General features: G+C 42.6%; 2 protein-coding genes and 1 long non-coding RNA gene across 8 annotated transcripts; 2 read left to right on the forward strand and 1 right to left on the reverse strand.

The window, feature by feature from the left end:
* Positions 1 to 1,436: 1,436 nt before the first annotated feature.
* LOC143270443 (serine/threonine-protein kinase PLK1-like) lies at positions 1,437 to 6,309 on the reverse strand. The gene is given in 9 exon segments (XM_076560374.1): positions 1,437 to 1,781; positions 1,919 to 1,992; positions 1,995 to 2,097; positions 2,195 to 2,232; positions 2,235 to 2,348; positions 2,543 to 2,655; positions 3,404 to 3,548; positions 4,600 to 4,810; positions 5,848 to 6,309. Coding segments are annotated over 9 exon segments (1,605 nt in total).
* A 19,764-nt stretch (positions 6,310 to 26,073) lies between these two features.
* On the forward strand, positions 26,074 to 117,177 carry LOC121826567 (putative sperm motility kinase W). 6 transcript variants are annotated; one of them, XM_076560669.1, is made up of 13 exons: positions 26,074 to 27,653; positions 28,062 to 28,489; positions 28,818 to 28,885; positions 29,785 to 29,906; positions 30,101 to 30,199; positions 30,411 to 30,556; positions 31,028 to 31,108; positions 31,238 to 31,369; positions 32,842 to 32,985; positions 33,406 to 33,478; positions 34,927 to 34,998; positions 35,336 to 35,629; positions 35,719 to 36,432. In XM_076560669.1, the coding sequence occupies exons 1-2, from the start codon at positions 26,134 to 26,136 to the stop codon at positions 28,084 to 28,086; spliced, it is 1,545 nt and encodes a 514-aa protein (XP_076416784.1). In that variant the 5' UTR covers positions 26,074 to 26,133; the 3' UTR covers positions 28,087 to 28,489; positions 28,818 to 28,885; positions 29,785 to 29,906; positions 30,101 to 30,199; positions 30,411 to 30,556; positions 31,028 to 31,108; positions 31,238 to 31,369; positions 32,842 to 32,985; positions 33,406 to 33,478; positions 34,927 to 34,998; positions 35,336 to 35,629; positions 35,719 to 36,432. The 6 variants fall into 6 exon arrangements, with proteins under 6 accessions (XP_076416784.1, XP_076416783.1, XP_076416785.1 ...); XM_076560668.1 differs by having other exon boundaries at positions 32,886 to 32,985; positions 35,336 to 36,432; XM_076560670.1 differs by lacking the exon at positions 30,411 to 30,556 and having other exon boundaries at positions 32,862 to 32,985.
* A 187-nt stretch (positions 117,178 to 117,364) lies between these two features.
* Positions 117,365 to 121,502, forward strand: LOC143270511 (uncharacterized). Its single transcript, XR_013047694.1, has 2 exons — positions 117,365 to 117,793; positions 117,883 to 121,502. It is a non-coding gene; the product is annotated as an uncharacterized LOC143270511 (long non-coding RNA).
* The last annotated feature ends 394 nt before the right edge of the window (positions 121,503 to 121,896 follow it).

Here is a 121,896-nt window from a genome sequence, read left to right on the forward strand (position 1 = left end):
TCACATGGTGGTACATGTCTGTACTTTAGAACATGAGAACCGGAGCCAGGAGGATCAGTAGGTGCTGCCGTGACATTAGTTCACTTTCCCACATTCTTAAACTTTGCTGAACACTGACACCTTGTCCTACCTAGCTCATTAGGTCAGAACAGGTGAGAACCAGCATCTTTTTTTTTTTCTGTGTAGCTTGAACTCAGGATCTACCTGCCTCTCCTTCCTGAGTGCCACAATTACAAACTACCTACCCAGCTACAATCATGTGAAGCATAGTGAAGGTTAACAAGTCATTTTCTAAGCCTGACATGATGCTTGTAACCCTGACACTCAGGAGGTTGAAGTGGGAAGGTAGAGAATTCAAGGCTGACCTGGACTAGGGAGTAAGACCCCATGTCAACAAAACCATTTACAAGTCGTGGTTTCTCAACGAGGGTGGTACTGATTCAGAGGGGAAAACTGTCAGGGAAAGGGTGGGTGGTGTCCTGTATCCTGTGCCTTGTTACACTGTGGCAGGCTTAGCAGCATCCCTGGATTCACAGGTTGACAGAGGTAGTTTCTTCCCAAGGCAAGCCAGCCAAAATGCCTCCAGACATTGCCTACTGTCCTCTCAGCTGCAGATCAGCCCCTGATAGAGACTGCCTTGAGGAAGAGGGAGGGGATTATCTCCTGGGAATAGGTGAGCAGGCTTGGAGGGGCCTCTTCCTGAGAGGAAGGGACCCATTGGGATATCCCCACAGCCCATTTCTCTGCCCACATCTCTGAAAAGGTTCCAATGTTAAAAGGGGATATCAGTGCAAGACCTGCTCCATGCCATGAATAAATTGTATTCTAGGACCTGGGTGGGACATGGACCAGGGATGGCCTGCCATAACTGAGTCAGTGTCCTTGTCCTGCCCATCCCAAGAAGCACCACTACAGGGAGATCCCAACTGAGGTACACCAGGCTCTGGGCCAATTCCCTGCTGGCTACATCCATTACTTCACACACTGCTTCCCGAGGCTGCTGCTACACACTCACCATGCCATGAGGGCCTGTGCTTTGAGAGCTTCTTCCTGCCCTACTAGTCACCAGCTTTGGATGCTAGGAAGTCCTGCCAGATGTCAAAGAGCTGAGACAACCAGGTGCCCCAAAGGTGGACCAAGGAGTTAAGCCTGTGGCTCAACCTTGTCTAGGGAGCATCAAAATATTGGACAGCATCAAAATATTGGACAGCAGTTTAGCAGCCTGAGGCTGTTGGAACAGAGAAATACTCTGGGTTCAGAGTACTCACAAAAACACAGGATAAGAAAAGATATGCACATGTATTGGATAAATATAAAGCCAAGGAAACAACATTCTCAAATTCAATGGAAATATATCTATACAAGTTATACTGTAGGCTGAGGGCAGGGGAAGAGTTTGTAAACTCAAGTTATATCCAAACATATAAAAAAATAACTTACACAGTAACCCCTTCCCCAACCAGCCCCATGTACAGAGGCCAGTGCAGTACAGTGCATGTACAGCAGTCCTGGAATCCCAGCAATGCAGTCCCAGGCAGAGCTTGCAGAGTAAAGGGGCACCAGCCCAAAGGACAGAGGCCTAGGAGTCGTCCTCGAGTCTGTTGCAGGTAGACTCTCAGCAGCCTGTCTACCATGGTGTGGGCAGGGCATAGCTGTCTACCCAGGTCCTGGCAGCAGCCATATTCCTCCAGAAGGCTCAGGCAGTATGTGTGGAAGTCTCGGTTCTTGTTGATGGAGGTCACAGCTGCCATCAGGGGACACAGGATAAGTTTGGTGTGGTCCTTGGAGGGAAGAAGGGAGTGAGTGAAGAGTTCAGCTGTTGCCCGAGGTTGAGGCAAAGGGGAGGAAGACCCCCCACCTGGTGTAAGGACAGCACTTCCACCCCACCCAGCCACCTCAAGTACAGGCCCCTGCACACCTGGAAGAAATCAATCTGTATAGTGCCATTGCTGAGGTGCAGGACGATGGCGTGGCTTGTGCGGAGTAATTTTCAGTAGGGCACCTGGCCAGCTCATCACCTTCCTGGGGTGTGGTGTTGGCCCCTGCCTTCTGCAGGTGTTCACTCATGTAACTTCGGAAATGCTGGAGGAGCGTGAACTGGTTGGAAAGTTGGGGAAGAGATTTCATAATCAGGGCCTGACCCTGAGGCAGCCCCCATACCCTGCCACACCATGTCTCAGCAGCCAGTTCCCACCTTCTTCATCAAGGAGTTAGGGTGGGAGCTCATTGTTTGTGAGACTCCATACCATCATGGACTATGTACTGGAGGCTGTCGCCATCATTGTAGTGGACGAGGCATGCTGAGTCATTAAAGAGTGCCCCTGTACTGTTGTCACAGAGCTGACACCCTAATGGCAGGGGGAGGGCTGTCTTAGAAAGGCAGGAGGAGGTGGACAAAGGCTGGGAAGAGCTCAGTAGTAGAGCGCTTGCATGCATAAGTTAGTAACATAGACACACAATTACAGACATCACTCAGTCGTTCACTCAAAAGCTACCATGGCCACACCATCCCCTGCCCATCCCACATTCTGGAGACACCTACCAAGTCCATACTTCATTGATTGGTCTACCCACTGGCTGACCCAATAGATGGGGATGCATGCAGGATCCTCAGCCTCTTCTGGGATAGAAACATAGCACTGATTAGGCCAGCCCCTTCTTCTGTCTTCTCAGATAGCCCTCCCCAGAGCTGGGGGTGGCACCCCATGAAGCCTGGGGAGTGCTCTGAAAGCACAAACCCAAACACCCAAATGGAAAAATGCATCCCATGACATCAAGTCCCAATTCGTTCAGTGGGCCCCTTTACTGTGTCCCAGGAACTGTGGTAGGTGTGGATAAGAAAAGAAACCCGAGGCTTCTGGAAGGACCCACGTACCACCCACAGGGATGAAGAGTGATCAAAGTCTCTCAGCTGCTCTGTCATTAACATCGGGGCTGGTGGAAAGCCTAGTGCCCCAGATTAAAGTGGTGAAGAAACTGAGCAGACCCAACCGTTCCTGCAATGCCAGGACCAACTCAGTGCACACGAGTCCCAACTGCAAATACATGAATGTTTTGGGAAGAAACGTTAGGGAGAGTTAAGTCAGGTTAGGAAGTGCTGGCAGTGGGGGTCAGGGTGGTAACAGTGGGCACAAAAGCCCTAAGGCTGGAGCTGACCTGAGTCTCTTGAGGACCAAGGGATTAATTCCCTGGGCAGAAAGGAGACAGAAGATGCAGCTGTGCAGAGGTGACCCACCAGTCACCTACAGAGTGAGATGGGGCAGAAACAGGCAGAAGGCACACCAGGAGGGCCTTGGGTGTCAGGCTAACTCATCTGGATGTTGATCTCCAGGAAATGGGTGCTCTGCTTGCTGACTGAGATGCCCTGCCTTCTCCAGGCCCTGCAGGACTCACCTTGCCTCACCTCCTTCCCTCTGAGGGCTTGGAGGCATTGAACCTGGTCAGCGGCTGCAGCATGTCACCGAGGTGGCACTGGATGGCCTCACTTGTCCCCCAAACCACTGGCTTCTCCTTTTCCCAGGGACGGTCAGGCAAGGGTCTCTCTACACCTAAGAAGGTGACATGGTCATTAGCCAGGCACAAAACCACTGGAGGGAGCACAGGCTGCCTGCCACAGCCAGCACTCTTCCCACAGTCCCATTGGCTCTCACTGCTGTTGGGAACTGAGTCAGGACCGGGTTGGTGTGTCAGGTACATGGTGCTTACTGAGAGGCCACAAAGCTTCAGGAGCTCAGGCCTCTGCTCCAACAACCTGCCCTTCCAGGACAGCAGATGTTGCTGTCCCTCAGAGAGGGAATTTGGAGGCACAAATTCAAGCAAAGAATGAAGGGCACCTTGTGCATCCAGGAAGTCAGGAGGATGGGTGAAGCACAGTGTAAGCCTTTTGCTTTGGGTGCCTACAGAAAACAGTCTAATGAAATCTACACTGAAGGATTAGTTGGCCTATGGTGACCGGAGCTGTGCTGGTCACTGATGCTGTCTTTATTATTGAACGATTCACTTCCCCAAACGAGCATGTGTCAGTTCTCCCGTGAAACAGGACATTTCCTAAAGTTTCAATTAAAAACAACAGCAACAAAAATCCCACCATGCTGTATTAAGAATTTAAGTGTGAAATAAAATATCCAAGCTCTGATTTTAAAACTAGCTAAAAAGGGGCTGGAGAGATGTCTCAGCCACTAAGAACTCAGGCTATTCTTGTCAAGACCCTGGCTTTGGTCCCCAGCATTCTCATGGAGTCTCACAACCACCTGTAACTCCAGTTCCAAGGAATCCAAGACAATCTTCTGGCCTCTGTGGTCACCAGGCATTCATGTGGTGCACATTCATATATGCATGCAAAACACCCATTCACAGGAAAAACAAAATGTGTGTTTGTAGAATATGTAAAATCAAACCTGTCCAAATATAACTATTGGAAATGGAGGAGGGCTACTCCAGGATCACATAACATGTTATACAAATCTTTACATTTGGATAATCTGGAAAATGTCTATGATACATTTTCATTTATTGCTATTTATTAAAAACAAAGAATCCTTAAAATAGCAGTATTTTAATACCTCCCCATTAAATAGGAATCCACAAGTCCAGCACTACAGGAAATGGTAACAGAAATGGGGGCTTGGTCCAGGTTGCTGGGAGCTACTGAAAACCTGGGTGGGATGGTGAGGCAGGTGATGTGCGGACACGCAGGGATATAGCCAAAAGTGAAGAACTCGTCATTGAGCAACTTGTGAATGGTGGGGCAGGCAGTGGGTTCTGTCTGAAGCATCTTCTGAATGAGGGAGGCAGCCATGGGATTGATGTGCTGGAGGGGAGAGGCAGAGCCTAAGTGAGATGAGATAGGAATCCCACCTGACATGCGGCTGCTCCTGTCTCAAATATGCCACAGCTCAGTGGCCATAAGTTGCACCAGGTTCTCCACCCTCAGCTTTAGCAAGGACCAATGTCACCCTGCTGGTGAGAAGGATCATTTCCTGCCACTTGGCACTCAATATTAACTGGGGACGATTTCCCCAGCTTGCCCTTCCAAACCCATTTTGTTATTTACCACCAGAGGGTCCTCCAGGTTCCCCAGACCTGTGTTTAAATCCTAGTTCTGCTCCCAGGATTCCAGCTCTGACAAATAGCCTGGGCTTCCTGTGCCCACCAAGGCATATCTGTAGAATGGGGGAGGAGTACCACACCTGGGGCCCCACCAGGTGGGACACTTGGTGTATGGGATATAACCTAGAACAGGCCTGTCAGTCAGAGCATTAACTCTAGGCTTCTTATGTACCAGGAATGCAGTCTTGTATATTAATTCATTTGGCACTCACAAAAACTCCTAAAAGACTCTCTCCCCCTATATAGTTTGAATTGAGACAGGATCTCACTACGTTGCTGAGGATAGCCTGGAACTTGTGATCCCCCTGCCTCAGCCTTACAAAAGTCAAGGCTACTCCAGGAATTCCCCAGCTCTGGACTGGGGAGGACTCCCCAAGGACCCCAGAGGCCACTGCTATCCACACAGGCCTCTGTGATAGGACTTCTGCCTACCATCAGCCTTTAGGCTTATCTAATTCTCCCATCAGTACTCATTAGTGCTTCCAAAGCTTTATTGAAAGTCAGCCAGGGACTGAATTAAACCAAGGTTCAGAACTGAGATTCCACAGTCCTAACAAGCCCTCAGGTATTGATAGTTTGTGTCTGTGCATGCTTTTAGTAAGCAGCAAAGAGCTGGAGGAAGAAGTGTAGAAACTTTCTGGTCCATTCTCTGGACCATAAGTCCAAGCTACAGGAGGAATCCTGCAGCCTACACCCGATTGGTAGGGAAATAGGGCTTCATATGGGCAGCCTGCTCACTGAAATAGCCTTTGTATAAGGGGCACTCCAAAATGACCCTTTGCCAGAAAGTTTCCGGTGTGAGCGCCCCAGCCCTGCAGCAGAAAAACCCACTCTGTCCCGACAGAGCTCCAAATTCACAAATACAAAGTCACTGTCCTCGAAAACGCTGTGGAATCCTAAGACGTGTTCATGTGTGAGGCTGCGGGGAATGGAAATCTCTGTAGACATCTCCTTCTGGAGGGGCATGAGCAGCAAAGACTTAGGCACGACCTTGCCTGTGAACACCTCCTTTGTGTCTGGGTCTGAGATCTCGAAGCATTTGGCAAAGCCTCCTTTACTCAGAAAGTGGCCCCTTACATACTGGTGCCTGCTGAGTGGGTCCACTAAGACCTCCGGAATCTCAACAGTGGGGCGGCCACTGGGACACGGGGAACTGCATCTCCCTGGACCCTGGTTTTCCGGAGGTTGGCTGGTGCTCATCCCAGGTTTCCAGCTTTGGCCTCTGAAGAGGATGCTGGGAAACACCAGCCCTGGATCATATTTCCTTGATAAGTAGGGTTTCCTGGAGAGAAACCTGTAGTAGCTGGCTTACCTCCTCCTGTGCTGGACACAGACCCTTCATGCTGGGGAAGTGGGCACACTGCCATCTGGACTTCCTGCAGAGCTCCTACTTCTGCTGTCTCAGGCCATGCCTGAAAGTCGCCACCCTGTGTCTCCTGGTGTAAGGAGCTCATCACTTTAAATAGGACATGTGAAAGGGACTCTAGGAGAACTTGAAATATGCAGCACTTAAGCTAGACCTACTGTGCATCCCTCTCTCCATGGCTCCTCCCTTTTCCATCCTCTCCAGATTCCTCCCTTAGCCATCTTTAGTGCTGCTTCTGAAATCTCTGGTTCTCATCTTCTGCTCAACTATGTCACTTTATTTAGAAGCAGGTTTGTACTGTGGCACTGGTGATTTTAAAGTCAGACTTTTAAATTTGCACACCTATACAGTGAAACAAGATAATGTGCTAATTGCAAAGGACAGGTGACAGTATTAAATACAAAATTAGTGTGGTAGCTTAGCCTGGTGGGGTCTTGCCCTGAGGTCACCACTCTCCTTGTTCCATTTCTCAGCAGGCTTTTCTTTAAACATTTTATTTCCTTGCCGGGCGGTGGTGGCACACGCCTTTAATCCCAGCACTCGGGAGGCAGAGCCAGGCGGATCTCTGTGAGTTCGAGGCCAGCCTGGTCTCCAAAGCGAGATCCAGGAAAGGCGCAAAGCTACACAGAGAAACCCTGTTTCAAAAATCCAAAAAAAAAAAAAACATTTTAAACCCTGGACTTGGCTCCAGCAATACATTTCCTAGTGTTCCTTATCTCTTCAATCTATATGTTTTATTTTTCCTTGCTCATCTTGCTCCTGCACATCTGCTTAAGACTGGCCACTAATAACCACCAAACACACTCTTGGAAAGAAATGCAGACTGTCTTGAAATGTCCTCTGCCAAGGCCGTCAATTCAAAAGTCTTCAGTTCAGCTTCAGACCGGTTTTAGGACAAGAACAAAAGAAACCACGTTCTTTTCCAAAACATCACAAGAATGGTCTACAGACCCCTTACCCTCTGAAACTTTTTTGAGCTGGGCTTCCATAGTTCAAATCACCCTGAGCACTGTCTTCCACGCTTCCACTAAGATGACCTATTAAGCCCCACCTAAAGTATCCAACAATCTTTCTAGTTCAAAGTCCCAAAGTCTTCCATATTCTTCCAACAAACATCATGGTCAGACCTGTCACAGCAATACACCAGTCCCTGTCCCCAGTTTCTGTCTTAGTCACTGTTCTATTGCTGTGAAGAGACACCATGACCAAGGCAGCTTTTATAAAAGAAAGTATTTAATTGGGGGTTTGTTTACACTTTCAGAGGTTTAGTTCATTATCATCCTGGCAGGAAGCATGCTGGCATGCAGGCATGCTCTGGAGCAGTAGCTGAGAGCTATATCATGATCAGTGGGCAGCGAGAGACCCTGGGCTTGGCATAGGCTTTTGAAATCTCAAAGTCCACTGTCAGTGGCACACTTCCTCCAAAAGGCCACACCTCCTAGTTCTTTTAATCCTTTCAAATGGTGTCACTCATTCCCTGGTGACTAAGCATTCAAATATATGAGCCTATGGGAGCCATTTTTATTCAGATCACAACACAAGTAATGTGTAACTCAGGTCTTTGTGCTTGGAAGGTGTGATGGCTGATCTTGGTTGTCCTTATAGATTGCTGGTTGATAGGGCAAAGGGATGCACACTGTGGGCAATACATTCCCTAGGCAGGTGGGCCTGGTATGTATAAATAGATAGCTGAGCAAAAGCCAACAGGAGATAAGCCACTAGGCAGAATTTCATCATGGTTTCTGTCTCAAGCTCTTGCTTTGAGTTCCTGCCTCATTTTTACTTGATGATGGACTAAATTTTAAGCTTATATAAACCCTTTCCTCACTGTTTGCTTTTGACCAGGGTGTTTATTGTGGCAAAAGAAAAAGAAGCAAACACACAAAGCAATGACTTTACTCACTGAGCCATCCCCAGCCAGAGTAGTGAGTTCTGAGAGGAGGATTCTAGATCTTCAGCACAAAAAAGTGGAAGTTAAAATTTTTTCATTTTATTTTTTATGTGTATGAATACTTTGCCTGCTTGCATGTCTGTGCACCATGTGTGTGAAGTACCTGTGGAGTTCAGAAGAGGGTGTCAGATCCCCTGGACCCCAGTAGGAAGCATGGCCATGTGTATCTATAACCCCAATTTGAGGAGGAGATGGAGACAGAGAGATTATGGCAGCTTGCTGTCCAGCCAACCTAGCAGAAGTGGTGAACTTCTACTTAGTCAGACCCTGTCTCAAGGCACTAAGGTGGATCCTGATAGACAAGCCATATGACATCCTATTCTGGTCTCTGAATGCATGTGCATAGGTGCACACACCTGCACATTCTTGTGTTTGTGTGCCAGCATACCATGCATACATATGTATACAAAACATACACACACATGCATGTGTCTGAGGACGAGCAAAGAGTCCCCATTTTTACCTCTTTGTGTGGCTTTCATGAGATATAATTTCACATGATAGTTTTTAATATGTAACAAAACCCTCCAGAACTTAATGGCTTAAAACATCAAACTATTTATTTGTGGATATATGTTTGTGATAGTGTTTTTACTTGTGCAGGAGCACATGTCCATGTGAGTATGCATGCATGAGGGAGTCAGAGAACCTTTGGTGGTGTTCCTCGGGTGCTGTCCCTGCTCCTCCTATTCTGAGTCAGAGTCTCTCTGCTCAGAACCCACCATGTAGGCCGGACTGGTTGACCAGCGAGATCCCAGGATGCACTTGTCTCTGCCTCTCCAGTGCTGGATTAGTCTTGCACCACCACCATCCTCGGGTCTTTTCACATGGGTTCTGTGGCTAAAACTCAGGTCCTTGTGTTTGCAATGTAAGGACTTTACCAACATGGTTCTCTCCCTGCCCCTGTTTCTTTTTAAAAATACTGCCGGGCGGTGGTGGCACATGCCTTTAATCCCAGCACTCGGGAGGGCAGAGGCAGGTGGATCTCTGTGAGTTCAAGGCCAGCCTGGGCTACCAAGTGAGTTCCAGGAAAAGGCGCAAAGCTACACAGAGAAACCCTGTCTCAAAAAACCGAAAAAAAAATATTCTTAGCTGATAATTAAAATGTAAAAATTGTATTTTTAATGTAGGACTGTAGGAAGCCGCTATTCAAAGATGGCGCTGGCTTCCTGGTAGCCTAGCTGTAAACAACTCCATATTTGGCTATGATGCACCAGTATGGTAATTAGCCTTATGTCCTCAGCCTATCCCGTGGCTCCCTGTGCTTGCATTCTGGCAGGACCCAATCACAGTATGGCACGTTTGCCCGATTCCCTATATAAGCAGCTGCAGTTTAGTCCTCAGGGCCGCCCCTCACCTCCCGCTCTCCCTTAACCAAGAGGTGCTCCAATAAAGTGTGTTCTGAGAAGAATCCTTGCATGGTGGTCGTTCTCCCTCGCTGACCGAGGAGCGCGCCGCAACTGGTGCCAAAACCCGGGAAGGAAACTTCGGACACCAGGTGAGGGGTCGAAGAGGATTCAGAACTCAACACACGGAGTGGTGACGTTGGTAACGGTGACGTCGGTAAGTTCTTCAGGAACAGTGACGTCGGTAGTAAGTTCGCCAGGAACGGCTACGACATCGGTAAGTTCTCCAGGTATGCTGATTACTGGAATTAATCCGCAGCCCTTCGCTCAGACATGGTAAACAGGTATCGGTAATGCAGGCGTTACCTCGACATAGGACTGTATTATATTCAATGCATGTATCCATTGCATAATTTAAGTCAGGTTAAACATACCTGTCTCCTCAAACATTTATTTATTTATGATGAAAACCTGCCAGGTTTTTTTTACCATGTACCCCCAGTCTCCTGGAATTCACTGTTTATATCAGCCTGACTCTGAACTCACTGAGATTTCCCTGATTCAGCCTCCCGAATACAAAGATTAATAGTATTCAGCACCTTGACTGGCCCTTCAAGCTTTTTATTTTTATTAGTATTTTTTTTAATTTTATAATTTAATTTAATTTTACATATCAGCCATGGATTCCATTGTTCTCCCCCCTCTCGTCCTGTCTTCCCCCCAGTTCACTCCACATTCCCATCTCCTCCAGATCAAAGACTCCCCTGGGAATTGGGTTCAACCTGGTAGATTCAGTTGAGGCAGGTCCAGTCCCCTCCTCCCAGGCTGAGCCAAGTGTCCCTGCATAGGCCCAGGTTCCAAACAGCCAGCTCATGCACTGAGGACACGTCCTGGTCCCAGTGCCTGGATGCCTCCCAAACAGATTAAGCTAATCAACTGTCTCATTTATCCAGAGGGCCTGATCAAGTTGGGAGCTCCTCAGCTATTGGTTCATAGTTCATGTGTTTCCATTCATTTGGCTATTTATCCCTGTGGTTTTTCCAACCTTGGTCTCAACAATTCCCACTCATACAAACCCTCCTCTTTCTTGCCAATTGGACTCCTGGAGCTCCACCTGGAGCCTGGCCATGCATCTCTGCATCTGGTTCCCTCAGGCATTGGATGAAGTTTCTAGCATGACAATTACGGTGTTTGGCCATCCTGTCACCAGAGTAGGTCAGTTCAGGCTTTCTCTCGACCATTGCCAGTAGTCTATTGTGGAGGTATCTTTGTAGATTTCTGTGGACCTCTCTATCACTTTGCTTCTTCCTATTCTTATGTGGCCTTCGTTTATCATGGTCTCTTATTCCTTGTTCTCCCTATCTGTTCTTGATCCAGCTGGGATCTCCCACTCCTCTAAGCTCTCTTTCCCTCGACCCTCACCCTTCATTACCCCCACTCACGTCCAGGTTGTTCATGTAGAACTCATCCATTTCTCTGTCATTGGGAAATCCCTGTGTTTTTTTTGGGGGGGGGTACTCTTTTCTAGGTAGACTGCCTGGATTTGTAAGTAGCACTCTAGTCATCTTTGTTTTACATCTAGTATCCTCCTATGAGAATACATACCATGTTTGTCTTTCTGAGTCTGGGTTACCTCACTCAGGATGATTTTTTTCTAGATCCATCCATTTGACTGCAAATCACATGATGTTGTTGTTTTTCTCTGCTGAGTAGTATTCCATTGTGTATATGTACCACATTTTATTTATCCATTCTTCAGTTGAAGGGCATCTAGGTTGTTTCCAGGTTCTGGCTATTACAAACAATGCTGCTATGAACATAGCTGAGCAAGTGCTTTTGTGGTATGATTGAGCATTTCTTGGGTATATGACCAAGAGTGGTATAGCTGGGTCTTGAGGGAGATTGATTTCCAATTTTCTAAGAAAGGGCCATATTGATTTCCAAAGTGGTTGTACAAGCTTGCATTCCTACCAGTAGTGGAGTAGAGTACCTCTAGCTCCACATCCTCTCCAGCATATGCTGTCTTCAATGTTTTTGATCTTAGCCATTCTGACAGGTGTGAGATGGTATCTCAGAGTCATTTTGATTTGGATTTCCCTGATGACTAGGGGTGTTGAGCAATTCCTTAGATATCTTTCAGCCATTTGAGCTTCCTCTGTTTAGTTTGAGAATTCTCTGTTTAGTTCAATAGCCCATTTCTTAATTGGACTGTTGGGCATTTTGATGTCTAATTTCTTGAGTTCTTTATATGTTCTGGATATCAGTCCTCTGTCAGATGTGGGGTTGGTGAAGACCTTTTCCCATTCTGTAGGCTGTCACTTTGCCTTGTTGATCGTATCCTTTGCTCTGCAAAAGCTTCTCAGTTTCAAGAGGTCCCATTGATTGATTGTTCCTCTCAGTATCTTTGCTACTGGTGTTATATTTAGAAAGTGATCCCCTATGCCAATGCATTCAAGACTACTTCCTGCTTTCTCTACTATTAGGTTCAGAGTAGCTGGATTTATGTTGAGGTCTATGATCCACTTGGACTTAAGTTTTGTGAATGTTGACAGATATGGATCTATTTGCAGCCTTCTACATGTTGATATCCAGTTGTGCCAGCACCACTTGTTGAAGATACTTTCTTTTTTTCCATTGTACACTTTTGGCTTCTTTGTCGAAAATCATATGTTCATATGTGTGCAGATTAATGTCAGGGTCTTCAGTTTGATTCCATTGGTCCATATGTCGGTTTTTATGCCAGTACTTGAAGTGCTGATTGGATTCTGCCTCGAATTGTTTGGGAAACACCCATATCTGGAGCTTGTACATTTTATGGAGTTGCAAACAAACAAAGAAAGGCAAGTTACATGTCAAACAATTTAAGTAAAGTAGTTCAAAGTCCTTGTAATTTAGTTCAAAATTTGGAATTATATGCTATTCTGTTGGTATTAATGGATTTTTCTGAACCTCCCAACATAGTTACTAACTCTCAGTATGTTGAAAGAGTGGTATTACATATTGAGACTGCAGAATTTATCCCTGATGAGTCATAAATAACTTTGTTACAACATATATACTACAGGATATAATCAGGGATAGGAAGCATCCTTCATATATAACTCACATTCAATCCCATATGAGTCTCCCAGGCCGTCTAGCATAAGGAAATGATGAGTTCAATAAACTATTGATAGAAATGTGCTGCAGAAAGAGGAAATTCTATGATCATGCTAGGTTTGTGTAATTTATTTCAATAATTTTTGTCAATATAAGTAAATACAAATTATCACTTAATTGAAAATATATTAAAGTATAACAATGTAAAGGATAGATTGTTCACTTTATTCCAACAAAGTAGATGGGCAATACCAATCTGGAATGGTTAATTGAGAGCATTTGGGAATTTTCGCAATTGAGCAATGATTTACTTGATTCTGAAAAATCAATGGAAATGTGGGCAAATGCCAAAGAGCTGGTGCAGAGAATTGGCTTGAAGTAAAAGGGGAACCTGAGCAGAAACCCACAAGTACATTTGTTCCTAGTAGATATGGATCATTGTGTGACATGTCCAGAAAGTCATTATGCAAACACAGAGCAGAACCACTGCCTCCAGAAAGCAGTAACATGAAGACGCTTTGGGAAAGACACTCACCTACTTGGTCCTGGGCATCTCTGCACTAACAGCTGGTGTTCTAGCATTTTTGTGAAGTACCACCACACTCCCATTGTCAAGGCCAACAATCAGGTTCTCACTTACATCCTGATCATCACTCTGACCTTCTGTTTTCTCTGTCCATTGCTCTTCATTGGCCATCCTAACACAGCCACCTGTATCCTGCAGCAGAGCACATTTGTAGTTCTGTTCATGGTGGCTCTCTCCACTGTCTTGGCCAAAACTATTACTGTGGTTCTGGTTTTCAAGATAACTGTTGCAGGGAGACTGCTAAGGTGAATAATGGTATCAAGAGCACCTAACTACATAATTCCCATCTGCACCATTATCCAACTTGTGCTCTGTGGAATTTGGCTGAGCACCTCTCCTCCATTTATTGAGTCAGATGCTTACTCTGAGCATGGACACATAATTATTATATGCAACAAGGGCTCCACTATTGCCTTCCATTCTTTCCTGGCATACCTCTGTGGATCTTCCAGATTACTCCATGTTTTTCTTAATTACATAGAAGTCTTCAAGCCTGTTTAGCACAAATCCAGTTATCAGAGATCATATAGCAATTTGAGATTTTATATTTGTTGGTTCTGTTTACTGATGAAATTGATCTTCATTCTCTCCTCTTCTATTGTTTTTACATAGTTCTCTTAATTAGAAAGGCTGTTTTCATAAAAATCCATTCTCTCTCTCAATCAATATGAAAGACAATATTAATGGGATACTTATGTATTCATTACCTCTTCCAAACTGCATATCTTTGCCTTTACAGCATCAAATGTTTTCATATGTACACAGGTGTTTTTGATGCCCTTGGTATGTTTCCTGGATTCATCGTGCTTACATTTCATGTATGCTTTGCTATGAAGAAAGGCACATTTTTAAAAATGAATATGATTTTGACATGAAGGAATTACTCTGCAAAAAAAACTGCATAATTAGCTGAATACTAGAATAGAATAGACCAATTAATTTCTTAATTATAACCCAAAGTCAGATGTCAGTTAATAAGATATTTACCCAATTACATGAAGCTTCTTTTAAATCTGTAAAGATTGTGAAATGTCCTGCTGTGACCAGTTCTGTAGAATCTGTGCTAACGTCTATCTTTGACTATAGATATCAAAATGGCTTTTCTACTCACTCACTCACAATTTTTCAATTTTCATAAATTACCCTTTATTCTTTATTGTGTAACTCCTGTGTATTTATGAATACTCATTTCTCCATATTTTATCAGTATTGCTTAAGAGATGTAATTCTTTGGGAACAACATTTCTGACTTCTTATTTCATGTGCAGTGTACATTTGCATAAATATGTAAGACATTATGTGTTGTGTGCCTTGTATCTTGTCGTTTGTCAAGATTTTTTTAGTTTACAAGCTGTAAACTTTCAAGAATAAGGTAAAGGATAACTTATGACAATCACTACAGGTAAATTGAAAACAAGCCAGAGTCTATCTTTGTGAATGGGTTCATCAGGGTGACTTTTATAAAAACATTTTCTCATATGATAAGTTGTTATCATGGTTTTCCTTCCCTCATCTCCTCCCAGATCCTCCTTAAAGCCAACCAACCAACTCCCTGACCCCTTTTTCTCTCTCTTTAGGAAACAAACAGGAAAAACACCCAACCAGAACAAAATAAAACAAACAACAACAAAACTAGGTAAAGTGTGTAGAATACATGGAAAGGTAGGCACACACACACAAACACACATTTACACACACAGGTGTCTTGCCTGCAATATAAACTAGTGCAACTGTGGCATAGATTTTAAGGGAGTAACCAGCCAACATCTGATTTGACTTTAGGTCCACTCCATGAAAACACACCTGACACTTTTGTGTGTGTGCCAAAGACCTGAAAGTAAACGGAACAAGGGTGGAGGGTAAAACCAAATGCCACTGTTCTATTAAAAGGCCATAGCAATAAGATGACTCCTAATGACATTCTGGAACAGATCAGTGCCTTCCTCAACCACTGTCAGAGAAGCTTCCTCCTGCAGCAGATGAGAGCAAATAGAGAGACCCATAGTCAGACATTATGCTGAGAATGATAGACCTGGGAACTCTCAGCCCTGAATGTTATGTCTCCCTCTAATCCCTCCCCTCAGGATGTTAGGGATCACTGTGGTAGATGAGGCAGAAAGAGTGTTGGAGGGAGAAGGACTAGAAGACACTAGAAGAACAAGGCCCTCTACATTGACAAGATAGGTACACAAGTGATCTCATAGAGCCTGTGGCAACATGCACAGGGTCTGCACTGGTCTGTACCTGATGGGGTGAAAGTGGGTGTGTTCACATTCCTCCATTCCTAACCCAGTAGCTGTTTCTAATTGCTAAGCAATTGCAAATGGAAAGTCTAATTTTTTCCAAGAGAGTCTCACTAAAGAAACAAAAGCTCCTTCTAAGTATAGGATACAAAACTAACACTAGATTGCCAACAGAAAAAAAAACTCAGTGGTGTCTTTGAAGCATCCTTGTGTCATAATGCCCTGTCAGGCTTTTCATTTTTTCTCTTTTGTATTTTATTATGTATTTTGTATATGTATTGTGGCTTCTTTTTTAGTGGTTTTATGAGATTCCTGAGAGCATGAACAAGTGGGTCTCTGTGTCTATAACTGTTTTTTGTGTGCTCTCTTGGGCAATTTGCCTCTTGTGTGGTAGTTTTGTACTATTCTGATGTGCTAGTAGTTTTTGTTTGTTATACTGCCATATTATATTATATTTTATAAATATTTTTAGAAGCCTAGTGTTTTCTAATGACAGATACAATGGAGTTAGATCTGAGCAGGAGGAGTGATGGGGAGGAACGTGGAGAAGAACAGAGTGGGGAAACTGTAATTAGGATATATGATGTAAGAAAAAAGATATTTTCTATAAATGAAAAGGAAAGATAAAACATATAATTGGAAACCATAATATCTAAGCAAATGTTGTATAAGCTAAATTTTACAAAAACAGAATATTATGAGCCCCAAAACTTCCAAGATATCATTGATTTCATTTTTTAATTTTGTTGTTTATTGAAAATAGTTTTTTTTCCATACACTATATTGTTATCAGGGTTTTCCTTCCCCCACTCCTCCCAGATCTCCTGCACCTTCCTATCCACCCCAAAATACATCTTTTCTCTTGCCCTCTCATTAAAAACACACAGACATGTAAAATAAATAAGTCAATAAAAACAATCCAGAATAGGAAACAAACAAATAGAAAAAGTCATCAATCCCCGCTGAGTTCATTTTGTGTTGCCATCTACTGCCGCGCATATGGCCTGCCCTTCAGTGTCCTTTGTGTATCCTGTGAGAGCTCATGGGAGAAACAAAATTTTCCTTTCATTTTCTGAGCAAGTTTAAGTTTCTGCAGTGATTAACTGAAAAAGTAACAAAAAATTGGTCATAAGAGAAGAGGAAATTGTCTTTTTTTGTTTGTTTTTTTGAGACAGGGTTTCCATGTGTAAAAGCCCTGGCTGTCCTAGAACTTGCTTTGTAGACCAGGCTGGTCTCAAAGTCACTGAGATCCACCTGTTTCTGCCTCCTGAGTGCTGGGAATAAAGGCATGAGCCACCACTGCCCAGGTGGAAATTCTTTAAAATGAGCTCATTCATGATATATTGTGAACCACACTAAACTTTGTCAGATCAGAGGGACAAAGCAACAAGCCACTGCCAGGTCTTACCTCTAGGACTCCTCAGTATGAAAAGTCCTCAGCTGATAGGATTCAGGTTGAATGAGCTTCCTCAACCAAAAAGGCCACCACTGTTTGACTCTGTTTATCTCCTAGATTGAGTCAATCTTATGTAGTCAAAGGTGGCTTTGAACTCACAGAAATCCAGATGATCTCTGCCTTAGGAGTGCTAGGAATAAAGGTAAGTGCCACCACTGTTTAGCATCTATATTTAATCTTGTGGCTTGTTCTGTTCTCTGGTAAATTTTAATAGGGTGCACAATATATCACCACATTTCCACATTTTTGTCTAAAATAATAAGAGGAGGTTATAGCTAATATAAGAAAAACTAAATACAATAAGTATATACAATACATACAGTCAAGAATTACATTAGCAATGTCCAGTCCATTAACATTTGACAAACTCAGACAAAGAGCTCCATTATTTATCCTATTTTAGTGAGTCCAAAATGTTGTATCTAATTCATTTCCTACCCTAACTTGTATTACCAACCAAAAACTATCTTTTGATGTCTTTCAGACTTGTACACTTACATCTCTTTAGTGAGTTTCTTTTCTGCATTTGTTAGCATGGAAAACTATAGCCATAACTATCTAGTCTTCAGAACTCATGCTCTTTCTTTAAAATGTAATAGATACTTGATGGTGGAAAACAAACCTCGACAGATTACCTCCCAAAAGATAGCTTTGACTCTAGATCAAAATTTATTAAAATAAGCAATGTTCAGTTTAATTCTTATAGTAACAATGACAAGTACTGTGGAGAGAGAAATAGGTACAAAAAAGACATTTACACACTCAGACCCCACACTTTAACCTAAAACTTCTTTAAAACACACCTCTCCCGTTCTAGTATTCCAATATTCTAACAGAATCCAAAAATACATATCAGTTCATATATATAAGAACTTATATATTTTGATTTCTGGACAAATAGTTGCTCATCATTTTAATAATTTACTTCTCTGTTCCCTGTGAGAAAAATTACCTGAAATGAAAATGTAATGGCAGATAGGCTTATTTTGCTTCCTTGTTTTTTTTTTTTTTTTGGTTTTTTCGAGACAGGGTTTCTCTGTGTAGCTTTGCGCCTTTCCTGGAGCTCACTTGGTAGACCAGGCTGGCCTTGAACTCACAGAGATCCACCTGGCTCTGCCTCCCGAGTGCTGGGATTAAAGGCGTGTGCCACCACCGCCCGGCTTGCTTCCTTGTTTTTAAGAGATATCATCAATATTAAAGAGCAGACATTGTAGGATTCAGGACAGCTGCAGGTGGTGAGATTTGAGTGTATCAACTCTTTACAGAGTAGAGTACAATGAACCTGAACTGGAGGCCAGAACCTGAGGTAGGTAGAACCCTCAAAAGTCTGTGAATAATGACCTACTTTCACCATAGAGGCCCAAACTCTTCAAAATCCTACAATCTCCTCGTATAACCAGAACCTCAGTATCACAATCAACTGAATTAGAGAAAGAACAGCAGCCATAAGTAAAAATATCCCCAATTTCAGACACACACCCAACATCACATCTAAGTGTAGTATTGAGATGATATGATCCACAATGCACCATCCCTTAACATCTGTCTGCTTGCTATATAACACACAATGTGGGTTCAACTCCACACCATGCATATGACTTTCCTCAGCAAAAGACGTCCCAGATGCAATATCCTCTGAGGCCCTCCCTCCTCACAGGACTCTGGGCATGCCTTACAACACTGGTCAGTTAAGCCAGAAACCTTGCACACTTCCTTAGGCCCCTCAAGTTTGCAACTCTTTACTTCCTGTAACACAGACCTGTTTTTAAAATTCTAGTATGCCCTGCCACCATCTTAAACTGTACCCTGATGCCTTGGGTTATAGTTAGAGTAGTCTCTTTGTGATAATCCATGGGAATATGTCTGTATTTAATCACTCTCTAGCAGGGATCCATCTCATCAGCCTTTTCAGTCAAATACATTCCAAAGGAATTGTCATATTCTCATTTATAGTCTTCTGTGGGTGCTCTTTTAAACCGAAGGGACCCCAAATATTATCACTGTGCACAGCTTAAGTTTTCTGTTTAGTATTATACATCTGTCAATTCCAGGAGCTTTGTCATAAACTTCCTACAGCTTTAAATCACCGGGTTTGACACAAGATCACAGAATTACTTATTTCTTGTTATTATTTCTTTTGAGATTTGCACTCAGTCCCTTCCTCTCAGTTACCTTAGCTCTAACACCTGTCTGTATCCCTAAAACTTTCTGTCCTAGATTTCAACCATCGAGTAAAATGAGTCCTGTCCACATATATGTAGAACATAGTAGAGTAACCCAGGGTATAACTATAGATAAAATTTCATACTACTTCTCCCCATGCATGCGTCAAGTGACAATTACTCCTCTTCATGGCTACCTCCAATCTCAATGCAGGAATGTGGTCCGCTGTGTTCTTGCACTGGGCTTGTGCATGCTGTCACGCTTAATGTGAGTTCATAACTCAGCTGCCATGTTGTGTACCGAGGACACTGTTTTCTAGAAGTAATCAACACTGTCTGTCCCTTAGAATCTTTCTACTCCTCCACAGTGATCCATGAACTGGTGCGGAGGTGATACGATGTAAATGTCCCTAAGGCTGATCATTATCCACTCATATTCCATGTACCTTGGCCAATGGCTTGTCTCAGTGTTAGACACCACCTGCTCTGAATAGAAGCATCTTTTTGCATTACTTAACTTTGACATCACTATTTTCACAGTTTGGAATATAACACCTGTTTGATTAAAAATTAAATTCTTCATTGTGTGTGATATCACAATCTGAAAAGGAATTTGGAACTCATCAGCCTAAAGACAATGGGTAATAATGCTGGACTCACATTTATAATCTTAAAAAATAAAAATTATAAAGCTGAGAAGTCTCAGTGTGGACAGAAGTTTAGACAGTATTTCCATGGTACTAGATGAGTATAAAGTTTCAGGGTAACAAAGGGGGAGTTCATTCTTTGGCATGCAAGAAAGGAAGAACACTGGAATCCACAAAGGAGTAAGGACCCATATAAAGAGGAAACCAGAAAGGCAATGTGGAGAAAGGAAGGGAACAGTTCACTCGTCCCACATGGAGACCAGGTGATAGTAGATGGGAGGACCCACAGAGGATAAGGCATCTGAACAAAGAGCCCTGTTTCTGAAAGACTGGCGTGCCATTTCAAATGAGAGACATGTGTTGTTGGTGTGTGTCAACCTAGTGGAGAAATTTCCTGGGACAGTCTTCAAGGCAGACTAGATTTGTGAACACAGGGACTCCATTTATTTACAATTCGTAGAGTACTATTATTAGGGGCCCACTGGACAGTTTATGGAAGAGTCAAATACCAAGGAGCCTGGGGATCACACTCATTGAGTTTGTGTGTGTAAGGTGGTCCAATAGACAGTCATGAATATTGGCCTGTTCACAAGCAGATACTCTGGCTAAAGTCAAGAAGAAAGGACCACAGATGACTGTATCTGTCAGGGCACCTTACATGTAACTTGACACTCTGACTAGAGACACATGCTTGAGATTGCATTAGTGCTACTTGGATAGGTGAAGGAAATGTCAGAAGAATATTGGGATGACAAATGCCATATAACCAACAGGACAACTCTGCTGATGTCCATGCCATTATTTCCCCCTTTGGGTTGACTTGTGTTTCTATATCTGAAGTTAAATAAACCTGTAAGTAGATCTTTGCCAACTATTAGATCATAACCAGGAAAAAATTACTAGTAGAGTGGCTTGACACAAGAATGTGAGAGAAAAAAAAATAAAAATCACTATGGATTTTGCCAAGCCTTGATTGGACCATTGCATGTGACATCACATGGAGTCCAAGTGATGTAAGCTAGATATCAGCCAATAAAAGAGCGCCACCTAGGGCTGGGTTTTGTCTTTGTACTTCAAAGAAGCAGTTGGTTGGTGGGAGAGCAGTTGGATTCAGTTGCTTCTGCTAAATTTTGTACTTTTCAAAGCCTGTCAGATCTTGACTTAGTGAGTATATTTCCCAGGCTTTCAGTTTGGGCTTTTGTATCTATTTGGTATCTATTCATTGCTTTATTTACATCTTTGGTTTGGGTTTTGATTTGTGCCTGTAAATGCTTTTTCCTTATTTCACCTCATTCTTTCTTTATCATTTTTGCCTTTGTTCTTGTGGAATTTACACGTATAGCGGTATATAGTATCTCTATAGCATGAGGAATTTAATCATGACTTCCCATATCTGACTATTTTACATTTTGATCATATTTACATGCTCTATTTCACTTACCCACACATTGAATGTGACAAGTACTTCCAAATGATCTAAGGTTCTTCTCTCTGCTTATTCAGAATCCTTAGGAAACAAAATGTGACACTGATGTTTGTGGAACTGGAACATTTGAAGTTACATTTTCTCTAGTTCCAAATGTTTTCCTGAAAAAGGCATTTCATTCCTTTGATGTCCGATTATAGGTCTTACCTCAGTGTTGTGTGTGTGTTCTGCTTTGTGTCAATTTGTATGTGTGGACGAATCCTAATGTTCCTGGGTGATCTTGAAGTATGGTCTTAATGTGTTGTTGAATTTGGTGTGAGCTATCTCTTATTAAGGATTTTTATAATCTGTTAGTCCAGGATATTGCCTGACAGTGGCCCCCTTTTACATTTTATTTCCTTGGTGTAAGAATAAGGGTAATGCATCTTTCATGAGAAAAAATTTGAAAATGTTCTTTCCCTCAGACTTATAGGATACTGAAATATCTGGAGAACATTGCTGTTTTATGTTGAGATGATAGAATTCATCGGTGAATTGTCCTGCTCACTGTATGAGTCTTTCTTGATACTCAGTACTCAGAGTGTTTGTCTAGTTTTATTTCCTAGACTTTAATTTTCCCTTTGACTTATTATTTCCCTCCTTCTTGGATGTATTTTTATTTTTTATCAGGGGAAAGGGGGAATGGCCAGAGCTTACAGAAGGACAGTGATGCATGGACAGACCTTCCTTTGAGACAAAAGGTCATTAGTAAAGATGGTCTGGACACTCTGTGCGTGTCTGAAGGAGTTTTATTCCCACCAGACAAAGTGTGTCTCCATTAACTTCATGGTGTCTGAGGGGAAAGGAGTTGCTTCGACATCAAGAAGCAGGCTTGGTTAATATGAGACCTATGCTACATGCAGAGGATGGGATCTGGAATTTAGGCTACTTGAAGAGCTCATTGATTATATACACAGGGTGGATGGGAGAGATATGTTCAATGTGTGACTGTGTGACAGCAATGAATTTGTCTTGGCTTCTGGGAAAGTAACAGGAGTGGGGTTGGGAAGGATAGCAGCCCTCTCTGCTAAGGGCATTTCCTTGGGAACAAGAACGTGAATGGAAAAAAAATTAATAATTTAACAGAAAATAATTTTAAAAAAATCACTGTGTTTTTTTTCTGAGCCTTGATTGGTCCATAGTATGTGACATCACACGGAACCCTTGTGATGTATGCTAGATACTAGCCAATGAAAAGGCACTGCCTAAGGCTGGGTTTTGTCTGTACTTCGGAAAATCTGTTGGTTGGTGGGAGAGCAGTTGGACTCTGTTGTTTCCCATATACTTGAACTTTTCCCTGACCTGTTGGATCTGGACATAGTGAGTTTGATTCCCAAGTTCTCAGTTTGGGATTTTGTCAATTGTATTTAACTATTTCTTTATTTACATTATTGGTTTGGGTAGTATTTTTTTTTCTATAATTCCTTTTTTTTCATCTCAACTTATTTTACTTCTATCACCTTCTTTTCTTTGTCATTTTTGGCAGTGTTCTTGTGTATTTTACAAATTTATTGTTATATAATAAATTCATAGGATGAGGAATTTGATCATGACTGATATCTGGATGTACTCTACTTTGATCATATTTATCTGCTACATTTTACTTCCCGATCCATTGAATTGGACAAGTACTTTGTCAAAGGGACAAGTCCCATTGAATTGGACCCCTTATACAAAGGCTATCCCCCTGCCTGCACATGACCTGCAGTGAACAAATGTGACACTTGTGTTTGTGGAACTGGCATGTTTATAGTAACACTTTCACTAATTCCAAGTTTTTCCTGAATTAGGCACTCCATTCCACTGATGTCTGATTTAGGACTTACCTCAGTGTGGTATGTATGCTATGCCCTTTGGCAATTTGTGTCTGTGGACAAATCTTGAGTGTTCCTGGTAAAAGACATCTTGATCATGAAGTCTTGTCTTATGAATATGGTGTTGAATTTGAGGTGAGCTATCAATTATTCTCATTCAGGTTTTTTCCAATCTGTCAGTCAAGGATATTGGCTGATACTAGGATCTTTTTGAAATGTCTTATATGGTTTGGAAATTGGGGTAATATTTCTTTCATGAAATGTGCTTGAAAGTGTACCTTCAATCAGTTTTATGGACTACTGAAATACTGCAGATCATTGCTGCTGGTTGTTGAGATGGGACAAGTTGATTTCCAGTTTGTTAGTTTGGGGTCCTGGGATTTAGATTTGCTGCTTCATATTTATATTTATGTTTTTTAATTTTCTTTATATTTATTCTTCTTTTGTACACTACATCCTGACTGCATCCTCCCCTCTCTCCACTCCTCCCAGTTGCCCCTCACCTGCTCTCTCCACCAGATCCACTGCTCTTCAGTTTTCCTTGAGAAAAGAGCAGGCCCCAAGGGATAGCAACTAAACATGGGATAATGAGATTCAGTTAGATTATATTTAAATTTTGTTTTTTTTTCTTTTTTAATGTGTAAATACTTTTGAAGAAACATTTAATTTCATGTTCTTTGAGAATTTCATTTTATTTTTATTATTATAAATTTTTCTTTTCATTTTACATGACAACCACAGATTTCCCCGTCCTCCCTCCCCCCACCCCCGAGCCTCCTCCCAACCTACCCCTCATTCCCACCTCCTTCAAGGCAAGGTCTCCCATGGGGTGTCAGCAGAGCCTGGTACATTCATATGAGGCAGGTCCAGCCCCTCTCCCTGCACTAAGTCTGCACAAGGTGTCCCACCATAGGCACTGAGTTCCAAAAAGCCTGCTTATGCACCAGGCATGGATCCCAATCCCAATGCCTGGGGGACCCCTAGCTAATTCAAGCTAAACAACAGTCTCGCCTATCCAGAGGGCTTAGTCCAGTCCCATGGGGGCCCCTCAGCTATTGGTCCACAGTTCATGTGTCCTCTAGTTTGGCTAGTTGTCTCTGTACTTTTTTCCATCATGATCTCAATGTCCCTTGCTCATAGAATCCCTCCTCTCTCTCATTGATTGGACTCCTGGAGCTTGGCCTGGCCTTGGTTGTGGATATCTGCATCTGCTTCTATCAGTTACTGCATGGAGGCTCTATGATGACAGTTAGGGTATTCACTGTTCTGATTACTGGAGTAGGACAGTTCAGGCACCCTCTTGACTATTGCTAATAGCCTAAGGTGGGGTCATCCTTGTGGATTCCTGAGAACTTCTCTAGCACCATGTTTCTCTCTATTCCAATGATGTCTTCTTTTATTATGTTATCTCTTTCCTTGCTCTCCCACGCTGTCCTTTTTCCAGCTCAACCCCCACCCCATTCCCTTATGTTCTCATCCTCCATTCCTTGCCCTCCATTACCCCACCTCACCCCCAGGTTGCTCTTGTAGATCTCATCTATTTCTCCTTCATTGTGCTAGCTATGTGTCTCTCTTGGCATCTTCATTGTTAGCTAGCTTCTCTGGAGCTGTGGGTTGTAATCTGGTTAACCTTTGCTTTGCATCTAGTATCCACTTGTGAGTGAATACATACCATGTTTATCATTCTGAGTATGGGTTATCTCGGGATAATTTTTATATACATTCTCATAAGCAATTGCGTGATACATTTCCATACATGCCTATACTGTACTTTGATCATGTTCCTCTGCACTATGTCAGTCTCCCAACATATCTTTGTGACTGATACTGTGACTTTACACAAGCCTAGCCCTCTCCTTCCTGTGACCAGGAGAGACAAAGTAGATCCTGTTTCTGTTTGTGGACCTGCCTTGTCTCCTAAAAACTATATCTAGTTTCGCTACTTTCCTTATAACACAGCAGTTCTCTAGTCACTGTGCTGAGTGTGGATTCTTCCCACAGTCTCCTTATGTGCTATGCTATTGTTCCATTTGTTACAAATGTTATTTATTCCATTCTGACCATGAACAAAGGGCTCTTTAGTGTGTTGCTGAGATGGAGGTGAAGTATGAGGGACTCTCATGAATGATTTTCACATCTATGTTCATCAAGGAAAGGAGCTCACACTTTCTCCATTTGTTGAGCTTACTTGGTGGTGGGATCATGCTAACAACACTGGCACAGGGATGAGTTTGGATGTGTTCCTTTGCTTTTTCTTTCTTGAAGTATTTCCTATAACCCTGGTCTTCATTCTTCTGCAAAGCTTTGAATGATTCAGGGAATCCATGAGATCTGGGCTCTGCCTTGTTTGGAGCTGTTTTTGTTGCCAATCCACACTGGTGTTTATGACTTATGTGTTTAAGTGTTTTTATTTTATATTAACTCAGTACTCACACATGTCTAGGAATTCCTTTCATATTTTATAATATTCTGGAGTATAAATATTGTAACATCCTAAAGACCATCTGGACGGTAGTTGTATTAGTTACAACATTGATTTTTCTATGGTGTTATTTTTATCTGATCTCTCTTTATTTGCCTCATGGCACACCTGTGAACAGAGCAGATCATTCTTTCAGGATTCTCAGGATTTTCCTTTGCATACCATATTTACTAATACCAACTCTGATCTTTCCTATGATTTCTCATCCAATACCTTAAGTTTGGGTTCTTCTAGTATTTTTATATCCTTGAAGTGCATCATTAGATTGTTTGGGATATCTCAATTTCATAACAGAGAATCCAAAGCTATGTCCTCCCCTTCTAAAACTGCATTAATCTTTTTCTTTTAGCATTGTGTGGGTCTGAAATTGCCCACAAGATAAAGTGGTTGAAATTGAGCAGAACACCATGGGCAGCCACATGGATGAGGACATTCTTGAAAAGGATTTCAGGATGTTAACATCTCTAGGTTGTGGTTCCTTTGGGGAGGTGAAGCTGGCCTGTCACCTTCCCACACATACACGAGTGGCTGTGAAGGTCCTTGAGAAAAACACCAACAGTGTGGCTGACATCAGTACTGAAGTAAATATCCTTCAGTCTTTAGAACACAGGAATATCGTTCGATTTTTTGACATGATCGACACACTGACAACCACTTATCTGATTATGGAGTATGTGGCAGGAGAAGATCTGGAGAGCTGCCTCCAGGCACTGGGCTGTCTAAAGGAGGAGGAGGCTAGAGTGATTTTCCGGCAGGTGGTGTCAGCGGTTCACTTCCTGCACCAGAGACACATCGCACACCGTGATATCAAATTAGAAAACATCCTAGTTGATGCAGCAGGAAATGCAAAGCTTTGTGACTTTGGAATGGCAATTAAAATCACAGAGGGGCAGATGTTGGAGGAGATCTGTGGCTCCTTGCTCTACTGGGCCCCAGAGATCTTGGCAAGAAAGCCCTATGATGGACTGGCAGGTGATATGTGGAGCTTGGGTATCGTTCTATATGTCTTAGTCACAGGGCACTTTCCATACATGGAAGAAACCCTTGAAGGTATGCACAGGGTCATTACCACCACAATGTGTCCCATTCCCTACCATCTGTCAAAACCCTGTTATTTCATCATTGCCCGACTACTCATGGTCCCCACCTGGTACCGATTCACAATCTGTCAGCTTGTGGAAAGAGCATGGCTGGGCCCAATTCAAGAACATGTACTGCCTACCACCAAACAAATCCTGCCCAAGGTCGTGGAGACCATGTGCACCATCGGCTATACCTGTGAGGAGATTGTTTCATCCCTAACTCACAGGCGAGAAGATAATCATGTGACGGCTACATGCAACATTCTCAAATATCAGCTGAGTGGTGGGGACAGCCATCAGCAAGATCAGATGCCCTGGTTAACTAGCAGCCCTGCAGGTCCTGTTCACCTCCCTCTCCCCTTGACCAGGAGAGCCAGTGAACCAGCATTTATAACCGGTACACAAGCTGGGAAGAGTCACTTTAAGGTGGAGGGTGTGGAAGAAAGGGGCAAAATATACAGAAGCCACACCATGCCTCACAGACTCTCCTTCCCAGATGAGCTTCCTTGCTCAGACAACACAGTCCCAGAAAGAGATGCTCTTGTGGCTGATGACATCAACACTGCTACAGAGGACACTGAAGTCAAGAGGAATTCTGTTGACTCCCTGCCTGGCAATTTCTCCTCTCCTGAATCAGTCTTGGAGGCTACACCCATGGGATTTCTGAACCTGGGCTTCTGTGAAGAAGATTCATCCCAGGGGTCAGATATTCCCAGTGACCAGCCCCAGGTGGCACCCATGACATCTGTATCCAGGCCACTCAGGATCTGGAAACTGGTGAGGAAGCAAATGTCCCATGCACTGAGAGCACTGTGCTGCTGCTGTTGCTGCCTGCCCACCCCAAGGTGAGCCCTGAACCCTTGCATCACGGGTTCAAGGATAAGAGGCGACAGTGGAGACCTACATGGAGACCAGTTAGATGTGCCACATAGATGAATTCCTACATTGTATTTTCAATATACTATTTCAATATCCTTTCTAAATGAAAAGTTGTACCCACTCAGAGGGCCCAGAATTTCAGATATGTGGTACATTAGATGGCAAATTCACAGCTTCCTGTTCATGTAAAGTCCTAGAAGCCTGAGGCAAAAGCAGGTAGCATCGCATGGGGACCACAGCATGGGAAAGGAGGAGAGTTTAGCTAATTGGGGCAAAGGTTCAGAAAGGAGAAATCAGGGGAGGAATATGGCACAGAACTTTTATCTGCCAAAGTCACTAATAGAGGTGCTTTCATGTTTCTTTCTGCTTTGAAGTGTGGAAACTGAAATGGTCCAATAGAGTTCCAGAACTGGTGAGGAGCCACAGAAGGGACCCAAGACAGATCGCCAGAGTGCCAGCTCCCTCCAACACAGAGCAACAGGCTCCTGCCTGCATTAATCCTCCAGCTATTGGGTCTGAGCTACCAATCTGCATCTCTTTCAGCTCAATTCAGCTTCAGAGCTGTTGTGGGACAATTGGGGGTCATAAGGCACATGGACCCCATGACCCTCTACCTTCCTAGCTTTGGTTGTGCTTGTAGGACCACTCACACTGCATCGAAAACAGCAACCTCTACAACCAGGAAGGACTTCATACCAATCACGGCTGCTCATCATCTTGGTCACTTTAACCCTCCAACTTACTCTGTGACTGCCTTATGGACAAAACAGCAAGACCTGTATAAGTCCTCTGGAGAATGGAGGTGGGTGAAAGGAGATAAAGAGGACTAATTGCGAAGCAATTTTGAGACAGGAATAGGGGACAAGAGAGTTGGTGCAGAATAAGGAGTACAGTCTGTCCTGAGGTACTTCCGGTCAAAAAAGTACATGAAAGAGATGTGTGTGTTTCCCTGTGACAGGGGCCGTGCACAGTCTACAGCAGGAACAAACCTCCCCTCAAGTGCAGAGTGGGAGGGAGCTAGGAATAGCCAACAATGAGGAGGAGAGGGCCTGCTCTGATGGTTCCTAGCATGTGTCAAGACACACAAGTAGGATGTTGTCTTGGAAATAACATCCTGTTCTTTCCTACAGATCTGAGGTATACCAGGAGAAAGATGCAGCACTATTGGTCAGTGGAGTCCCATCCTCTTCAGTGCTGAGTAAGTCCTGTCTGTTAAAGTCACTAAGAGAGGCACTTTCTTTATTCTTTCAGGTTTTATTTGGGGAAAGTGAAATGCTCTACTTGACCTACAGTCTTGGTGTGGTGTAGTGCAATAGGCAGGATCAAGGCTGGAAATCTGTGTCCTGTATGATGATATGTTAGGGCTACAGGTTCCAGTATCCATCCTCCAGGTTAGGGTCTCAGCTGCCATCTTCCCCATTCTTCACCTCACTGCTGCCCCTGAACTGTGGCTGAACATCCCTGAGAGTCACATGTTGCATCGACCCAATGAATGTCTACATCTGTCCTGGTTCCTGTGGAATCAGGGTTCCATGGCATCTAAAAGGGCTGCCTCTGTCAACAGGACAGAATGGCACACAGGTCTCAGGCTTCCCTCTTCTTTGATTCCTTCATCACCTCCAAACTGCTTTCTGACTGTCTTTCAGAAGAACTGCAGGAACTGTAAATCCAGTGAGAGAAGGGAGAATGGAGATAAGGGGGAGGAACAGGGGAAAGGAGGTGTAGAGGATGAAGAGGAAATGAGAGGACCTGTAGAAAGGGGTAGAGTCTGTCCAGAGGAGCTTACCTGAAATGAGTGGAGAAAAGGAGGTTTTGCTGGGGCAGGCATTGAAGAAGTGAGACCAGGAATAAATGTCTCAAACAGAGCAAAATGTGACCTCAGATTTATAGCCAGCAATGAGGAGGAAGGCCTTGATTGTGATTGGCATATGTAAGGTAGAGAACTATGAGGCTGCTTTGGAAGGGATTCTGATTCTGGGCTATTGAAGAAGGGTGTTGCAAGAGAAGGGTGGCTGCATCATGCAGTGGGGTCCTCTGCTGGTCTTGTCTGCATGGCCTTTGGCAGATCTGATGACATCTATGTCTTTTTCTCCATAGCCTCCTTCATCCAGGCTTCCCATGGTGCCTCCCACCTCCTGATCCAAAAATTCTGCATCATTTTTCCATCTCATAGAGGCATTTATAATGATATTAACATTGTTCTGCTCCAATGTGGGAAGGTAAGTAGGCCTTGCCAGGCCTGATGCTGAGTATTGCCTCTACAAGAACAGCAGCCATGGGAATTCTTTATGACCAATGCCCACCATTGGGGTCAGGCTTACAAGGAAACATTGATTATCATGGAGTTCTTGATGACAGCCCCTGGTGCAGTGTGAAGCACTGGTTGAGTTGTAGTGTCTCAACTCTTTTCCAGGACACCTTCCAGTTAGGGAACAGCTCACTGATTTGGAAACGGGAAATGAAATCGACAGGGAATCCAGGGTCCTAATATGTGTGAATCATGCACCTGAAGGTAAGACTGAGTACAGTAAGTATCTGTGTGTGGCAGAAGATAAGTCTCTGAAGTCTGGCCTTGATGTGCTGAAAAGGATCCCTTGAAGTAGCATGCGCCAGCATCCCTGACACACAGGGAAAGTTATCATTGACTTGCTCAACTGAAGAGCAATGGGAGACTGAGAGACTGCAGAGGTGTGACAAGGGAGGAACCAGCTTCTCTGTTACAGTTGACCTCCAGCTCCATCTGACCATCTGACCATCTGACCCTGGGCTGTTAGCAAACACTGATGCAAACGAGAGTCTGTGGTTGGATCTTCCCAGTGGATGATGGCCAGCTTGTGCTGTCACTGACTTCTAGAACCCTGACCATCTGGTGAGTCCCAAGTGCAGATAACAAGATCAGTCAGTTTGTTCAGGAAGAGAGAGAAATTTTCAGTTTGTGGGTATCACCTGGTGTCAGACTGTGTTTCTGCTGCATATCAGTGAAGGCAGGGCTGAGAAATGGTTGAGGAGTCTGTTGAATTCTAGAAATGAGATAGGAAAATTTCCTGAATCCTCATTTTATATATTTTACTCTTTTTGAGACTGGATCTCACTGTATGGCCCTGGCTATCCTGAGACTCTCTGTGTAGAACATACAGCTCTGAAAGTCATAGAGATTGACCCCCTTTCTCTGCCTCCTGAGCGCTGCAATTACAGATGTGGACTGCCATGCCTGGCTTCACGTACTGTTTGTATAGCATCAATGGTAAATTTCTCCAAACATTTGAAGGAAAGGAGACAAGTCCTGTCCTCCTTTCATCTCAACAGTGTCAGGGATTGAATTGAAGTTTCTTTCATCCAGGATGGAGTACAAACAGCAGCAAAATTCAAATATAACCTTCAGAATAGAAGTCTATGTCCACCAGTGAACAGATACCTGGAGGTGAGAACTGCTGTCATGAATCTTCTGGGGACCCCAGTCAGTGGGCTGGAGGAGGTATGCACTAGCTGATACATCCTTGGAAAAAAGGCACAGAACACACAAAGGCTACTTTCTAATCCTTTTTCTCAGGATCCCCACTGCAGTCCAGGCACAAATCCCATGACCTCAACCTGACCAATCAGGATCGTCCAGATTGGCTACCTGGTCTGATTGATTGAGTTCTTTTCATTTGAGCCATGTGATCACAGCTGAGGACTCAAGGTGGGTCACTGAGACAGCTGGTGCCTGTCTTGGGATGTGGACGGCAGGACTTTCATTTTAAGGACACCAGTGGCAGAGGCAGTACATGAAGCCACATATTCTAGATAGCAGCTTCCAGTTCTACTCATCTGACACCCAGATTCTGTCTGCTTGTCTGCTGACTTCCATGGCTACTCTTGCTCGTGGGTCCCACAGTGCTTTTGTTATTTGTCAAAACCACTTTGGGTTGCTTTTAGGCCACTGAGTCTTGTTCATACTCCCTGGCTAATGGAGATCCAGGGCTGCAGGTTTCTGGATTCTGAACCAACTAGGACTCTGTACACCCCACTCTAGACAGTGTGTGATGGTAGAGGTGATCAGGCCCTCCCAAGAACACTGTGGACCATCCCAGGAAGACCACTGTCCTGTTCCATGTCCTGAGTGTTCTGTTGTTCATGTTCTGACCCCTATAACCTGCACATTTTACATATGAAAAAGAAAGTGATCTTTGTCTTTGGGACAAGCTTGTCACACATAACACATTCATCCTCAGTTGTATCTGTTTTCTGAAAAATATGTGTAAATTTCACTCTTTGGGGGTGAGTATGTGCTCTTTCCCATGTATGCTCTTCATTTATTTATTACTTTTACTTATTTATCCATTTATCTATCTATTTATTTATTTATTCATTCATTTATTTATTTATTTCTCTCTATATACATATGTATATATGTATATATGTATATGTATATGCATATTTATATTTATATTATATTTACATTTACATTTACATTATTTACATTTATATTTCTATTTATATTTATATTTATATTTATATTTATATTCATTCTATGTGTCTTTTACATCAGGTATTTTGATTACATTCATGTCCCCATCATTTCACATCTGCCCTCCACCCCTACAACTGCCCCAATACAACAAAATTTAACAGAAAAAAGGAAACATAAGATAAAATTAAAAACGGGGGAAAGAGGGAAACTTAAAGGTTTCCTCATGGAAGCTGCAGTGACCGATTGTGACAGAGTGAGTCACACTGTAAACCCCTCTGTCCACATATCTTTACTTGTTAGTGCTCATTGCAGAGTCACTGGTCTGGTTCCAGGCCTTCAGTGCCTACGACACTAATTAATTTTGTGTTTGATACTGTCATCTGTCCTTTGCATTTGACACATTAACTTTTTTCACTGTCTGGGTATGCAAATTTAAAACTCTGACTTCAAAATCACCAGTGCCACAGTACAAACCCACTTCTAAATAAAGTGTCATGGTTGAGCAGGGGATGGAGAACAGAGGAAGATAACCAGGGATTGCAGAGGCAGCAGGAAAAAATTGACTAAGAGAGGAATTTAGAGAGAATGGAAGAGACAGATGGGATGAGCCAGGGGGAGAGGGATGCACAGTAGGACTAGCTTAAGTGCTGCATATTTTAAATTCCCCTAGAGTCCCTTTCCCATGTCCGTCCTCTTTAAAGTGATGAGCTCTCTACATCAGGAGACACAGGGTGGCAACTTTGAGGTGTGGCCTGAGACAGCAGAAGCAGGAACTCTGCAGGAAGTCCAGATGGCAGTGTGCCCACTTCCCCAGCATGAAGGGTCTGTGTCCAGCACAGGAGGAGGTGAGCCAATTACCATAGGTTTCCCTCCAGAAAATCCTCATTATCAAGGTAATATGATCAAGGGTTGGTGTTTCAAGCATCCTCCTCATTGGGGGCCTGAGCCAATATCATGTGCAAGCTGCCCTTGAACGTGCAGACCGTGTGCACCAGTCTGCAGGGGAATAACTAGCAGTACTCATTAATCTGTCCACCATTTAGGTTTCTGGTCCTAGTGAAATGTATCCCCTCATGAGGGGAAGGGAGCTCCTTCCTCTTCTTCCTCTTCCTCCTTCCCTGCTGTTGTATTTGCAGCCTTCATTTATCTCTGTGTCCTGACCTTCAGAAAAGACACAGTCCCACTGGCTTCTGGTCTAGTTTATGGGTTTGTGAAGGGGCCTCACTGTAGGGAGTTTTATCAGAACCATATTTGTCTCCTAACAGGAAAGTGACAGCAAGCTGGAGGAAAATGGGTACCACTTTGGATGGAATGCTGGGACATTGCTCCACTTTGGAAGTGAGTAGGCCTTACCTAGCCTAGGGCACAGTGGTCAGAGGTGGGGTCAGCACTCCTAAATCTACTTTATACCCAGGTCCCACTGGGTACAGTGGTCAGGCCTAGACAGCCTTGTTGACCATAGAGCTATGGATTTCTGCTAGGCTGTCTGCTTGCTTGTCCAGCTGGGATAATTGTTTAAACTGTTGTCCCGTGCACCTGACAGGCAGACAGCCTCTCCATGCAGTGAAGGATGGCCACTCTGAATGGAATGATTGTCAAGGCTCATTTCTGGGCAACACATGGCTGAAAGCATCACTGAGATCACTATCTAACAGCCTGTAGTAGATGATTAGTTTTTGGTTTCTGGTCTAAACTTGACTCTGGCTTAGAGGTTAGGAAGAATGAGGCTTCTCAGGCAGGTCTGCCTCAATCCCAAGGGTAGGTGATCATTAAGCTTGTGTTACAGAGGAAGAGAAAAAGAGGGAGAGGGAGGGAGGGAGACACACACACACACACACACACACAGAGAGAGAGAGAGAGAGAGAGAGAGAGAGAGAGAGAGAGAGAGAGCACGCTGAGGCATGGCCACAGAGGGATATTGAGATAACTTGGTGTAGGTGGCACATCTCTCCCCTCTGATCTTAATACCATTGAGAAGGAACACTTTGAATCAAAGATGGTGAACATCTTCTCAACACCTCTGTGTTGTGACATCCATTCTGTCACTGGACAGTGACTTAGTCTGTGTTGTTTCCAGAGACTGGTGCATGGGGATTCACACAACCTAGCAAGGGAAACCAGCCAAGAGAAAATGACCTGCTTGCTCCTCAGCCCATGCCTGCTCTGTTTGTCAATGAGTAACCACTCCGGGAGGCTTCACCCTGATGCACTTAACCAAAACCAGGGCTTGTAGAAGGGAGTCTTGGGTACTATGGCCAGGCATGCAAACTCTCAGGAGACAGCACATATACACCAGGGCCCTAAACCCTGGTAATGGCCTTTGAGAATGTGGATGTCAGGAAACAGAGTTGACGCCTAAGAGGCCAGGTGAGTATAATGTGAACTTTTTATATCCCTGGCCACTGCAAGGAGCATGTGGTCGCCTTTAGATAGTTACATGAGAGAAGTCAGCTTATGATCAGACTCACACACTCAACACCCTCCTTCCCCCACTGCCTGCCTCCTGGATGCAGTAGGAACAGGTGCAGACAATACATGCTCTTGGTAACAAGAACTTTCCACACACTACCCCAAAGTTGGTCAGTAATATTCACTTCCTTGTGGAGAAAAGTGAGTCCACTTGATGCCGGGTAGCTTGCTGTTTTGCACAGTCTGACTGGTTGGGAATGTTTAAATTACTCTTAGGTCATTGACACAGATTGGATGACTGTTGTGGTAACAGCCTCAGTCTCTTGTATGTGAGAGGTCAACCCCAGACCTCTCATTGACATCCTTTCTTTCCTCAGATCTGCAGGTTAGGCTGGATATGTTCTGAGACAAAGCTCATCTTCACCATATGTGCATCCTGTCTCATCTAGGCAAGTGTTCAGTGAGCTGGGTGCAGGAAGCACAGCGTCTAGAAAGAGACATGTTGGTGAAACTGCATTTCCTTCTTGATCCTAGAGCCTGTTTATGGGACAGTAGCAGAGCAGCTAGGACAAACCAATCCCTGCAATCAGGGCTTCTCAAGGAGACCCCACTGAATTCTCCCACAAGAAGTCACATGGGAAGAAAAAAGTCATTATTCCTGCTTCATTAGGTCCTGAACTCCACCAGAAATAAACCAGCTATTATCTGAAAGGCCACAGGTCTACAGTGGTGAATGAATCCTTCTGCCAGCCTCATCAATGGTCTAACATAAGCTTTTTTTTCCAGGTGCCTGGCCATATCCTGAATCGTGGACCCCGAGAATTCCTGACTTGCATGTGTGCACACTGAGCATTGGTGACATGGAGGAAAAAGAGCACCTCTCCCCTCCCCTTCCTGGCAGACTAGCATGCCATTGTCTGAGCTCCAGAGGAACTCAGAGGCTCCACACAGCATCAGGAGGACATGCTGTGGAGGATGATGACATGGTTTCTCTTCCATCATCCAACTACAGACAACCACCCCAAATTACCAACAAGATCTGGGAAATCTACAGGAGCATCCCCCTGTGAAAGCCTCCCAGTGGGTACTTACTGTTGAATCCTGCCCAACTTAGACCCATCTACATTTTGACAGTTCAGAAAGTCACTGATGCCTCTCTGTCTTCACAGATAACAAAGAAAACCTGCCTGAGCAGGTAAAGAAATATCTCAGAAGAGCTTTGGGAATTAAATGTGCTTCTCTTTCTGAACTCTAGAGTGGATCTCCTGAGAAGGGTAGTATCCATGGACCACCTGTCACAGGCCTCCACTAACATGAAGAGGCAGAACTTGAGGTCATACTTTTGGCCCATTTCTCACTGGTATTAGGCAGAGACAATTTACAAAGAAATACTGAAGTATTTAATTAGAATTCCAACATAATTTCTATAAATTGGCATTCAGAATGTTTTGACCGCTAGAGGAGAGAAATCCAAGCAATATGAGCTCTCAGCTTCTACCAGTTGTTATTCTAAAGGTGATGGATGTTTGCACTTCATCTATAGACTCAGCAAAACCCAGTCTAATGCTCAAACACAAGATGTAACAACCAATGGGACCTAAACCTAGAAAACATGGCCGAGGACAGGAGAGATTCCTCCAGACCCAGATCTTCTTCTTCCAGGACTTCCCACAAAGCCTCAGAGATCCACAAAGACCTACATGGAAGTAATGGAGACTGGATATGTGGAACAGAATAGAAAGCTCAGAAACAGACCCAGCGAAATCCTGCCAGCTGATTTTCTCATAGTCACCCATGGAAATCCAGGCAGAGAGAATGGCTTGTCCACCAATGATTGTAGAAGAAGATTTAAAAACAAATAAGAAACCCACTGAAAAACTGAACACAGTCAGCATTTCTATTGACCTCAAATACAAACACTATAATGCTCACATAAAGTTATAGAAGAGGACTACATGATTTCCTGCCTTATAAAAAGGAAGATCAGAAATAACACAGAGTAGATGAACTGTGGACTCGGGAGCCCTGATGCCAGCAGACATGAAAATACAGAAGCAGGAGCATGGCTGGAGCAGACACTCCCCCAGGACATCCAGAGAGAGCCTGGCTCCTGACACACCCCAGCAGACAACAAATCCCTGACAGTGAACATTGTGTGGCTAAGAGGAGGTGGAGGTGTAGTGTGTGCTGTGTGGTGTGAGGAGGGCTGAAACCTATCCCATTGTGTGGGATGGAGATGAGCTGTCCAGCTGATCTGATAACAGCATTGTATTGATAGTCCAGTCAGCTGGGGAAAGCAGCAGGGCTGACATCTAGATACTCACATGTGCTACCCATGCCTCTGCCACTATTAACAACTTACATACAGTGCCAGGACTGTATATGTATGAAGGGCTCCCCTCACCCACACTCTACACAGAGTTCTCTAGGTATTAGGCCTAGGTATTCAACTCCCTTTTGATGTCCCACATGCAATGCTAGATTCTAGACCAGGCTAGACATGCCTCCAACCACAATGTCCTAAGACATGGGGAAATGTACCAGGCCCTGTTGCACACTTTATCTTCTGACAAGGACACACATTTACTGCTTTGTTCAAACATTCCTGGAATCTTCCTGCACTGACATACAACACTAGGTATAATGCAACGTGGGACACTACCCCCATGCCACCTCACATGTACTACCAGCTGTCAGACCATGACAACCAATCTCTACATCACACACACACACACACACACACACACACACACACACACACACACACACACACACAGCCTCTAATACACTTCTAAGTCTTGGGCCATGAATGACTTCTCACCCAACCACACATTGACTGCTAGGTATCCGACATTGCTAAACCCTCAGACATACCTCACATGTATTCCTAGGTCTGGATCTGGTATGTCACCCACATAATCCTTTATTAACAGCTACTTATCAGGCCATACAGGATACTCTCTTGCTACTGTACCCAAATACTCTGCTAGTATTGGACCCCACTTGACATCTCATCGTCCACTGCCAACCAACTTAAAAATGTGATCAGACCTTGACAAACACCAGCTCAGCCATGAGCTGACACACACTCAGTAGGGATTGTGCAGAGCTTGACATCCGTCCTTCCACTGCTCCCCTCTGACATACAGTTATCACCAAACACACTGGACATACCACCACCCCTGTGACCACACATCCACTCTAGGTACCAGGTTCAGTTTGACCTCATACCCCACAGTAATTGACAGCCATCAGACCATGCTGGGAACATTCCCCCTGTCAGGTCTTGCACAATACCTAACAATTAGCATTGACAGACCTCCTCCTTCTGCTGAAGACACACCCACACTGCTAGGCATCAGCTTCTACTGGACTCCTTCCTATGCGATACCATGTGCTGGGTCTCAGGCTCTACTGCTAGTTACTGGGCCATGCTGGACATTAACCCCTTTCCAAACCACAGTGCATATAAAGTGCTGTGTGTCAGGTTCACTTGAACACAAGCTTCATCACACATGACTTGCTAGGTACCAGACAATGTTGACACACACCCTTACCCCCTATATACACTACTGGCCCAGTGAACATTGCAATTTTAAGGCTCTTCTAGACACCTCCATCACTGACATATCAAGTTTCTTGCTATCAGACACTACCACTCTGTGTAGATTTCAGTCATGTATATTGAAGTATATTGTATGCATATTCAATAATTGGCTTCAAGTCTTACCCAAAATAGCACCATTCTGTTGACAACATACACTACCTGACAGGGGCATGGGTCTAAGCACAGCTGAAAATTAGCAGGGTTATTGTGGCAGCAGGATGGGTGAAGGAAGAGAAATTTATTAGATGAGGCCTGTTATCCTGCATAATATCCGGGTTAGGACTGGGGAGTCCTGAGGATGTGATACACAGTAGGGCATCCAGGCCTCAGGCAGGTGTGCAGCAAAGCCTGAAACCAAACAGTGTGTTTCAGGCTATAGTGGCAGGGGTAGGAGTGTCCAGCCGGCCAGTGGTACATGGGTGGGTTTGGCAGCAGGACTAGGGGGCAGTAGCCAACAAGGTGCTTCTGCTGCTAGGTGTCCATTACCTACAGCCCATCTCTCTCTCTCTCCTCTCTCTCTCCCTCCTCTCCCTTCTCTTTCTCCTCTCTTGCTCCTCTCTCCCTTCCTCTCCCTGATTCTCTCTCACACACACATGTATATATGTACATCTAAGCCACTATACTTATAGGTATATACTTGCCTAGAGACCAAGACTTCCAATACATGTGATTTGACTGTTCCTTCAGGGTATTGCCTCCATTAAGGCAAAGCCACCCCCTCATCAACACACAACACACACACACACACACACACACACACACACACACACACACACACACACACACACAGACACTCACAGTAGTGTAGTTACGTGGCAGGTTCTGTTAGATATACACTTGCCTTAGAGCCAAAGCCTTCCAAACAGGGCCAGGTGTCAGCTTCTGTTAGGTCCACCCTTTCCTACAGCCTATATTCCTCTTATGAAGCTAGGTGTAATGAACTCCTAGAGATCCACTGCCATACAGTAAAGTCCCATGCACCTGGCTAGGAGTATCATCCTGCTAGGAAACCAGGCACAGGCAAACACACCCAGGCACAGCTCTCATATTCATATAAGGCAAGTGTCAGGCTCAGGTATTTGTCTCTAGTCTTACAACCAAAGTTCCACATACACAAACATGGTTAGGTTTTAGGATCTGCTGGGTACCTTCTTCCCCATAGCAACACACCAGGTTCACACAAACATACAAACATAGAAATACAAGCATGCACACATGCACATATACAATCATATATGCAGGCCTGTGGGAACCCTCCCCAGTTTGTGAGTCCCAGGAGTTTTTCCCATAGCCACATGAATGGAGCTATGGATTTAGGGGAAGGCTAGGACTTGACACCTACCTCTGAGTGTGTGGCATTGTTATAGAATTGGGGGATTCCTTTTAGGACCCGACAAGTAGAGTAGTCATGTATGTGTTTATGGCTTTGGCTGTAAGGGTGGGAATACAATGCTACCATTGACACCTAGACCTGTGTGGAGAGCTAGGGTGTAAAATAGAAAGAAGTCCATCAGGACTTGACTCTGTGTGTTTGTTTGTGTGTATGTGTGTGTGTGTGTGTGTGTGTGTGTGTGTGTGTGTGTGTGTGTATGGGTTTGTGCTTTACCAAGGTGAAGTAATACCTAGGTCTTGACATACCTACAATACAGCCAAAGACCTTCATACACATATATGGCTAACTATCAGTTCCTGCTGGATAAAACCTTCCTTACAGCCTAGCCAAACTGACACAAATCTCAGAACCTGATAGGAATATTAGTCAATATTGAAAAGATCAACCTATGACTAGCGTATCATGTCCTCCTCAGCATCACCTCCCCTAAAGCAAACCTTCAACTATATATTCATGGTGAGGTGTCACATCATGCTAGGTACCCTAATCTCTACAGCCAATGTTACAGGTACACAAAGGTGGTGTTAAGTCATTCTGACTGCCCCTACATTATAATCAAAGTCTCTCTCTCTCTCTCTCTCTCTCTCTCTCTCTCTCTCTCTCTCTCTCTCTCTCTCTCACCACACATTACACACAACTATGTATCTTTTATTTCTAGAAATTTCCTCTCCACAGCAAAAGTCCCCCCCCCACACACACAGGGCTAGGTTTCTACTCCTGCTAGATACAATCTCCCTAGGAGTATCTCCAAGAGGACATGGTATCTAGCTGTGTTAGAGGATCCAAAGCTAGACACACAAAGCTAGTGTCAGGTACTTTGGGTATCCCCTCCCCTCTCTGCACCTCCTTGTTTCATACTCCAGAAGTTTGTGATTCAGAAACAGCTGATGAAGATGACATCTGGCATTTGTCTTTCTGGATCTGGGTTCTTTCACTCAATATCATCTTTTCCACATCCATCCATTTACTCAGAAAGATGACTTAAAAACAAAGAGGATTATTGTGCTGAGTGTCTGAAAGTTGTCCTGTGATTTTGCCGTTGCATGCAATTTACAGGACTCATTTCTTCATTAATGCCTAATGTGGGAGATCAGGCCCAATGTGGGTACCTCCACCCCTGTATGTTGGTCCTGAATTGTGTAAGAAAGTAAAGTAAAGTAGCCCTGAAGAGCAAGTCAGGAAAGAGATGTCCTCTGAATCTGCTGGAGTTTCTAGAAAACTTCCCTAATGATGGGCATTGAATAGAACATGGGAGCCAAATAAACTATTTCTACCACATTGGATTATGTCAGGATGTGTCTATAAACAATACAAAGTATACTAGGACAGTTTCCCAGGACTGGCCTCAATATGTAATCCTCCAAACTTCACCTACTGACTGCTGGCTTAAGAATGTAATATAAACATATATAAACAAATAGAAGTTTTAAGGTTGACTAGATCTCAGGGAGAAAACAAATCAAGGACCAGTACAATACATTTCCATGAGGTCAGGTTATGTTAATGAAGTTAAACATAGAACACATCTCAAGCAGACAGATTGGAGAAATACTGCTGAATGAGGATAGACACAAGAAATAGTGCCCAATGATATATATAGAGAGACGGGAGGAATCTGAGTGTATTTTTTAATATGAAAAGCACCAGTCAGAGGGTATAAACACAGGAGTGAAATCATATGACTTGATAAATAATCATCGGCCATGTAATCAGTAACAGTGGTTGCTGAAACATCAGGAGGCTGGCAGAACTGTGAAAACATCATGGCATGTTCACGCTCTGGATCATATGTTGGTGAATATACCCACTGCACTCTGTGAAACATGGCTCATGGGGTCAGAATATATGTTAGCACATCGTGACCAGCACACACCACCATTACAATATACATTATCTGTCTCATGAGATTAGAGCATGTGGGATATTCTGAATCCTGCCCCAGCAGACAGCTCATCTCAATTCCTGCATTCTGGTTGATGAGGTCAGAAGGGATAGCACTCCTAGGATCATCCAGCACCAGGAAGTTATCCCATCTACAAACCAGCACTGTGTGTCTCCACACCTGAGCTCAAGTAGAACACAGATGAACCTAGCACAGCCACACTAGGAACACCAAGGATCAATCCAAATACTCCCCAACAGAAAGCAAACATAAAAACTCAAGTAACAAACTAAATCCAGATGAGCAAGGCCCATGACAAAAACAGAAGTAACATGAAAAACCCATGACAACATAACTCCTCCAAATGACCAATTCCAATGTAGTGGCCAACAATAAGAGAGGCTTAAACAAATTCAAGGCTGGGTTACAGATGCACAGACCTCCCTGGGAAGGGGAAATAAAAGAGATTTCCTGGGTGAACTGGGGGCAGGTGATGATGGGGGTTTGGGTTGGGAGGTGCATGAAGGGGCACTCTGCTGAGAGATGACTGGAACAGGGGAGCATCTTGGGGTCAGGTAGAACATGATGCAAGGGAAACTTCCGCAAATCTACAAGGATGATCCCAGCTAAGACTTCTAGTAATAGTGGATACACAGCTTGAACTGGGCATCTCCAGTGGTTAGTTTGAAGGCTACCTCAATTGTCATCAGGGAGCCTTCATCCAGTAACTGATGGAAATAGATGCAGAGACCCACAGCCAAACATTAGGCCTCTTTGGGTTCAGGGAATTCTGCTGAAGAGAGGGAAGACAGATTATAGGTGTCAGAGGGGTCAAGAACATCCAAAGATAACAGAACCAACTAACCTGGCCCATAGAAATTCACAGAGTCTGAACCAACAACCAGGGAGCCTACATGAGACTGACTTGGCCCTATACAAATATCCAACAGCTGTGGAGGTTGGTCTACTTGTGGAACTCCTAACAATGGTAGCAGGGGCTCTCTCTTGGGCTTTGGCTGGCTCTTGGAATCTATTTGTGAGTCTCTGATGTGCACTGCTCTGCTTCCCAACATGTACTGCAATGTATAATCCCAAACAGACAAGTCCTGACTCACAGAAGGATAGAGAACACTGGGATAAGAGGAGGTATGTAGATGGACAAGAAAACATGGCTATTACTCTGGGAATATATTGGTGTCATTGAGCAGATACTGTTGTGGGGTGTGGGATGTGAGTACTTTTGAAGATCTGGCAGATCCAGTGCTGGGTGGTGATTAGGATAACGCACATGACAGGGACCATGTCAAGGAAGGACTGATGCTCCATTAGTGGAAGCAAACTGCCCATGAGTAATGTCCCAGATGGGTAAGGCTTGTTATTATGCATGCCTTTCCTGATCTCACCCAGCACCTACTCTCCAGCTTGTCCATTGCTGGGATCCCAGGAAAGTTAAATCACTCTGAGAGCAGTGGGCTATGGAGACCACCTGGTGAGACTTGAGGAGGACAGCTCCACAGTGATGCAAACCCCAGTAAAGCCATGAGGAACGCCATGACTATTGGACTTCAGATGTGCCTTGGCCACAGCATACCTCTCTTCCCCCCTTGGTTTTAAATCATACTGTGTAGCCATTCAGTGTCATATGTTAATGACCAAGATCTCATATAGAAAACAACACCCAAATGATGTTGATCCTTCATGGACTGTAAGAATGAAGTTAAAGACCAAGGCCAAAGGGCAAGTCGCTTGGCACTAATGACTATGGGGTCTGCTCATTGCTGGTTTATTGCCCACTAGAAAAAAACAGATGGAATCCTTACCATGAGAACTCTTTGGGAATGAAAGCTCAGCAGAGTGGGGAGATTGGATAAAGGTAAAAGGTTCCATACCAGCCCATGCCAGGAGCAGCTGAGTGGGTAAAAGGTCTTAGACCTTCATTTTCTACACTAACACACCTTATTCCTTATACCTTATACCAGGCAAGTGTTCCCCAATCACTAAGGAGCAACTGGGGATCTGTCTTCACACTCAGGTACCCTGTCCTTTCTGCAGCCATCACTGAGCCAGTCCTGGACACTTCTCTGGTACCCTGACTCACATGTAGACACAACTGAAGATTCTGACTCCACCTTGTATTGATGACTTCTCAAGGATCACATGGTTCTGTAGGGAAGACAAAGGGAGAACACTACCCATTTTCAGTTCTCATGAGACTGTTGGCCCCTCCTTTCTTCTAACCACTGCCCTTCAAATCAAGATTGGGACTGAAGTTCAGAATCTCAGAGCTCAGTGAACACTGGCTTGAAAATCATCTGCAGCCCTGATTACCTTTGGTTCACATCTTTCCAGTTCTTAAATTCTCAGAAGACTTCATGAACATGAAGGTGAACATGACCTTTTGTTTAGAATTTACAATAGTGGCAGGTAAAGCAGGGATCTAGGGTTACGTATCCTTACTGCCTGGTTGTCATCCCCTATGCCAAGATCTGAAGACAAAGTGACCCTGACTTGGTCCTGATCTGCCAGATAAAGGCCCTCCATCTGCTAGGAAAGTCCTTGAACTTTCCTTGAATCAGGCCTCCATCTTCCCTGACTGTGCCTGACATCCTGCCTTAATTTGATTCTCCTCCATACCCAGCAAAAAACAGGCCCTGGTCCCTGCCATGCCTCCTCTCTCTCCCTGCTTTTCCACAAGTGACCAGTGCTGAGTTCATGCATCCCAAAGTGCATTGGAAAATTCTTGCAATCAACAAGCACAGTGAAAAGGAGTCTAAACACAGACATTCCTGAACATGATCAGGGGTGGTCATGGAGCCCATGCTTTCAGAGTTAACTGATGGGAGTAAGAGAAGGAAAAGTAGAAGGAGCCTGGCTAAGGGACAGGACACTTAGAAGGTGTAAAGACTCTTGCTGACTACAGAAACATGCTAAAGTTTTCACTAATGCTACTTAGAGAAGGCACGAACATGTCAGAGATAGAGGAACTGACAAACTCCCAGTGAGGACTTAATTCTCATGACCACCAGATTCAAGAGATGTTGATGTGCTGTGAGATTCTGAGCATCACAATGTCAGTAACTCTGCTCTACTGTAAACTCACCACTGTAAATGTCAACATAAAAGCCTTGACCCTGTAAGTAGGTATGGTGAGTTCAGTCTGTAAAAGGCAAAATTCCTAAGGAAATTAAGTGCTGAAATGAAATTCCATAAAACCCCCTCATTCATTCAGCTGGAAGCAGATAATACAGCTATGTCCACTACCTTGCAAAACTCAAAGTTTCTCCAATCCATCATCATAAGTAAGTTATTCTGTTATATTTATTCATATTGAAGAAGCAAGGGTCCATGAAAGGGATGTGATGTGCAATGTCACCACTGTCACATAGGTTTGTATACTTGTCCCCACCAGACTATGCTCTTGAGGACACAGTGCAATCCATGCAGACAGGACCTACCAGAGAATCTTAGGTGATTGGAGGAACAGGGGATGAAAATGTCATGTAGGCTAGTACATCACACTCCTGATGTACATCCTATGAATTTCCACATTATGTTTCCTTATACCCTTGTAAATCTGAGGTTAAAGAAGCTCCCCTCTCATAAGTAAATCATTTAAAGCTACTTGATTACAGCCGTGAGAAGAATTAGTGTAGTTGTTCAGGATGGAAAGGGAGAGGAGGAAACAACGACAAATACAAAATACTGTTGGTTTTCTTGAGCTGTGATTGGCCCATTGCATGTGACATCACAAGGACTTGCTGTGAGGCAAGTTAGATACCAGTCCATAGAAGATACTACATGGGACTGGGTTTTGTCCTTGTATTATAGGTAAGGAGTTGGTTAGTGAATAAGCAGTTGGACTCAGTCATTTCTCATAGACTTGGACTTTCCCAACCAGATGGATCTTGGGAAAGTATGTTTTCTGTTTAGGTTTTGTACTCGGCTTTCATTGATTGATCTTTTTACAATATTACTTTTTGTTTTAAAATTTGCCTGTATTTCTACTTCTTCACTGAGATTTTCCATTTTTTCAAAGTCATTTCTTTGTCATTGTGAGCTGTGTTCTGGCTTATACTTTGGTGGTGTGGATGTACACAATGAGAATTTGATCAGGACTACATAATCCTCCTGTAATAAACTCTGGTAACACTCACCAGCTCTATGCCACCTCCCTGCTCATGTCATGTGATTATTACTTCCCAAAATACAAAAACTTGTCTCCTTGTCTGAATGTGTCCAGAGCTAGACAAAAATTAACATTTTTGTGTTTGTGAAAGTGGATTGTTTGTGGTGAAACTTTCTCTAGTTCCATGTTTGCCCTTGGCAGGGACGTTTCATTCCTGTTCATGGGTGACTATGTCCACTTAATGTTGTGACTATGCTATGATCTTTGTTAATTTTTGTATGTTCCTTGATTCTTGTGTTCATAGCAAAGGCATCTTGATCATGAATGGTCTTTTTAATGTGTCATTGAGTATGAATTAAAGCATCTGGTACTCTCATGGAGGATAGTCTCATGCTCTTTGTCAAGGACCCTGCCAGATACTTGTCTCTGTCAATGTGTCTTTACTTGGTTATAGAGTAAGGGCTTTATGAAAAGTGTTTATTTTATGAAAAGATTTGAAAGAATGCCTTCCCTCAGTTTTAGGGACTACTGGAATATTTGTGGATGATTACAACTATTTCTTTAGATTGCTGGATTCATCAGTGAATTCTTCTGGTTACAATACTAGACAATATTTACCCATCGGTTCTTTCAGATCATGTTGCCTAGTTGTATCATTTGGACTTTTAAGTTTACCTCTGATTCCTGTATCTCCCCTTGTTGTATTAGTTTGTTTTTTTAGTGGGGAGTAAGGTATAGATGGAGGTTATAGAAGAACTGTGGTGCTAGGAGAGATCCTCCTTCCAGTCAAAAGGACTCTGGTAATGATGACCACTGAGCAGGAATCTGAAGCATTTGATTTTTTTAGATATTTTTTATTCATTTAATTGTTGCTCTCAGTGTCTGTGCTCCTGGTGCTTTATTTAGGAAGTGGTCTCCTTTGCAGGGACTTCAAGACTACTTCCTACTTTCTCTTCTATCAAGTTCAGTGTAAATGAATTTATGTTGAGCTTTTGATCCACTAGGACTTGAGTTTTGTGCACGGTGACACATATGGATCTATTTTCAATCTTCTACATGTTGACATCCAGTTATGCCAGCACCATTTGTTGAAGATGATTTCTTTTTTCCATGGTACAGTTTTGGCTTCTTTGTCAAAAATCATATGTTCATAGGTGTGTGTGTGTTATTGTCAGGGTCATCAATTTGATTCCATTGGTCCCCACGTCAGTTTTTATGCCAGTACCAAGCTGTTTTTTATTACTTTTGTCTATCATAGAGCTTGAAGTCAGGGATCGTGATGCCTGTAGAGGTTGCTTTATTAGACAGGATTTTTTTAGCTATCCTGGGTTTTTTGTTTTTCTCTTTTAAAATATTTATTTATTTATTATGCATACAGTGTTCTGCCTGCATATATCCTTGAAGGCCAGAAGAGGGCACCAGATTTCATTATAGATGGTTATAAATCATCATGTGGTTGCTGGGAATTGAACTCAGGACCTCTGGAAGAACAGCCAGTGCTCTTAACTTCTGAGCCATCTCTCCACCCAGATTTTTTTGTTTTTCCATATGAAGTTAAGTATTGTTATTTCCAAATCTGTGAAGAGTTGTGTTAGGATTTTGATGGGGATTGCATTGAATCTATAGATTGCTTTTGGTAAGATTACCTATTTTACTGTAAATTCTACCTATCCATGAGCATGGGAGATCTTTCCATTTTCTAATATCTGCTTTGATTTTTTTCTTCAGAGACATAAAGTTCTTATCATACAGGTCTTTCGCTTGCTTAGTTAGAATTACCCCAAGGAATTTTATATTATTTGTGGCTATTGTAAAGGGTGATGTTTCTCTGATTTCTTTCTCAGTCCATTTATCATTTGTATATAGGAGGGCTACTGATTTTTTTTAGTTAATCTTGTATTCTTCCACATTACTAAAAGGAGTTTATCAGCTGTAGAGTTCCCTGGTAAAATTTTTTGGGTCACTTTTGTATACTATCATATTGTCTACAAATAGGGAAAGCTTGACTTCTTCCTTTCCAGTTTGTATCCCCTTGATCTCCTTTTGTTGTCTTACTACTCTAACTAGAACTTCAACTACTATATTGAATAAATATGGGGAGAGAGGACAGCCTCGTCTTTTTCCTGATTTTAGTGGAAGCGCTTTGAGTTTACCTCAATTTAATTTGATGTTGACTGTCAGCTTGCTGTAAATTGCCTTTGTTATATTTAGGTATGTTTCATGTATTCCAGATCTCTCTAGAAACTTTATCATAAAGGAGTGTTGGATTTTGTCAAAGGCGTTTTCAGCATCTAATGTGATGATCATGTTTTTTTTTTCCTTTCAGTTTGTTTATGTGGTGTATTACATTGACAGATTTTTGTTTGTTGAACCACCCTTGCATCCCTGGGATGAAGCCTGGTTGGTCATCATGGATATTTTTTATTGGGTTTTTGGATTCAGTTTTCCAGTATTTTATTTGTTGAGTGGTCTTCAACATTGGTATAGATAGCAACCCTTCAGCTGAGTCTTCTTCTAGCTATTTGCAAAGTTCCCAAGGTAGAAGAAAACTTTGCTGCTCTGAGCATTTCAAGGAAGTATTTGGTTATGAGTGTTCCTCCTTTCACTGAATTATTCCAGGATTCCTATGTCTGGATGGTGACATTATGTGCCGTAGTCACTCATATTAAGTCCATTTATGTATGGGGTGAAATTTAAAGATGAGAACATCATCCTGAACGTTCAGGTCTTGGTATTTTGTCAAACATCGTCAGATCTAGAGGCAGTTTCAGGTAAATGAAGGTTTTAGATTGGGTTCATACATCAGTGGGAAGTTGTGGCCACCTTTCCAGCAGGGGCTGCATTCATCTGCTCTTTTCTATACACAGCACCATTTTCCATGAATGCTCACAGAGATGGATGTGCCAAGAATTTGCTCAAGAAACACATTTCATGTGGAGGTGCACACCCACAGTGTCATTTACTCAGGAGGCCCAGGCAGGTGTAACCCTTGAACTCAGGGCTGTGAGATCATCCTGGGCAGCATAGTAAAGACCAGCCTCAAAATATACACATGATAAACTTAGTGTTCAAACACATTTTTTCTTCATATTGTATGTTTCTTTCCTAGCCTAGGGATGTAGTTCAATGGGTTGGTTGTTTACCTAGCATGCTCATGGTCCTGAACTACATCCTCAGCACTCACACAATAGGGAATGGTGCTGCCTGCCTGTAATTGAAGGACATGGGAGGCGAAGGCTGAAGGATCAGAAGTTCTAGGTCATCCTTGCTACACAGTGAGTAAAAGGCCAGCCAGGAGTACACGAGTCCCTGCCTCATTAAGACAAACACTGTACTGTCGCTCATACAGGTATCCTTGCTTTGAATATTTTCTTTTGTGTGTTTTGGAGTACATGTGGAAGCCAGGTAATTAGAGACAGGCCATTGGGGATGGACTCGTGAGGCAGGTAGATACAGGTAAAAAAAAAAAAAAAATCAAGGTAGAGAGGGGAAATGCTCGGAGTGGAAAGGTTCAAACATGGATGGGGAAGTGACACATTCGGAAAAGACAACTAGAATGAAGGGCATATAAAAAGCTATAAGAAAACCTACATATTGTGATAGGTATGGTATGGCAACCTAAAACAGGGGCTCTGAAGGATGAAGAGGAGTTTGTTCATGAGACTGGCCAGTAGAAGGAGGGTGTGGTAGCCCTCACTGCCTGCTTTTATAAATAAAGTTTTATATCCAGGCAGAAATATTGCATGTATGTGGCCACCTTTGCTACAATACCAAAAATGAATGGTCACAAGAGAGACTGAGGGCTGACAAGGCTGTGATATTTACCTCTTGGTCACTTCCAGACATTTGTGGCCTCTGACTTTGCATAAATGTGAGTCAGCACCACAAGCCTAAAAGTCCATCCCATCAGCAGAGGGATGACATCAGCTTTGGGACTCTGAGCCTTGAAGTAGCAGGAGGGACAAAGCTGAAAGAAGCTCCCCATGAGGAAGGGACAGCAACAGTTGTCACAAGCACCATGGGCATGCTCAAGACAGACAAGACACAAGCTTCAGTTTTCTGGTCTTTCCCCACATTACAAGGAGCCATCTCTTGGTAGAATATGGATCATTTGAGGCCGAGGTGCAGCTCAATGGTGGGGAACTTGCCTGGCATGTTTGAGGTCCTGGATTCTATCCCCAGGCCCCCCAAATAAAATACTTGGTTCAATACATACAGGCACACCTGACTAGCAGCACACAATGTCACCCTAGCTACTGGGGAAACTAAGGCAGGAGGATGTGAATTAAAGGCCATTCTGGTCTACATCATGAGTTACAGGACAGTAAGGGCTATACAGTGAAACCCTGTCTTTTATTTTTCAGGATTTAACTGCCTTTATTTTATGCTCAAAATATACATATAAAAGAGGGGTCGGGAGAGATTAGGAGAAAAATAAATAGACTGTGCCTAAACAAACACTTGAAGTTCTAGCCAGAGCTAAGACCCATAGTAAACGACCAACTGATGTTGGAAGGAGGTAACTTCAAGAAGTCTGATTCAAGCCTGTCTGAGTGGCATCTCATTAGTTTCAACTATATGGTATCTTCAAGAACACTGGCATTCACAGTTGTCAGGTCCACTGCCACACGTGGGTGGGGGAGTGTGAGAAATGGCTCTCCATGCCTGGGGTGATGTAGAGAGCTCCTATTGGAGTCGGGGGGGGGGGGGTGTGGAACTGAGGAGACAAGGTCACAGTCATCACCAGCAGCTCACTTGACTTCACCTCCACCGCTGAGACCAGGCAGATTGGATTCGACTTGTGTGCCAGCTCTTTCCATAGCCTGGCTAGCTCCTCCTCCTGTGCCTTTTCCTGCTGCCTGACTTCCTCCAACTGCTGCATTTTCAAGGCTTTCATTTCAGCCATTCTCTTTTGTGTCTCCTTGGCTCTCTTCTCTGTGGCCAGTCGAAAGGGTTCTTGAACTAGTGAACCAGAGAGATTATCTGCAACTTATTTTCTCTCTTTCCTGGGAACAAAGGGCTCCTGGAAGATGATGGTGTTTGGACCAGCATTGAAGCAAGCTGCTTCCTTCTGCTGCTTTGGTTCTTCCTCTAGCTGTTGCTTCCACATCTCAGCCTTATAGGCACCTCTCTTGTCTGTCTCCAGGGAGAAAGGCTCAGCTTGAGTCACATTCTTTACCTTTTTCTCTGGCAAGTTAATGGTGTCAAAATGGGGCACAGGAAGGGCCTTGAACTTGGGAACCTCCCCTTTCTGCATTTCTTTTATTTTCTCCTTCTGGAGCAAGTGGCACTCTTTGTCCCGGGTATCAAAGGAGAAAGGGCACACCTCCATGTTTCTTCCCTCTGGGAGGTGGGGCTTATAAGGCACCCTATAATGTGGCACAGTTTGAGCTCTTTTCTATCCTATACATCTAAGTGGATCTTTTAACCATGTATGATTTTTCTATTGCTATATTTTGTTCTTTTATAAAGTATTTGTAAACAAGTCTCATCACACAATATTAGAGAAATTCTTTGTATTAATGTTACCACCTTCCTCAGAAATGTAGTTAAGTACCAGGAAACTGCTAGAATTCCAGTGAGAGATGGTTTTCCAAAATTGTTAATAATTTATATTTAATATTTTATTTATTTTCTCATTTATTTTTGAGTCATGGTTTTATTATGTAGTCCTGGCTAGCCAGGAACATGTTATATAAGTCACACGGTACTCAAACTCACAGAGATCCTCCTGTTTCTGTTTCCTGAGTGCTAGGATTAAAGTAAAGGCATGTACCCCCAACCCTGAATGGAATTCATTTACCAAAATATCAATTTTTAATAAAAATTTTAATTTAACAACTATCTATCCAGTTGTTGATTGTTTTCCTTAAATACCAACTTCTTCTCAGCACACAATCATCAGGAACCAGATCTAAGAGTTGGGAGCAGAGGCATGGGCTAATATGTCAGATTTTCTTTTAAATCCACCTACCTATGTGAAAATTTGATTCAGTGTGTTGTGCCCTGAGTAAGAGCACCACAGAGCCAATATCTGATGAAAGCACACGGGTTTGTTAATAACAAAACAAACCTGGGCTTTTTCCAAGGCGAACACGACACAGCTAGTGGAGGAGGATGGCCCTGAGCACTCACTCCAAGGAGTTTTCTATAAGAAAGATTTATGTGCAGAGAGTCACATATCTCTGGATTGGATGAAGGGGCTAGGGATGAGGTAGTTCTTTGACGTTACTGGCTGAACGATAAGGTAACTATGAGGTTACTAATGGCTAACAGGATGCAGGGTATCTACAGAGACATAAATTTTACTCCCTATGTCCTGTTTTTGCTGAGCCCAGGATATATACATTCAGATTTATTGCTTCAGTCCTATTTTCCCATAAGTTCAATCTCCTGTCGGCTCTAAAACTGCTGGTCAGCAAATACCTTTAAAGGAGGAGGGGAGAGAGCATCTCTCAAGAGGGCTGCTGGTTTTTCCCTTTCAGTAGTAGTGTGTATTGCTATTCCAACAGCGAAAAAATACAAGGCCATAGCAAATAGATTGGGTAGTAAATTCTGTTGAGGAGCAATTCTTTTAGTGTCTGATAACTTAACTTTGATAATACATAGATTTACAGCGTTCAATTGATAATAGTACCTCACTCAATATTACATTTAATTTTAAATAGAAATAAGAAAACAACACTAATCTCTTTAATGTATGCATCTCATTTTTTTAGATTTATTTATTTATTATGTATACAGCATGTATGACTGCAGGTCAGAAAAGGGCACCGATCTCATTACAGATGGTTGTGAGCCACCATGTGGTTGCTGGGAATTGAACTCAGGACCTCTGGAAGAGCAGTCAGTGCTCTTAACCTCTGAGCCATCTCTCCAGCCCTGTATGCATCTCATTTTATTAACAAATTAAAAAAAATACCATTTATATTGATGTTAATAATTTTATATTTTTTAAAGCTGAAGGGCACTCATACTAAGACCAGTCTCAAATTCATGATCTTCCTGCCTCAGCTTCCCAAGGTGGTAGCTTTGGAAATATCCACCACCATACCAAATAAAATGTATTTCTCAAACTGGATGGTCAGATCTATGCACTTACATTTATAAGGTATATGTAATTGGAGTTCATATAGCTGCTGCCAGGTTGACCACTCTAGAAGCAACTGCAGAGCTTAAAGTGAAACATAGGTCTATTTTCCAGTTTCCTGTCTCAAACCTTGCACTTGTGTCTTTCATAGGGTCCTACTGATATTGAGTGGAAGTTTGCACAAACAAAGCTCTAGATAGATACTTTGATGAAGGTAGAACTTGCTGCCTCCTTTCAAAATTATCCCAGCCCCAAATCATTTCTCTATCTTGGCAACTGATTCAACAACACCTTTGTCGGGATTTTGCTGGGCTCCAGCTGCTTGACCGCACATGAACAGTTCAGGAGCTACACAAGGGGCCCGGGGTCTTGTGTCTTAAGTCATCACTGTGTGCTGGTGATTATGTATGCCTCACGAAATCTAGCATGCATGGTGTAGCTCTGTAAGCTCATCTGTACCTTAGAGAACCAGACACAGAGCTCACCTCCTCTCGGTCTGTTCTGTTCTCTCTCTCCACCCCCCACCATCTTTCTCTCTCTCTCTCCTTCCCCAGGCCTGGATATCTTGTTCCCCCTGAACCCTCCTCCTCCTAATAAAGCTCTGATACTGATACTGGGGTTTGTCATGGCCATGACTTTTCCTCACAGTAACCAACGCTGGTAACCAGCGCAGATTATCATTATTACAACCTTCAGGACCAAAAGTGACCCTGATGGAAGACAGAGGAGGCACAACTTGAGAAGCCTCACAGTAAGACTAAAATAAAATCTGTTTTCCTGGACACAAACTGTTTTTCCTCCTTTCTCTTCTGCATCACAGTTCTTATCTTAAAAAATGATAAAATCACTCAAATATATGCTTTTGACATTTCTCAGCCATGAACCACTAAGTCATGTTACATGCTGAATGTTTACCAAACCACATGGGCAGGTGATGATAAGGGTGCAGTCTCGCTGATGCAAGCTCCTTATCCATGCTGAGTCACAGGAACACCAAACTGATGACCTGATACAAAATCAACATTGTTAGGTACCGCTTCCTCACTGGGATAAACACAGCCAGTTCTTCGGAACAGAAGTCAACTCTAATCTAACTGTCTGTGGAATTGACTTGACTAGTGTCCCTGTCCCAAACAAGCACCTGTGTGATTTTGAGAAAGAGACTATCTGGTTGTCATTTTAATTTTCTCCTTGTTGCAATAAAGCAGCAATATCTGGTGGCCTCCCCGAGGGCCAAATGGGTTTTCTGCTAAGGTAAGAGGATGTGAGGCTAGGTCAGGTAAGATGAGGCAAGGTGAGACAGAACAAGAACTATGGGATGGTAGGTGTGCAGCTCTGACCACAAGGCATCCCTCTGTACTTATGAGGCCTGAGCGTCCCACTTGTCCTGTGCTGAGCTGGAAGTCTGAGATGTGCAGACCCCAGTTTTGAGATGCTCCACAATATCTGTCCCTTTGAGACACTGCAGACCTTTCCCACCAAAGCCACATCCCACCAGAAAATGCCAGCCTCCAAATAGAGCCACATGCAACACATCCAATCATAAATGGCATGTGAGGCTTAAGCCCGCCCCTGAAGCACTCTGGCCCAATGAGCATTCAGGCAGAGACTCTAAACCTCCCCCATTCCACCTTGGTTTTCCTACCTGGGGCATTGAGCATGCTCAGACTTGAGGACGTTAAGGAACGGCTGAGGAGGTGCTGAGCCCTTGTGGAGGGGGTCTGTGGAGTTCATCTGTTGAGGGCAGTCCCAGGTCAGGGTGGCCAGGCTCAGGGTCTCCTTAGAATCTGGACTTCCTCACAGGCCCTGTTCTGGGGAGGCTGAGGTGAAGACAAACCTGCCTTCTTGACAGCAGTCTCCTCTTAGACCAGGTCTAGTGAGGCCATCTTCTCAGAGCCTGGAGAATCCTCACAGCCCAGTTCTCATGAGGCTGAGATGCACTCATTGAAGATCCAGGATGGCAGGATGCAGTTCTGAAAAAAATTATAGGCTTTCATCCAGATTATTATGGGCTTAACGTTTTCCGTATTTCTTTACTTCGTCTTAGAACTGTGGGATCTGCAATAATCCCCTTCTCATTCCTTACGTGAGTAACTTTAATAATCTTTCATTTTTCTTTGCTAGTGTGCCTAGAGATTTATCAGTGTTGCATAGATATAAGTCTTCTTCTTACCTCTTGTCATGTTTATTTTCAATTGAATGAATTTTAAAAATTGACTAGAGGCTTCTTAATCACTTTGTTTTTAGTATTTATATAAAATTTATGTCATAGATTAGAAATCTAATAATTCAGGTGTTAAGTATTTCATGTCTATAATCCAAGCCCTTGGGAATCAGTATTCCATGAGTTTGAAAACAGTGTGGGTTACACACGTAGCACTGGATACACTGCTGCAGAGTGACATCTTATTGTATAACATATGAACAAAATCCAAATGTATTCACTTTCATATAAAGTCATTTAATGTTTTAGTTTTTTCTAATCATGGTTTATCTTATTCCATAAATTTGGTTATATTTTATTTCCACTTCGATACTTTTACTTTCACTATGACTTTCTCTTTTAATTTATTATTTTAAGAATGAAATATTTAATTTTTATTTATTGGGGATTATCAAGATACTATTCTGTTATTAACTTGCATTTTAACTTCCCTGTAGTCAGATTGCACACATCACTTTATATCAGGTCTTCTATGTTTATTTAAACCTGTTTAGTAGCTTGTAATGTGGAGTATGTTGAAAAGTGACTTGTGTGGTCTGGAAATGCTGTCTTAAGCTGTCATTTGAGGAGGTGTTCTGTAAATGTCTGTCAGGTGAAATTGATTGACAGCAGTGTTCATATTCTCCTTGTCCTTAATGACTTTCTCTGCTTTTCATTCTTTCTTTTTTCTTTTTACAGTAATAGAACTTAATTTGGTTATAATTTAATTTTTTTCTGATTACCAAATTATTGCCTTATGGATATATCAGGAGTTAAATGGAATTTTCTATTCCAAATACAACATCTTGAAGCCTTGTTATATAGGAACTTCTATGCTTATTTCAAAATTGCACTCAATTATTCAATTTGTTCATGATTTTTAAAAGTTTAAAACCTCATTCATTTGACAACTTCTTATTGTTTAGTTCATATTAACAAATGGTAGAAAGTGAAAGTCAATTTTTTACATATGCATTGTATTTTTTATTGATTCTTTGGGAATTTCACACCATATACTCTAATCCCACTCCTCTCCCAGACCCTCCATATCTGCCCCTACCTCTTGTAGAGTCCTGCCACAAAGGAAAACATAAAAGGAATAAAAATAAGATAAATAATAAGATAAAAATTAAACAGTAATAATAAAAAAGAAGAAAACAGTAAAGCACTTTTCTCCCCCAGCCCCAATCTTTCCCACCTCTCCATCATGTCTCCATCACCGCTCCATCACCTCTCCATCATCTGTCCATCATCTTAGTGGCATTGGGAGCTGCTGTGTAACATGCAGGTCTAGTATTGATGGTGTACTGAAGCCAGGGGCCTTGAACCTGACCAACATCCCATTACACAGCAAACATTTGCAAGTGAAGCTGTTGGACTTTCCCTCCTTGTGTTCTGTCGAATCCCATCTCCAAATTCAATTGTGGATTTGTCAGTTTCCATCCACTTTGTCATCCAGGTTGGAGGATTCATAGTTAAATAATTTTCAAGTAGAGTGTTCTGTCTGCCTGGAAAATTGATCCCTTAACACCACACACATGTATAATATTTGTGTTATTCAAATAAATACTTTCCCTAGTAAAACTTACTGTTCAGCAGTTTACTTTGGTAGCAGCATGGGTACTAGGGTGTTGTAAAGCATTCTTCCTTTTCTTGCCTCATTACTCTAACACTGTGCCCATACATTTGTTTTCTATTCATCATAGAGTGAAATCCTGTGTGGTTGTTTATCTTCTCTGGTGATTTCTCCCATCTAGAACTTTATGTTTAATGCAGTTACATGGTTAGTTTGAGTCTTCTATCTTGATTGTTTTAAGTTCACTGTTTCTGTCCAAAATGTCTTTTGTGTCTGGTTTTGGGTTCAGTTTATCATTCAATTTATCCCCTTACCTAGCTTGTTATTTAGACATCTTTTTAAAAAATTAATAGCCACTTTTCAGGCACTGAAGGCCTCAGAGCTACTAAACTCAGAGCTCCTTCCTTGCTAAAAATGCCAGAAAGCTACCAGACCTCTGGAGCTCATCCATTGTTTGTTATATCAGCTGAGCCAAATAATAGTTTATATTTTATAGATTATTTGTGCCAAAATTTCTGTCTTTTGTTATGGTGGAATTCAACTTTTGTAAACCTCTCTTAATTAAATACACATGATGAATGACAATATGGTGATGGAACACTGTACCTTTTAGGGACTAAAACTAATGAAATGCTAAGAAATCCCTTATAAATTTTAAATTTTATGCAGATTTATTTGCATCAACTCTGTACAACTCAGGTTTCTTGCATGATCCCATTATTTTATATTTCCCTGGCACTATCTTTTTATGGTTCTGGGTTCCAGAATGACCTTATAGTACTTACATTCTGTTTGGTGACAATCCTTTATTCTTACAACTGAGAGTAGGAGAATGAACTGACATCATGGACTTCATGGGTGCAAGTCTCTCTGCCTTCCTGGGTCCATGAAATAAACCGAGAAATTATGAAACAATGATTTGAAAATTGCACATATGTGATTAGACTTGTAGGTATGTACACATGAGTGCAGTTCCCACAGAGATGGAAGAGGATCCAGATTTCCTGGAACTAGAGATATTGGTGTTTGATTATAGGTCACTGTGATGGGTGATGGGAACTGAACTCAAGTCCTTCAAAAGAGTACAGTGTGCGATTTTCTGTTAGGCCAACTCTAGCCCCATCATTCAAAAACCTTAAGAGAAGTTTGGAAGATAGTAAAAATGTAGTCATTATGTTTAGTTGTATAAAAATATGTCAGGGACAAGGACAAAATCTCTAGTTAGTGGAAAAATACAGACCCCCCCCCCATAAGACAGGGAACTAGATCATCTTACAGTCAGGTTGCCTAGCAACAGGACATTGAGTCAGAGCCCTTGACCCTTTCACCCTTTAAACATCCTACATGAACATCCTGTTAGTTTGCACCACCTTGTCCAGATAAAAGCTTCTTGCTCCCCCTACCCTGCAGGAACTATATAAACCCTCCTGGAGAAAAATAAAGGGGCACCTTGATCAGAATCTTGACTTGGTGTATTTCCTTTGTGTCTCCTGTCCCTATCATTCTGTCCTTAGGGTGGTCGAGAACCTGTTGAAGCCCTGCTGACTGGGGCAAAAATATATGAGCCCTTGTGCAAATAAGTAATTCTTTTTCTGTTTTGTTACTTCTAAAGTTAATCTTATTATTCTGTACATTTTAATTATATAAAATAAGTCATTTGTTTCTCTACACCACATTGTTTCCCAGTTATACTCCCTCCATTTAAAAAATTTCCCCTCACACTTCAAAATTTTTTTTATCCCTTTTCTTATTTTTCTAGATTCCGTTTATGAGAGAAGATATGTGTTAATTGTTTTTGGAGAGTTGTCTGTTTCTAAACTTGATGATACATAGTTGTAACAATTTTCTTGAGAATTATGCAACTTTTTCTATAATTTTATTTTGAATTATCTTGCTTTATTTATGCTTATTGTGTGGTCTTTAGTCATTCATATAATGGTGGTTCTCTGAGCTCATTCCCTGAATCATCTATTGCAGGGAGTGCAGTGATAAAAAATTACACACAAACTCACCTTACATATGTAGTGATTCAGCGTCATTCATTTCGATCAGTATGCACACCTAGGAGTGGTACAGCAGGCGTGACTATGTTATATTTTCATTCATAACCATCGTTACAGCATCCATTGTACCTGGAATGTTTTAGTTTACAATGAACATAACGTATATGTTCTTTTTCCACCTCCTTTGCAGCATTTAAAAAATTAGATTGGGTGAAAAATGTAATCATTTTAAAGACACTTAAAGCTGGAATTATGGGGCAATGTGAATATTATTTTACCAATGTGACTAATGGGTCTGGGGCCCAAGAAAATGACCACAGAGTCTATAGTATTTGAGCCAGGCTGTAAGTCCTGCTGACAGTTTATTCTATTGAAATGTTTGCCATGCATTGTTCTGAGTGATCAGAGCTTGACCTCATATTACTGCATGGCTGGTGAACTCAAAGTTGTCCATTTGGTAAGGAGAATGTACTTGTGACTACCTAGTTTAACTTTGCACCCATATTTGTAGTTCATATAATTGTTGGCATTTTAGATACTGTCTCAGAATGCTAATTGTGAAAACTTGTTTTTATCATGCAGAAAATGAAACTCTGCTCTCTATCTTCTACCAAATACAAGCTCTGCACCAAATGTGTTATAGGCCTGATACCCTGAAAATGCCAAAGGACACAGTAGAGAAAATACTCCCACTGCTAAGCACAGGTAAGGATTTTCTGAATAGGACTCTTGTCTAATGGTAAATGAGACCAAAAATCAACAAATAGGATCTCATGAAATTAAGACTTTTTATTTCAGCATAAGAAAATATAATTTAAGTGGTAGCATACAGAATATGAGAAAATCACTGGTGTAATATTGGCATCAGAGTTACTGTGTAATTAACTTCCTTCTGATCTGGTGAGGCCTGCACTATAGGAAGGAATTGGTACCTGGTACTGTGTACCTGGTCAAAAGACACTGGCTTGGCAGGTCATAGCCCTTCAGATGATGCTACTATTGTTACTTAGTGTAGTAGCAACTGCTTTATAAATATTTTTGTTTTACACATAGATCTCTTCAGCTTTCAGTCTTGGCCAGGTTTGTCTTTCTGTGGTATGCAGCAGCAAATGCACAGCCTCATTACTTCAAAATGTTGAAATGATCATGCATGCTCATTCCTAAATGGGACCTGTAGATTAACCACTTCCCCTAGGATAGGAAACATCCAGGAAGTGGGTCCTGAATGTCCTGACTGAGCATGAGGGAACTGCTGTGACATGCTGTCCTTTGGACATAACATAGCCATTGCTCACTCACAAGAGCTGTGATCACCTGCAGCTTCATGTGACCATGTTCAGGACTGACTGTGAACAAAACTATCTGTCCCAAACCAGACAGCTGGAAGAGGCAGCCTGCCGGTGGAAGACAAAGCCTACTAAACCTCTGTCTCAGTACAGAAAATAAGAAGGAAGCTATAAGTTGGCCATTTGTTTTTTTCTTTTCTTTCTTCTTTTTTTCTTTCTTCTTTCTTTCTTTCTTTCTTTCTTTCTTTCTTTCTTTCTTTCTTTCTTTCTTTCTTTCTTTCTTTCTTTCTCTTTCTTTCATTCTTTCTTTCTTTTTCTTTCTTCCTTTTTTTTATTTTACAATACCATTCACTTCTACTTATCAGCCACGGATTCCCTTGTTCTCCCCACTTCTGCCCCCCTCCTTTTCCCCCCAGCCCATCCCCCATTCCTACCTCCTCCAGGGCAAAGCCTCCTCCCAGAGGACTGAGATGGACCTGGTAGACTCAGTCCAGGCAAGTCCATTCCCCTCCTCCCAGACTGAGGCAAGTGTCCCTGCATAAGCCCCAGGTTTCAAACAGCCAACTCATGCAATGAGCACAGGACCCAGTCCCACTGCCTAGATGCCTCCCAAACAGATCAAGCCAATCAACTGTCTCACCTATTCAGAGGGCCTGATCCAGTTGGGGGCCCCTCAGCCTTTGATTCATAGTTCATGTGTTTCCATTCGTTTGGCTATTTGCCCCTGTGCTTGATCCAACCTTGGTTTCAACCATTCTTGATCATATAAACCCTCCTCTTTCTCGCTAATTAGACTCCTGGAGCTCCACCCAGAGCCTATCCTCATAGAAGGAGTTTGGTAATGTTCCTTCTGTTTCTATTGTGTGGAACAATTTAGAGAATACTGGTATTAACTCTTCTTTGAAGATCTGGTAGAATTCTGTGCTGAAACCATCTGGTCCTGGGCTTTTTTTGGTTGGGAGACTTTTAATGACTGTTTCTATTTCCTTAGGAGTTATTGGAATATTTAAATAGTTTATCTGGTCATGATTTAAGTTAGGTATGTGGTAAGTATCCAGAAAATTGTCCATTTCTTTTAGGTTTTCCAGTTTTGTAGAGTAGAGGTTTTTGAAATATGACCTGATAATTCTCTGGATTTCCTCAATGTCTGTTGTTATGTTCCTTTTTTCATTTCTGATTTTGTTGATTTGGATTCTCTCCCTCTGTCTTTTGGTTAGTTTGGATAGGGGCTTGTCTATCTTGTTGATTTTCTCAAAGAACCAACTCTTTGTTTCATTAATTTTTTGTATTGTTCTCTTAGTTTCTATTTTATTGATTTCACCTCTCACTTTGATAATTTCCTGGCGTCTATTCTTCCTGGGAGACTTTGCTTCTTCTTGTTCTAGAGCTTTCAGGTGTGCTGTTAAGTCACTAGTGTGAGATTTCTCCACTTCTTTATGTGGGCATTTAGTGCTATGAATTTCCCTCTTAGCACTGATTTCATAGTGTCCCATAAGTTTGGGTATGTGGTGTCTTCATTTTCATTGATCTCTAGGAAGTCATTAATTACTTTCTTTATTTCTTCCTTAACCCATTGGTGATTCAGGTGAGCATTATTCAGTTTCCATGAGATTGTAGGTGTTCTGTAGTTTTTGTTGTTGTTGAAATCTAACTTTAAACCATGGTGGTCTGATAGAACACAGGAGGTTATTCCAATTGTTTTGTATCTGTTGAGATTTGCTTTGTGTCCAAGTATGTGGTGCATTTTAGAGAAATTTCCATGGGGTGCTGAGAAGAAGGTATATTCTTTCCTGTTAGGATGGAATGTTCTGTAGATATCTATTAGGTCCATTTAGGTCATGACATCAGTTAAGTCCTTTATTTCTCTGTCAAGTTTCGATTTGGGAGATCTGTCCAGTGGTGAAAGTGGTGTGTTGAGATCTCCCACTATTAATGTATAGGGTTTTATATGTGGTTTAAGCTTTAGTAATGTTTCTTTTACATATGTGGGTGCCCTTGTGTTTGGGGCATAAATGTTCAGAATTGAAACTTCATCTTGGTGGATCTTTCCTGTGATGAGTATGTAATGCCCTTCTTGATCACTTTTGATTGATTTTACTTTGAAGTCTATTTTGCTGGATATCAGGATGGCTACACCTGCTTGTTTTTTAAGACCATTTGATTGGAAAGTCTTTTTCCAGCCTTTTATTCTTAGGTAGTGTCTGTCTTTGAATTTGAGATTTTTTTTATTGTATGCAGCAGAAAGATGGGTCCTGCTTTTGTATCCATTCTGTAAGCCTGTGTCTTTTTATAGGTGAATTAAGTCCATTGATATTAAGGGATATTAATGACCAGTGATTGTTAATTCATGTTATTTTTTGGTGGTAGTGTGTGTGTACTTCTCTTCTTTGGGGTTTACTGCTGTGGCTTTATCTATTACCTGTGTTTTCAAGGGTGTATCTGACTTCCTTAGGTTGGAATTTTCCTTCTAGTGCTTTCTGTAGGGCTGGATTTGTGGATATGTATTGTCTGAATCTGGTTTTGTCTTGGAGTGTCTTGCTTACTCTGTCTAGGATGATTGAAAGTTTTGCTGGGTATATTAGTCTAGGCTGGCATCCATGGTCTCTTAGGTCTGCATTTCATTTCCATTGATCTAGACATGAGGGTTGTACAGATCTTCATGGGGCCTCTTATGCAGTGCGTGCATGGTGTCCTCTCCTGTATGTCATTCATGGCAAGCACTATGAGGGTGTTCCTCTGGTCCTTGCTATGGAAACACTTCTCAAAATGTCATTTGTCTTCTACCTTGAAAATCCCTGGAACAATGAACCATGCCTTCGTGATCTCTTTCAAGAAAGCTCCTTGTCATGTCCACTCACTGAAGTGAGATCAGGTTTTCCCACAAAGAATGTCTGCACTGACTTACCAGAAATTGATTCCTGCTCATGTTATTATTGTTGTGAATCACAGACCACTTTAATAGAGTGAGCTGCCAACCTGTCAAGGGACACATGTAACCATGACAATGATTCCTTGTGTAGTGTCACAGAGGCTAGGCCACACTCTGCTCAGGGAAGCACAAAGGTGGTGAAGCTATGCAGATGTCTTTGGACTGGTAATTAGGGGAGGTGCCTGAAGGCTTCAGTTATCATCATTGCTTGTGGACAATTTCCCATCTAATCATCATTTCCTACTACAGAACTTCACTGCTGAGAAGAGGAAGGTCATTGGGGAAAGGTCTGACTCAGTCCATATGTACACGGTTCAAATATTGGTCTGTCATTTCTGATGCTCAGTTTATCATCAAGAGTCTCTCATCATGAGGCTTGTATTGTGCCATCTGCAGGACCTATAGCTTGTGGAGCAGAGCTGTATGAAATTTGCCCTCCAGCCTGTCTCTTCACATCATTAAACACACCTTGAAGTGGGATTGACCAGAAAGCAGAAAGCCATGGGTCTTTCCCTACCTCCTCTCATCATGGTAGTTGATGACTTCTGAGGCTGTCACTCACTGGATAGCAGTGTAACAGCAGTTCATCCTGTCCCATTTGTAAAGTGGAGTCCTGGGACAGGTGCTGCCTCTGCCTCAGCTGTTGTCACCTTTTCTAACAAACACAAGTGGAGATTTGGAGTAGAAAATAATGGACATATCCCACTCTGAGTATACCCCTTCCCAATCTCCTAATGTCCTTTGCATTCATGCCTCTCTCCTTCCCTGAAAGTGTATCCCTGAAGGCTGGTCTCAGATTTCCAGCAATCCTTCTAACTAAGGGTCCTTTATTGTTGGGTTTCCATTTTATTCTTCTTTTCCATGGATGCTTTTTTCCTGCCCTAACATGCCATTTGAAGGACAATGGAAGGGAGGCATCTTAGAGATCTGAGGAGTTAGTCAAGATATCACAGTGTTCCATTCCTATATCTTATTGTGGATGGAAACCTACACTTAAGAATTTTGGCATGCAAAAAGAAAGAAAACAAAACAGAATTAACATCTTTTTCTACTGGTCCTCAAACAATCAAATCTCAGTTATAAAAGAAAAACTGTGGGGAGATTCTTCCTGTGATTTCTAGATGAAGTGTAAGCATTGTGCTACCCTCAGAACCAAACAGGATTTAGGGAAGGCTGGCCTCAATTAAACCAGCTATCTAATCACAGAGCTTGAAATACTTTTCCTCTTTGCAGCAGCAGAATCTGAAAGAGAAGTTTTACAGCTGCCCAGCAGGATTCCTCTTTGCTGTCTCAGCCTGGATGCCTGTGGCAACAGTTGCAGTAGGAACACCCTACCTGGAAGTCTTCCTGTCAGCATCATTGGATCCTGGGAACCCACAATTTCCTGCTCTTCACCAATTTCTGGATAGCCAGTAAGCATAGTTAGACTTACTTGATGGGGGTGATTTCCTATAAAATATGCAGTGGAAGAGGAAGGAGAGACTGAAAACTTACCTGTGCTTGGTATCAAATGGTATCTGAGAGACTTAACATGTGACATAGATTGTAGATCTCCATCTAAGAAAGACGCTGAAACATCTACATATTGTTAGTAACATGGTAGACAACATCAGTGTTCTAGAAGCATGCAAGTTCCATGCACAGAATGAAGCATGATCAAGGATGCCCCACCCCACTGTAATAGTGCAACTACCCCACTGTAAATGATGAAGGCACCATCAGTGTTGTGCCACAATACACACATGCTTGTTTCCGTACAACACACACAAATATGTGCCCACATCCATACATTTAAGAACATGTATGTGTCTACAGCTTTGCATGCACACAGACAGACAGACAGAAGACATGCAGACAGACACATACACACACACACAGAATTATCCTTTGAAATTCATTTAGATATACAATAAATTGGCATAACAAGAAATTAAGTATAAACAAACAACCTTTGTGGCATCGGTATGCATGTGTATGGTATTCATGTTCTTTGCAGAACTATGAGTATAGTTCTGTGTATATTTTTATAAGTATCTATATGATATACTTAACATGTACAAACATATCTAACTGCATATACATGTGTATATAAATATAAAGATAAACTAAAATCCCAACTCCCAGACACCAGCATAGGAGGCAGCAGAACTTTCTGAGTGGCCAGCTTGCTGTAGTTAGCTCTTTCATGCCTTCAACTCTGAGTGACTGTTATGTTTATTAACAGTATCATTCATTTGAAACAAAATTCTGCACAAATTTTCACAATGCCATTTAATATTAAAATATTCTCTAACTTTCAGAACCACAAGAAAACCCTCTAAGGCAGAAAGCCACGAGTTGATCATGAAAAGTACCAGGGAAGGGCCAATGAGATGGGTAGCTAGGTGGAAGGAAAGAGCTGACTCCTCCTAATTTGTTCATTGACATCCATATGAACAGAATGACAGAATGGCATGGTGTGTATTGTATGTTCATTCTCTCTCTATTGTATGTATGTATGTTTTTCTCTGTCTCCAAATAAGAAAATAGATAGATGTTATTATTTTAAATACCAATCAGAAGATTTCTATACACTTATATGATATAATTAATATTTAAAATAACGAAAAAATCTCATGCAGCTCACAACTGTTTGTAACTCCAGGACCAGAGGAGTTGACACTCTCACACAGGCATACAAAAAATGCAAAACACCAATGTACAAAAAATAGTGAATAAACAATTAAATATTTCTAGGAGCTAGTGGGGTCAGGAACCCCACAAGCATCCCACAGAACTAACTAACCTAGGCTCATATTGATTCTCAGAATGAACCACCAACAAGGGAGCATGCATGGGACTGACCTAGGCCCTCTGCATGTATTTTACAGTTGTATAACTTGTTCTTCTTGTAAGACTCCTAAAGGTGGGAACAGGGCATGTCTCTAATGCCTGCTTTTGGGAGCCATTCCTCCTACTGAATTGCTTTGTCCAGCCTTAATGTAAGAAGTCATGCCTAGTCTCACCACAACTTGATATAACATGACAGGCAGATATGCACAGGAGGCCTGCCCATTTCTGAAGAGAAAAAAAAGATGGAGGAATGGATGGGGAGCAGGAAGATTGGAAGGTGGGGGAGGGACTGAGAGGAAAGGATGGAGGGGAAATTTTGGTTAGGGTGTAAAAACAAAAATAAACAAATAAATAAAACCAAATTTATTCCAAAAGAGGAATAATATTGATGGTTACCAAATTTAAATTTGAGATACTAAAAGAATGTCCCTCCAGGGACATTGCCACTTATTCTAACTTTATAATGTGTTTTCAGTTGTAAGGGATTGCTGAGGATGTCTTTCTGTATGCTGTGAATGCAGTGCTCTGAGTGACTGATAAATAAAACGCTGATTGGACAGTAGCCAGGCAGGAAGTATAGTATAGGCAGGATAAGCAGAGAGGAGAATGCTGGGAGTGGAAGGCTGAGTCAGGAGAAGCCACCGCCACCATGAGAAGTAAGATGTAAAGTACCTGTAAGCAACCAGCCATGTGGCAACTTATAGATTAATAAAAATGGGTTGATTTAAGATATAAGAACTAGATAATAAGAAGCCTGCCACAGCCATACAGTTTTTAAGTCTCTGTGTGTTTACTTGGGTCTGAGCAGCTGCATGAGCTGGGTGGACAGAGGAAAACTCCTACTACAAGGGATAATCAAATCATGTTAGACATAATTTTGAGCTGGTATAATACATAATGTCTTTGTGTTGTACTTGCAATAATTATATGATATTTAGGCAATATTAAGATATGGTTATTGTATTACATTTGGAAATTAATCATGACATAAAAAGATATAATATTGTGTCAAGTTGAAAAGGGTGCAGATGTGATATCTATTTTGTTTGTCACATTAATTACATCTGGAATTAACTAAAACCCCAAAATGGAGGGGCACACCTGTGAGGTACTTTTGCTTAATTTGAAGAGAGAAGGTCCACATGTAGTCCTGATCTTTGCATTAGGGAGATACTCTTTTAATTTGGATATTGACGAGGAAAGAAACACCTATAACTCAGATGTTTTGAGCCACAAAACCCCACTTGTAATCTCAGCCAGGCCTTGTGCTGGAATCCCATATAAAGAAATTGAAGAAGGGAGTTTTGCTCTTTAGCTGCTTGCTCTCACCTTGCTAGTAAGTCCATTCCTTCACTGGCATTGCAGCCAACTTCCTTGGGATTCCAGACTATACTGCTGATGGGCTGAGACATCAAGCATAGTAGACTGAGAAACTACTGGATTCGAGGACTTTGCCATTATAGCCAGCCAATGTTCAATTAGCTGGACCACAGCATCTAAGTCATTCTAAAATATAGCCTTTTCTATATATAGAAATTCATTCTGTTACCCCATAAAACCCTGACCAATGCACCAGACAGGTATAGAACTTTTAGAGTAGTTTGGGCCTGACAACAGCCTTATCTCACTTATAAATTCCACATGGTCACATTCCCTTAACCTGCTTTTTATATGATGCTTTGATACTGGCCTACTAGGCTTCCATAGCTTCTGGGTAAGAAAGTAAAATAACACAAGTCTGAAATTTCTCAAATGGAACACACAGTAATCTAATTAAACAAGTAATTATATGAGATGGAGAGATTCTAGCTTAAGTGAGGAATGAAAAACCAGATGTCTTAGCTTCTGTGGGCCAAGACCTGGCACAGCCTCACCGATGAAGACCAGAGGACACAAGGTTCTTTTTACCCTTGATGTGACAGCTCCAGTCTGGAGACCCACGGGATAACATCCTTTAAACATGAACCCTCTGCTTCACTCTCGGTCTCAGGAGTCAGATCTATTCTAGAGGAGCTTCACAAGAGTCAATCAGTCTCTGGAAGAACTTTCTCAATATAATCTGAGATCTGCTGTGGTAAAAGAGCAGCATCAACCACCTCTCTCCTGTTTTTAGTCTTGTACAGAATCACTCTGCACCAGAGACATGTGGCCCCTGATGCAGGCTCCACCCACTCCACCTAGTCATGAAGTTCCTCCCAACATTGCTTATCTGGACCATCAAGAGGGATTCCTCACCCCACCTGCAGCCCAGGACAGTCTTCTTAATTCTGCATTTCATCACACAGTCTTAATACATGTTGTCAACCTAGAAGAGATCGAGCAAATCTGTGCCAGTCTGACAGTGAGTGATACTGGGGCAGGATCTTGAACCTATGAGAGCCCTGCATGGATGTGTGGAAACCTAAGACAGTTAGCATGCCTGTCCCAACAGGTTTCAAGAATCTTTTGGTTGGGAGTGATCCAATCCACCTAAGACAGCACACATGGCTGGGAGGACAAGGTCAGTTGCAGGGACTGGAGAGATGGCTCATCCATAAAGAGCACTCATTGCTGTCTCAGAAGACCCACAGGACAGTTAACAAACCTCTTTAACCTAAATTCCAGGTGGAATCTGCCCTCACCTGGCCTCTGTGGGAATTGCATGTACATGGTGGGCAAACACCCTTAAGTATAAAGAAAAGCACCACAAAATATCCCAACATGTCTTGCAGGAATTATCTCTTCTTCTCGGTTATCATTCATGTTATATTTCAGGAAAACTAGAGGCAGATTGCTTTTCATTTTCTGATTTCTTTTATACAATTTTAATCAATATTCTTATTTCAGAGAGGCCTGGAGCAAATACTTGTTTTTCCCTTTAATTTGGTGTACATGATGATTTCGTGAACATGTGTGTACAGTGTACCACACTTTACTGGCAGCTAAATATATGACGTCAAGTATACAACATGTCTAGTTTTTTTATTATGTAGTGGGTATCCATGGAGTAGGCTATTCCATCTGCATACAAGGTGCCATAGCCTGTATAACACTGAGACCTATGGCTGAGAAATCCTTGTGCAGCCCAAGATTCCTGTAACTGGCTGAGATACATCCAAGCCTGTGAGTTCAGGGTTTACAGCAGTGTGGAACCTCACCTGACTAAAGAAGAGTCTCAGAGTGAAGGTGAAATTGGATTTTATTCATAAAAATACATTCATTTTACTCAATGGGGGCTTTCAAAACAGCGGTCATTATATACAATGTATAGCCTTAGCAAACTATTAAAACAGTGACAAGAATAAAAGAAATAAAAATAATTAACAAAACCTTAAACTAAAATGAAGAAAACCAAAATCTAAAGCATAAATATCGAACATATAAACAAAAAATTAAGCAAATTCAGGATCCTTTGGAATTTCATTATGGGAGAGCAAATGAGGTGAGGATATAGCTTACTCTCTGCAGTGAATAATCTTCAGCAACATTGGCATATGACATGGCATCAGCTTCAGCACTGCACTAGAGAATCTTATGCTTTGTGTGTGGTCTGTCTGGATGGCAGTGTGATGATAACACAGGCTTCCTTTTCAGATTTCCATCACATACGTAATCAGCTTGTCAAAGCCCTTGATAGGAAGCTGACAGAAGAACTCTTGCTCACCCACATGTCCTCTTCCATGTTGTTTTGCCCCTCACTGGGGCCATGAGCTGATGGATGTCAGGGTTCTTAGTAATTTGTGTTGTGTCCTCTGAATTTCAGACTATTTCTGATACAATCTTTTCTCTGGGAATAGTGAGCCAATGGATGTGGATCAGACTGTGGCTGGACCGCCTGATGGTATGTTGATATGTGCCTCACTAGTGAGTTCACAGCTGAAAAGAGGTGGCATTTTCTGAGGAGGCCGTGAACATGGAGTGTAGAATGTCATGCCTTCAAGGTGTCTCTGGCTTCTTCCAGCCTTCTCAGTTTTCTGAAGAGGTGCTGTCATGGAAAATCGGTAAAGAAAATATGATTCAGAAACAGTTTTGCTTGCCACTGTCAAGAAGAATCAGGGCTTATTCATCCCTAGTAAACAAAAGTTAAGGAAGAAAACACACCCCATGAATACCCTGGCTGCTGGGGATGGGGCTCAATGGTGGCTTACTTGCCTGGAACATAGTGTTTCTGCACCAGCAGCTCCTTCTGCAGGAGGCTCTCTTCCTGGGCTGTGGTCTGCTCCAGTTCCTGCTGGAGGTTTTCAAACCTAGGGGAGGAAGGCAGCTGGGGCACAAGCCTGGTGGGGACCTGCCATGTCAGCTGTGAGCCCCACCACCCCTACTCAGGTAGACAATCCAGCAGTACCTTTCACCTGAGTTCATTCCTTGCTTCACCAAGGGAAAAGGGACAGAGAGCACTTGGGCAGGATTTTTTTTTCCCCAGCTTTTAAAAACTGCTAGAAGTTGAACTGGAAAATACACAATTTGCTGGATTAGAAAAAAACAGCGTATTTCTCCAACAGTCCAAAGACATCATTTTGGAGAAATATCAGTATGTCAATGTCTGAGGCACAGTTCAGGAAAGATGTAGCTGGCCTTGAATAGACAAAGGTGAATGCAAACTTCCTGGAAAACTCTCTGCCCGCCCTCTAGTGGAGCCTACACAGCAATGCAGAGAAGACGCTGGTTATTCCTACAGCTCAGAACCCTGCATAAGGTTAACTTGTCAGCTCCCACTCTGTTTATGACCAAGAATAAATCTTCTCATGGGAAACTGATAAACACTGCAGAGAGACTGCAGTCAGCAGAGATGTGCTGTATGCAAATCTGAAAAGGGTGGACACTTATCTCTAAACGTGATGTTCCTGATGGAAAAGATGCAGGAGGACACACTTTCCTTCATGATCAATGATCCTCCTTTCCAGGTTTCTGGCTGCCATGAGAATATTCATGGGGAGATCTAATCTAAGAGATAAGATACTCAGAGCATACTAGAGGTCTCAGAAGAGAAGAAGGGGACACAGTCCCCATGAGACCATGGAGAGAGCATATTGTTTCCTGGTCATAATTCTTGTTGACTGAGCCAGCAAAGACACTCTGAGGGGTTCTTTCCCCGCCTGTGGCTGGCAGCTTTGACAATTGACAAAACTCAAAGAGGACGGAGATCCTGGTACAGCAGATCCCACTTGGATCCTCCTGCTTCTGGAAGCCTGGGCTCCTACCTCATCTGAGACACAGTGAAGTGATGCTGCAGCTTTACTGCCAAGTCCCTTTGCTTAGTGAGCAGTTCCTTCTGCTTCATCAGGGACTGAAGATTTTCCTCAAGTCTTTGATGTTCCTGTTCATTAGAAGATTTTTTTAGGGGAGGGCATCCTCACCATGTACATAAACATGCACACATACACACACATTCTATCTATCTATCTATCTATCTATCTATCTATCTATCTATCTATCTATCTATCTCCAGCACACACATGTATGTGGATGCACACATACAAGCACACTAAATACCATCCATGCTTAGTTTCCCAGATGACACTAATAAGAGTAAGAAGAGATCGCCTGAGATACCAGGAAGAAGAAAGTTACCTTTCATTAACCTACATCCGCTCTACCCATATTCCAGCCTAGAGTCAGGAAACACAGGATGCTTTGAGCACAAGGATGTAGAGAAGATTGTGTACTTTTACTCGGTTTTGATCATTTTTCAGTTTATTTTTAGTTTTTATGTGCAGGTGTTCAGCCTGACTGTGTGTCTGTATACCACGTGCATGCCTGTTGATATGGAAGAAGAACTCAGTGGGCAGATAATTCAATGTAGTGCTTGCCTTGAAATCCTGTACACACACAGGTGAACACCAGGGTTCCTTGATCTGTAATCTAAGCTCTCCTAGCAAGTTCCCCAGTCTGTGCATTGAAGACTTAGTTCCCCAGCACAGGACCACTGGATGGCAGTGGACCAGCCCCTTGCTCTCACTCAGTGCTTCCCAGTGCCTCCAAGGTGGGCAGCTTCCTCCTGAAGAAGCTCTCTGTACCACAGATTGCCTCAACTTAGGCCCAAAGGAATGAGCTCAGAAAACTAGAAAATCACTACAATCAGTAGTCTATATTAACCTTTCCTTCAAATAAGAAGATTGTGTCAGAGATTTCTTTGAGTAACAGAATGTTGACTAACTCACAGCCAAATAATTGCATATATATTATTCCAAACTTAACAATATCCCATGGACCACATATCCCATTGTATGTTTGTACTCATCAATGATGGGCATCTGAGAAGTTACTAGTTGGGATGTTCTGATGAGTCCTGCTGAATCCCTGTTGTCCCCTATTCTCTGTGGACACCACTTTCCATTCTGGAATCAATGCTCCACCCAAAGACTGCAGTTCCACTTTCTGAATAATTGCACATAGCTTCTCACAGGGCTGCACCATTTTACACAACTAGCAATGTCTGAGAGATCTCACTTCTCTCAACTCTCCATCAGGCTGATTTTAACTCAGGATGAAGAAGTTTGGAATAAAAGCAGTTTCTGAGTGCTGCAGACACAACATGGAGTGGGTACTTGAGAGTATGATGAGTCTAAGCAGTGCCCTGAGACAGCCTCATCTCACACCTCAGCATAGCTGTGGGGTTTCTGCTGGGCTGGGATGCAACCACAAGCACCTCTGCAGTTCAGAATTTCTCTGAGAAAAAATTCCAGGCCAAGCACCTAGGACCATGTTAGCTGAACCAAGGTTAGTCAAAGTTGAAAGGAAAATGGCAGCAGGCGATGAGGAGAAAAACAAAATAGGATGCAGGGAAGTCATCAGAGGTCAGCCTCCTTTCACTCAGAGCAGAGACAGACACAAACCCTCAGACAGCCTTTGCTGCCTCTCAGTAGCCTTTCTCACTGTCATGGACCCAATTACTTTGTTTTTCTCCAGAGGATTTCTTTGCAGAGAAATAATTCTGCCTCTACAAATACTTGAGAAACATTTAGCTTGCATCAATTTTGTGGCCTTGCATGTGTATTTAGCTGTGTGGACATGCAGAGTGATGGGCAGCTCCATCTGTCCTTTGACTTAGGCAAAGTGGTACTAACCAGATTAGGCACAGTACTTTCTCATTGAAATCCATCTCCATCATTCTTAAAGATGTTCCACTGTTCCGTGAGAGAGGGAACATACATTTAGAGGCTCAAACACACATTCTCATTCCCCAAACACACACATAAAAACAACACAAACACACACCTTTCTTGAATCCAGAAAGGCAAGGCAGAAGACTAGACTGTAGCAGCACCTTTTCTAATCCAGGGAAGGTAGTGGGTCCTCCCTGCAGTCTACAAGCCTCTTAGACCCAGTCACGCTCTTCTGTCCTTGCCTGAACTAATTTCCCTTCCCAGGGAAGTTCTTATCACCAGACTCACTGATCGTATAGAGAAGTAACAACCTCTGCACAACTGAGTTGGACCACACAAAACCAAGTACTGGAAGAAAAGGGTGGGACATGAAGCCTCACGATAGATACAAGTTGACCCATCATAGTCTCCTCACTAAACTTACCTGGACTCCTCCACCTAAGACATTGACAGCACCAGAGTCTAGAAGTCACCCATTGTCATTACCCAACAACTTTTGACCAGATTACAGTGCACATTATATGAAAATAGCCCCAGGTCAGTCAGTAGAAGGCTACTTAGGTCATCAACACCACTTTTCTAAAATGCAGCACTCCATCCAACTATCATTTGGAATCTCTCGTAAGACACAGATACATGATAGAGTGAGCGTCAAAATGTCAGATTCCATGCTGTGAATCCAGTAGACAAACCAGAGCTTTCCTGGGAAGTTGCCTTTATGCTGTGAAAGAAAAGAAGTCTACTTTTTATTTTTAAAGTAGCTCCATTGTTTGATTTTTGTTATTACAAAAACGTATGAATTCCAAAGTAATAAAAATGTTTAAAAATTAAGAGAGCCGGGCGGTGGTGGCGCAAGCCTTTAATCCCAGCGCTCGGGAGGCAGAGCCAGGTGGGTCTCTGTGAGTTCGAGGCCAGCCTGGAATACCAAGTGAGTTCCAGGAAAAGGCACAAAGCTACACAGAGAAACCCTGTCTCAAAAAACCAAAAAAAAAAAAAATAAGAGAAACCAACTAATCCGTTCTCTTTCTGACCAAATGAACCATTTACCAACGAGATGAGACAGAAAAACACAGGACGCTCTACTGTGAGGAGACAGGAGATCCAAAGATCTATGGCTATCCAGCTTAGCCAGAACAGAAATTTTCAGGTTCAGTGAGAGACCCAGGCTGAAGGGAATAGGGGGAGAAAGCAACAGAGGACACTCGATGTCGTCATCAGACCTTCTAAAACCTCCACAGATGTATGCACCCTCAGACAGGCACACTCATACACAGACACACACCCCTCAAATCATCAGTGATCATAATGCAGTGAGGAGGACATCACACAGAATGAGGATGACATTACCAGTTGGATTAATACTCCTCACACTAGCTGTTATAGGTGAGTCCCACAGTTCTGCATCATTTTGGACTAAAAATGCCTTGGGAAGAATGCTGTGTTTCTGCAGGCTATGTTGATGTAGTTGGCTCAAATCTGCCACCCTGATCCCTGACTGTCATAAGCCCTTGCCAAATCCCTGGTCATCCAGTGAGCTTCTGAATGTAAGATCCAAGATGGGAGAACTGGCCAATGCCACTCACAGCAAACAGTAGTGACAAACTGTTAATTTAGTTTCTTGAATTGTGAACCAAGAGCTTGGCCAAGTAAAGAGAACACCATGGCAGTCTGGGAACAAGAGAGTAAAATGCCACATGACACCCAAAAATATGTCTATGAGCCCCAGTCATGTGGCTTTTTCAGGGGGCGTTCCTCCTTCCATGCTGTGTCTGCCTCTGATCTCACATGACCCCTGCCAAGCAAATGAGACCCAGACCCTTGACCTGACTCACTCAGATCTCTGTGGCTTTACCATAGCAATGCTCCTCCCATACTGAAATACAGGTTAGTGGTATATGATTGACCCGTCTCCCTCAATGAACTGTGGCTTCCAGCAGAGCAGTATGGTTTGCTTGCTCTAAGAGGCTAACTCCCAAGAAAGACTTGTAAATGATCACAGAAGTGAACTATTGCATGGGATGGGTCAGGTGGAGAAGTGAGTAAATGGTTACATGGGTGTGTGCATATGTGTGTGTATTGTCAGACTGGTGGCCAGGTTGGCCCTGCTGCTTCAACCTACCTGCAGCTGCCTTGTCCAGAGGTGATACATCTTCCCATGGGCCTCCTCACAGAGCCTCTTTGCCTCCTCACAGGACTCTTGTAGTAAAATCTGCTCACCCTGCAGCTTTTTCTTGTCCTCTAGCAACATTCTCACTTTTTCCTTCAGCTGAGTCTGTTCACTCAGGTGCTGACTGTAGAGGGTGCTGAAATATCACCAAAAATGATGAGTTCCACCTCCATCTGCCACTCCTGCCTCCTAATACCATGATTCCTGCAAGGTCCCATGTCCCCATCCCCAATAGCCCTGGGCTGGAGCCCTCATTAGCCATGGAAGCATCACTCAGGTGCAGGCCAAAGCCAGAGAATAGCCAAATTCCAGAAAGATTTACACTACTTCTGAAGACCCTGACAGCAAAAGGGATCCATGTACCAATGAAGACTGGATCTCCTACCTTCCGCACACACACCCTGGTGTTTAACTGTTCATTATATTGGGAAAACATGAGCAGGTAGAGGGAAACCATGCTCTGAAGGAGACAGAAGACCCATCTAGAATACATTCCATCTGTGTGTCCCATGGAAACCAGCTCTGTAACCTCATGCCAGAGCCACAGAAACCATTCATGGTGCAAATTTTATTTTCTGTCTAGAAGTTCCAGAATCTGACCAGGAAAAGTTGAAAGGGGCTCTTCGACTCTTCACACTTAGGAGAACTCAGTCTAGGAGGCACAAATCCATGAGCTATAAGGCAGGCTGCTTGCTAAGAGGTAAACAGACTAGAACTTCAGCCCTCACTTTGGTTCAAAGGTGGAGAAGGGAAGAAGATGCTGTGGGATGTCTTTCTGTATGCTGTGAATATGTATTGCTCTCATTGGTGCTGTGGGATAGTCTGTATGTCAAATTACTCTGATTGGTCAATAAATAAAACACTGATTGTTCAGTGGCTAGGCAGGAAGAATAGACGGGACTAACAGAGAGGAGAAGAGAAAGAACACGAAGGTGGAAGGAGTCACTGCAGGCCGCCACCATGACCAGCAGCATGTGAAGAGGCCAGTAAGCCATCAGCCACATGGCAAGGTATAAATTTATGGAAATTGATTAATTTAAGCTATAAGAACAGTTAACAAGAAGCCTGCCATGGCCATAGAGTTTGAAAGCAATATAAGTCTCTGTGTTTTCTTGGTTGTGTCTGAGCGGCTGTGGGACTGGCGGGTTACAAAGATTTGTCCTGACTGTGGGCAAGGCAGGAAAACTCTAGCTACACATTGGTTAATAAATAAGCTGCTTTGGCCTATGGCACAGCAGGCAGGAGCCAGGCAGGAAAATCCAAGAGAGACAAAGAAGAAAGGCAGAGGTGGAGGAAATGCCAGCTGCAACCCAAGGAGCAACATGCCAGCAGCCAGGCAATGCAGCTGCCATGTGGGAAAACACAAAATAATAAAATTGGGTTAATTTAAGATGAAAGAGCTAGCTAGCCTGAAAATTTTAGCCATTGGCCATACAGTTTGTAAGTAATGTGTTCCTCTGTGTGTTTATTTGGGTCATTTGGCTGCAGGAGGCAGGTGGGACAGATTCCTCCTGACAGTAGGTCAGGCAGGACTGGAGAAACTTCAGACAGCAAAAAGCAGTCCTTACCAAGTTCTGGAGTCCACCCAGACAGGCACTCACCGGTAGATTTTGATCTTCTCACTCAGCTCTGTACACTTGTACAAGGCCTCACTAATTTCCTTGGGTAATTTCATCACATCTGCCATATCCATCTTAGGCTCTGTGTTCTGCATCTCATTCTCTGAATTCAGCCTGTGGTAGGGCATAGCCCCAGGAACAAAGAACCCTGTGAACACAGGCCTCAGAGACCCCATGAATTAAGGATGTATTTTGCACTACCCTAGCCCACTGGATTTCACACACTGAATCCTATGTACTGGGAACTCCTGATGTGCAATAGACTTCCTACCCTGACTCAGGGCCAGAAAAGGCTGGGTGTCAACAGGGAGGGAGACAGACCTACATGATCTCCCTCAGTAGGCCTGGAAGAGTAGACTAGCTCTCTGTGTAGGTCCACAGGTGTGGGCCTACATGAAATCTGTGATGACATTTCCACTGATGTTAGAATAGAAATGGTTTGTCCTTACAAGGATATCCAGAACTCATAGTCAGTATTGGCTTGAGTAGGCACTCCATGTGGATGGCTTTATAAAACTCCCAAGAGAATTCCAACGAGGCACCTGGGTGAGCACAAAGACTGAGAACCGTGATGCTCAAAGTGGAGCTCCCTGGTCTCAGCACTTATATCACCTGAAATCTTTGAAACAGGCAAATCCTCAGGCCTACTATCAACCTCCAACTCACATGATCGGAAGGGTCACACACACGCACACAAAGCACATGCACACAGCACACACACACACACACACACACACACACACACACACACACACACACACACTGTAAGGGAGCCTCTCAGAGACAGTACAGAACACACTGAGACACCAAATCGTCAGCACAAAGAGATGCATTTCCCCGCAGGGCAAGCATGGCATTGGGAGCCTGCCTCTGAGTCAGGCAAAGGCAGACAACACGCAGCAGGCTTTTTTCAGCAGTGGGATTTGAAATACAAAGTTTGAGTCTGTGCTAGGGTGAGTTGCTGAGATCTGATTGGACAGGTTGACAAGTGTAGGCAGGTAATGAATTTTGATTGTTGGACTTTGGTGTTTAGTTTCAAGAATGAGTCTGTGTCCACAAAAGGGAATGAAATGGGGGACTGAATTTAGGAATGTAATCTAATGGTTAATCAAGGGAGAGGGAACTGAAAAGGGCAAAACCTGCCACTGCCATGTTTGTGATGTTTGGGCCCCTTAGAGAGCAATTCACACACACACAAACCCACACACAATTAGGATGACAAGAAATGTAGATAGGTGGCATTGTCTCACAGTATAAGGAACAAGACCAGAGAGGAGCAGAGATGGACACGAGCCCTTCCAGTCACACACAGAAGGACCAAGTAGAACCACCAGGCCCTTCAAGCTACTTCCAGAGCAACAAACAAAAATATCTTGTCAAATACAGAGACTCAGGTTAAACTCAGAACACCCAGCATCTCCTACAAGCCAACACTGTCAGGGTCTCTTGAAATGCATTTTGTGATCTTACACCCTACTGCCCCTTTCTGTGGATTGTGATTCAGGCCACAGGCTCTGGGTTTCATTAGGAGGAATCAGAACAGCCTGTGTCCCATCTCACTCCTACAGGCTTCAGTTCTGTCTCTCAGATGCATTCAGGAAAATTTGCTTGTGCAGGTCGCCCTGCAGGTGCAGCTTCCAGTGACCCAAGGACTGCTGGAATTGACACAGTAGGGTCAAGACATTCACTATAGAGAACAGGGCATGATGAATACCTCTTGTTCAACTCATTGTTGTAATGGGCCAGGAATTGACGCAGTTCATTCCTGTCATTGGTCATCATCTGTAGCTGAAGTTTCAGTTTTTCCACCTGGTTCAGCTGCTGCTCCTGCTCAGTGAGGAAGAAGGGTGTGGATGATGCCTTCCTAGCAGTCCCTGTAGGTACACAAACACATGTGAATTTGTACAGATAAATGGCATAAGCTAAGAAGATCATGTGGAGTCCCAAGAGGAGGCCTGAGGAAGAGGAAAAGCATGGAACCCAGTGAAACCCTTAAAGATCAGAACATCTCTCCTTAAGCTGGGCCTCATAAGCCATGTGTCAGTCTCCAATCATTATGGCTAGATATATGCCTCAGGCCTTACTGAAGCCCCCCTGGCTCTGAAAGACATAAGCAAGGCTGGCCATGTTGTTTTGAAATTGTCATCTCATACCTGATGTGATTCAAAAAAGTCCAGCCTAGTGGTTTTCACCTCCCAGCCGTGATAACCTGTGTCCACGACTAAAACGAACTGAATGTTTCAGACCTGGGTACATGGATGGAAAGTTTCACTCCTTCCTATTTATATCAGATATAAAGTGCAACAACATACCATTCTGATACCGCATTAGTGGTTCTGGGCCTCCTGTTGCATTTTTTTTGCCATGCAGAATGAACTGAAGGATGTTCCTGCACAGCAGCTGCAGCCTTGACCAATCCTGGCCCTCTGACAACTAACCATCAGGAATCCTCCACCTTTGATCTGCTCTTTAGGAATCCGGACAAGCAGGATAGGCCCATTGCTTCATGATCACAGCTACGGGACCCCATTACTAGAAGGTTCATTTCTAGCCTCACCTACTTCTTAGGAAACTAGGGCTTTCTCTGCCAATCAGTGTGATCAGTCATGTCAATATGTCAATTGGTGAACTCTGTAAGCACTTAGTGAATGCCTCAATGGCAGCTGGCATTGCCACAACACTGGTGACTTCACAGGAAATGCCACAGGCTCTCCAGGGTACAATAGAATTTCCAGAGAATGGACTGTTAAGGCCACTGCCAATGGTCATTACCTATCTGATAACAAGCTCTTCAATAATTCACCAAAAGCCAAGCTGCCCTTTCCTGGAGTCTTTCCTGACACACAGGGGAAGGCCTTCAGCACCTCCTCCTTCCACCCCGTGATCTCTCTGACTCATTAGAATCTAGTTCATTCTAATTCAATAGTTCATCATGTGTGGAGAGCAAGACTCACTTTCCACACACCACCCAGGAGTGGCTGTTCATCCTGATGATCGCCAGCTAATAAGATGAGAAATTAAGGATGCTAAGAAATTAGCTAAGGACAATGGGGAAGGAAGATCAGTTCCATGAAGTGTACAAGCACATTAAAGAAGATCCACTGGGCAGTTACAATGTATGGGAATGGTGAAGGATTATGTGGGTTTTGTCAGAACAATGATGAGTCACATAGGAAATGATGTAGCTTTTGCCAAAACCTCCAGCAAAATACATTCCAACCATCATGATGTTAGCAGAGGTGTTATCAGCCATTGAAAGGTATGACTGAAACTATCTAAGGACTGGGCATCCCCAGGTGAGCCCTCAGACACCAAGAACAAATACTTACAGGAAGAGTGATGTCCCAGTCCTGCACTCAAGCTAGAGGAAAGAGGCCTGGCTAGCGAGAGGGCAGGAACTCAGAAACCTTAGGGGTCACTGACATGCAGCAATGCTTGGGGGCTCCTGCCCTGCTAGTGGTTTTTATTTAAAATGTGAGACTCTCTAGCTCTGGCCAGGGGACTTTACTCTCCCTGCTATTAGTGACACACACCAAAAGAAATCCAGTGTGGGTGAAGTACAGGGCTGGAACTGAAACCTCTTTAGTCCCTCTGTGCTTCCTTCCTACTCAGAGTGAAAGCAGAGGGCCCTCAACAGAGCAGCTTCAGCCTTGACCATCCCTGGTTCTCTGCAAACTAACCCTGGAAAATCCTCAACTCTGGGTCTGCTCTTGAAGAACTCAGAGGACTAGGATAGGCCCATTGCTTCTCAGAAACTCTCCCCCCCTGAGCCCCACTCCTGGAAGGATCAGCTGAAGCCTTCCTCCTTCAGGAGCTCCTCATCCATTTTCCAGGACTCACTGTGCTTTCCCCAGAACCATTTGTTTCTTGACATGTGACATGGAGACTGAAGGCCATTTTCCTTCTGCCTCCCTCTGATCTCCCTGTGCTCACCATCCTGTCTCCCAAGAATCCTGTTCAGTCTAGTCAGCATGTCTGTCGGTGAAATATGAGACACTGCCCCAATGCCCCAATGACAGTTGGTGTTGCCACAACACTGGTGACATCACATGGAATGCCATGGCTCTCCAGGAGACAGTAGAATGTCCATGTGCTGATGTAACATGGTATATCTGCTACCCTTTGCTTTGCATTTAATATCCATTTAAGAGTAAGCACATACAATATTTGTCTTTCTGGGTCTGTGTACCTCCCTCAGTTTCTAGTTCCCTCCATTTGCCTACAAATTTTATGATGTCACTATTTTTTTTACCACTGAGTAATATTCCATTGTGTAAAGGTACCACATTTATATTATTATATCCTTCAGTTGAGGGCCATCTAGGTTGTTTCCTGGTTCTGGCTATTACGAATAATGCTGCTATAAACATGGTTGAGCAAGTGACCTGTTGCATGATTGAGCATCTTTTGGGTATATGCCCAAGAATGGTATAGCTGTGTCTTAATGTAGGTAGATTCCTAACTTTCTGAGGTACTGCCCTACTGATTTCCTGAGTGGCTGTACATGTTTGCACTCCACCAACAGTAGAGGCGAGTTCCTCTTGCTCCACATCCTCTCCAACATAAGCTGTCATTAATGGATTTGATCTTAGTCATTCTGACAGGTGTAACATGGTATCAGTGTCATTTTGATTTGCATTTGCCTGATGGCTAAGGATTTTGAGCAATTCCTTAAATTTCTTTTTGCCATTTAATATTCTGTTTTGAATTCTCTGTTTAGATCTGCACCCCATTTTAGAAATTGGATTATTTCGTAATTTGATGTCTAGTTTCTTGAGTTCCTTATATATTTTGGAGATCATCCCCCTGTCAGATGTGGGCTTGTAAAGATCTTTTACCATTCTGTAGGCTGTCATTTTGTCTTCTTGACTCTCTAACATTTGTAGCACAAATCTTAACAGTTCATATTAATAAAAACAAACCTGGAGGCAGGTATTGGGGTGAATGTTGAAAGATCAGAGTAACAGAACAAGCCACAGCTAACCTCAGCTTGCCAATTTCTCAGCCAATCCTATTTCCTCAGACTGGAAGCCTTTGAGTCCTCATCTGAATGGATCTCAGCTGAGTTGCTGCTAAAAGCTAAAAGCTTAAAAAAGGCTCTAGTTCCTGGTCCTCACACATTATATACCTTTCTGCTTCCTGCCATCACTTCCTAGGATTAAAGGCTTACCTCTCCCAGCTCCACTGGCACCTATATACCTGAAGAAGTTTTGCTACACCAATATCTTGGCCTCATGCTCCCTTGGCCCAAGCTGCCTCTCTTGGTCTGTGGCTGTTCTCTTCCTCTTGTTCCTCTCTCTCCTCACATGGTCTACTTCAGTCTTGTCCTGATAACTGTGAACTCTTCTGTGGAAGCCCGTTTTCTGGTTCCTCGTGTCTTTACCCAACATGTCTGCATAGAGGATGATTAGGACCACGGGCCAGAGTGCAGGTTTCTGGGATGGTCTGCACTTGGCTGTGCTGGGAGAGGAGGTCATTTGCTCCACCCCTTGGCATCTCTATAAAAACCATGGGGAAGAGATAGTCAGGGCCCGCTGGAAAAATGTTCCAGGTCCTCTCAAGGCTATCCTTTATTTTCTACCTGTTTATCTTAGCAAGATTCTCCACAATAAATCCTCCTATCTAATATTTCCTGCTGCTCACACTCAAGAAAACTCTGGGGAGCTGTGGAATTGGTGGGTAAATGCCCCACAGAATGGTGCCATGAACAGGGACTAAAGAAAGAAAGGGGGGACTAAAACAAATGAACAGGGACTAGAGACAAAGTAATAGGGACCAAAGATAAAGGAAAATAATAGTTTTGTATAATGAGCTTTTGGTGAAAGTGCTGAGTCAGCCCTGCAGTGGAAAGGCATGCCAGTGTTATAGAAAATATAAATTTTATATATATTGAGGGGCAGGTGTTTTATCCTCGAGAGAAAAGGAAACCAGACTGGAAGGATGTCCTATGCTGTAGCGCAAAATTCTCTTCTGTCAAAATTTTCTATCTTCTATCCCTTTCTCAATTTCTATCTGTGAAAAATACATATAAGCTATAGGGTAGTAATATTGTTGTGCCCAGATCATAACCACCAGAGAGACCACCAAGGACGAGCATAACAGAATGCAAAAGCAAGGTTTATCTGTTACAAGTCATGACAGGGAACTCATCTCAAGTGAGGCAGGGAAGAGTTACTCTTTCTTGGGGAAGTTAGTTTTTATAGGCAACACCTATAAAATTTCTTAGAGGGGAGGGGGTTAGTATGGGTCCATCCTTGATTGGTCCAGTTTTTCCAGGCCTGGACTTTATCTTATTCTAGCTTATCTGTTTGCCCTGTCAGGAGTTTTACAACTCCTCTCTGGGGTCTGGTCATGTTATCTCCGGAGGGGCATCTCATGGTTAATTGGTTACCATCAGACATCCTGACTCTGCTCTTTTGTTCCTGGGGCTGGCGCCATGCCATCATTTCTGGGGACTTGAAACTGGCCTGGGTCTATCTATATTGAGATATCTTTGTCAAAGGCCCCCTTTTTGAGACAATAGAGTGAGGGTCTTGTTGTGCCTAGATCAAGTCCCCAAAGCTGCCACTTTAGGTACAAAATGCAAAAGTAAGGTGTTTTCTAAGTTTATAAGCCTCCAGGGAGGCTCTTCCAAATCTCTAACTCACAGCAGGAAGGTTGGAAGGAGTGCTACCCTTTCTTTGTGAGGCTAGTTCTTAAAGGCACAAACCATATAATTTATTTTAACCTACCTCCCTTTTTAGTCTTTTGGTCTAATATCCTGACTGTGTTTTCAAAAGTCCCTGTAGCAGATACAGCCACCTGGGGAAAAGGGGTCTAAGTTCTTATCTACACTTAGGAATCCGGGTTTAAGCTTCTCTTTGTCTGTAGCAGATAGAGTGGGGGGTTTTTACTGAGGTATCACAATATAGTGTAGGAAAAACTGAGAAGTGTAACATCTTGCAGGAAAAATAAGTAAGGCAACTAGACAGAAAAACTCAATTTTCTAACTTTGGGGGCTTTGAATACAGACTGGGGGAAAAATCTTTCTTTGGGCTTTATGGGTACTAAAAAAGCTCTTCTCTGATCTTATGGGGGAAGAAAAACATTCCTATGGAAGCTTTTGTCCTGGGGACAGCTGAAATGCTAAAGTTCAAGCAACAGGAGAAAGTGTTTTCTCTCTGAGGCAAAAATGGGGGTTGTAAAAAGCCAAAAAGTTTAAAGTTGGGAAGTTTTGGGAAAAGTTGGTCTTTCTCTTTTGGGGAAAAAAAATCTTTCTCTTAAACTATAGCTTTTCTTAGAAAATTTGGGGGGAAATTTTTTTTAAAAAGCCTTAATCTTTCTCAAAAGCTCTTAAACTTAAAGCCTAAAGCCTTTAACTTTCTCAAAAGGGCAAAAATCAGAATCAACTGAAGATATTAGTATGGGGACCACCTATGATTAGCTCTAAGGGAAAACAAACTTCTTAAGACAGCAAAACCTCTCTAAGTTCTTTCAAGCTTTAACAATCCTCCTGCATTGCAGGAGGAAGGGACAAGTTCCTAAAAAACCTCTTCTAAGCTCTGTCTCTTCAAGCTAGTAAGACAGTGAGTCAGAGTACCCTGAGGGAAACGCTTGGGAGAGCATGGGTGAAGAGCTACAGAGAGCCCAAAAGGGCAGGAAACTACCTTAGAAAGGCAAAAAGACCAAGCTTTTCAGTTACAGTGAGCTGAGGAATCAAGGGTTTTGTTTCAGAATGAAAAGGTGCTACTAATCATCCTAAATCAAAGATCCCCTGAAGCAATGCAAACTGTTAGCATTGTATCCTCTTCTGACCAAAAACCCAGAGGCAACTGGCCAGTGTCTCTGAGTTTGGGTGCATTTTGGGGATACTAGGGTTCTTGCAGTTGTAAACTTCCTGGAGCACAGAGCTGAGGCAGGAAGGTGCAGGACCCAGGGGAAGATTGCTAATGAACAAACAAAGCTAAAGCTGGTGGGAACAGCACAGTTGCCCACTTTCCTATGTGATACCTCAGTAAAACCCCCCACTCTATCCCCTACAGACAAAGAGAAGCTTAAACCAGGATTCCTAAGTGTAGATAAGAACTTAGACCCCTTTTCCCCAGGTGGCTGTATCTGCTACAGGGACTTTGGAAAACAGTCAGGATATTCCACCAAAAGACTAAAAAGGGAGGCAGGTTAAAACAAATTATATGGTCTGTGTCTTTAAGAACTAGCCTCACAAAGAAAGGGGAGAGCTCCTTCCCACCTCCCTGCTGTGAGTGAGAGGTTTGGAAGAGCCTCCCTGGAGACTTGTAAACTTAGAAAACACCTTAGTTTTGCATTCTGTACCTAAAGTCTTCAGTGGGGGCTTTGGGGACTGTGATTTAGGCCAGGCCAGTTTCAAGTCCCCAGAAATGATGGCGCCAGCCCCAGGAACAAAAGAACAGAGTCAGGATGTCTGATGGTAAACAATTAACCACGAGATGCCCCTCTCCAGAGATAACAAGACCTGACCCCAGAGAGAAGTTGTAAAACTCCTGACAAGGCAAACAGACAAGCTAAAATAAGATAAAGTCCAGGCCTGGGAAAAACTTGACCAATCAAGGATGGACCCGTACTAACTCCCTCCCCTCTAAGAAATTTTATGGGTTTTGCCTATAAAAACTAACTTCCCCAAGAAAGAGGCACTCCTCCCTGCCTCACTGTATTGGGTGTAGGAATGAGTCCCTGTCTAGACTTGTATCTGCAGAATAAACCTTGCTGTTGCATTCTGGACACCCAAGATCCCTGGTGGTCTCTTTGGGGGGTCACAATCTGGGCATAACATCCTATAAGTCCCGGGTTTATAGGTCCAAAACTGCAAAAGGAAATCTGAGAAAAAGCTTTCCTATCAGAGAAAGGACCTTTCTGGGAAAACAAGTAAAGCTATACTGTGTCTGAAGCAGTTGTGATGCTGAGTCAGAATGCTGTCTGGGGAAAGAGCCCAGCCAGGGCAGAACAGGACTATCCAGGAGTAAAGCTTTCTTTTGTATCAGAGAAAGCATCTCTTTGAAAAAAGCTTTGTTTCAACTGACTCCCATGAGATTAGGGAGTGTAGCCCTAAGGGGTGATTGCCTCTGGCATAAGCTCTGTTCTTGAGCATCCAGACAACCAAACACAACCCAATGGGGGACTGGGCTAGGTGAAGACATGATGAGGCAAAGCACCTGTCCTAATGGGAGTTTAGAAATGGCAAAAACCTCCCTTGTTAGATTTTCAGTCTGTATGCAAACCACACAGACCCCAAAAACAGACAAAAAAAGCCCCTACCTTCAGTAGCAGGGAAAGCCACAACAGTAGTGTTGGAAACTGTCTCTGGGGTAGAGGGGATAAACTGAGACCAAATTGGGAGATGTCTGGGAGAAAGACTCTGAGGAAAGAGAAGTGACAGATTCCTCCCCAGAAAATGCATGATGTGTGAAAAGCTGCTAGAATTTGAGGCAGATTGGGGGGAGGGGGAACCCCTACTTCCAAAGGCAGCTATCAGAGGTATAGAGTTGCAGACAGATACCTGAAGCTCTGCATCTGAGGGGGAAGGAACAAGCAAAATGAGAATAAAATCAGTGGGAGAAAATCTCTCTGAAAGAGCTATGGAAAAGCTGTTGTACATGATCTTGTTTTTTTCACTGACTGGCTAAAACAAACACAGCCCCAAGGAAAGTTGCTATCAAAATGCCAGCCTCAGTGCTGGCTAAAGAGGCAGGTGCGGTTCTGATCTGGGGCCAGTGTCAAACGAAGGAGAGACACCTGTTAAAGCCAGCTGAGGAGAGACCAGAAACCTCCCAGTGTCCCATAATTGAAAATGTAAGATGCTTATTCAAATCTCCCGTTGCAAAAAACTTTGTTCAAACCTCCTGGGCAAGAATTTGTAAGCAAGTCTGACAAAAGAGAACCAGTTGACTCTTAGACCCCAAAAGAACTATGGGAAATGACTGATATAAGGGAAATGATATAAGGGCCTGATATGAGGGACTGATATTATGGACTGATATAAGGGAATTGCATTCTGGGAAACGTAGTTTTTCTGCTAAAGATGGCGACATTGCCCTGAAACACTTTTGTCAGCTCGAAAATACGTTGATGGTAAACTTAAAATACAGCTTTTAAAAGAATAAGGAAAGTCATCCAAGAGTTTAAGTGTCAGTTCCAATGAAAAATTGAAAGGATACGGAACTAGGTGCTTCCTGGTTTGGGGCTAGGTTGGTTGCACAGCTATTAGGGTAAATAAGGTTGGTCGGCCTTATTTACCCTAATAGCGGTGCAAAGTTTTTATGGTATTTGAATGACAAAAAGCTACCTTTAAGAGCAAACAAGCCACTTTAAAATCCTTAAGAAAGCAAGAGAAAGCAGTTTATGCACTGAACCTTGTTTTAGATATGAAGAAACTTATGGGAAAATAAAGTTTTTTGCCTTTTTTATTTTTTTGGTTTTTCGAGACAGGGTTTCTCTGCTTAGCTTTGCACCTTTCCTGGAGCTCACTTGGTAGCCCAGGCTGGCCTCTAAGAAGCTAAGAATGGCCGACGCCAGAACCAGCAAAACAAGGAATCCACAGCTAAGATCTGTGAAAAATCAACGCAACACAGAAAAACCTGAGCTAACAACAAAAAAACGGTGCTGTTTAAACTATTACTGTAACTAAAAAGATCTCCAGCTTGAGAATGAAAGTTGTCGATATGCCTGTTTTAACTAAAATTGTTAACTGCAAAAAGTTTTGGTTGTAAGACGTCTCTTCATATTTGGAAGTGAAAGTCTGATACCAGAATTTACTTTTTTGAACTTTTTGAACTTAAAATGAGATAAAACTACAGAAAGATTTTTGTTATGGATTTCTTCATATTTGGAAGGCTTGTACCAGAATTATTTGAATTTTGGGACTTAATGAAATGAACAATAGATTTCATTGCAATGGGACAATTTTGAATTTACATTACATTATAGTAATGACCTAGAAATTGTTTTCTCAAATTGGGGTAAAAATGGAACTATTTAAATGAAGAAATTTATTGTTTCTACCTTGACTCAAGATGCAGTTTTGTGTATGCATATATGCTGGTGATTCATGTATTGTTCTGTGTTAAAAATGCAATTGTTTTATGGAACTGTTTATGTAAAAATGGAATTACGTACAGAACTGGTTTTGTGTTACAAATGGAACTGTTTAAATGGAAAAGTTTGGTTTTTCTAACTAGGCTTGAGATTTTGCTTAAAAAATTATAAAGAAAAGGGAGAGTTAAGATTCCTTAGTTTAATTTAAAAAATTGTTTGAGTGGATTAATGTCATGTTTTGATTAGTAAGAAATGCAAATGGGGTATACTAAGAGACTACTTTTAAAGTGTAAAGAGTTTTATTAAGAAACTGCTTTTGGATGTTTTGCTAAAAGTTTTCAAAGTGTTAATGGTTAGATTGAAAATATTGCTTTTCAATATGGGTTTGTAGGAACTGTATAAGTTTGGGTTCCTCTAACTAGGTTGAGATTTTGTTTAAAAAATTATAAAGAAAAGGAAGAGTTATGAGATTGAATTATGTTTGCAGAAACCTATTGATATTAATGCACCCTGGTTTTGTGGAGTTAAGGAAGTTTGATGTGAGTACATCGAAGTTTTTCCTATGTTCTGTTAGCAAGAAAATTCAAATGACTGAGTTAAAGTTGTAAGACAGTAAAAATTGTCAACTATATATAGCACCATACTATGTATAGCAATATTTATGTTAACTTGTTAATGGTAATGATAAAGCTAAGGGATTCTTTCAGTTTGTAGTCACCTTAAGAGTTTTTGATTTAGAAAGGGCTTGAGGCAGCTAAGACTGCTGTAGTCACCTTGGACCTAATTCAAAAGAAAATGCCATCTTTATCATCCTCTACTCCCATCCTGGGAGGTGTAACAGCTATGGAGATTGCTCTAAGCCATTAATAGTTATTTTTTTATATATTAAGAAAGGGGGACCTGTGGGAGCCCGTATTTGGGTTCCTCGTGGCTTTACCCTGCAGGTCCGAATAGAGGATGATTAGGACCATGGGCCTGAGTGCAGGTGTCTGAGATGGTCTGCACTTGGCTGTGCTGGGGGAGGAGGTCTTTTGTCCACCCCTTGGCATCTCTATAAAAACCCTGGGGCAGAGACAGTTGGGGCCATTGGATCTCCCGCTCCGCTAAGCTCTCTTTCCCTCCACCCTTGCCCTTTATTATCCTCCCTCCGCCTCATGTCCAGGGTGTTCATGTAGATCTCATCCATTTCTCCGTCATTGGGCAATCCCTGTGTGTCTGTTAGGGTCCTGTTTTCTAGGTAGCCTCCTTGGAGTTGTGAGTAGCAGTCTAGTCATCTTTGTTTTACATTTAGTATCCTCCTATGAGTGAGTACATACCACGTTTGTCTTTCTGAGTCTGGGTGAGTGTATCTCTGGAGAGAATAGATGCATGTTGTTAAAACACAAACAATACACTTAGAGAAGTTGACATGTTGCCCCCTCCCCAAACTTAAAGGTCAATTGTCTTTACTTCCAAATAAAGCAATGAATGACAAGGCTAATTTCTAGTCATGTATGTAGCTACACAGCTCCTCTCATCAGCTGTCCTTTCTTCGTGGTCTTAGAGAGGTCGTTATCCCCTCATTTTTCACCCAGGGTAACTGTGTAGCTGTCCTGTCTACACAGTGCTTCAGAAAGATGGACAGACAAAGACTTTAATCTTGAAAGCTTTCCATAAGCTGACATTCTTCAGTTTCCTTGATAACCTGTTTCCCCACCATCTACAGAGACCAGATGTTGGCAGCTTCTCTTCTCCCATAAGGTGGAAGAGACTGAGGTAAAATGGTTGGTGGAAACACTGGATGATTCAGAAGTTCCCCATTCACACTACCCTCCAGGGCTAAGAGGAGATCTTAGGAAAAATGACAAGTTCTTGCCTGCCATTAAACTGGACAAGCACAACTGGCTTGAGAATTTGAATTGTGCCCACAGAGCTGCACTGTCTGACATGTGTTCAGGATTACCTTCTATGTGTCAACAAATGTGAATTTACCTTTATACTGCCTATCAAAAACAGTCTTCCACATATTTAAAATGTGATCCAGAATTTCAAAACTCAGCCTTTTCTCTTAAATTCAAATCAATAAAGAACATGGGTCCGCATAGTCTCCCCCCTCAGGTTCTATATACAACAATTACTCCAAAATGACTTTATTGCATGAACAGTAGACCTGGGTGTTTGCACTACCCAGTCCTAATGAAGATGTATGTATAAAGAATTCAGGACATATGAAGCCTAAAGTGTTTTATGTATATAAAATACCACTGTCCTGAATGGATTTGTTCTTCTTTGCTGTGGTTGCTGGCTCATTCATTCCTTCTCAATGTGCTTCTTCAACTGCCACAGATTCCCTTGAAGTTAAGCAAGCAAACTATTTTTCAACCAGAAGAACCCATCATCCTGAAAGTTGTGTCAAGGTGAAATCACAAATGGAGCTTGAGTTTCCAGCAAGATTTCTGCTGTTCTTCAAAGAAGCTGTGCCACCCATCATCAGAGAATCTAATTTGCCTTTGAATTAATCAGCTTAATTGCCCTTGGTGATTAGGTGTTCAGGAATTCATTGAGCATGCTCAGTGTCTGTGTTGAGTATCATGTATTGTGTGATTTACAGGAAATCATTAAGTCAATATAGAACTGAGATTTTTCTGATTCTAGGGGCCATCCCCATTTAGCTCCAGCTTGCTTTCTGCGTTCTGATTGTACTAAGCATTTCTCTGCTATCTTATCAATCATATTTTAATGAAATGGGAGGTACTGTGGTGATTCTGGTGAGAAATCTGTCTCAAATGTTGTTTTAATATTGTATAATATTACAAATAGAAATCATCTTTCCAAAAATATGTGATGTCTTCTTTTGCATCAATAAAACTGAGACACAGCATTTCTGATCATAGTCACTCATTTACACAATCAAAGAGTAGGATGCAGAAAACCAAAGTTAGGTAAGGAAAGCATCGATGATTAAGAAGGATGCATGGAAGTTGGCTCTATAAAAAAGAACTTCGCATGAATTCACTTTGTAGACCAGCTGGCCTTAACTCAGAGATTCACCTACCTCTGTCTCCAAAGAGCTGGGATCCAAGGCATGAGCCACCACCTCCCAGGCAGCTAATTTAAAGGAAAGAATTTAACTGAGGGCTTAAGTTTCAAAGACATAGTTCATTATCATCTCAATGGGGAGCATCACAACATGCAGGCAGACATGGTTCTAGAGAAGAAGCTGAGGGCTATATCCTGATCCACAGGCAGCAGGCAAAGAGACAGAGATGGCCTGGTGTGAGCTTTTGAAACTTTAAATTCCACCTCTGTTGGCACACATTCTCCACACCAAGGCCACATCTACTCCAACAAGACCACACCTCAACCTTTCCAACAGTCCAGCAACTGGGAACCAATATTCAAATATATCATTTTATGGGGGCCACTCTCATCAAAACTACAACAATATTGACAGGAGAATGACAAAAATAGTAGTCACAAACAATACTTGATGATACTAGAAAAATTCAAAGAATATAATAAAAAAGATGTGAATCAATATTAGAGCAGCCAGGAAGCTACAAATCTCAAAATACAAGTCTTGAGGATAGCTGCAGTCTAGTATAGAGCCCCATCTCTCCAGACATGCTGCAGATCACATGTTCAAACAATGCATCCAACCATGAGCTTCTTCCTGTATTAGACCCACAGAAGACACAACATTACTAGAGGGAAATCATCCATAGTTTTACAGCCTTTGGCTCTGCCAGCTTTGTTGCTTGGGAAATGAATGGAAGTATTTCAGAAAACCCTTGTGTGTTCTCCACTGCAGTCAGTATTAGTTGATCAACCTCATTCAGCCACACTGACCTCCAGGGAATCTCCCAGACAGTACCCACCCCTCTGTGTTTCAAGTGCCTTCTTGAAACCCCTTCTAGTGCTGTTAAGGCCATCCCATCTTACAGAAGACTTAAGTGCAGTTGGGTGTCATGGGGCATGGGAAGCTGATACAGGTGGACTGTGAGGACAAAGTCAGCCTAAGTTACCTAGGGAGACTTTGTTTCAAAAAAACGACAGCAAAAACTAAGTCAGGCAAAATACCAGTTTTCCTTCTTTCTTTTTACCACTAATTTTAAATTTATTCTCATGATTTTCCCAACTGATCAGGTTAGAGGAGGTAAAACTTCCAACATTCCACATAAGAAACAGATGCTGGATTTAATCTCTACCCTTAGAAAGGACACACTGAGTGTCCGTGTGAGCTCTCTGGGACTTTGTGCAAGGTATCTAAACTGGATCCCTGAATCTGTGGTGTCAGCACTCTTTCCTCCACGTGGGGTGGCTGGTTCTAGTCTCTCCAAGAATATGTGAGTCTCCCTAATTTTCACACTAGACACCAAATGTCTTCCTGGAGAAAAACTGAAGGTCTTCTTCTTTCTAGTTCCTGTTATCACACTAACTGATGAGTGTGAGTGACAGAATGATGGTATTTTGGTTTGGTTTTTATTTGTTTGTTTTCTGAGACAAGGTTTCTCTGTGTAGTCCTGGCTGACCTGGAACTAGCACTGTAAACCAGGCAGGCCTTGAACTCAGAGATCCACCAGCCTCTGCCTCCCAAGTACTAGGACTGAAAGGTGTGCACTACCACTATCTGGCTAGTTTTTGTGTTTTCATGTGTGCTGGTGCTCATTTATGTGGAGGCCAGAGGGCAACTGAAGTGTCCTCAACTGCTCTCTGCTTTATTTTTGAGACAGGACCTCTCACTGAATCAGTTTGGTCAGATTGGATGACCAGTGAGCCCTGTATGGTGATATTTTATTTGTGCTGAAATGAGATTTTATTTGTATATTAATAAATAAAGTTGCCTGGAGATCAGAGTTCATAGCCATTAAGCAGAAGTCTGGCAGTGGTAGCACACGCCCTTAATCTGATCACATGGCAGGCAGAGTCTCTGTGTGTTCAAGGACACAGCCAAGCACAGTGACACACATCTTTAATCCCAGTACCAACCATAGAGATCTGGAGATCTATATAGATAGGCATCGATGAGGAAATCATGTGGTTGGGTTTAGAGCCAATGAGAAGGTAGAATAAAAAGGCAATAAAAAGACAGACACACAGGAGAAGGTTGCTCTGAGGGGAAGGATAGCAGTGCGTGGTAAGCTAAAGGTTGTGATCACTTGGGCTATTAACTCCTCATTTGGCTCTGTGTTTCTTATTTAATAAGACCATTTAGAATTTCATCTACATTTGGTGCCCAATGTGGCACAAATTCATTAAAAACTATTGCTGGCTTCACAGGCCAGGGGTTTCAAACCCCAGAGCAGCCAGAGTTTACAGGCCCCAGGCCCAGTCAGAGCTGCACTCAACTGCAGCTGCAGCAGCTACACGCAAGCTGCAGCTGGAGTTGCTTGCAGCTGAACCACCAGTTCACATGGTCGGAGCTTAAGGATGCCAGAACTCAGGCCCAAATTGGCTCAAGTGGGAGCATGTCCATGGAGTTTGGCTTTTAGCCAAAATAATACGTGGCTACTCTTTCTTTTTTCTCTCTCTCTTTCTTTCTTTCTTTCTTTCTTTCTTTCTTTCTTTCTTTCTTTCTTTCTTTCTTTCTTTCTTTCTTTCTTCCTTCCTTCCTTCCTTCCTTCCTTCCTTCCTTCCTTTCTCTCTCTCTCTCTCTCTCTCTCTCTCTCTCTCTCTCTCTCTCTCTCTCCACAACCACACTCAGTAGCTGTTTTGAAATTCCCTCAGATTTCTACTGTTCTACACAGACTTGGTAAGTCAATTAAGACATCAGATATTTTAAAGGGTAAATCTAATTAAAAGAGAAAAATTTCTCCACATTAAAAAATGAGTAATATCTGTACAATAGAAGGAAATAGATCTTTGTTTGAAAAACATTAGGCAATCTGAAAATGGAACAATTACAAGAGAGGATTAATGTTGATGAGCTATATGTAACATTATTTATGCATATTATTAGTTTACTTATCCTTATTTTACAATTTAAAAAGATAGTCAATTTAAGTGCCAGGATAAAAGCTTTAGAAAAACCTGTTAAAATGAATTATAGAGAAATTCAGACTCAGAAGAATTTATGAGTAAAATTATTTCAGGATTGGATTATAAGGTTACAGAAAGAAAGCCTGTTTTCAAACAATCAAACTTAATTTATCCGGTAACTGTACAGCAGCTATCTGATCAAGTGAATGTAGAAACTAATTGGACTCCAGTTGAAATGTTAGATTTAAGAAGGTTTAAGGAAGCAATAGTATCTTATGGCATGCATTCCCCATTTGTAAAGCAAATGTAAAACTCCTGGTCAACTTGTAATAGGATTATCCCTCAAGACTAGAAAGAGCTGGTAAATGCTGTCCTTGAACCCAGAGCACAGCTGCAGTGGTGGGCATGTATTACTGTGATGAGGCTAAGATGATAGAAAGTCAATGGAGGGCTAGAGGTGTGGAAATCCCAGGATCAGCTTCTTGGAGAATGCCAATATGCTGAAATACAAAGAAAATGTTTATATGATAATCAAACCCTAATTCTATGTCGAATGGCAGCCATGAATGCATGGGGCAGAATTGAGGAAGCAGGAAAGAAAACTGAGTCATTCATAAAAGTTGTAAAAGGCCCAAAATAATCCTTCATGAATTTCTTACAAAGAATGTCTTCAGCAGTAAATAGAATGGCCCTGAATTCAGAAGCTAGCCAGATAATAATCGAATCTTTGGCTTTTGAGAATGCGAATGCAGCATGCAAGAGAGTAATCAGGCCGGTAAAGGCAAGATCTGCACCCTTGGAGGACTGGATTAGAGACATGATTAATGTTGAGTCTCATGGCCATGATGATATGGAGATAGGAGACACAATTTCAAGAGGTTTGAGGAATACCAGATGTTTTGGATGTGTAAAGCAAGGTCATCTGGAAAGGGACTGTAAAAAGGGCATTCCTAGAAACAATACTTCTTCAAGGAGCTGAGAAAGATTTGGCCTTGGTAGAAAAGAAAGTACATGAAGGGCACATGGATCGTATTGATCCAAAGCTGGATTACATTTTGGTTATTTTATCCTCTAGGCATTCTCCTACAGAAATTTTAATGCAGAGGGAAGATGTTATATTGGAATGGATATTTTTTACCAAATAAACAGAGTAAAAAAAATTAAAAACTTATGTGGAAAAAAATCTGTGACTTGATTTTGAAAGGAAAATTGAAACTTCATCAATTAGCAGGAATAGACCCAGCAGAAATCATCATAGGTTTAACTAAGGAGGACATTGAAAAATTATGGGCAGTAAGTGAACTTGCCAAAGAGCTTGCAGTAATTTTTGGGGAGAGTTTAACAGCTAATATCCCCAAAGCGATAGATTTGGTCTTATAAAGAGAGCTGATTGGATTTTGCATAGAATTATATGGGAAACACCCATATCTGGAGCTTGTACATTTTATACAGATGCAAACAAACAAGGAAAGGCAGGTTGCAAATCAGAAAATTTAAGTAAATGGTTCAAAGTCCTTATAATTCAGTTCAAATATTGGAACTGTATACTATTCTGTTGGTATTAATGGATTTTTTAGAAACTTTCAATATAGTAACTGACTCTCAGTATGCTGAAAGAGTGGTATTAAATATTGAGATGGCAGAATTTATCCCTCATGAATCAGAATTAACTTCACTATTTATTCAGTTACAAGATATAATCAGGAATAGGAATCATCCTTTATATATAACTCAAATCCAATCCCATATGGGTCTGCCAGGCCCTCTAGCACAAGGTAATGATGAGATTGATAAGTTATTGATAGGAAATATGTCGGAGGCCTCAAAATTTCATAAAAACATCATGTCAATAGTAAAGGTTTAAAAAAGGATTTTTCCATAACCGGGCAACAAGCCAAGGAAATTGTAAGGAAATGTCCTACTTGTTCCTTTTACAATGAGACTCCATTACTAGCAGGATGTAACCAAAAGGGTGCTCAGAGGAATGAAATCTAGCAGATGGACGTGTTTTACTTTGCAGAATTTGAAAAATTGAATTATGTACACCATACCATTGATACTTATTCAGGACTTCAGTGGGCAACTACTTTGAGTTCTGAAAAAGCTGATTCTGTAATCATGTATTTGCTAGAAGTTATGACCATCATGGGTATACCTGCACAAATCAAAACTGACAATGCTCCAGCATATGTCTCTGTTAAAATGAAACAGTTTTTTGCTTATTACAAAATAAAGCATATTACAGGTACACCACATAGTCCTACAGGCCAAATAGTTATAGAAAGCTCAAAAGGAACTCTAAAGGATATGCTAAATAAACAGAAAGGGGTAGCAACCCCCCCCCCGAGATAGACTGCCTAATGCTCTATTAACTTTGAATTTTCTCAATGCTAATGAGAAAGGAACAACAGCTGCAGAGAGACATTGGATAATAGAAAAAGCTACTGAATTAAATCAGCCTATATACTTAAGGACATGCTGACCTCAGAATGGAAACCAGGATATGTGTTATGTTGGGGACAAGGTTTTTGCTTTTGTTTCTACAGGAGAAGATAAGCTGTGGATATCATCAAAATTGATAAAGGTTCAATTTGAACAAGACAGACCTCTTAGTTAGAAGAGGTGATAGTTCATCAACCAGCATGACCATCCAATTTAAACTACCTTAAACTATTAACACATGCATTTTCATTTAATCAGATATAACTTGTCAAAAGGGAGCATCCCCAAAGTTAGTCTTAGGGAAAGGTTTTTGATAACTTGTCAAAAGGGAGCATCCCCAAAGTTAGTCTTAGGGAAAGGTTTTTGTTTTAGTCTTTTAGGGGAATGAAAGCTAAGGAATCTGAAGAACAATGGACAAATGAGACATTTGAAGAAAAAGGACAAATCATCTAGAAAAAATGTCCCAAGAAAAAGAGTAAAATGTCCTATTGGTATATCATTTATAAAATTTCATAAGTCTTCCTAAATGTTTGTTTCTGCTCTTCTCTAAAAACATTTAACACAAATGGTCTTCTTGTAGTCCCAGTTCAATTAAAAATTAAAGCTGGCTTTGGAGTTGGAGAATGGTTCTCTCCTTCTTTAAACCCAAGAATGTTGTTAAAAGGAAAATACAAACTCCCTGTATCATGTCAGAAGAAAGAACCATCTTCTGATATGGGACAGAAGAAAACAAAAAAATAAATAAAAATAAAAATAAGGGACTGTTCTATTACTACGAATCTCAATTCTTTGATTCTATTCTGATTCTTTAAACTTTTCTTAAAGTATGAATTTTATATCAAAGATATTAATGGTCATATAGAGTACTAATTCTAGAAAAAAGGCTTCAATTAGCTGCTTATACATGTCTTTGTGTTAGTCTCTATCAGTTTTCTGTAGGAAATCACCACCAGACATTAACTGAAGTTTCCAGGAAGAAGATGGGGCCCCACAACAACAATGATTCCATGCGGACAATAATAATACCACTAAGCTGACAAACATCATCTAGAGATCAGCTTTGGACTACAAACTGCTCAGAGCAATTTTGAGATGACTAGCTGAGATGATCCAGTTTTACAAACTACTTGAATAAGGACCTGAGATAAGCCCTGAACTTTGGCATAATGCAGAGACTGGACAACAAATGATATAGCTACCTTTCCTAGAATTTGACAATTAACCCAAATTTTTTCTTTTCAGAATAAAAATGCCTTTGCCCATATCCAGCAGGAAGCAATTTTAAGAACACGATATCCACATTCCCAAAGAGATGGTATGGGGCAGGTAGTTTTTTGGTCTTTCAATGGTTTTGGGGTCTGGGATAATTTTCATTGTTTAGGAGGGTTGGTTACAAGTTGTTGTTAAGGGTTAGAAAATGTGCTAAGCAACGGAGATTAGGTTTAAGGTTCTCATTTTAAAAAAAGATATATAGAAATGATGGACTAGAGGGTAGATTATTGAATCTACTCTGAAAGTAAAGAGAAGATATAGATACAATATAGATAAAAAGATAGATTATTGAATCACTTTTAAAAGTCAATTACTAGTTTTAAATACTTTACATTGGATTGGATTTTTGTATATTGTATACAAATTATATATATTGAGATTGATATTGTTAGAAAATGCTATATGTATATTTCTAATCTTGTTCAAAATATTGTACTTACACAGTTCATTTAACTATGTAATGCAATTTGCTAATTCTTAATGTTATTATTACCAACTATTAGAATATAAAGAAATGAAAGTTAGTAGTTAGAAATTACAGTTAAACTGGTAGTCATATTAGGTATGATTTCAATGTCAAGCAGGTATATTTTAGATTGACAGGTCATCTTCAAACCTTTCAGAGATCTATAGAATAGAGCATTTAAAATGTTTTAATAACTTAGAATTTTTTTCTTTTTTTATGACATTGAGACATGTCAGCTCCTTGCAGCACCAATACTCCAGAGAAGACATGGGCATTTAAGAAACTGCATATGGAGTTAACTTTCATTATGGTAAAAGTGAGCCACTGGACAACAAAGTGTCCTCTAATTGACTGCTGACAAACAGGAAAAAATGGACAGAACATGAAAAAAAGGACTACTGATTCTTGCCAAGGCAAGTGTGGTTGTGGCTTTAACAATAGTCATCTTCTGAGGCTAGGACAATATGGCACCATTCCTGAAGTGGCCTTTGCAATCCGGAAAAGGTACAGTGTCCCTTTCTTCAAAGACAGCTAAACTCTAAACTAACAGTGGACCAATGGCTTCTGATGTGCAGTGGAACAGCAGCTGAAACAGTTATTCTTGAAAGAGTAACTAAGCTGTCAGAGTCTAACCTCTTAATGGTAGACTGGCATTTAATAAAAGAAATGAAGCCACTCACAAGCCGAGAAGAATGGACAGCTGAATTTAAAAAAAAATCAACAATTTCCAAAATTTAAAATCCTGAATCATGACATGACACTAATGGAATTCAGGTGTTTCTGGTACATGGACTATTCTCATGAAGTGTGAGGTCAAACTGTACGCCTTGTGTACATCCTAATTCACAAATGAGTCTGTTGGATATGCTAAGCCTATAAGCTGAAGATGATGCCCCAATGTTGTGGAGAAACCTTGGGTGACTGTCTAGGCAGCTGGCTGTTTCTGTCAACTCACATTTTTTTTTTGGAAGCCGATTGCTTGTACTTCCTGGTTTTTTAAGGTAATATTATTTCTTTCTTGGGTCTCTGAGGGAGTTGAAGATTAGATACTTATAGTTACAGTTATAGTTAAGGATTAGATACTTATAGTTTTCTTTGTTAAAAATTTGAGAGAAGGAACTCACTAAAGAGGTGTAAGTGTATAAATTTGAAAGACATTATAAGATAGTTCTGTCAGTTATATAAGTTAGGATAGAAAGTGAATCAGGTACATTTTGGGCTTTCCAAAATAACATAGATAAGGGAATATTTTCTCTGAGTCTATCAAATGCAAATGGACTAGACATTGTTTAGGTATTTATTGCTTGTATATATTGTATATAGTTATTGTACTTATTGTATATAGTTTTTCTTATATTAGTTATAACTTTTTTCCTTTTTTCTTTTTATTTGAATAGAAAAGGGGAAATATGGTGATATTTGTGCTGAAATATGATTTTATTTGTATGTTAATAAATAAAGTTGCCTGGAGATCAGAGGTCAAAGCAAGCCATAAACAGAGTCAGGCGGTGGTTGTACACACCCTTAATCTGATCACATGGCAGGCAGAGTCTCAGTGTGGTCAAGAACACAGCCAAACATGGTAACAGGAGCCTTTAATCTCAGTACCAACCATAGAGACCTGGAGGTCTGTATAGACAGGCAATGATGAGGAAGTCATGTGGCTGGGCTTAGAGCCAATGAGAAGGCAGAACAGGAAAGCAATAAAAGTGCAGGCTAGGCAGGAAGAGCTTGCTTTCTCTGGGGAAGCTACTGCTGGTCATAAGTTAAGGCTAGTTGAGGCTTTGCTCTGATTTCTTTGGCTATTTCCTCTATATCTGCCTCTGTGTTTCTTATTTACTAAGACTGTTTAGAATTTTGTCTGCACTTATAGCCTAACCAAACTGACAAAAATCTCAGAACCTGCTAGGAATATAACCCTATATTAAAAAGACCCACATATGACTAGAACATCATGTCCTCCTCAGTATCACCTCCCCTCAAGCAAAGTTTCAATTACACATTCATAGCTAGGTATCACTTAATGCTAGGTACCTTAAAGTCAACCACCAATGTTACAGGTACACAAAGAGATGGTGTTAGGGCATTCTAACTGCCCCCTGCCTTACAATCAAAGCATTTTCTCTCTCTCTCTCTCTCTCTCTCTCTCTCTCTCTCTCTCTCTCTCTCTCTCTGTGTGTGTGTATGTGTGTGTCTTTCTCTGTCTCTATCTCTCCCATGCTCTCTGTCTCTTATACACACACAAATACATACAAACAACTATGTATCTGTCTGTTACTTCTAGACATTTCCTCCCCACAGCAAAAGTCCCACATACACACACAGGGCTAGGTTTCTACTCCTGCTAGGTACAATCTCCCTAGGAAGATCTCAGAAGAACCGCTAAGAGGACATGTTATCTAGCTGTGGAAGAGGAGTATAAAAGCTAGATGTCAGGTACTTTTGGTATCCCCTCCCCTCTCTGTACCTCCATGTTTTATATTCATTTCAGAAATTTGGGAGCCAGAAACAGTTGATGGAGATAACCTCTGACATTTCTCTTTCTGGATCTGGGTTCTCTCACTCAATATCATCTTTTCCACATCCATCCATTTACACAGAAAGATGACTTAAAAACAAAGAGGATTATTGTGCTGAGTGTCTGAAACTAGGCCTGTGATTTTGCAATTGCATGCAGTTTACATGACTCATTTCTTTATTAATGTGGGGCTAATGTGGGAGCTCCAGGCCCAATGTGGGTGCCTCCACCCCTGTGTATTGGTCCCTAATTGTGTAAGAAAGTAAACTGAAGTAGCTGTGAAGAGCAAGTCAGGAAAGAGCTGTCGTCTGAATCTGCTAGAGATCCTAGAAAACTTCCCTAATGATGGACATTGAACAGTACATGGGGACCAAATAAACTCTTTCAATCACATTGAGTTATGTCAGGATGTGTCTATTAATAATACAATGTATACTAGAACAGTATCGCATGACTGGCCTTAATTTGTAATCCTCCAAACTTCACCTACTGACTGCTGGCTTTAAGAATGTAATATAAACCAGTATGAACAAATGGAAGTGTAAAGTTGACTAGATCTCAGGGAGAAAACAAGTCAAGGACCAGTACAATACAATTCCATGAGGTCAGATTATTTCAATGAAGTTAATCATCAAATACATCTCAAGCATACAGATTGGAGAAATACTGCTGAATGAGGGTGACACAAGAAATAGTGCCTAATGATATATACAGAGACAGGGAAGGAATCTGAGTGTATTTTTAGTATGATAAGTACCAATCAGAGGGTATAAACAGAGGAGTGAAATCATATGACTTGAGATAGTGAATCATGGGACATATAAGCAGCAACAGTGGTTGCAGGAAGGTCAGTTTAGGAGGCTGGCAAAAGTGTGAAAACATCATGGCTTGTTCACTCTCTGGAACCAATGTTGGTGAATATACCCACTGCACTCTGTGGAACATGGCTAATGAGGTCAGAATATATGTTAGCACATTGTGACCAACATATACAACCATTGTAATACACATAACCTGGCTCATGAGATCAGAGCATGTGGGATATTCTGAATCCTGCCCCAGCAGACATCTCATCTCAATTCCTGTATTCTGGTTGGTGAGGTCAGAAGGGATACATTTCTAGATCATCCAGCATCAGGAAGTTATCCCACCTACAAACCGGCACTGTGTGTCTCCACACTTGAGCTCAAGCAGAACACAGATGAGCCTAGCACAGCCACACTAGGAACACCAAGCATCAATCTAAACATTCCCCAACACAAAGGAAACAGAAGCACTCAAGTAACAAACTAAATCCAGATGAGCCCATGACAAATGCAGAAGTAACATGAAAAACCCAGGACAACATTATTGTGGCTGCATCTTGAGACCCCTGAGCAAGACCACCATAGAGCCGATATCCGATGCAAAACACACAGGGGTTTATTGATAGCAAGCAAGCCCGGGCTTGGTCCATGTCCAACACTTGACACAGTGGGTGGAGGAGGACGGCCCTGAACTCTCAGGGTGAGGGGTTTTTAATGGAAAAACCACAAGCAGGGTGGCACAAGCCTTGGCATCATATGATTAGGTGAGGGTGTGTAACCTTTGGATTTACTGGTTGGGGGTTACAGTTATCATCTTTGGGGGGGCAGGCCTGGACAAGTCCCAGGCTTTGTCCTTGAGCTGCCATGGGGGTTGGCTTGCCTAGCATGTACTGACTGTGAGGACTGACTCAGTGGGCCAGACTCTGTCCTTGAGATGCTATGGAGGGTGTCTGGCCTCACATGTTCAGATAGACCCATGTACGTATCTCTTAGCTGGTGAGGGGTCCCAGACAGTAAACAACTGGCTGGACCTTGAGTGGTCAGAGTACTTACAGAAAGGGAGCTACTGTAAGGACTATGTCATAGCCCTCCCAGAAACTGCTTGCTCAAGTCTCAGGAAACTGAAATTGAGGCCTGATCTCTGCGAGAAGACTGACAGCCTGTTACGGCATCTGCTTGGTCCTTTCAACATAACTCCTCCCAAAATGATCAATCCCAAAGTAGTGGCCAACAATAAGAGAGACTTCACCCAAATTCAAGGTCGGGTAACAAGGAAAGCCCAATGGCAGATGCATGGATCTCCCTGGGAAAGGGAAAAAAAGAGATCTCCTGGGTGAACTGGGGGCAAGTGAGGATGGGAGCATGAGGGTTTGGGTTGGGAGGTGCATGAAGGGGCACTCTACTGAAAGAGATGACTGGAACAGGGGAGCATAATGGGGTCAGGTAGAACATGATGCAAAGGGAACTCCCTGAAATCTATGAGGATGATGCCAACTAAGATGTCTAGTGATATCAGATACACAGCCTGAACTGGCCATCTCCTGTGATCAGACTGTTGACTACCTCATTTGTCATCAGAGAGTCTTCATCCAGTAACTGATGGAAATAGATGCAGAGACCCACAACAAAACATTAATCCTCTTTGGGTTCAGGGAATTCTGCTGAAGAGAGGGAGGAAGGATTGTGGGTTCAGTGGGGTCAAGAACATTCCAAGATAACAGAAAACAACTAACCTGGCTCATATGAACTCTGTCTGAACCAATAACCAGAGAGCCTACATGAGACTGACTAGGCCCTCTACATATATCTGACAGCTGTGTAGCTTGGTCTACTTGTGGAACTCCCAACAATGGTAACAGGTGCTGTCCCTTGGGCTTTGGCTGGCTCTTGGAAACCTATTTGTGAGTCCCTGCTGTGCAGTGCTCTGTTTCCCAACATGTACTGCTCAGTATAATCCCAATTGGACAAGTCCTGACTCACAGAAGGATAGAGAACACTGAGATGAGGTCCTTAGATGGACAAGAAAACATGGCTATTACTCTGGGAATATATTGGTGTCATTGGGCAGATACTGTTGTGGGCTGTGGGATGTGAGCACTTTTGAAGATCTGGCAGATCCAGTGCTGGGTGGTGATTAGGATAACCCACATGGCAGGGACCATGTCAAGGAAGGACTGATGCTCCATTAGTGGAAGCAAACTGCCCATGAGTAACGTCCCCGATGGGTAAGGTTTGTTATTATGCATGTCTTTCCTGATCTCACCCAGCAGTTTACTCCCCAGCTTGTCCATTGCTGGGACCCCAGGAAAGTTAAAGCACTCCTAGAGCGGTGGGCTATGGAGACCACCTGGTGAGACTTAAAGAGGACAGCTCCACAGAGATGCCAACCCCAGTAAAGCAATGTGGAATGCCATGACCATTGACCCTCAGCCATGTCTTGGCCACAGCATACCTCCCTTCCCACCTTGGGTTTGAATTATACTGCATAGACATTCAGTGTCAAATGTTAATGACCAAGATTTCATATAGAAAACAACAACCAAATGATGTTGATCCTCCATGGACTGTAAGAATGAAGTTAAAGACCAAGGCCAAGGGCAAGTGGCATGGCACTCATGACTATGGGATCTGTTCATTGATGGTTCATAGCCCACCAGAAAGAAACAGATGGAATCCATACCATGAGAACTCTTTGGGAATGAAAGATCAGCAGAGTGGGGAGATTGATTGGAAGACAGTGTCTTCTGTAACATAGAAACTATAGGTATTTCATTCTGGAAGCAACTACATATTTTGAGATTGGAGTCAATTTTGGAATACGCTCGTTGAAGGAGGACACACACTTTTAAACATGGTCAGTTCAAGCTCATGTATCCCATGCTTTTTAGTGTAAATGAGAGAAGGCTGGGGGAGAGAAAGAACCACAGATTGACTGTATCAGTCATGGCACCTAAAATGTAATTTGACATTGCCTGACTAGAGACACATGTTTTTTGTTTTTTGTTTTTCGTTTTTTTTTTTTTTTTTTGGGTTTTTTGAGACAGGGTTTCTCTTGTGTAGCTTTGTGCCTTTCCTGGAACTCATTTGGTAGCCCAGGTTGGCCTCGAACTCACAGAGATCCGCCTGCCTCTGCCTCCCGAGTGCTGGGATTAAAGGCGTGCACCACCACCTCCCGGCTGAGACACATGCTTAAGATCACACTAACTACTTGGAGAAGACAAGGATATGTCCGAAGAATATTGAGATTACAAATGCCATATAACGAACTGGACAACTCTGCTGATGTCCACGCCATTATTTCCTCCCATTGGGTTGATTTGTGTTTCTATAAATCTGAAGTTAAATAAACCCTGCCTCCTGTAAGTAGATCTTTGCCAACTATTAGACCACACAAGAGAAAAATTAGTAGTTGAGTGGCTGGAAACAAGAATGTGAGAGAAAAAAAAATCACTATAGCTTTTTGCCAAGCCTTGATTGGACCATTGCATGTGACATCACATGGAGTCCAAGTGATGTAAGCTAGATATCAGCCAATAAAAGGGCGCCACCTAGGGCTGGGTTTTGTCTTTGTACTTCAAAGAAGCAGTCGGTTGATGGGAGAGCAGTTGGATTCAGTTGTTTCTCCTGGATTTGGACTTTTCAAAGCCTGTCAGATCTCGACTTAGTGAGTATATTCCCCAGGTTTTCAGTTTAGGCTTTTGTCATTTGTTATCTATTCATTGCTTTATTTACATCTTTGGTTTGGGTTTTGATTTTTGCCTGTAAATGCCTTTTCCTCATTTCACCTCATTTTCCTTTTATCAATTTCTTTCTTTGTCATTTTTGCCTTTGTTCTTGTGTAATTCACACATATGGTAGTATATATTATCTCTATAGCATGAGGAATTTGATCATGACTTCCCATATCTGACTATTTTGCATTTTGATCATATTTACATGCTCTATTTCACTTACCCACACATTGAATGTGACAAGTACATTGAAATGATCTAAGGTTCTTTCCTCTGTTTGTTCGGGATCCCTAGGAAACAAAATGTGACAGTTGTGTTTGTGGAACTGGAATATTTGAAGTAACACTTTCTCTAGTTCCAAAAGTTTTCCTGAAAAAGGCATTTCATTCCTTTGATGTCCTATTATAGGACTTACCTCAATGTTGTGTGTATGTTCTGCTTTGTGTCAATCTGTATGTGTGGACGAATCCTAATGTTCCTAGGTTAAGGAATTCTGAAAATGAAGTATGTTGTTGTTGTTGTTGTTGTTGTTGTTGTTGTTGTTGTTGTTGTTGTTGTTCTTCTTCTTCTTCTTCTTCTTCTTCTTCTTCTTCTTCTTCTTCTTCTTCTCCTTCTTCTTCTTTTCATTTTTTTCAAGACTGGGTTTCTCTGTGTCATTTTGGTGCATGTCCTGATCTTGCTCTGTAGACCAGGCTTGAACTTACGTAGATCCGCCTGCCTCTTCCTCCTGAATGCTGGGATTAAAGGCATGTTACAACACTGCCTGGCAAAGTATGGTCTTCTTAATGTGCTGTTGAATTTGGTGTGAGCTATCTCTCATTAAGGACTTTCTAATTTATGTTAGTCAAAGATATTGCCTGATATTGGCTTGTTTTTACCTTTTACTTACTTGGTTTGAGAATAAGGGTAATGCATCTTTTATGAGAAAAATTTGAAAATGTTCTTTCCCTCAGACTTATAGGGTACTGAAATATCTGGAGAACATTGCTGTTAGATGTTGAGATGATTGAATTCATCAGTGAATTGTCCTGGTCACTGTATGAGTCTTTCTTGATACTCAATTCTTTCAGAGTGTTTTATCTAGTTTTATTTCCCAGACTTTAATTTTCCCTTTGACTTATTATTTCCCTCCTTCTTGGATGTATTTTCTATTTTTTATCAGGGGAGGGAGGGAATGGTCAGAGCTTACAGAAGGACAGTGATGCATGGACAGATCTTCCTTTCAGACAAAAGGTCATTAGTAAAGATGGTCTGGACACTCTGTGGGTGTCTGAAGGAGTTTTATTCCCACCAGACAAAGTGTGTCTCCATTAACTTCATGGTGTCTGAGGGGAAAGGAGTTGCTTCAACATCAAGAAGCAGGCTTGGTTAATATGAGACCTATGCTACATGACACAGGATGGGATCTGGAATTTAGGCTACTTGAAGAGTTCATTGATTATATTCACAGGGTGGATGGGAGAGATATGTTCAATGTGTGACTGTGTGACAACAATGAATCTGTCTTGGCTTCTGGGAAAGTAACAGGAGTGGGGTTGGGAAGGATAGCAGCCCTCTCTGCTAAGGGAATTTCCTTGGGAACAAGAACGTGAATGGAAAAAAATTAATAATTTAACAGAAAATAATTTTAAAAAATCACTGTGGTTTTTTTCGAGCCTTGATTGGTCCATTGCATGTGACATCACACGGAATCCTTGTGAGGTATGCTAGATACTAGCCAATGAAAAGGCACTGCCTGTGGCTGAGTTTTGTTTGTACTTCGGAGAATCGGTTGGTTGATGGGAGAGCAGTTGGACTCAGTTATTTCCCCCATATACTTGACCTTTTCCCTGACCTGTTGGATCTGGACATAGTGAGTTTGATTCCCAAGTTCTCAGTTTGGCCTTTTGGCAATTGACTATTACTTTTTTCTTTCTTCTTTCTTTCTTTCTTTCTTTCTTTCTTTCTTTCTTTCTTTCTTTCTTTCTTTCTTTCTTTCTTTCTTTCTCTCTCTCTCTCTCTCTCTCTCTCTCTCTCTCTCTCTCTCTTTCTTTCTTTCTTTCTGTTTTTCAAGACAAAGGTGTAGCTTTGTGCCTCTCCTGCGTCTCGCTCTGTAGACCAGGCTGACCTCAAACTCACAAAGATCCGCCTGCTTCTGCCTCCTGAGTGCTGGGATTAAAGGCGTGCGCTACCACTGCCCAGCATTTCTTTATTTACATTATTGGTTTTGGTAGTAATTTTTCCCTGTAATTCCTTTTTATTCATTTCAACTGATTTTCCTTTTATTAACTCCTTTTTTGTCATTTTTGGCTGTGTTCTTGTGTATTTTACAAATTTAATGTTATGTAGTAAATGCGTAGGATGAGGAATTTGATCATGACTGATATCTGGCTGTACTCTACTTTGATCATATTTATCTGCTATACTTCACTTCCCGGCCCATTAAATTGGACAATTACTTCCTATTATACAAAGGCTATGCCTCTGCCTGCTCATGACCTGGAGTGAACAAAATGTGACACTTGTGTTTGTGGAACTGGCATGTTTGTAGTAACACTTTCACTAATTCCAAGTTTTTCCTGAATTAGGCATTCTATTCCACTGATGTCTGATTTAGGACTTACCTCAGTGTTGTGTGTATGCTGTGCTCTTTGGCTGTTGATGAATCTTGAATGTTCCCGGTTAAAGACGTCTTGAGCATACAGTCTGGTCTTATTAACGTGGTGTTGAATTTGATGTGACCTATCAATTACCCTCATTCAGGTTTTTCTAATCTGTCAGTCAAGGATATTGCCTGATACTACGATAATTTTGAAACGTCTTATATAGTTTGGAAATTAGGGGAATAACTCTTTTATGAAATGTGCTTGAAACTGTGCCTTTCCTCAGTTTATGAACTACTAAAATACTTGTCGGTCATTGTTGCTAGTTGTAGAGATTGGAAAGTTGATTTCCAGTTGATTTCCTGGGATTTAGATTTCCTGTGTCATATTTATATTTATGTTTTTTCAGTTTTTCTTTATATTTCATCTTTTTCATACAGTACATCCTGACTGCATCTTCCCCTCCTTCCGCTCCTCCCAGTTGCCCCTCAGCTCCTCTCTCCACCAGATCCACTGCTCCTCTGTTTCCCTTGAGAAAAGAGCAGGCTCCAATGGATAGCAACTGAACATGGAATAACAAGATGCAATAAGATTATATTAATTTTTTTTTGTTTTAGTGATAATTTGTACTTATTTTATCAATTTCCTCAATAAATGTTACCCAATTTTCATTTTTGAAAATTCAGCCTTTTATTTCCCTTTGGTTTCTTTTCTCTTTTATAGAAAACATTTTTAAATTTACTGGACTAAATAAATATATAAAGCACATAATGTGTATTATAGGTAACATATATGTATAATATAATATTTATAACTGTGTTATAATATTATATTATAACTATATTATAATAGATGCTGAGTATATTATGTATAATTCTACTAGTTTAGAGTTTGAATTCATTGAACTATTTTACATGATCTTGATCAACTTTGTTAAGGGTTTGCATTGTGGCACATCCTTGAAAAGAAGCAGCTCATTCTTTCAGGGATCTCAGGATTTTCTTTTGCATGCCAACTTTACTTATACCAACACTGATCTTTCTTATGATTCCTCATCCACTGCCTTGGGTTTAGGTTCTTCTAGTATTTTTGTATCCTTGAAGAGCATCATTAGATTGTTTGGGATATCTCAATTTCATAACAGAGAATCCAAATCTATATCCTCCCCTTCTAAAACTGCATTAATCTTTTTCTTTTAGCATTGTGTGGGTCTGTGATTACCCACAAGATAAAGTGGTTGGAATTGAGCAGAACACCATGGCCAACCACATGGAAGAGGACTATCTTGAAAAGGATTTCAGGATGTTAACATCTCTAGGTTGTGGTTCATTCGGGGAGGTGAAGCTGGCCTGCCACCTTCCCACACATACACGAGTGGCTGTCAAGGTCCTTGAGAAAAACACCAACAGTGTGGCTGACATCAGTACTGAAGTGAACATCCTTCAGTCTTTAGAACACAGGAACATCGTTCGATTTTTTGACATGATCGATACACTGTCAACCACTTATCTGATTATGGAGTATGTGGCAGGAGAAGATCTGGAGAGCTGCCTCGGGGCTCTGGGCTGTTTTAAGGAGGAGGAGGCTAGAGTGATTTTCCGGCAGGTGGTGTCAGCAGTTCACTTCCTCCACCAGAGACACATCGCACACCGTGATATCAAATTAGAAAACATCCTAGTCGATGCAGCAGGAAATGCAAAGCTTTGTGACTTTGGTATGGCAATTGAAATCACAGAGGGGCAGATGTTGGAGGAGATCTGTGGCTCCTTGCTCTATTGGGCCCCAGAGATCTTGGCAAGAAAGCCCTATGATGGACGGGCAGGTGATATGTGGAGCTTGGGTATTGTTCTATATGTCTTAGTCACAGGGCACTTTCCATACATGGAAGAAACCCTTGAAGGTATGCACAGGGTCATCACCACCACAATGTGTCCCATTCCTTACCATCTGTCAAAACCCTGTCACATCATCATTGCCCGACTACTCATGGTCCCTATCTGGTACCGATTCACAATCTGTCAGCTTGTGGAACGACCATGGCTAGGCCCCATTCAAGAACATGTACTGCCTGCCACCAAAGAAATCCTGCCTAGGGTCGTGGAGACCATGTGCACCATCGGCTATACGTGTGAGGAGATTGTTTCATCCCTAACTCACAGGCGAGAAGATAATCATGTAACAGCTACTTGCAACATTCTCAAATATCAGCTGAGTGGTGGGGACAGCCATCAGCAAGATCAGATGCCCTGGCTAACTAGCAGCCCTCCAGGTCCTGTTTGCCTCCCTCTCCCCTTGACCAGGAGAGCCAGTGAACCAGCATTTACAACCGGTACACAAGCTGGGAAGAGCCACGTTAAGGTGGAGGGTGTGGAAGAAAGAGGTAAAGGATGTAGAAGCTACACCATGCCTCACAGCCTCTCCTTTCTGGAGGCGATGCCCGGTTCAGACAACACAGTCCCAGAAAGAGATGCTCTTGTGGTTGATGTCATCAACACTGCTACAGAGGATACTGAAGTCAAGAGGAATTCTGTTGACCCCCTGCCTGGCAATCTCTCCTCTCCTGAATCAGTCTTGGAGGATACACCCACGGGATTTCTGAACCTGGGCTTCTGTGAAGAAGATTCATCCCAGGGGTCAGACATTCCCAGTGACCAGCCCCAGGTGGCACCCATGACATCTAGATCCAGGCCACTCAGGATCTGGAAACTGGTGAGGAAGCAAATTTCCCATGCACTGAGAGCACTCTGCAGCAGCTGCTGCTGCTGCTGCCTGCCCACCCCAAGGTGAGCCCTGAACCCTTGCATCAGGGGTTCAAGGAAAAGAGGGGACAGTGGAGACCTACATGGAGAACAGTTAGATGTGCCACATAGATGATCTCCTACATTGTATTTTCAATATACTATTTCAATATCCATTTTAAATGAAAAGTTGTACCCACTCAGAGGGCCCAGAATTTCAGATATGTGGTACATTAGATGTCAAATTCACAGCTTCCTGTTCATGTACAGCCCTAGAAGGCTGAGGCAAAAGCAGGTAGCATAGCATGGGGACCACAGCATGGGAAGGGAGGAGAGTTTGGCTAAATGGAACAAAGGTTCAGAATGGAGGAATCAGGGGAGGAATATGGCACAGAACTTTTATCTGCCAGTCACTAATAGAGGTGCTTTCATGTTTCTTTCTGCTTTGAAGTGTGGAAACTGAAATGGCCCAATAGAATTCCAGACCTGGTGAGGAGCCACGGAAGGGACCCAAGACAGATCACCAGAGTGCCAGCTCCCTCCAACACAGAGCAACAGGCTCCTGCCTGCATTCATCCTCCAGCTATTGGGTCTGAGCTACCAATCTGCATCTCTTTCAGCTCAATTCAGCTTTGGAACTGTTGTGGGACAATTTGGGGTCATATAGCATATGTACCCCATGACCCTCTACCTTCCTAGCTTTGGTTGTGCTTGTAGGACCACTCACACTGCATGGAAAACAGCAGCCTCTACCACCAGGAATGACTTCATACCAATCACGGCTGCTCATCATCTTGGTCACTTTAACCCTCCAACTTACTCTGTGACTGCCTTATGGACAAAACAGCAAGACCTGTGCAAATCCTCTGGAGAATGGAGGTGGGTGAAGGAGATAAAGGGGACTAATTGGCAAACAGTTTCGAGACAGGAATAGGGGACATGAGAGTTGGTGTAGAATAAGGAGTAGAGTCTGTCCTGAGGAACTTCCTGTCAACAAAGGAGATGTGTGTGCTGACCTGTGACAGGGGCCGTGCACAGTCTAGAGCAGGAACAAACCTCCCCTGAAGTGCAGACTGGGAGGGAGCTAGAAATAGCCAGCAATGAGGAGGAGAGGGCCTGCTCTGGTGGTTCCTAGCATGTGTCAAGGCACACAAGTAGGATGTTGACTTGGAAATAACATCCTGTTCTTTCCTACAGAGCTGGAGTGAAGCAGGAGAAAGATGCAGCACTATTGGTCAGTGGAGTCCCATCCTCCTCAGTGCTGAGTAAGTCCTGTCTGTTAAAGTCACTAAGAGAGGCACTTTTCTTATTCTTTCAGGTTTTATTTGGGAAAACTGAACTGGTGTATTTGAACTACAGTCTTGGTGTGGTGTAGTGCAACAGGAAGGATCCAGGCTGGAAGTCTGTGTGATGATATGTTAGGACTACAGGTTCCAGTATCCATCCTCCAGGTTAGGGTCTCAGCTGCCATCTTCCCCATCCTTCACCTCACTGCTGCCCCTGCACTGTTGCTGAACATCCCTGAGAGTCACATGTAGCATCAACCCAATGAATGTCTACATCCCTCATGGTTCCTGAGGGACCAGGGTTCCACGACATCTAAAAGGGCTGCCTCTGTCAACAGGACAGACTTGCACATAGATCTCAGGCTTCCCTCTTCTTTGATTCATTCATCACCTCCAAACTGCTTTCTGACTGTCTTTCAGAAGAACTGCAGGAACTGTAAATCCAGTGGGAGATGGGAGAATGGAAATAAGGGGGAGGAACAGGAAAAAGGAGGATGGAGAGGATAAAGAGGAAATGAGAGGACCTGTAGAGAGGGTAGAGTGTGTCCAGAGGAGCTCACCTGAAATGAGTGGAGAAAAGGAGGTTTTGCTGGGGCAGGTGTTGAAGAAGTGAGACCAGGAACAAATGTCTCAAACAGAGCAAAATGTGACCTCAGCTTTATAGCCAGCAATGAGGAGGAAGGCCTTGATTGTGACTGGCATATGTCAAGGTAGAGAACTATGAGGCTGCTTTGGAAGGGATTCTGATTCTGGGCTATTGAAGAAGGGTGTTGCAAGAGAAGGGTGGCTGCATCATGCAGTGGGGTCCTCTGATGGTCTTGTCTGTCATGGCCTTTGGCAGATCTGATGACATCTATGTCTTTTTCTCCATAGCCTCCTTCATCCAGGCTTCCCATGGTGCCTCCCACCTCCTGATCCAAGAATTCTGCATCATTTTTCCATCTCATAGAGGCATTTATAACTGATATTTGACCTTACATTAACATTGTTCTGCTCCAATGTGGGAAGGTAAGTAGGCCTTGCCAGGCCTGATGCTGAGTATTGCCTCTACAAGAACAGCAGCCATGGGAATTCTTAATGACCAATGCCCACCATTGGGGTCAGACTCAGAAGGAAACCTTGATCATCATGGATCTCTTGATGACAGCCCCTGGTGCAGTGTGAAGCACTGGTTGAGTTGTAGTGTCTCAACTGTTTTCTAGGACGCCTTCCAGTTAGGGAGCAGCTCACTGATTTGGCAAGGGAAAATGAACTCGACAGGGAATCCAGGGTCCTAATCTGTGTGAATCATGCACCTGAAGGTAAGATTGAGTACAGTAAGTATCTGTGTGTGGCAGAAGATAAGTCTCTGAAGTCTGGTCTTGATGTGCTGAAAAGGATCCCATGAAGTAGCATGTGCCAGCAGCCCTGACACAGAGGGAAAGTTCTCATTGACTTGCTCAACTGAAGAGCAATGGGAGACTGAGAGACTGCAGAGGTGTGACAAGGGAGGAACCAGCTTTTCTGCTGTAGCTGGCCTCGAGCTCCACTCTGACCATCTGATCCTGGGCTGTTAGCAAACACTGATGCATGTTAAAGTCTTTGGCCGGATCTTCCCAGTGGATGATGGCCAGCTTGTGCTGTCACTGACTTCTAGAACCCTGACCATCTGGTGAGTACCAAGTGCACAATACAAGATCAGTCAGTTTGTTCAGGAAGAGAGAGAGAAATTTTCAGTTTGTGGGTATCACCTGGTGTCAGACTGTGTTTCTGCTGCATATCAGTGAAGGCAGGGCTGAGAAATGCTTGAGGAGTCTGTTGAAATCTGGAAATGAGATAGGGAAATTTCCTGAATCCTCATTTTATATATTTTACTCTTTTTGAGACTGGATCTCACCTTATGGCCCTGGCTATCCTGAGACTCTCTGTGTAGAACATACAGCTCTGAAACTCATAGTGATTGACCCCCTTTCTCTGCCTCCTGAGTGCTGTGATTACACATGTGGACTCCCATGCCTGGCTTCACGTACTGTTTGTACAGCATCAATGGTAAATTCCTCAAACATTTGAAGGAAAGGAGACAAGTCCTGTCCTTCTTTTATCTCAACAGTGTCAGGGATTGAACTGAAGGTTCTTTCATCCAGGATGAACTACAAACAGTAGCGAAGTCCAAATCTAACCTTCAGAATAGAAGTCTATGTCCACCAGTGAACAGATACCTGGAGGTGAGAACTGCTGTCATGAATCTTCTGGGGACCCCAGTCAGTGGGCTGGAGGAGGTATGTACTGGCTGATACATCCTTGGAAACAAGGCACAGAGCATGCAAAGGCTGCTCTCTAATCCTTTTTCACAGGATCCCAACCTGCAGTCCAGGCACAAATCACATGACTTCAACCTGACCAATCAGGAGAGTCCAGATTGACTGCCTGGTCTGATTGATTAAGTTCTTTCCATTTGAGCCTTGAGATTACAGCTGAGGACTCAAGGTGGGTCACTGAGACAGCTGGTGCCTGTCTTGGGATGTTGGAGGCAGGACTTTCATTTTAAGGACACCAGTGGCAGAGGCAGTACATGAAGCCACATATTCTACCTAGCAGCTTCCAGTTCTACTCATCTGACACCCAGATTCTGTCTGCTTGTCTGCTGACTTCCATGGCTCCTCTTGCTCATGGGTCCCACAGTGCTTTTGTTATTTGTCAAAACCACTTTGGGTTGCTTTTAGGCCACTGAATCTTGTTCATACTCCCTAGCTAATGGAGGAGCCAGGGCTGCAGGTTTCTGGATTCTGAACCAACTAGGAGTCTGTACACTCCACTCTAGACAGAGTGTGATGGTAGAGGTGATCAGCCCCTCCCAAGAACATTGTGGACCATCCCAGGAAGACCACTGTCCTATTCCATATCCGGAGTGTTCTGTTGTTCATGTTCTGACCCTATGACCTGCAGATTTTTCATATGAAAAAGAAAGTGATCTTTGTCTTTGGGACAAGCTTGTCACACATAACACAGTCATCCTCAGTTTTATCTCTTTTCTGAAAAATGTGTAAATTTCACTCTTTGGGGTGAGTATGTGCTCTTTCCCCTGTATGCTCTTCATTTATTTATTCCATTTACTTATTTATTTATCCATTATTTATTTATTTATCTATTTATTTATTTCTCTATACATACATATGTATATATATTCATTCTATGTGTCTTTTACATCAGGTATTTTGATCACATTCATGTCCCCATCATTTCACATCCGCCCTCCACCCTACAACTGCCCCAATACAACAAAATTTAACAGAAAAAAAGGAAACATAAGATAAAATTAAAAAGGGGGGAAAGGGGGAAACTTAAAGGTTTCCTCATGGAAGCTACAGTGACCAAGTATGACCGAGTGAGTCACACTGTAAACCCCTCTGTCCACATAGCTTCACTTGTTAGTGCTCATTGTGGAGTCACTGGTCTGGTTCCAGGCCTTCAGTGTCTACGACAGTAATTAATTTTGTGTTTGATACTGTCATCTGTCCTTTGCATTTGGCACATTAACTTTTTCACTGTCTGGGTATGCAAATTTAAAACTCTGACTTCAAAATCTCCAATGACACAGTACAAATCCACTGCTAAATAAATTGTCATGGTTGAGCTGGAAATGGAGAGCAGAGGACGATATCCAGAGATTGCAGAGGCAGCAGGAAAGAATTGACTAAGGAAGGAATTTAGAGAGAATGGAAGAGACAGATGGGAGGAGCCATGGGGAGAGGGGTGCCCAGTAGGTCTAGCTTAAGTGTTGCGTATTTCAAGTTCCCCTAGAGTCCCTTTCCCATGTCCGTCCTCTTTAAAGTGATGAGCTCTCTACATCAGGAGACACAGGGTGGTGACTTACAGGTGTGGCCTGAGACAGCAGAAGCAGGAGCTCTGCAGGAAGTCCAGATGGCAGTGTGCCCACTTCCCCAGCATGAAGGGTCTGTGTCCAGCACAGGAGGAGGTGAGCCAATTACCATAGATTTCCCTCCAGAAAATCCTCATTATCAAGGGAATATGATCCAGGGCTGGTGTTTCACAGCATCCTCCTCAATGGGGGCCATGAGCCAATATCACGCGCAAGCTGCCCTTGAACATGCAGACCCTGTGGACCAGTCTGCAGGGGAATAACTAGCAGTACTCATTAATCTGTCCACCCTTTAGGTTTCTGATCCTAGTGAAATGTTTCCCCACATGAGGGGAAGGGAGCTCCTTCCTCTCCTTCCTTTTCCTCCTTCCCTGCTGCAGCCTTCATTTATCCCTGTGTCCTGACCATCAGAAAAGACACAGCCCCACTGAACGCTGGTCTAGTTTATGTGTTTGTGAAGGGGCCTCACTGTAGGGAGTTTTATCAGAACCATATTTGTCTCCTAACAGGGAAGTGACAGCAAGCTGGAGGAAAATGGGTACCACTTTGGATGGAATGCTGGGACATTGCTCCACTTTGGAAGTGAGTAGGCCAAACCTAGCCTAGGGCACAGTGGTCAGAGGTGGAGTCAGCACTCCTAAAATTACTTTGTATCCAGTTCCACTGGGTACAGCGGTCAGGCCTAGACATCCTTGTTGACCATAGAGCTATGGCTTTCTGCTAGGCTGTCTGCTTGCTTGTCCAGCTGGGATAATTGTTTAAACTGTTGTCCCGTGCACCTGACAGGCAGACAGCCTCTCCATGCAGTGAAGGATGGCCACTCTGTATGGAATGATTGTCAAGGCTCATTTCTGGGCAGCACATGGCTGAAAAGCATCACTGAGACCACTATCTAACAGCCTGTAGTAGATGATTAGTTTTTGGTTTCTGGTCTAAACTTGACTCTGGCTTAGAGGTTAGAAAGAATGAGGCTTCTCAGGCAGGTCTGCCTCAATCCCAAGGGTAGGTGATCATTAAGACTGTGTTACAGAGGAAGAGAAAAGAGGGAGAGGAAAGAGAGGGAGGGAGGAAGGGAGGGACGGAGTGAGGGAGGGAGGGAGAGAGAGAGAGAGAGAGAGAGAGAGAGAGAGAGAGAGAGAGAGAGAGAGAGAAACAGCAGAGGCATGGCTACAGAGGGATATTGAGATAACTTGGTGTAGGTGGCACATGTCTCCCCTCTGATCTTAATACCATTGAGAAGGAACACTTGGAATCAAAGATGGTGAACATCTTCTCAACACCTGTATGCTGTGACATCCATTCTGTCACTGGACAGTGACTTAGTCTGTGTTGTTTCCAGAGACTGGGGCATGGGGATTCACACAACCTAGCAAGGGAAACCAGCCAAGAGACAGTGACCTGCTTGCTCCTCAGCCATTGCCTGGTCAATGAGTAACCATTCCGGCAAGCTTCACCCTGATGCACTTAACCGAAACCAGGGCTTGTAGAAGGGAGTCTTGGGTACTATGGCCAGGCATGCAAACTCTCAGGAGACAGCACATGTACACCAGGGCCCTAAACCCTGGTAATGGCCTTTGAGAATGTGGATGTCAGGAAGCAGAGTTGATGCCTAAGAGGCCAGGTGAGTATAATGTGAACTTTTTATACCGCTGGCCACTGCAAGGAGCATGTGGTCACCTTTAGATAGTTACATGAGAGAAGTCAGCTTATGATCAGACTCACACACTCAACACCCTCCTTCCCCCACTGCCTGACTCCTGGAAGCAGTAGGAACAGGTGCAGACAATGCATGCTCTTGGTACCAAGAACTTTCCACACACAACCCCAAAGCTGCTCAGTAATATTCACTTCCTTGTGGAGAAAAGTGAGTCCACTTGATGCCGGGTAGCTTGCTCTTTTGCACAGTCTGACTGGTTGATAATATTTAAATTACTCTTAGGTCATTGACACAGATTGGATTACTATTGTGGTAACAGCCTGAGTGTCTTGTATCTGAGAGGTCAACCCCAGACCTCTCATTGACATCCTTTTTTTCCTCAGATCTGCAGGTTCTGCTGGATTTGTTCTGAGACAAAGCTCATCTTCACTGTATGTGCATCCTGTCTCATCTAGGCAAGTGTTCTGTGAGCTGGGTCCAGAAAGCACAGCGTCTAGAAACAGACATGTTGGTGAAACTGCTTTTCCTTCTTGATCCTACAGCCTGTTTATGGGACAATAGCAGAACAGCTAGGAAAAACCAATCCCTGCAATCAGGGTTTCTCAAGGAGACCCCACTGAGTTCTTCCACAGGAAGTCACATGGGAAGAAAAGGGTTATTATTCCTGCCTCATTAGGTCCTGAACTCCACCAGAAATAAACCAGCTATTATCTGAAAGGCCACAGGTCTAGGGTGGTGAATGAATCTTTCTGTCAGCCTCATCAATGGTCTAACATAAACTTTTTCTTCTAGGTGCCTGGCCATATCCTGAATCGTGGACCCCAAGAATTCCTGATTTGCATGTGTGCACACTGAGCATTGGTGACATGGAGGAAAAAGAGCACCTCTCCCCTCCCCTTCCTGGAAGACTAGCATGCCATTGTCTGAGCTCCAGAGGAACTCAGAGGCTCCACACAGCAACAGGAGGACATGCTGTGGAGGATGATGACATGGTTTCTCTTCCATCATCCAACTACAGACAACCACCCCAAATTACCAACAAGACCTGGGGAATCTACAGGAGTGTCCCTTGTGGAAGCCTCCCAGTGGGTACTTACTGTTGAATCCTGCCCAACATAGACCCATCTACATTTTGACAGTTCAGAAAGTCACCTATGCCTCTCTGTCTTCACAGATAACAAAGAAAACCTGCCAATTGGGTAAAGAAATATCTCAGAAGAGCCTTGGGAATTAAATGTGCTTCTCTTTCTGAACTCTAGAGTGGATCTCCTGAGAAGGGCAGTACCCATGGACCACCTGTCCCAGGCCTCCACTAACATGAAGAGGCAGAACTTGAGGTCATACATTTGGCCCATCTGGTATTATGGTATTATGCAGAGAAGATTTACAAAGCAATATTTAAGTATTTAATTAGAATTCCAGCATAATTTCTATTAATTGGTATTCAGAATGCTTTGACCCCTGGAGGAGAGAAATACAAAGCTTTATGAGCTCCCAGCTTCTACCAGTTGTTATTCTAAAGGTGACAGATGTTTGCACTTCATCTATAGACTCAGCAAAACCCAGTCTAATGCTCAAACACAAGATGTAACAACCAATGGGACCTAAACCTAGAAAACATGGCAGAGGACAGGAGAGATCCCTCCAGACCCCCATCTTCTTCTTCCAGGACTTCCCACAAAACCTCAGAGATCCACAAAGACCTACATGGAAGTAATGGAGACTGGATATGTGGAACAGAGCAGAAAGCTCAGAAACAGACCCAGCAAAATCCTGCCAGCTGATTTTCTCATAGTCACCCATAGAAATCCAAGCAGAGAAAATGGCTTGTCCACCAATGATTGCAGAAGAAGATTTAAAAACAAATAAGAAACCCATTGAAAAACTGAACACAGTCAGCATTTCTATTGACCTCAAATACAAACACTATAATGCTCACATAAAGATATAGAAGAGGACTACATGATTTCCTGCCTTATAAAAAGGAAGATCAGAAATAACACAGAGTAGATGAACTGTGGACTCGGGAGCCCTGCTGCCACCAGACATGAAAATACAGAAGCTGGAGCATGGCTGGAGCAGACACTCCCCCAGGACATCTAGAGAGAGCCTGGCTCCTGACACACCCCAGGAAGACAACAAATCCCTGACAGTGAAAGTTGTGTGGCTATGAGGAGGTGGAGGTGTAGTATGTGCTGTGTGGAGTGAGGATGGCTGAAACCTATCATATCATGTGGGATGGAGATGAGCTGTCCAGCTGATCTGATAACAGCACTGTATGGATGGTCCAGTCAGCTGGGGAAAGCAGCAGGTCTGACACTTAGATACTCACATGTGCTATGCATGCCTCTGCCACTATTAACAACTTACATACAGTGCCAGTTTAAGGACATGAAGGACTCCCCTCACCCACACTCTCCACAGAGTTCTCTATGTATTAGGCCTAGGTATTCAACTCCCTTCTGTTGTCCCACATGCAATGCTAGATTCTAGGCCATGCTAAACATGCCTCCAACCACAATGTCCTAAGACATGGGGAAATGTACCAGGCCCTGTTGCACACTTTATCTTCTGACAAGGACACACAGTTACTGCTTGGTTCAAACACTCCTGGAATCTTCCTGCACTGACATGCAACACTTGGTATAATGCAACGTGGGACACTACACCCATGCCACCTCACTTGTACTACCAGCTGTCAGACCATGATAAACAACCTCTACAACATACACACACACACACACACACACACACACACACACACACACACACACACACACAGCCTCTAATACACTTCTAAGTCTTGGGCCATGAATGACTTCTCACCCAACCACACATTGACTGCTAGGTATCCGGCATTGCTAAACCCTCAGACATACCTCACATGTATTCCTAGGTCTGGATCTGGTATGTCACTCACATAATCCTTTATTATCAGCTACTTATCAGGCCATACAAGACACTCTCTTGCTACTGTACCCAAATATTCTGCTGGTATTGGACCCCACTTGACATCTCATCGTCCACTGCCAACCAACTTCAAAATGTTATTAGGCCTTGACAGACACCAGCTCAGCCATGAGCTGACACATACTCAGTAGGAATTGTGCAGAGCTCAACACCCCATTCTCCCACTGCTCCCCTCTGACATAGTTATCATCAAACACACTGGACACACCTCTACCCCTGTGACCACACATCCACTTTAGGTACCAGGTCCAGTTTGACCTCATATCACACATTAGTCGACAGCCATCAGACCATGCTGGGAACTTCTCCCCCTTTCAGGTCTTGCACAATACCTAGCAATTAGCATTGACAGACACCTTCCTTCTGCTGAAGACACATCCACACTGCTAGGCATCAGCTTCTACTGGACTTCTTCCTATGCTATACCATGTGCTGGGTCTCAGGCTCTACTGCTAGTTACTGGGCCATGCTGGACATTAAACCCTGTCCACACCACAGTGCATATAAAGTGCTGTGTGTCAGGTTCATTTGAACACAAGCTTCATCACACATGACTTGCTAGGTACCAGACAATGTTGACACACACCCTTACCCCCAATATACACTGCTGGACCAGGGGACATTGTAATTTTAAAGGCTCTGCTAGACACCTCCATCACTGACATATCAAGATTCTTGCTATCAGACACTACCACTCTGTGCAGATTTCAGTCATGTATATTGAAGTGTATTGTATGCATATATAATAATTGGCTTCAAGTCTTACCCAAAATAGCACCATTCTGCTGACAATATATACTACCAGACAGGGGCATGGGTCTAAGCACAGCTGAAAATTAGCAGGGCTATTGTGGCAGCAGGATGGGTGAAGGAAGAGAAACTTATTAGATGAGGCCTGTTATCCTGCACAACATCCGGGTTAGGACTGGGGAGTCCTGAGGATGTGATACACAGTAGGGCATCCAGGCCTCAGGCAGGTGTGCAGCAAAGCCTGAAACCAAACTGTGTTTCAGGTTATAGTGGCAGGGGTAGGAGTAACCTGCCGGGCCTGGTAACTAGTGGGACATGGGTGGGTTTGGCATCAGGACTGGCGGGCAGTAGATAGTAAGGCCTGTCATGGGGCAGCTCCTGATAGTGGGATGAGTCTCTGTGGGAGAAGCAGGGGGATGCCCTGCAGTGTGTCTTATGAACACAATGGTGTATGTTGGGTGGCAGCAGTTGGGAGCTGTCTAGATCCATTAGGGCATGACATCTAGCAGGCTATGTAGGATTTCCAGCCATGCCTGTTCAGTAGTAATATATGTGGAGCAGTGGTGAAGATGATGATGTTATAAAGAAAAGTGTGTGTGTGTGTGAGTGTGTGTGTGTGTGTGTGTGTTTGAACTTGTGGTGAGTGTTCATAGAGTGTGCTGTATTGTCACGGAGATAGCTGTCTTAGAGAAAATGAGTCATTGACTAGGCAAATAGAAGCCCAGGGTCAGTATATTATTAATGAAGTTGATCAGAGAAAGTATCTTCAAGACATGGACTTGAGAGATTTGGAAAAGTAAGGGTAGAAAACAAGAAATGTCAGGCTTGATGAATACAGGCCTAGGGAAGAAATTTGACTTTATTTTTACTGTACCAAGAAGCCAAGTTTTCTCTTAGCCAACAACACTAGGTATCATCGTCTCTAAGGTGTCCTCACACTTAAAACCCACCCCCACGATGCTAGGTGTCAGCGTCTACTCTGAAAAATGTCTTCTACAGCAGGTGCCAAACACACATGCCTAGGCGTGAGGGCCAGTAGGTCAACTGTCCATTAAAGAAAATGCTCCTTTCAAACAGTTGGGTAGCTTGTCCTCCATGCGATCAACAATGCAATGGCTAAAGCCCCATGCACAGGGCTGGGTATCTGGTGTTTCTAAGGATCCCCTTACCTACAGCAGCAGAAGCCATAAACAGATGCCCACATACTATGACACAAGTGTCAGGGGCCAGTATTTATCTCTTCCCATAGAACCACGTATACATACATGGATAGGTCACATTCCTGATAGGAATTGCCTCAGCTACATCAGTGCAACACACCCAGAACTAGGCATCAGATCCTGCTGGGCACCTCTTCCCCTATATCCAAAGGACCACACAGTTACACAGCTAGTTTTCTAGTACTGGTACCCCTCCCCATATAGTCAAATGCCTTGTATACATCCACACACTCACAAACACACTCAGG

Source organism: Peromyscus maniculatus, chromosome 23 (assembly GCF_049852395.1).
Source record: "Peromyscus maniculatus bairdii isolate BWxNUB_F1_BW_parent chromosome 23, HU_Pman_BW_mat_3.1, whole genome shotgun sequence".
NCBI classification, from domain to species: domain Eukaryota; kingdom Metazoa; phylum Chordata; class Mammalia; order Rodentia; family Cricetidae; genus Peromyscus; species Peromyscus maniculatus.

What these genes read in the sequence shown, in the direction of transcription:
- LOC121826567 (XM_076560669.1), top strand. Translation starts at nt 26,134, where the DNA reads ATGGGCAGCCACATGGATGAGGACATTCTTGAAAAGGATTTCAGGATG. An exon ending in TGCTGCCTGCCCACCCCAAG is followed by an intron (nt 27,654 to 28,061) that starts GTGAGCCCTGAA and finishes TCTGCTTTGAAG; the next exon opens with TGTGGAAACTGAAATGGTCC.